The 143,569-nt window shown below is 36.1% G+C and overlaps 15 protein-coding genes, 2 long non-coding RNA genes and 1 pseudogene across 26 annotated transcripts in view; 8 read left to right on the plus strand and 10 right to left on the minus strand.

Annotated features, from left to right (window-relative positions):
* Positions 1-1,019: 1,019 nt before the first annotated feature.
* LOC147514143 (pentatricopeptide repeat-containing protein At2g02980, chloroplastic pseudogene) lies at positions 1,020-1,931 on the minus strand (annotated as a pseudogene).
* A 183-nt stretch (positions 1,932-2,114) lies between these two features.
* On the plus strand, positions 2,115-2,741 carry LOC147514144 (uncharacterized). Its single transcript, XM_086598997.1, has one exon. It carries the CDS (start codon positions 2,115-2,117, stop codon positions 2,739-2,741), a length of 627 nt encoding a protein of 208 aa, XP_086455123.1.
* A 16,179-nt stretch (positions 2,742-18,920) lies between these two features.
* LOC147514145 (4-hydroxy-tetrahydrodipicolinate synthase, chloroplastic-like) lies at positions 18,921-21,870 on the minus strand. The gene is given in 5 exon segments (XM_086597555.1): positions 18,921-19,550; positions 19,553-19,998; positions 20,629-20,712; positions 21,560-21,654; positions 21,728-21,870. Coding segments are annotated over 4 exon segments (1,089 nt in total). The 5' UTR covers positions 21,640-21,654; positions 21,728-21,870; the 3' UTR covers positions 18,921-19,071.
* Positions 21,871-22,175: 305 nt separating this feature from the next.
* Positions 22,176-22,811, plus strand: LOC147514146 (zinc finger A20 and AN1 domain-containing stress-associated protein 1-like). Its single transcript, XM_086597556.1, has one exon. The coding sequence runs from the start codon at positions 22,275-22,277 to the stop codon at positions 22,716-22,718; it is 444 nt and encodes a 147-aa protein (XP_086453682.1). The 5' UTR covers positions 22,176-22,274; the 3' UTR covers positions 22,719-22,811.
* Positions 22,812-28,846: 6,035 nt separating this feature from the next.
* Positions 28,847-32,818, minus strand: LOC147514147 (uncharacterized). Its single transcript, XR_015217461.1, has 3 exons — positions 31,996-32,818; positions 29,626-29,727; positions 28,847-29,325 (listed from the first exon to the last, which is right to left on the minus strand). It is a non-coding gene; the product is annotated as an uncharacterized LOC147514147 (long non-coding RNA).
* Positions 32,819-38,422: 5,604 nt separating this feature from the next.
* On the plus strand, positions 38,423-39,583 carry LOC147514148 (uncharacterized). Its single transcript, XM_086598998.1, has 3 exons — positions 38,423-38,779; positions 38,872-39,114; positions 39,212-39,583. Exons 1-3 carry the CDS (start codon positions 38,423-38,425, stop codon positions 39,581-39,583), a joined length of 972 nt encoding a protein of 323 aa, XP_086455124.1.
* A 26,169-nt stretch (positions 39,584-65,752) lies between these two features.
* On the plus strand, positions 65,753-66,196 carry LOC147514149 (zinc finger A20 and AN1 domain-containing stress-associated protein 1-like). The gene has a single exon (XM_086598999.1). It carries the CDS (start codon positions 65,753-65,755, stop codon positions 66,194-66,196), a length of 444 nt encoding a protein of 147 aa, XP_086455125.1.
* Positions 66,197-67,638: 1,442 nt separating this feature from the next.
* On the minus strand, positions 67,639-68,962 carry LOC147514150 (uncharacterized). Its single transcript, XM_086599602.1, has 5 exons — positions 68,868-68,962; positions 68,706-68,772; positions 68,374-68,556; positions 68,196-68,263; positions 67,639-67,939 (listed from the first exon to the last, which is right to left on the minus strand). Exons 1-5 carry the CDS (start codon positions 68,870-68,872, stop codon positions 67,807-67,809), a joined length of 456 nt encoding a protein of 151 aa, XP_086455728.1. The 5' UTR covers positions 68,873-68,962; the 3' UTR covers positions 67,639-67,806.
* Positions 68,963-75,091: 6,129 nt separating this feature from the next.
* LOC147514151 (putative sodium/metabolite cotransporter BASS5, chloroplastic) lies at positions 75,092-79,995 on the minus strand. 7 transcript variants are annotated; one of them, XM_086597566.1, is made up of 9 exons: positions 79,794-79,995; positions 79,672-79,742; positions 79,532-79,593; positions 79,325-79,431; positions 78,958-79,151; positions 77,476-77,728; positions 76,525-76,778; positions 76,374-76,456; positions 75,092-75,375 (listed from the first exon to the last, which is right to left on the minus strand). In XM_086597566.1, exons 1-9 carry the CDS (start codon positions 79,901-79,903, stop codon positions 75,304-75,306), a joined length of 1,206 nt encoding a protein of 401 aa, XP_086453692.1. In that variant the 5' UTR covers positions 79,904-79,995; the 3' UTR covers positions 75,092-75,303. The 7 variants fall into 7 exon arrangements, with proteins under 7 accessions (XP_086453692.1, XP_086453690.1, XP_086453693.1 ...); XM_086597564.1 differs by having other exon boundaries at positions 79,532-79,611; XM_086597567.1 differs by having other exon boundaries at positions 79,672-79,719; positions 79,786-79,995.
* Positions 79,996-80,113: 118 nt separating this feature from the next.
* LOC147514152 (SMAD/FHA domain-containing protein) lies at positions 80,114-91,186 on the minus strand. Of its 2 annotated transcripts, none has more exons than XM_086597561.1 (13): positions 90,798-91,186; positions 90,537-90,721; positions 90,353-90,456; positions 89,099-89,179; positions 88,590-88,693; positions 88,388-88,474; positions 86,882-87,084; positions 85,058-85,259; positions 84,920-84,970; positions 84,732-84,830; positions 83,901-83,960; positions 82,259-82,380; positions 80,114-81,624 (listed from the first exon to the last, which is right to left on the minus strand). In XM_086597561.1, the coding sequence occupies exons 1-13, from the start codon at positions 91,089-91,091 to the stop codon at positions 80,316-80,318; spliced, it is 2,901 nt and encodes a 966-aa protein (XP_086453687.1). In that variant the 5' UTR covers positions 91,092-91,186; the 3' UTR covers positions 80,114-80,315. The 2 variants fall into 2 exon arrangements, with proteins under 2 accessions (XP_086453687.1, XP_086453686.1); XM_086597560.1 differs by having other exon boundaries at positions 82,259-82,383.
* A 51-nt stretch (positions 91,187-91,237) lies between these two features.
* On the minus strand, positions 91,238-94,956 carry LEW3 (UDP-Glycosyltransferase superfamily protein). Its single transcript, XM_086597563.1, has 7 exons — positions 94,587-94,956; positions 94,217-94,503; positions 93,904-94,090; positions 93,550-93,618; positions 93,146-93,339; positions 91,960-92,069; positions 91,238-91,856 (listed from the first exon to the last, which is right to left on the minus strand). The coding sequence occupies exons 1-7, from the start codon at positions 94,884-94,886 to the stop codon at positions 91,615-91,617; spliced, it is 1,389 nt and encodes a 462-aa protein (XP_086453689.1). The 5' UTR covers positions 94,887-94,956; the 3' UTR covers positions 91,238-91,614.
* Positions 94,957-97,085: 2,129 nt separating this feature from the next.
* Positions 97,086-98,492, plus strand: LOC147514154 (uncharacterized protein At4g15970-like; the record flags this gene model as incomplete). Its single annotated transcript, XM_086599000.1, is given in 3 exon segments — positions 97,086-97,166; positions 97,168-97,467; positions 97,695-98,492. Coding segments are annotated over 3 exon segments (903 nt in total), but the record flags the coding sequence as incomplete, so codon positions are not given.
* Positions 98,493-111,979: 13,487 nt separating this feature from the next.
* Positions 111,980-115,763, minus strand: LOC147514155 (Cyclophilin-like peptidyl-prolyl cis-trans isomerase family protein). Its single transcript, XM_086597571.1, has 5 exons — positions 115,368-115,763; positions 115,207-115,281; positions 112,716-112,877; positions 112,482-112,640; positions 111,980-112,342 (listed from the first exon to the last, which is right to left on the minus strand). Exons 1-5 carry the CDS (start codon positions 115,368-115,370, stop codon positions 112,259-112,261), a joined length of 483 nt encoding a protein of 160 aa, XP_086453697.1. The 5' UTR covers positions 115,371-115,763; the 3' UTR covers positions 111,980-112,258.
* Positions 115,764-119,111: 3,348 nt separating this feature from the next.
* On the plus strand, positions 119,112-124,610 carry LOC147514156 (SNARE associated Golgi protein family). The gene is made up of 5 exons (XM_086597573.1): positions 119,112-119,573; positions 119,676-119,949; positions 121,226-121,462; positions 121,538-121,755; positions 124,166-124,610. Exons 2-5 carry the CDS (start codon positions 119,701-119,703, stop codon positions 124,344-124,346), a joined length of 885 nt encoding a protein of 294 aa, XP_086453699.1. The 5' UTR covers positions 119,112-119,573; positions 119,676-119,700; the 3' UTR covers positions 124,347-124,610.
* Positions 124,611-126,341: 1,731 nt separating this feature from the next.
* Positions 126,342-129,184, minus strand: LOC147514157 (uncharacterized). The gene is made up of 3 exons (XR_015217462.1): positions 128,150-129,184; positions 127,856-127,983; positions 126,342-127,140 (listed from the first exon to the last, which is right to left on the minus strand). It is a non-coding gene; the product is annotated as an uncharacterized LOC147514157 (long non-coding RNA).
* A 7,387-nt stretch (positions 129,185-136,571) lies between these two features.
* Positions 136,572-140,124, plus strand: LOC147514158 (Leucine-rich repeat protein kinase family protein). 2 transcript variants are annotated; one of them, XM_086597576.1, is made up of 3 exons: positions 136,991-137,661; positions 137,751-138,283; positions 138,373-140,124. In XM_086597576.1, exons 1-3 carry the CDS (start codon positions 137,575-137,577, stop codon positions 139,847-139,849), a joined length of 2,097 nt encoding a protein of 698 aa, XP_086453702.1. In that variant the 5' UTR covers positions 136,991-137,574; the 3' UTR covers positions 139,850-140,124. The 2 variants fall into 2 exon arrangements, with proteins under 2 accessions (XP_086453701.1, XP_086453702.1); XM_086597575.1 differs by having other exon boundaries at positions 136,572-138,283.
* A 12-nt stretch (positions 140,125-140,136) lies between these two features.
* LOC147514159 (hydroxyproline-rich glycoprotein family protein) lies at positions 140,137-141,837 on the plus strand. Of its 2 annotated transcripts, none has more exons than XM_086597579.1 (2): positions 140,137-141,304; positions 141,578-141,837. In XM_086597579.1, the coding sequence occupies exons 1-2, from the start codon at positions 140,267-140,269 to the stop codon at positions 141,668-141,670; spliced, it is 1,131 nt and encodes a 376-aa protein (XP_086453705.1). In that variant the 5' UTR covers positions 140,137-140,266; the 3' UTR covers positions 141,671-141,837. The 2 variants fall into 2 exon arrangements, with proteins under 2 accessions (XP_086453705.1, XP_086453704.1); XM_086597578.1 differs by having other exon boundaries at positions 140,138-141,364.
* Positions 141,478-143,569, minus strand: part of LOC147514160 (putative aminotransferase ACS12) — a 4,078-nt gene continuing 1,986 nt past the window's right edge. Inside the window, exons 3-4 of the mRNA XM_086597577.1 lie at positions 143,188-143,348; positions 141,478-143,063 (exon numbers count right to left, since the gene is read on the minus strand). Of these exons, the coding sequence (XP_086453703.1) occupies positions 142,208-143,063; positions 143,188-143,348 (1,017 nt within the window). The 3' untranslated portion in view covers positions 141,478-142,207. The remainder of the gene's footprint in view (positions 143,064-143,187; positions 143,349-143,569) is intronic.

Here is a 143,569-nt window from a genome sequence, read left to right on the forward strand (position 1 = left end):
GGAGAATTTTCTCTCTCCTAGGTGGCACTCTAATATAAGAGTTAGCCTTTTCTAATATCCCCTACAATGCCACCATGTAGACTTTTCTCTCAATTAAAACTCTTGACTTCTTCAGAAACCTAAAGACCTCCAAATTGGCAAAGCTTTCTATACTGCCTCTGCTTATCTCTCTCTCGAGTCTTGACTTATATATATTTTCTTGATGGGGTATAAAATATTTAATACGTTGATAGAATTAATCCGTTGGAAAATAACAGCCCACAATTAAGGACGGGAAATTGGTGTGGTTACATTTTTTTTTAAAAAGCAATGTTTATGGGTTGGGAACTTTTTGATATAAACTTTTATATGGGACAACATGCATAAACGTCTTCTATTGGGATCTTCATAAATTGTTGACATTTAACTCTTCTAATTTTTTTTTTAATCTTCACCACTGGTAATGCATAACCGACGACAAAAAAGAATTCATCAATATTAGTGATGATTATTGAAGATTTGCATTGTTTCAATTATTAGTTTGTTTGTTTACTTAAATATACACAACACAAGAGTCAATTAAAAAAATTATATTGTACGTTCAAAAATAGTCTAGACACTATGTTCTCTGCACTAATTTTTGCTTAACATGTTATTATTCCACTCAATCCGACATTACATGAATCACACATTATAAAAGTGATATTTGAGGAGAGAGATTGTGCAGATGAAGCAAATTGTTAGTAATGTTAGTAGTGGGTCACTGGGTTTAGCAGCTTATACTCCTAGGAAACTTCGGTGAAAGAGCCATATAATTTAAATTTTTTCCATCAAAAAGTGCTAGACCAAAACCACAACCGGAAATGGATGCCTTATCTAGACTGCATAGGACATATGTGATAGATTGATAGAGTACGCATTGGAGCATATAACATATTTGATCTTAATAGTGTTTCAGGGCATAAACAATGTTCGAATATTGCGATTTATATATACCCAAAATACCTAAAAGATATCGGGCGTATGCCCGAGCTCAAAATCTAGTATATATATAAAGACAAGGTCCACCATAGTAGGGTAGTTGGGTTAATTGGCAGACCCTCGATGAATTTATAAGCCTCAACTAAGCGCCCCACTCGACCCAACAAATCCACCATACATCCATAATGCTTGATGCTAGGAGCAATCCCATAGCCATCTCTCGTACAATAAAAATATTCATAACCTTCATCCACCTTCCCTGTATGACTACACGCATACAAAATACCTAGAAATGTAATATCATCCTGTCAAATTCTCGCTTGTTTCATCTCCTCAAACAGTAATATAGCCTTATCACTATGTCCATGAATTGCATACGCAACTATCATAGCAGACCAAGCGTGTGTATCTCCAAAACACATACAGCATCTTCCAAACTACCACATTTAATTTCCCATACACGTCTATCAAAGCAGTGTTCACCTTCACAAACTCATCAAAACCATTGTTCTTTACAAACTCATGTATCCACTTCCCTAAATCCAAAGCTCCTAAAGAAGCACAAGTCGACAAAACACTCAACATTGTAACATTCGTCGGCTAATATGATCACTCGACTGCAATTCTCGAAACAATGCCAACGCCTCATTAGGAAAACTATTCCTAACATAGCCAACAATCATCGCGTTATAAGTAACAACACACGGGTCCAATATCTTATCAAAAACTCTACGCCCCGAACTAACATTGAGACATGTTGAAGTATGTAGTGTCGGTCTCACACATTTTATAAGTGTGAGACCGTACCTTATTTAGCTTGTTGCTATTTAGGTTATTCCATCTCTAGTATAAATATATGTATTGTAGGTTAGGGTAAATATACTCTAAACCCTACCTTCTTCTTGTGACTCCATTTTTTTTCTTCTTCTTCTACATACTCAATCCCTTTAACCTAACAAGCTAACCACCATATGTATCTCCTAACATAAATAACATGGTATCGAAGCCGATTTTGTTTCAAGGTTCCAGTTTTAGTATTAGTTGGTGTCTTAGTATTGTTTCGTTTCCGCAATCTCTCGGTATTGATAAAGAGGAGACGTCTGTCTTGCAGTTTCGTATTCTTTTTCATCAAGTGAGTTTTTCTTCTCTTTATAATGACTGATATTGTTCCAAAATTCGATGAATTCGGTAATACGTCTGTTTTCTCTGTTGGTATGACCTCTGTCAAATTGGAGGGCAATTACCTTCAATGGGCAGAGGCAATTACTGTTTATCGAACTGGAAAAGGTAAGGAAAATCATCTAACAGATCCCCCAGATGATAAAGGAAAGACAACCTGGACAAAAGATGACGCCTTGGTTAAGAATTTCCTGTGGAATACTATGGAAAAAGATGTTTGTAATACTGTGCGGTTTTTTAAAACCTTGAAAGAGATTTGGGAGTATCTACAAGAATCATACTCTCAATCTCATAATACTTCTCGTATCTTTAAGTTGTATGAGAACATCTTTGATCTCACTCAAGGAGATATGTCTATCTCTGAATATTACAATTCTCTTCGTAGCAAGTGGGAAGAACTGAATATATATCACCCACTTACTACAGACATAAATCAATTGAAGAAACAAAGAGAGGAATTTCGAGTCTCCAAATTCCTATCTGGGCTACGTCCCGAGTTTGCTAATGTGAAAGCCCAAGTTCAAGCTGAATATAAGCTCCCTACTCAATGCGAGGCTTACTCGCTTTGTCTCAGATATCGCACCTCCTCCAAGGCACAATGACAAGATGCGGCTTTATTGATCCCTCCAAGCAGTAATAACAACCCCTCTTCTGGTCGTGGTAATGACAGTAAAGGAGGTAGAGGGGGTCGTGGCCGTGGGGGTGGTCGTACCCAAGGGAGTGGCCGTGGTCGTAGTATTGGCAGTTTTGAGCCTTGTGAGCATTGTGGGCGCACAAATCATAGTGCTGATTTTTGTTGGGATATAACAGGACGCCCACCTTTGCACAAAGCCAACAATGCCACAGTAGTTGATCAGAAAGTGACTGATTTTCAACGAAGTTCAAGAAGACTTTGCACCGATGAAGCGGATACAAGCTATTCCTAGTTCATCGAGTTTGTCCGACTACCCCATCATGACCCCTAGCCGATTTAGGTAAAACATGTCTTCATACAAGTGGTAACAACTCTTGAGTTATTGACTCAGGAGCTTCTGATCATATGACAGGTAATCCCCAGTTGTTTTCTAGTCTTGCGTATACTCACACACCATCATATGTCACATTAGCAAATAGGGCTAAGGCTAGTATTCTTGGTTGGGGTACTATTCAGTTAACTCATAATATATCACTTGTCTCAGTCTTGCTTATTCGAAATTTCCCCTTTAATCTATTGTCTGTTCATCGTCTCACCCAATCTCTTCACTGTAATGTCATGTTTTCTTCCACTCATGTTGTGTTTCAGGATCTACAGACAAAGACACTAGTTGGTGGGGGGTATGAGCACGGGGGCATCTATTACTTTCAAGATGATTATGGGCACTCTCACCAGAAGCAGGCTCTTACAGTCTCAGTCTCTCCTGTTCAGTGGCATAGGTGTCTTGGTCATCTTCCTCTTGCTAGTTTGCGAAGTTTAGTTCCCAGTATTTCTTCTAGTATTCAGTCTTTAGGTTGTGAGGTTTGTGAGTTAGCTAAACATTGTCGTGCTACTTACAAAAATAGGTTAAATAAGTGTTCTAGTGCTCCTTTTCAGTTAGTCCATTCAAATGTCTGGGGTCCTTGTAGAACCACTGGCCTTTTTGGAGCCAAGTATTTTATTACATTTATAGATGATTTTTCTCGTGTTTGTTGGGTCTATATTATGGAAAATCGTTCTCAAGTATTCTTTTGTTTTCAAAAATTCTATCTTTGAGATTACTAATCGGGTATTTCTCGCACACATGCATGTTTTTCGAACTAATAATGCCAAAGACTATACCTCTATAATATTCCAGAGTTTTTTAGATGACCATGACATTACACATCAAACCTCCTGTGTTGATACACCTCAACAAAATGGGGTTGCTGAGAGAAAGAACAGACCCATTCTTGAAGTCGCCCGATGCTTAATTTTTCAAACAAATCTCCCAAAGTTTTATTGGGCAGAGGCAGTCCTTACTGCCACATACTTGATTAATCGTATGCCCTCTTCAGTATTAGGAGACAAAACACCACACTCTGTTTTTTTTCCTGGTCAATCTTCTTTCTATCTTCCCCCTCGGATTTTTGGTTGTGTCTGCTTTGTTCATAATCTTAAGCCAGGTCATGATAAGTTAGACTCTCGTGCTATTAAGTGTGTTTTCCTTAGGTATTCACGTACACAGAAAGGGTACAAGTGTTATAGTCCTCATCTGCCCAAATCATTTGTCTGTGCTGATGTTACATTTTTTGAAGATGTCCTGTTTTACTCTTCGAAAGGAAGATGTCCTCTGAACCATTTGAGGATTGTGTTATGCCATCTGGTGGTACTGGATATGATCTTGGTGAAAATGAGGGAGCGAGTGAAGAAGGAGCGCTACATGCGCCCATTGATAGCCTTCTAGAGCGCGACCTGCGCTCCCTTGATGGTCGAGTTCTAGGCGATCGAAGCGACTGCAATGCTTGATAGCCTTCCGGGGAGCCGGGCGCCGCTTCAAAGACTCTTTGCCATTCCAGAGTTTGAGGCCGAAAGTTCAACTGCTCTGCTGCCCTCACCTCTTCCCACTATATCTGTGGATCCCATTGCCATTCCATCTAGGGGTGGGAATTTGGCCCTAACGACCCTAACCCGGCCCTGACCGACCCGACCCTAAGCCCTATAAAGCCCTCACAACTAAAGCCCTCACAGAGTTTAGGGCCGGCCCGGCCCGGCCCTAATGCCTTCTAGGGTAGGGCTAGGGCTAAGATTCTAAAACATAGGCCCGACCCTAACCAAGCCCTAACCGGCCCTGTTTCACACTTTCACTATAAATACACATACTATAATTGTCCAACTCTTTGTTAAATATTTTCAATTAAAATAACATTGTCCTTTGTAATTTATCACTTACACCCAAGGGTACTTTCAATAACTTGTCTTATATAACAAAAACTTGTCAACTTAACAGCCATAAAGAACAATGAGCACTAGCCTAATAAAAAATAAGACTTTATTCCTTTGATCATCAAGTCAAAGTCCATAACTTATTATTCTCAATTTCTTTTCTCACTTATTTCTTATAAATTATATTTTTATTCACATCCAAGCCAAGTCTAAAACTAAAGATTTCCTTCCACACCATTAAAAAGCAAAATACTGAGCGGACATTTGTAACATAGAAACCAAAAACAACCTTTGTCGGAAAAATGACATTTGTAATCTCAAACCTTTCTCCATCACTTGTTCAAAAGCCAATATTTTCATTTCCATATACAAAGCTTGAATCACTTTTAAATTAGAAGAAAGGTAATATTATATTTGTTTGAATCTATTATAGAAATAATTTATGATATTACAAATAGTTTAACAACTTCCATGACCCTTTTAACCAAAACTATTATGTTTCTTCTTTATATCTATTACTTCTTCCTTTAAAATGATAATATAATTATTTGTCTATGTATTTCAATTTAAAATGTAATTTTAGTGAGGTTTGAGTACAAGGAAGAACAAATTCGAACTCTCGATGTACTTGATTCATTAGATTGTGGATGTGCATTTTAAATTTTTGGACTTATACGAGGATTATTACTAGATTGGTTGGACTTTGAGTTTGTAGATTATTGTACATTTTGTAATATAAATGAGTTTTAAAACCGATGTAGTAAAAAAATATATATATATATAGGCCACCCTAAAAGCCCGACCCTAAAGCCTTTAAAGAGGGCTTAGGGTAGGGTAAGGGCTTGAGGTTTAGACTTGTGACCCGGCCCGACCCGACCCTATGCTGACTTTAGGGCCAGGCCGACCCGGCCCTAATATTTGAAGGGCTTTAAATGTTTAGGGTCAGGCTCGCCCGACCCGTCCCATTGCCCACCCCTAAATTTCCATCTGACCTTGATGTTCCGATTGCACTCCGAAAACTTGAACGTCCACCTGCCAGTATGCGTCTTCCTAGTAAGTATGCTCAGTATTATATTTCTAAGTATGTTTCCACTGATCATTTACCACCATCTGTCAAGTCTTTTGCTACGTCCTTGTTGTCTGTCTCTGTCCCGTCTAACTACAAGGATGCTCTATCTCATCCTGGCTGGAAGCAAGCAATGGACGAGGAGTTGAGTGCCTTGTATTCTAATGACACTTGGGTTCTTACAGATCTTCTTTCTGGGAAGAAAGCAGTTGCTTGTAAGTGGGTTTTCACTATTAAGCATAATCCGGATGGTACTATTTCTCGTTTAAAGGCTCATCTGGTTGCAAAAGGCTTTACCCAGACATATGGTATTGATTACTCTGAGACGATTTCTCCGGTTGCAAAGCTCGCCTCTGTGCATATTGTGATTTCTCTTGCCGTTCATCATCACTGGCCTCTATTTCAGTTGGATGTTAAGAATGCCTTTTTACATGGCGATCTTCTGGAGGAAATTTATATGCTTCAACCTCCTGGTTTTGTTGCTCAAGGGGGGAAAGTCTGTCGATTAAAGAAGTCTCTTTATGGGCTCAAGCAGTTTCCTAGAGCTTGGTTTGCGAAGTTTAGTCAGGTTTTAATGGCTAATAGAATGACTAGGTGTGAATATGATTATTCCGTGTTTTACCGAAAGACCAAGCAAGGGATTATTGTCTTAGTTGTGTATGTTGATGATATCATTGTCACAGGGTCCGACAAACAGGGTATTGATCGACTTAAAGTCAATCTCTCAAGGCGCCTCCTGACCAAAGATCTAAGAGAACTCAAGTATTTCTTAGGCATTGAAGTTACCGTTTCCCCTGGGTGAAATTCATCTCTCACGCGAGAAAAGTATGTATTAGACCCGCTTTCGGTGAGACGGTAATTTAGAGCTTTCGCCAAAGAGAGACTCCTATGGATTCGAACGACAAACTCCAATCGGATGTTGGAAAGATGTATGCCGATATTGGGGATACCGTAGATTGGTGGGAAAGTCGATCTATGCTACTATTACTTGCCCCGATATCTTTTGCGGTCGATTGTAGTATCTCAAGATATGCATGCACCACGGATTCCTCACTACCGTGCGCTTATTCAGATTCGAGATATTTGAAAGGTTCTCCGGTCGTGGATTGGTCTATCGCTCTAATGGAAATTTTGATGTTGTTGGATATTCGGATGTTAATTATGCGGGATCGGTTTAGGATAGACGTTCCACCAATCGGTATTGTACTTTCTTTTGTGGAAATTTGGTGACATGGAAGAGTAAAAAGCAAACAAACCGTGGTCAAAGTCTAGTGCGAGGTCGAGTATAGAGCTATGGCTCGAGGGGACAGTGAGTTAATGTGGATTAAGTAATCTGCTACATGAGTTAGGTTTCGAGGTACATTCTACCGATCCCTCTTCATTGTGACAATCAAAGTGCACCATTCATATCGCTTCTAATCCAAGATTTCATGAGAGAACTAAGCACATAGAGGTAGATTGTCATTATGTCAGACATAAGGTTGAAACAAAAGAGATAAGTACTCCTTATGTGGCTTCTCGAGATTAGTTAGCTGATATCTTCACCAAACCAGTGATTCGTCCAGTTCTGAGTTATATTGGTAACAAGCTGGGCATGAGCGATATCTATGCTCCAGCTTGAAGGGTGGTGTTGAAGTATGTAGTGTCGGTCTCACACATTCTATAAGTGTGAGACCGTACCTTATTTAGTTTGTTGCTATTTAGGTTATTTCATCTCTAGTATAAATATATGTATTGTAGGTTAGGGTAAATATACTCTAAACCCTACCTTCTTCTTGTGCATCCATCCTTTCTTCTTCTTCTTCTACACATTCAATCCCTTTAACCTAACAAGCTAACCACCATATGTATTTTCTAACATAAATAACAAGACACTCAGTATACAAGTTAACAAGTGTAGACTGTATATAAACACTGTCCATAAGTCCTAACTTAATAGCAAAAGAATGCAACTGTTTCCATTCTTCTAACGCTTTCGCGTTAGCACAAGCCTTTAGTAGAGATGGAAATGAGTAATCATCTGGAAAAAGTCCCAACTTAAGAATTCTAGCTAAGAGCGATAGCGCACGTGTTGGGGTGTTGGTTTTCGCGTTTAGAGGTTGTTTAGAGGAGGAGGAATTGAAGAGGTTGTTGTCAACATGTCATTGGAAGGAATGAAAACGAGGACACAACTCACTTCGTTCTTGTCCGAACTCTGAATAGTGAAAGAGCAAAAATTTAGAAGGCCATGGGTCATAAATTGAAGCCCGGCCCACACAGTTTTTACATTATACGGCCCAACACTTAAGCTAACAGCTAGTTATGGGCTGCTTGCTGGACTTCCAAGTGAATTTTTTGACATGGACCCAGCCCAAGCCAGCCTAATATCACAAACGGATTGCGATCCAAGTGTCCTTCGCAATTTGCAATGAAAGAAAGACATGCGCATTGATGCATAATTGCGAATGCCAATCAAGATAAAAACAGACATAGGTACATAGGTTACGAACAATGTTATTTTCCAATGATGATTCTGATGGCAACAGCCACGATCGCATCAGTAGTGAAGGTACGTGACTGAGAAGTTTACCAGTCTTATATGGCAATAATTAATAGACATTATTATTTTTAGAATTTCAGCAGCGAAATAGCGGATAGATGATGATGATGTACGTCGACCACAAAATGTATATATGGAGTATTATTATTAAGTCTAGCCATATATCATGATTACATCAATGGATTCACCTCATGAATTAAGTCTATATATATATATATAATATAGTGTACAACACGGCAATACCCAAACACATTAGAAGATGTAAAGAAAAAAACAAAACAAACACTTGAGCATAGAGAGAAGGGGTGAAGGGAGAGTTCATTTCATAGTTGACTACTACATAAAACCACAATAAGTAGTAGAAGAACAAGGAGTAATAGTAGTAATAGTAGTAGAAGTGAATGAGTACTACTGATTAAGTGGTCCTAGTCTTCTACATCCCTCAAATGGCTCGATCAACCATTCACGTTCAAAAGGGCATGATGAGCTGTGAAATGGAATTCATCCATTTTCCCATTTATCTTTGTATGTGGTCATTGAATAGGTATAGGTATATATCATCATCAAGTGGGGAGAAAATTAAAGGTGATGGACTCAATAGGCCTTCAAATATAAGATTGACTCTGAACTTTCTATGTTCAAACTTCAAAGGAAGCATGATGAGACATCAATTAAAATGTGAAGGCTAGGTGATCAGCTAAGAAAGAACAGAAGACCAAGTTTCAGTTATACTGGACCACTTGACCACATTGGTAGCTAAGTTTAAAACAAAGGTGAAACTAATCAAACTAACTAGCTAGTTTGGGACTTTGGGTAGGGGGTCAAATAAAGAAATTACTGTCAATAAATCAATGGGTAGAACTCACTTGGAAAACGGCCGGCTTATCAAGTGAGGGTGTTCCACAGGGCCCGCTCTGGGGGCAGGCTAATTAGGCAGCCGCCTAGAGCCCCAATATTTTGATTAAAATTTAGGCTCCCACCCAACTAGAACTTAATAGGCTAATGCCTACCCAATAGGCTACAACCAAAGGTAGTCTGGTCCAGTCGGGTAATTACAGTAGTTAACTTAAACATTGGGTGCACGAACTCTTGTGTAAAAGATCTATTTTTTATAATAATATAGGCCTCTTTAAGGAAGCTCGCCTAGAGCCCCTAAAATTCAGAGCCGGCATTCAAAAACTTATCTACTAGTTCATGCCCAAATATGTGAGCAATGTGTGACTATTATTCCACGGGCTGATGTGGAACTACTAAAATAAAGAAATTACGACATGCCCATCTTCTTAAAAATTAAAGCCATTGCATGGGCGCCTGGACCATGTTTCTGTACGGACACATGCGCCAATTGGGGTCCACCAGTTCAATCACGTTTCCTTTTCTCTCTCGACATCTATTACACTGAGCAGGTATAGTATGTGGTGGATTAGTATGTATGTATCAACGTTTTAGAGTATCGCTACGTGGTGGAAGCAATTTGACAAATTTTGTATGTGTTCAAGTTTACCAAATTGTAAATCGTTGTAGCAAAACAGTTCCATCTCTAAAGGTAGCAAATACTTGTCGCATATGAACAGGGGGCTCTACACGCGCCAGTTAGAGTGTAGCGACAATTGAAGTGGTATATAGTACTCAGTTGTGCGCAAACTGTTTGGAAAGTCAGCAAAAACTTAAAGCCGCAATTGAAGTGGCGGCGCGACGGATTGAGTGGCAGTTCGTGCTGTTTCCGCAAATTTGGCCGCAATTTTACGATCAAATTTTCGACCAACAATTGTTTGCTACCAGATTTTTAACACTTGGAGACGATTTTCTGGTTTTTGCTTCCAAAGCAACAATTTGGTCGCCACGATACAACTGTTTTCATCTCTCACATTACCGCCAAAGAGTCTTCATGTATAATTAGAGTTGCAATGTTAGACCTGTGACGTTTTTTTAAACAATGGTTAGATCTGTGACTTTGACAATATGTTACATAATAATCTTTTTTTGGGTCATCGATCTCAAGTAGATTGGGTCGGTAATATACCAAACCATGTTCTAAATTCTAATAACCTGGTACCGGAAAAAAGAACATATCTACAAGCCCAGTAACCTTAAACTGGGAGAAAACAACAATAAAATAGAAAACAAAATCCGCGTTTGTTCTTGACTTCTTATATCGCAAGATCCAAAATGTCCAACGTTTCAGGTCATGGCCTATTCATTTACATTCTCGTAGCACAAGATCAAGGCTTGGTTACTGACTTTTGGGTTTTTTTGGAGGATGCGGGATAGTGATACGTGTTTTGAAAATTTTGAAATAGCAGTAGATTGGTGAATGCACATTAATAACTCCATAGTTACGAGTGGCCAATAGAAAGAGAAGTTGTTGGGATTTGCTCATATGGGTTTATCGTTATTTATTTGCTTTAACTTTAACTCAGGTATTTTCTTTTGGTTAAATTGTTGTTACTGGAATCTTTGGAACAGTTCGTGAATACAAGAGTGGTTTATCCAATAAAAAAAAAGACTGGAGAAAGACAATTTTGGTCTTTGGACAATCATTAGTCGTCCTTCAACGCTAATAAGAGCAAGCTGACCCTGACTATTGACCATTGACCAACTGATCAAAGCAGATCACTTGATTTATTTTCTCACTTCATATTTAATACATATAAAGCACCTTTTTGTACTTCGGTATGTCACTCCAGAGTACAGACTACACAGATAGTTTGATGAAAAATTGAGAAGAGAGAAAATATTTGAAATTTGAGGAAACTGAGAATAATGGGAGACTGAGCGCGAGTTTAGAACAAGTTAGAAACTTAGAACCGAGAGAAGTAAACAAATTTTATAGTCATTCATCCGGTTTTATTCTTTAAACATTTTCTCATCTTAAATGTCAAAAATTACGTATGTACGGTCTAGATATGCGCACATGGGAATGTATTGAAAGCCCTGCACATTGTAGATTTGGTAATATTAATAATAGTTTTTATTCTCTACAACATAACAAATATATCCAAACAATTTAGCTACGAAAATATTGAAACTAATTGAACGATACGATCCACACAGATACTTTTATTTATTTGCTATTGGATTGAAATTACAGTTCAAACTTCAAAATATACACACTGTAGCATAACAATTTAAATATTACTCAAAAAACATAAAAATAATATTTTTGGATTAATTTATTACTAAGAATGTAAGAGTGAGGGACTTAAAGTAAGAGTGGAAACATAAAATACATAAAAAATAACAAAAACGCAACTAAATTTTCATTCAATTCTTTTTTAATGCCAACAACTAACAAAAATTTGAACCGAATTTTTTAAAAATTCGCAAAAACGATATTATAATTTTCAAGAAAAAAAATCGCAAATTATTCCGAATCTTTCAAACATTCGGAAGTATTAAATGGAACCCTTCAAATATTTGATTCGTGAATAATTTAAGGAATTGCTAACAAGGCTTGTGATACTTTCTATTTTTCAAGATGAGCATGCTAAGCAGTGAGATAGAATTGGACTCACGAAGGAAACAAGATATTTTCTAGTTTCAGTCTCTCAATTTAACGCTTATCTTTGTCCATTAAGACCATAAAATTATAAAATTCTTTGGTTTGAATATGTAATTGTACATTTTTCTCCTCACTAAAACCCAATAATGTTTTACCAGTTAATACACTATTTTTTTTTTCTCACTATAACTCGTCTCATTATACTTGTGCATTTAAGGAACACATCAAATTCTTAATCATCTTACCCACCCTAAAATAATTTTCTTGCTCCGCCACTAGGGCTGGCAATGGATTGGATCGGTCCGAATATATGAAAATCCATAATCGATCCGCTTTTCAACAATACAGACCCAAAACCGAACCTGATCCGAATGGATATTTGAGTTAGAGAACCAGAACCGAACCGAAAACTTTTTGTTTTATTCCAGATCCGATCCATTCCGAACCAATAAGCTTGATTTCAACCCAGTGAACCGAGTTTTTTACGAACCTGACCCGAATGGATATTTGAGTTAGAGAACCAGAAGCGAACCGAAAACTTTTTGTTTTATTCCAGATCCGATCCATTCCGAACCAATAATCTCGATTTCAACCCAGTGAACCGAGTAATTATTGTTATATAAATATTAAATAATTTTTTTTTTGCTAAACACAAAACCAAGGTATACAAATCCAAAAGGCATGATGAATTATTTGAAATCCAAATTTGTAAGGGAGGATTTTCTTTTCGATAGAAACAATTTTTTTATTATGTAAAAAACATATCATAATATTACATATGTATTTTGCGTATCTTATTTTGGAACTTTAAATATTGCAATGTTGCGGTAATATAAATATATGGTGGAGGGAAATTAGGAAGAATAAGACTAAAAAATTTAATCGGATCAGGCCTATAACAGTTCGGTACATACTTAATTCATAACCAATCCAATAAAAGTCTAGTTCTGATTTTCAAAACCCATAACCGATCCAATATGCTAACTACCTGTCCTAGACCCACTTTTATTGGTTCGGACTGGATCGGGTATCAGTTCTTACCTGACCCATTGCCAACCCTATCCGCCACGGCATATTGTTGAGAATATAAAAGAAAACAAGAAGTTCTATTAGTAAATTACTACATTTTTGAATAACAACTCTGGCTTTTAAATAGTCATACAATGCAACAAACCCTATCTACAATAATCGAAAATGCAGCCCACAATAATAGTCTTGTGGTAACAAACTTTTAATGAATCAACTACTAACGTTAATCCTAAATACTATGACATTATTAACTAAATAACAAAAAGTCTTAACAACTTGGAACCATTCAGCAACTACTCCTTCACGTATAACATGAAGACAACAAAATTGTAAATTGCACAGATATATCTCTTGAAAAGAAACGAAAAAAATGATAATGTATGCATAGACATACATATTCTTCGTAGCAAGGGCTCAAAGCACGTACATGATGATTATGTGACAATTTGTAAGAAATTATTTTGGCGAAATCTCTCATATAAGGCTTCATAGAACAATAGTACAAGTAAAAACTCCACTATGGCACTAGAACACTAGATACACCACGTAATAGGTACTTATTTAGGGCCTAAACAATTAAGGAGTATGTGGAATCTCACAAACAAAATAACGTTAGTTTTTAACCCAATATATTTTAGTGCCTGCCCTTACATTTTGGTGGCCCAATGTGGTGTAGTAGAATGTGGCCCAACACTTTTAAGCTTTGAAACTAACTTACAAATTAAGGGTCAGTTATTTATTTGTACATTTCTCTTATTTATTTATTTATTTTTTTTAACAAATTAACAATAAATCTTTAATCTTTACTATATAGAATAATGTGGGGGTTGAGGAATAGTGTTTTGGTGTATGTCCCAAGAGCAATTTTGTCATTTTGTATTTTTTTTTGTGTGTTTTTTACTTTTGTAGGGGTAGAATTGTACTTTCACTTTTTGTTAAATTATTTTTTTAAAAAATGGGCCCTACATGTTTGCAAAAAGTGGATGGTAATAAAGTAATTATGTGATTTTCAAAGTTTTAAAAGAATAAAACTGGTGGCATAACGGTAAATATTTAAATTTTAAATTCTTAAAAATAAAAATGGTGGGACGTGTTCGAAGAACGTGCTTTTAGTTAGTATATAAAAAAATGTGGGGGTTGAGTAACAATATTTTGGTGTACGTCTCAGAAACAATTTGATAATTTCCAGTTTTTTTTTTGTTTTTTTTGAGAGATAAAATAATAATTTAACGTTTATATTTTTTTTTAAAAAAAACTCAATAAAACCCATATGGGTACCACGTGTATAGTGGCTAGTGGCTTTAAAACAAGTTAACAAGACAACATTTTTTAATACATGCCCTAAATAATAAAGGCCCAAAAAGGTATCAAAGCAAACAGACAATAAAACCAAAGCCATTGTTCGGAATTGTAGTAATTGCTTTTGACTTTTGTCATAAAAAATTAGAAACTTCACTGTTTTGTGGCAAGAATGTGGCCTACAATTTTGATTTTGAGTTGGTGGCCCAAAACTGTGTTTGGGTCGATTTGCATAATGCCCGACATTGTATAGTTCTCCTGCATGTAAGAAGGGTATAACTTTTGATGTACTAGCTTTGGTTTACACATCTATGTCACTACAATAATATTATGGAAAGGGTTATCGGGATATATGTTAAAAAAACACGTAAACAAATTCAAAATCGATACGAAATTTATAAGTTTTATATTAGTTTAATTTTTTGTAGATATAATCTTCTAAAAATTTAGCAAAAAAAAAAAAAAAAAAATCTTATAACTATTTTAAACATTGTCACAAAAAAATTATTCAAATCTGAAACTTGTAATCCTATCGAATGTGCTCAATAAATTAAGAATTGTGAATTGTGTGTATTTGGCAAGTTTAAATTTTTTTGATATTTTTGTGATAATATTTAAAATAGTTAGAAAATCATATCTACAAAAAATTAGGTTAATATAAAACTTAGGACTCGAGATCTCTACAACCGGGTACAGAGATCATCTCTGTAACCGTGTTATCTCGTCGTTGATCCGAGTCCGAAATGTGTGTGTGCCTCGATACCTGTGTGTGTGATCTGAGATGTGTGTGTGTGGTACATAGATCAATGATCTCTGTACCCGGTTATAGAAGAATCGGTCTTTAAAACTTATAAATGCCGTAACAATTTTGATTTTGTTTGTATTTTTTAACATATATTCCTAGAACTCCTCACTAAATGCTATATCGTTAATTTGTAAAATTAAATAACATTTTCGCGTTGTTTTAGCGTGGAGTACTGGAGTTGCACTAAGCAACTCTTAATGGGTTATATATTCCACTTCAATGATTTGCAATCATAGTTCAAAGAAACAGACAATAGTAACCCCAATCTAGAGAATAGGTCAGATGGTCCCACTTCAAAGATAGTAACAATCCATGAAGAAAAATCAGGAACTCAATGGTGGAGCCAACCAGATAAAGGCAGAAGAAATGGGGCCATGGGATTGAGAACTAGCATAAATGAGAAATGGATGGACAGATACCATCATCATCATCAAGATGATGTTCAAAACCACATGGGTTGGAATAGAAGCACTTGATTATATGTAGAGAAATTGGACAAAAGAAGAAACCTAACCCAAATTGACTTGCATGACAGACGCACGGCATCACCATTTCAGATTCATTTTCCTCTTTGGCTTGGTTTTGGATCAAATTGACTATGCACAAGTGGGACAGTGGGTTACACGTGAGATGCATGTGGAGAGGAATAGACAGCCAGTTTCTTTAAGCGTGGAGTTTCTCACTTTCTCCACTGTGCTAATTAAACTTGAGAAGCTATCTCACTCGTGCGTTATGTTTATGATTTTTGATTCATGTAATGTTTAACAAGGGATCCACGCAAGTGACACACTCACACTAGATGGCAAAATTTGTATCACTGTGTATGTGGTCCTATGCATGTTGGGCTCATAAAGTTTCTGAATTTCACTCACTTTCTGTTCAATTGTACATCTCATCGTGGCACAGGATGCATCTAGGACTGCGCTATGAAGTATGAACAGAAATATTTGCATATGTTGGGTAGCTTGTACATGACTACATGGTCAGGTTAAAATTAACATGTCGCCTCTCCTTAAAGAAGTAAAGAGTAATAGTTATAATCCTTGAAAAGTAGTTTATAATTCCACAACAGTGTATCAACAATTAGGAATCTACGAAATTCCACCATATCACAAAAATCTTTGATGTGCAGGCTTGTTTGACAGAGGAACACGAGGTATTCATAGACCATATGATAAGAAGAACGTACTTTTTATTTGATATATCATGGAAAATGGTTAGTCACCTGTAAGGCGCGTAGTAATAACTAATTATTATATTCTGCGAGTTGATTGAATTTTTCTTGCTATCTGATACAGTTTTATCCCAAAGTAAGAAACAAACAAACAAGCAGGTTTTATAAGATAAGGTGTGTGGAAATTGGAATTAGCCAAATTAGTCAAATGTTTTTACCTAGATATACCTATATTCAGTAATTCGAGAAGAATGTTTATACTTAAACTGACAGTAAAAATAAAGTCCAATTCAAATTCCTAAGAGGCAGTCAACCCAAAGCAGGTAGTAAAAATGGTTTGGTATGAAACCAAATTACTAAAGAGAAGAAAAGAGAAAGGAAAAATGATTGCCATTTGTCTAATTCTTCTTTATTCTCTTCATGGATCGAGATGGGTTCTGTGTCTAGTAATCATGAGTCTTCATGCCATCATTTCCAACTTACCCTCTTCTTCTTCTAACTCCTTTTCTACCTTCCAACAATTACACTGTAAGCCACACGCTCACATAATCACATTACATTAGAATATATTAGATAATCATCCCCTCACGTCTATATATACATCTTCTCACCTCACTCTTTACTCTCACCACCTTCCCTTGTTTCTTACTCTGTTTCCCTTTAAATTATATATATAGTAAACATTTAATAGAAAGAATGTGTATTGGTGCCTTAGATGTGAGCCCAAGCTTTCCTTTATGCCGCAGAGTGTCAAAGAAATCAAGAATCCGAGTGCACCGTCTCACAAGGTACGTGGAAAGATCATTTTAAATCACTAGAGTTCTTTCAATCTCATTGAAATTTGTAAATAACTTGGGGCGCTTCAGTTTGATGTGAAACTTGATTAGTTTGATCAAATATTAACTCATGTATGAATTTTCAATGATGAAGCAGGTGGAGAAGAAGGTCGTGTAATGGAGAAATGATGGTGATGGGAACAGAGTTGGAACTAAAGAACTTGAAGCTTTATTTAGAGAACAGAAATATTATGGAAGAGAATGCAAAGTTGAGGGAGAAAGCTTCATTGCTTCATCAAGAGAATCAAGTTCTAATGTTGGAACTTCAGAACAAGAAATTCTCTCATGTTGTGTAGAGTTCGTAAATGTTTATATTAGTGATAAACAATCATAACTAAGCGTTAGATAGTATTTGTTTGAGGAGAATAGAAGAGTGGGAATAACACTCGTAGTGCGAGGGAATAAGAGTTTAGACTTTAGACTGATCAATCTATTTTAATAACTTAGAAAATCTCAAGTAATATCTTAATTTTCACCAAACTTTCTTTCACTCGGTTTGATTTCGTTTTCTCTTTGTTCATATTCAAAAACATCAGGGACAAGATTCTTATTCAGAATTTTCTTTTTGGACAAAGAAAATTACAATATATGGTTTATAGAAATAAATCAATTTGGAGTGAGAAGAAACTAAAGATGGTCAAGTGACAACCGACGGCAAACAAAGCAATAGGGATCAGAGAGGGCTGTGGAAAAAGGGGCGAAAAATCCTCTGCAGATGCAGAAACCCGTCTCCAGGCCTTGTGTCTAGGAACAGAATCACAGATTCAGTACCCATTGTATTTTTTCGTAATTGTCAAAAAAAAAAGAAGTACAAAATAGTTGAAGACACTGACCTTCAACTGCATTCACAAATTACCGCCAGTGAAGTATCAATATTATCGTGAACTAGTACAGAACAGCTTGCCCGTTGGAACTCCTTTTTCGTTTTTTTCAATTTTCCGAATGAAGGATACTTCGATAGTTGGATTCCATACGGCATATTTCAAGTAATGGTTAAATAAAAGCAAAATATGACATACTTCAATATTTGGATTCCATCAAGCCCCGCCGACCGATGTACTTGAAAATTGCTTTAACACTCATACAGGAAAAACAATGAAAATCAACTAGTTCGTAACAATATTTCTACAGAGACAGCCTAAACCATGCACCCGTGGTAAGTTTCTCCTAGATTTATTTTTCCCACAATGAAGTTTGAAGTATCTTCTGGTTTGATGCTCTTCTGGAAGCAAACAGTACTGGCAATTTAACTCATTACAGACAATAAGAGAATATTATCACATAGCACCTATGGCACTGCCAATGAAGCTCAAAAATGCAACTTCACTACCGATTAAGAAGTTGCACAAGGTTGAAATTAGGGATCCCTTGGAATTACCCTATTCACAGTGATAAGAAAAAAGGAACAAATTCCACTTGAGGCGAGAGCCAGTATCACAGCTTACTGCTCATCACACAATGCATAACCAGGCACTCACCCTCTCAAAATGGATCAACACTGGCAAATCTTGACGCACAAATAACTACTAGGATACCCTAACTAATAATAACTAGTGGGTGAAAAAAAAAAAAAGAAAATTAACTATTTTTTTCGATAATACCCCTCCCTCCCCACTCCAAAAAAAAAACTAATAGTTCTATAAAAATGACTACTAACCACTAATTAGTTCTAAAATAGCCAAAAACATTCCAACAAAATGTTGATCAGTTTGTTTAGCTACAATTAATTCAACATTAGGGGTAAACTATAAAATTAAAAACTACATGGGCTGGAAGTAGAACCGTCGAAACCTGATAGTAGAGATTAATAACGTCCAACTAATTTGAAGTCGTCATCATAGAGAACCTGCAAGTCTTTCTCTCCAACAAAGTTCTCTCGCCCGAGTTCCTTCACTATGTTCACAAACTCGATTCTCCTGGCCAAAGGGAGAGGAACATAAGGAAGACGAAAAACAGGCCTCACAACTCCCAGCTGTGCTAAAGCTGTGTTCAAACCAATTGGATTTGGCTCACGGAACAGCCAATCAATCAGGGGCATCAGCTTTGAATTCAGTGAAGTGTTACAGCCTCCAAACATGAGTTCATGCATCAATCCAGGTACTAAGTTACTAGCAACAGTTATTACTCCACAAGCACCAAAATTCCACCTTGCATCATGGCACTGATCATCATTGCCACTCCATACCGCAATCCCTTTGTCTGTGTACTCTTTAATGCGATCATTTCCCATACACTCCTTGACGCCAGCAAAGTTAGCATTCTTCGCAATCCGGTGGATCACAGAGGGGGAATATCCTGGCATGTCCTCGATGGCACATTGTATATAATGGTGGGGCCCATGGAAAGGACACCCTCAAAGTGAGATACCATCCCATCCAAAGATGTCTTTCCATAGTAAGGATTGATGTGAAGTGCTGCATGCATTCCTACAGTAAATCCCTGTTCGGAGGCATGCATTGCTTCTCGAGTTGAGTTGCTTCCAGTGTTACCAATTACCTTAATTGATCCACCAAAGCAGTTAACAGTGTGTCCAATGAGCATTATGTGTTCATCCCAGGTCATAAGGTGTCCTTCACCAGTTGTGCCACCAACTATCACCCCATCAGCACCATTAACTATCTGCATGTGCATCAGCGCATCATAAGCTTCAATGTCAAATCTACCATCAGGAAGATATGGGGTCTTGACTGCTGTGATCAATCTAAGTGATTTTATAACCTCGGGTGATGTCCTGAAACAATGAAGCATAAAAATACAATAAGGGTCAGTAGAATGTAGATTCATCTCCAGATTGTCATATACTCAAAAGGCATCCGATTATACATAATGGCTAACACACCTTCACAAATATATGTATATGATTTATCAGTTGGGGCACATTAATTGAAATAACTACATAAAAGCAATCATAAAACTGAGAGCATTATGGAGATGCTTCTAAACTTGCACATTAAAATGATTTGGAGAAACACAGAAAAAAAATAATACATTTGCTCTTAAAGATTTATTGGGAAACTTCTCTAATTACTTTTATAATGAAATTCTATGGACCCAAAGCCTCATATTTGTTTTAATAAAACTTGTTGATGAGGTTAAACCGACAACCCCAGGCTGAAATGTCATGCTTCTCTTTGAAAGGGATTCCCCAGAGCCTTAACAGATAGATGGTTCTAAACATGTCCGTAAATTATAATCACCAACATGTGAAAAAAATAAAATTAAGTAGAAGTTTAAATGGTCCAAGGTCACCATGCATAGTAACTGTAAACACCAGTGCACGAGAAAAAATCACCTATAAAGCTCCTTACAAAACACACTTGAACAGTCTTATCTTAAGTGATACATACTCACAGAAGTATACCTATTTTTAACCTCAAGACTGCGCATTGGGAGATGGGAACTAGCCATAATCGCTGCTTTAGTTGGAATCCATCTACCAATTTTCCTGCACTTAAAGAAGAGAAATGCATTAGCATAATACTAGCTTCTTGTATTAACAAGTCTTTTACCAAATAAAACAGAGGTGAAAAACGTCAAAATGAGCAACTTTATGTCTGCAGCTAGCATGCAGCTAGATCTGTGCCTTGTTTGTCACACACAAAAGTTCCAACAAATAGTAGACTGACACTTTGTGATGCATAAGTAAAAGTCTTGATAAAACCTGCACAGCTGTGGTTATTTGCAATGGGGATAAAAAAGACAACGGAAAAAAGGTCTTCCATTCAAAGATAGAAGAATAAGATGATTAGCTGGTGCCCTGACAATGTGTTGCAGCCACATGGCTGCGGTCCTTTGGAGCAGTGTTCTCAGGCTCTTTCAATTTTCTACAAAGATTACTCTCACAGACCAACGTGATTCTTCAAGATATCATTGGATAAACAGTGGACTGTTTTTTGTTAAGGTTACTAGCCCTCTTTGTATCAAGCAGAAACTAGAACTATGTTTGAACCATTCCCTATGAAATTATTGTGCAAGGTACCAATAGCACCAAAGGTGAGATTCTATTTCTGCAGTGCACTTCCAAAATGCATCAAAACCAACAAGATACACTAAAGATCTATCACTGAATGCCTCCAGCAAACCATTTATTAGGAAATAATCTCTACCAATCGCGAATTGCTTAAGCTATAATTACTAAAATAATCACTCCTAGTAATAGAAATATGGAACATGGACTATATACCTCTATAATATATAAAATGCAAGTCTACATACTACATAGTATAAAAAAAGTCAGAAAACAATAATACCACACCCAAAACAGGAATGCAAAATGAGGGGGGGAAACAAACCTCCTTCCCTGGCCGGAAGCAGCAGAGTGTGGAAACTGCAAGGCTGAACCGGTTAAGCCGCAGCTCCTTAGTGAAGGCATCTTTGTTCCAGAACACTATACAACCCCAATATTCAAACAAAGGCTTTTGAAAACAAGATAGAGAGAGAGAGAGAGAGAGAGAGATTACTTGATGGAAATCACGTTGTGAGTTGGAGAAATGAGGATGATGAAAAGCGAGAGATGGAGGCGGAAGATTTGCTTCAAGAGTCCGGATCACATAAGTGGGCCTGGCCTTCAAAAGCCCAAATCCAAACAAAAATAGCCCAATCCAATAAGAAACATACATGTCAGCACCTTTAGCTCAAATCCAATGACGTGTTTCTCCATCAGCACCTACGAATCATTGTCCAACCTCACTTTTCCTAATTGCCGACTACTTACCAGTTACAACTTAGCTGAATTGAGTCTATCTATCCCGAAGATTCTAGAAATACAACTACTTTTACACAAGTACCCTTCATGTTTCTAAACTAGTCTGTCAAGAAACATAGTTACGGAAGGGTATAATAGTGAAGTAAATTAAAATCAGAACTGGACTTTGACTCTAAACTAGTTATAAATACAAGGTCGGGGTTCCAAGCTTTTATTCCAATCACCAGACTTCAAGAACAGTGAAGAACTTTGAAGAGTTGAAGGCCTTTAGATTTTAGATTTGAACAAGTTTGAAAGAAAAGATGACATCTCAACAGCAACCAGAAGGCCACCATCATCTTTGTGCCAACGGGTGTGGGTTTTTCGGCACGCCCTCAAATAGAAACTTATGTTCAAAGTGCTACCGGGATGTTGTTCTCAACGAAGCACGAGAAGCGGAAGCCAAACAAGTCATAAATAAATCGTTCAACAATAACTCGGTTTCTGCTGTTTCTGTCTCTGATGTCGTAGCTGAATCGGTGAACGTAGAAGAATCTTGTAATGTGGAAGTTAAGAAAAATAGGTGTTTCTCGTGTAATAAACGAGTTGGATTGACTGGTTTCAAGTGTAAGTGTGGGGATTGTTTTTGTACAACCCATCGTTACCCGGAGAGTCATGACTGTTCATTTGATTTTAAGGCATCGGGCCGGGATGCGATTGCCAAGTCAAATCCAGTGATAAAGGCCGAGAAATTAGTCAAGTTTTGAAGGTTTGGGGGTGGGTTTAGAGAAGAAATTGAATTGTATTTTTTTTGTTCGGTTAGAAGATTAATAAGATTTTATGTATGATTTCAGTTTCTAGATATAGTTCAAGACTTACCCTTAATTGTTGTAATTTATTCATCTTAGTAGCTTTTAAATTGGTAATGCCAATTCCAATAGTGAGGCAAAACACGAGGTGCGTCAAAACGCTAATCCGCCAACGCGGTATAAGTTTACTTATTTATACAGCCAGTTTTAACGATATAATGTATGGTCTGCACGCCAGTAGGAACGACTAGAAAATTTGTTTGACCAAATTTATTTTCAAAATCTTTAGTTTTGATGAATTACTTTTGTATTCCTATTATTTTGTATTTGTACAATAAAAATAAAGGGTAAAATGGGAAGGAAAGAAAAAATTATTTCTCATACGCCTTTGAGAGTGGTGGCTAGGGAGTTGTGATTTTTTTTTTTGTTTGTAAGCCATTGTCAAAGGTGGCTAGGGAGTTGTGATTGTTGTTGTTGTTTTTGGGTTAACAAGTACTACCCCCCACTAGATAAGCCAACCCTATACTCTATTCTATTATGGTTTGGTGCGATGGCACACCAAATAATTGGACTTAACGACTTAACCTAAGTTATAACTTTTAAGTTCTAACACGATACCGTTATAGTTTCTAGTTTATTAATACTAGATTTTTGGACCCGTTCAACAAACATGGACCGTTTTAATATAATTTTTTTTTCAATTTATTATTATGTATCAAAAATCTTACTTTCAAACTATATTAAAACTCATACAGTAAATTAATTTATCAAAGTTCCTAATGCCAATAATTTGTTATGGCTATTATACAAAGTTACAAACATGGAGCACTGAGCAAAATCCATTAAAAAGTTAAAACTTGCACTGTTGGTCATCAGTGTGGGGAAGACTGGTATGAAGGAGCTCTATTGGCATTTCCTTATAGCACTTGCTGCTTCTAACCCCAATAACTATAACATTTGGACCCATATATTGTGACAAAGTACTCATATAAGGAGAATGTATTACTATATAAAAACAATTCATGAAATTATCTTTTAAATTCAATATAATGTCTTAAATCAATGTAAAAGATCCATATAATTCAAATAAAAACACATGTAAACTACTACTAAACTACTGGAGATCATTTCTAGAAGCAAATAAGCCATTTGAACAGTACTATACAACCATACGTAAGGATAAGTGGTATATCGAAATGGCATCACTTACTGGTGTCCATTCAAGCCCATACAAAAAAAAAAAAAATTAGGAAAATTAAAATTATGAAGGGAAAGAAAAAAAAATCAATCTATTATACTACATAATACCTTGTAGAATCTACTCTTAGATAAATAAGAATTTATCTATTCACCTTAACGTAGAGACAAATTAATATTTTTCAAGAGAGCGCTCATATGGTGGATAAGTAGATGGCTATGCCTGATGGGTTTGATATCTATGATATATAAGATGTAGGCATGGGTTACTGGCAAGCAAGTAACTGACTAAGCAGTGAGCTAGTCCGATCTATGGTTCCTAGAGGTTATTCCGTTAGCCATCCAAGATGAGGAGCATAAATTATTCTCATGATAAAAGATTGATATAGACACTAAGTATAATTCTTGTAACTATATGTTTCAAGTGAGCATACCCTACACTTATAAGGAGGTGATAATCTGACAATGAAAGTGCTAAAGTACTTGAGAACCATTCAAAGTTTTATCTAACTTCTAGTAGACAATATGGCAAGACTACCCATTTAGAAGTTTGAAAGTACAAAGAAGAATATGTGTGGAACAAATAAATTAAAACAATATATACACGTGAAACTAAAAAAAATCCATGATATACTACACGTGAAACTAAGAAAAACAATGGTATGCAATTGTGATGAAGTACCCATATATTTGAAACTATTATACCTTTGAATGGCACAATCAAGTGGCCTTGTAAGCTAGATTGCATGCAAGATGCTATTGAGGATATATCCATAAACCAAACACATATACATCCCGACCTACTTCTAGGAAAAATAGATAGAATAATCCAATGAATTTGACAAAAGGTAATTTTTGGATAGAATAATCCAATGAATTTGAAAAGGGTAATTTGAAAATGAATTTGGAAAGGAACTCGTTAAAACTAAGTACCAAGACCAAAAACCAATTTAAGAATTTTTTTTGATTATTGCATACCATAATATATAGCACGAATATAACTAATCTACAAAAAGGAAAAACGAAAGAAAATCTTATCTCAAATACCACCAGGAAAACACATTGTTTGATGTTTAAACCATAGTACAAAATATCAGGATATGGGTATTTATCGATATTCAATTTCTGGATATATATTGTGGATATATCCCCCTCTTTGGAGATATTTGACATTGTTTCACATGCAAATATCGTGGATATATCTAAAATATCGACAAATATTATGGATATTGTGGATATTTCTTGATATATCATGATACATTATTTATATTTATTTAAAATATAATGGTAAATATTAAATAAAATTGTTATATACACAAAATATCGCTAAATATATCCAAATATCACAAATATCGTTGAAATATCACCAATATTTGCAGTCGTATATATCTCTAAACATATCGTGATATTTATATATCTTTATCTGAAATTTGGATAGATATCCCCAAATATCGCGATATATCGGGATATTTTGTACTATGGTTTAAACTACTGAAAGTCAAGTCCCATTAAGGATGTGCAAACGAATTCTCTATTAAAAGTCTTTGCTAGCTTACTGAGCAAACCTACAGGACCTATATCAAAGTTTTTGAACAATATAATGATATGTTAAGCTTAAATGTCCAGTTACTTGACACACGATTGTAAAATAAAAACCTTTTAAATGTTAGCTTAGGTAAATAACATTCATCCAAATACATGGATAACCCAGCCCTTGTACGTATTAGTTGAGAATTGAGATTAGGGTAGTAGCCAAACATGGTTATGCCAGCCCATGCTCACATTTCCCAGGAGTAAGAAATTACTTGTCATCATAATAGAATAAAGTAGTGTTCAGGGATGACTTTATGAGAAGGTCGCTCAACTCACTCCACAACTAAAATAGAAAACAAACTTGGATTTCAATGCACTTCTGATGTCATCAACCTACAGAAGATGTCAAAGGCTAGGTAAGCAAACTACATGATAAAAAGAAATTATACACATAATTCAATACCTACTGCATATGTTATTGGACTTGAACAAAATTCCAGTAAAACAGAGTGTACTTAGCACAATACACCTTTATAAATATTAAGTTTAATGGGTCTAATAAATAGTTAAAACTTATGCCCAATAACAATTCCACAAAAAGAAAACATGTTTCAAAATGATATTGAAGCACCCAACTTCAACATGAGAAGGAGTTTATAAAGGATTGCTAAAGTTTTGACAATACAATTCTCCAAGATATTGTAATGATTTTCGGTTAGTCTTGCTTTCTTTCATAAGAATTGTCAGGAAGATAACATAATTAATATTTTAATAGAAAAAAAAAAAGATAAATGCTCTAGGCACAACACGTGTTTTCACAAATTAGTAGCAAGAATGTAGCCTGATTTGTAAGCAGTTACTGGGGTAGTTGGTCAGGTGAAGCTGACTAAGACAATTATGTTTAGCCGGATTTTTTGGATGATCTACCACGTAGTGATGATACATTACGTTATTATTGACACTGTTTCTTGATGGTTAAGCCTCAAAGATATAGGCATATATATAAGGTCCTTGCATCACCTTGCATCAAAAATAATGTCACACACACACACATGAAAAATCAAAATCCCTTAATAACATAAATACTTGTATAGATGAAAAAACCTCAATTAAAGAATAAAATATCTCATCCTCACTTAGCATGCAAAGAAACAACAACAAAGAGAATAGTGGATTACATGCATGAGTAAATAAACTTATATTATTGCTATGTTGTTGACATATATTCAGGGTTTAACTAAGTTAGGGCTCTTGCTTGGACACACTAAGACAAAAACATTCAGAACTTCAGACTTGGGAGCCTTAAGCCCAAGACACACTAAGCTACCATTTCATTTAAACATAATAAAATCACTATTTCAAACAACCCAAAGACAATAAACAAAGTGAAAAAAGAGCCACTTAAATATCAATATATAAGTTGTTCATTCTATATGTCGAGTACACTCCCAAAAAAGATATTTGAGATTTGATCAGTTTCTCTCACATCGAAAATGCCTATTTAGTTACACCACACACTTACGATACAATCATTAAATCTTTTATAAAAAACCAAATTTGGTCTCAACGAAGTTCAAACCATAAAGAAACAATCAATCTAAATGCACCATTATACACCACAACTCCTCATTTTATATTATATATTTTTTCTACTTTTCATAAACCAATTTAAAAGATACTAACATTGTCTATGAGTGTAAAAGAAATTAAACAATCTACTAAAATTTTAATCCAAATACCAAAGATTAACCATAAAGAACACAATCAAACACAACAATTGAGAAGCCAAAAAATCTAAGAAGCCATTAAGCAATCAAGAACAATATGCTAGAACAATATCTTGAAAAAAGAAAATGCTCTATGGAGTCGTGAAGAAGATGCACAACTAAAAGAAGACGTAGATCGAATAAAATGTGGTCGTGTAGAAGACAACACATCTTAGAGAACATGTTGGCAGTACTTGAATTTGAGGAGTCGACATACTGTTGACCTGACATTATGGTATAAGAAACCTAAGGGATGATCAATGCCTATAGTTAAATTCATGCTACCTTCTTGAGTAAATCGAAGCACAGACAAATCTTTGTTAGCTCTATCTCATCAATCTCTTCACCAATTGGTTCAGCAATTATATTTACCACGCCATGCAAAACAACTTGAAAATAGAATAAAAACCATTTAAGTACACATACTGAAGCAAATGCAACTACCACTCAACACATAAACAGTTTTTTAGTGCTGCTTTAGTGGTGGTGAAAGTTTATCATATTTAAAGTTTAAACATATAGGTCATCAACACAACATGCGCACATTAATTTCTATATTCTGTTTAAAAAAAAAGGTAACAAAAAACTTCACAAATAATCTAAAATCCCCACATTCTCTTTCATATATGAATTTTATTACACGAAAAAGATTTGTAATCCCATAAACCATCAGAGCTAATCCCCCAATTGATTCACTTTCCAGGAATTGTTTAAATATTGTTAATAATCTAAGCAAATAATCGCCAACCATAATATTGAGTTGGTATGTATTTTATAATTTAGAACTATTTATTTCTATTTGAAAAGTGGGGCAAAGAGAGAAGGAGGCCATACCATTGTTAATCACTGATTATTTCTCAACAATTATGGCAGCTCTTGTACAGATGCATAACTACTTTGATTTAATCCTTAGATGATTTTACTTGTATAGCATATATAAAATCACTAACTTTTAATCGTTATTTACATATGAGTTCATTAGTGTTTGGCTCATATAGGTTGTGCACATCTCCCGCCTACTGGGAGATTTTACAGGCTCAAAACACACTAACGGGCATTGCACCTTAGTGAATTTTCACTCGTGTAAACGTTTCTCGAGTCCGTGAAAAGTTATTTACTATGAAAATTACCAATATTATATATAGGGTTTTGTTAAGGCATGAAACCACCTTTTGGTCGAAAGAGTTAATTGGTTACCACATTTGATAATTTATTCCTCATTATGGATTAAATAAACATTTGGAACAAAGCCAAAAAAACATCTAGCTGAATACGTCACACACCATACCTACAAATGGTGTGAACGCCCAACTTGATGGAGTATACTCTAACACTAAACTTTCACTACCATTCTCTTTTACTTTCAATGATAAGCAATGACATTTCATATTTAAACCCCACACACACACACACACACACACACACACACACCCACACCCAGTGAGACTCGAACCCACAATCACCTACTTGCTCCCTTTGCTTATGCATATGTTCCTTCCATGACTTCGTTTCTTCTATATGTTCTTATCACCTATTTAAGTGGACTTATTTCATATTCATTTTCGTGATTAATGGTTCAATATCAGCCAATCATAAAAAAAACCACAAGTTAATTACATAGATTGCTCGATATCAGCCAATCGTAAAAGAAAAGCCAAGTTAATTACATGGACTGCTCATTATCAGTTATTAGAATGTCTCAAGTGTATGTGGAGATATAATATGAACAAAAAAATGAGCAATAATTAATAAGAGATCAAAGTTGGTATTCCAAAAGTGCAGCTTATTGTGTAAGTGGCACTAACAAACTCTTAGACCAAATGACACTTCGTAGCCCAATCTACCCAAGCATTCTACTCAATTGATGATCATGAGGAAATGGTAATTCGATCAGTACTTCTGTAAATAATAGATTTCACATAAACTTTGAAGTTCCCCTTCCCTAGTCTCCTGTTGCCAAATATTGTGATAGGGTCGACATCTTGCACAATACCCTTCGCAACAATATTGAGAGGCCAACCACTATGTAAATCACATTTTTTACCTATGTACTCACTGTCCACCTCCACCTGAATGTTGAAAGGAAATGTTTGTTAGTATCTATGCCCAAAGACGCTATTGCCTTAGTGCCTTGGTCTTTCTGCTATAAAATGTGTGTGGAACCAAAAGACTGGTGTTCTTTAAAGCATAAAATTCACTATTTTCTTTAAGGGGAGCAACAGTCAAATCTTTAATTTGATTGGCTGTTTTAGTGGTAAAAAGACAATTATCGCATTGAATAATTCATATGAGCAAGGTGGTACCAAAAGAAGAAGAAAAAAAATATCTAAGAATACTGAATAGCAGCTTTTATTTGGAAAATTACTAACCTGTAGAGCAACTTCTCCAATTGACTTTGGTGCAAGAAGAGGACCAATAAGGAGGGTAGCGTTGATACATCCACCAGAAGACAGAGCTCCCTGTTGCGTTCCCTGAACAACAAACCATTGTCCTTTAACACAATCGGTCACATACCAAAAACTTTGTATTCTCCCCAATTCCCTTCATGTTTTAGGACACATTAAATTTCTACATTATAAAATGAGTCACGAAGAGGGAATTCAAAGTCTAACACCATATGTAAAATCAACAAAGAAAAATCAATAAGGTTATACAACATATACTTGGCGTAAAATTTAGAATCGTTTTACTAATGTAGTTTTTATATGCAGAGGGAAAACACTGAAAAAACCAGCACCACTTTCTGGCACATACGACTTGGGTTCTCCAATTGGATAACATATTATAACAACCACATTCAGATCGGAGATGCAAAGTATCCTGACAAATTTAACACGCACACACACAAATAGAGCCATTATACAGAAATATCATGTCAATCGTTTTGTAAAATACTCTAATCCAAATGGATACTTAATAATTTGATTTGTAATGAAAATGTATTGTAAAAAATGCTTCAGATGTTTAATTTACTTCGAGTATACAACAACAATTAAGTTCAAGAATAATCTGAATTCTGATACAATTTATGGTAAAAAAGTTCAAACATACCACAGAATGATTTTATTTTTGTCACATTTTGTCTAAAAAAACTATATCTTCCATTGAAAGAAGTTCAAAAGTTATTGAGCCTACTTGCTCAAAAATCCCAACCTATTTATTTTTCTCTAACTACATTACCATAAATATAAACGAGAAACATTATTTACCACGCTAGTTGTGCTAGTAAAATAATGCAATTCTTTTTCCTTAGTAGTCGTGTGCTAGAGTACTCTTGGTCATATAAGCCTCAACATTGAGCTTCCTTGTATGACGTTTCCATAAGATGAAAACGTGAACAACTCAATCCAAACTCTTTAGAAGACCTCTTTAACATCACACCCACACCAAATCTTTTTCTTGTCTAAAAGTCCATAAGTGTTTCACTAAATTGAAGTTGGAGAGATCAGAGGTGCAGGAAGTTTAGAACAAATATATACTAATTATATTGTGAAACTCAAAGCATTAAGTCCAATTTCTCAATCAAGTGTGAAACACTCGAATCAATTATTCCGATCCTATGGGAAGGTTTTCCTAGACTTGCACTATATATAGTTATGTGGAAACCTTATAGAGGCATTAGAGCAAGATGGAATAGAATTGGAGATTTGTTTAATCAACGGTATTTTGGAATATTTTATCGGTCATTATTACAGTTATCATGACTACAATAAAGTTACCAATGCATTCTTATGCATCTATAATGTTGAGCATGAGTTAGTTTATGAAGGGTGAAAATGCATAATGTATACTTACCATTTTACCAATGCATACTTGTATAAGTGCTACTATGCTTGGTGTGTGTAAATCCACTCATAATACAATGAAACACCCAAATATAAATAATTAATGCCATGAAACTATAGTATTTTTTACCTCAAAATACAACTGTAAGGAGACGTTCAAACTTTAGGCAGTAGCCAAATAGTTGGTACTACTAATATCATTTGAACACATTTTGTCATCTAACATATTAAGACGTGTCTATTCAACATTCATCACGACTATAACATATTCAATCTCAAATTTACAAAACTGTCAAACCCATTTCACATGAAAACTATAAACCCATTTCATTACATCATGATCAATAGGTATATAAATCCAAATTGAACACGGCCCATATCCTAATTTTTGTTACGCAACATATTCCTGGATTACGTAAACTTTTTTCAGAGAAATATTCAGGAAATTGAAAAGATATCATAGAAATAATAAGTAAACCCTGTAAAGTTTAGCACAACAGAGACCCAAAATATTTGAGTCAACAAAAATTGTGGAAATTCTACTCGTATTGTACCACAATAAATCATATTATATCAAAAGTTCTGAAAAACATAAGTTTGTAAAATATATTATACCAAAAATAAATATTCAACGATATTAATGATAATATATTTGATAAGGATTATGTCAAGTTGACTGAAATTGTTTCATTACTCAAAAAGAATAAAGAAACAACCAATATAAAATATTGAATAAGCAAGAAAATAAAAATAAACGCAATGAAAAACACAATAAATAAACAACAAATTTTCAGTAGAAGTTGTAAATTTTTGGGTCAAACATTGGTACTTGCTCCATTGAGTTTGTGAAAGATATAACCAAGACGCTGTAATAATGACCTAATCAAGATACTACTCAAATCACAAACATAAAATTAATATAATTAATTTTTAGTGAAAGAAATGAGATTATACCTGCAAACAGTGAGGCCACCGAAAACACAATACCTGCACTCCATCTTCTCAAGACTGATTTATTCGTACTACCAGAGTTATCAGCTGGAAACCTCTTTTTCTGTAGATCGGGATGTTGATCGTTGTGCTTCTTCTCAAAAAGACTGATTGCATCTTTAACACTCATGCTGCTTGCATTGCTTACGTGTTTCTTGAATGGCCGAAAGCAGATCCTTCATCATCTGCCAGATTCAACAGATCTTCATTGGAAGATATACTTTCCCTGGCGGGAATAAAGCATAGGCTCTTAATGGTTAGTGCAAGAGTCTCCGTGAGATCCGTGATTTACCAATTTGAATCCTCCGCATTGAGAAGCCGATCGTCGAGGGATGCCGATCTTATCGAGGAGCGTCTTCTTTCTATATGTGGTTGATCTTCTAACTTGAGTTAGAAGAATCCTCACTTTCGGTGGAACTCGGGCGCTAAACTTGTGCAGCCTTGGTCGGGAGGCACCATAACTTATAGGTTTGACTACAGGCAAACACGCCTGAGCTGTCCCTTCATTCAGTTTCCGATTTTCATTCCCTAAATCTTGTGAAAACTTTTGTTTCTACGTTCTGGGGATAAGCATCCTAGTTCTTATGGTTTAGCTCTAAATACTTGGATAGAATTCCTGAGAAAATAGATGTCAAACGGAAGAAAATCGTCTTAGCATTTACAGGCCCCAATAGCTAAGATAATAAAATGATCTTAAAATGAATGTATGTGTGAGTGCATTGATTATTTTTTCTTCTGGAAAGATAATAACAGAAACGGACTGAAAATTCAATGTCTTAAAAAAGATACCTTAAATATATTGTTGGGGTTTATATCAATACCATAACTTGTATTTGAACACAATTCAACTCCAGACAAATTCTAAATATCAACTACAACCTATACTAACATGCCCAACTCGCTAAACAACTATTAACAATAAATAATATTGTAAAGTAGAATTAAAGCAAACCACAACACAAAGATTTACCGTGGTTCGGCCAATGGTGCCTACTTCTACAAGAGCTAGTTCTTTATAAAGTGGGAAGAAAGATTAAAATCTCTCCTTTCAGTTTCTCACCTTACTAGATCACTCTTATCTCTTTATAGGGTTGTCTCTCTGTAAAGGTTATCTCTCAATCTTGATAGCTTTCAAGATTGGGTTTCTCTCTTTGTTCTTGTGTATTTTCGTGTCTCTTCTGGGTGTTAGGTTTTGCCGAAAACCCTAACTCTTATTGCAAACTCGCGGTCCACAAAAAATAGAATCCTTCTGAAAATTAAATAGGCTTGAGCGCGGGGTGTGCCTCTAGCAAGAACAAGTCCGGCAATAGCACAACAAACATCAAACTTACCTTTCGGTAAGACTTTGGTCATCATATCCGACCCGTTCTTGTCGGTATGGATCTTCTAGATACACAAATGCTTGTCTTCGAGTACTTCTCTAATCCAATGATAACGCACGTGTATGTGCTTGGATCTAGAATGAAAACTCGAATTTTGCTCAAATGGATGGCGCTCTGACTGTCACATAGAACTATAAACTGTTTCTGTTTTAGCCCTAGTTCGTCAAAGAACTTCTTCATCCATAGTAACTCTTTTCAACACTCAGTGGCTGCAATATACTCGGCTTCTGTAGTGGAGAGGCAACACACTTTTGCAACTTTGATTGCCAAGAAACTGCTCCCCCTGCAAAAGTAACGGTGAACAGCCAAAACCGAAACAGCCATCAAACAGCCAAACTCCAACCGTTATATCATCCAAATCCATCCAAACATAAAATTTCGAAATCTAACCGAAATAGAAACAAAACACTCACGAAGGGTTTTCTCCCATATTTTCTCCGAAATCAAACAACCAAATTCATAAGATTAGTTCCCTCTCCACTCGCTCTTTCCATTCCATCTCCAAAATCAAAGCAAGCAACCAACTGTTTAGTTCGATTTCCAGCACCCAAATTGTTCGATTTAGGGAGAAAGGTAATATTAGTCCCATTTCCTAATTCTCAATCCCAGATGTTGGACAGGGTACTGGGTTTTTGCATCTGTGTTCAATCTCCTAAATATGACCTAGTTTACTTGCTTGGTAGAATCGACAACTTCATAAATGGTGTAGAGGGATTACTGATATGTATTAAACTTGTGGTTTCATAGAAATGTCAAAAATTCATAGCACATTGAAATCAACAAAATCAGTTTCATTGCAGTTTTTTCAATCTTTGGATGGGAAACAGTAAAAATTCTAAGTTTTGTTGAATTCATCATCTTTTATATGCAATAACGAAATCAACATATTTTTTTGAGATCTCTTGTGAGAATCTCCTTCACTTTGGGACCGCATAATAGAGAATGTGTTGTCCATGCTTGTACTCTTTCTTGCAGTATATTATTTAAGTTTTACTTCATTTGTTGATTCATCATCTAATTCAGTCCTAGATGTTGATGATAATGAAGTTAGTTTAGATTCATTTGTTGAAAATTTAAAACCAGATTTTTTTTTGTGTTAGTGGAGTTGAGAAGAAGAGTAACAACGAGCCCGAGGAAGTAGAAGAAGAGGGAGAAGAACAAGTTGTGAATTGTTTTTGTTTGTTTTCGTTGCAAGTATAAATTTTTTTTTTTTTTTTTTTTTTTTAATCAATTAACTGTTTTTTTGTTGCAGTATATATATATTTGTTTTTGGTGAGTTTAAGCATAGTATGTTTTAATTTGTCTTGATAGTTGTTAGTAAAGTTCATTGTTGTTTTAGAATGAGTAAGTTCACAAATCCGCAACTTTATTGTTGTTCTTCAAACACCAACAAGTCGTGAAGTCGTGAACCTTATGAAGAGCATTCGAGCAACAATATTATGTTGTGCGGTGAGGCTGAATCATGACAATTGTTTTTCATAGGAATTTTCCAACTAATTAACAATATGATTTTGTTAAATTGCTAGCTTGGGTTTATTTTTCGTGTGTGTGTTTTTTTTATCGGGTAAAAGAGTTGATATATAATTTTATATATATTAGGACCAGTGATTACAAAGTATATGACAACTTCTCCTTAAAAGAAGACATTTGAGGGAGATCATCAAATACAATCCTGCCCAACATAGCTAGTCAACGCGAAAAAACCGTACGAAGAGTTGCACCTTACATCCCATAAAACACACCCGCAGATTAGAGCAATGAGATAATCCCAGGTAGGGGTAGTCATGAGGCTCCATGCTCGTGAGCAACTCGGTGCTCGACTTGTTTTGGGCTCGGCTCGAACTCGCTCATTTAAAAATATGAGTCAAATATGAGCACGTTTTAAAGCTTGAGCTCGAAATCAAATAGCTCGCGAGCTACTCGAAACTACTCGTATTTTAGATAATTTTGTTAAAACACAGGATAATTGTTATAATAGTGTGTTGAATTATAATAGCTTATCACATATTGATTGCAATAATAATGTGTTCACCTTATAATACTTGTTAGATAGAGATTCATTGTTATTTCAGTGAATTGTAATCACACTCTCGTATATCGTGAAATTGTCTCTATATATTATTTTGATATTTAGTAAGTATTATATATCTATTTTTGCTCACTTTTATCTAGAATATGTTCGAATTCAAATTTATGCACAAAACAAATCAAATCAATATTGAAAACTTGTGATGAAGTTCGAACATATAGCTCTGAACCGTCAAGATCCAGACTCGAGAGCTACTCGGATACTTGATAAGCCAACTCGAGCTCGGCTCGAAAGAATTTGAACTCGACTTGAGAGACACACGTGCTCGACTCGAACTCGCTAAAGCTCGACTCGACTCACTCGATGACCAGCCTAATCCCAGGTCACCATCATATTAGTGAAGAATAAATTTCTCCTATCTTTATGCGCTTCCAACCAAAACCATAGGATGCGTTTGATATCCTTAATGATTCTATCAACCACTACACCACCGTGTGTGTTGGGGGGAAGTGAAACTGATGATGTACATATGGTGAGTGTCGAGGTATAAGAGCTTTGGAGTTTGCTGATTTTGTACCTATAAACTTCTAGTAATTGCTTTGATTTTGGATATTTCGTTTTGTGACTGGTTTGGATTTGTTGCTGATTTTGGTGTACATAAACTGTCAAAATCAAACTATATGAACCGATAAAAACTTGTTCATATCACACTGGAAGCTTAGTGGTAATTAATTTTGGTCGAAATCAGTCAATTATAACTTCCCCGTCTACTTCGTGTGATATATGTTGGTCATGAACATTGGGTTTATTTTATATCATGTTATATATAAATCTTTGTAGTCACATGTAACAAATATCAACTTTCATTTGGTAGCAATATGTAACAAATGAAAGTTGGATTCAAGCGAAATGTGAGAGACAAGAAAATGAAATATTGGAGGAAATTGACTCGTATCAAAACATTCAATGGGTTGGATTAAACCACTCAATCCCGTTTCAATTCCAGTATAAGTTAAACCATTCTTTTTTTATGATCATCAGAATAAGAAGACTAGATGTTTTGCATTTTCATGAACCATCTGTTATATTGAAAAATTGGTGCTCCAGTGTACCAACAAGAAATTGGATTAACCGGTTTCCAAGACATGAATGTTTGTTTGGCTATAAGGCGCATCAGGGGTGATCAATTGCAAAAACAAATCCAGTAGAGATATAATTAAGACTTACCCTTAATTGTTTCCGGAAAATTTTGTACTTTATTCATCTTAGTTTTTGGTGGCTGAATTGAGTTTTAAATTGGTACTAATGTTTATTGTTGGTTGAATACTTGAATGAGTCTCTTATTAATTCACAAATCCATTGCTGGACAGCATAAGTTACTGGGTTCTAATGCCAATTTCAATGGTGCCGCAAAACACCAAATATAATGGAAATTGTGAAGCAATGGTGCGTCAAAACACTAATCCGCCAACACTATCTGTATAAGTTTACTTATTTATACCACTGGTTTTAACGATATAGTGTATGGTTTGCACGCCAATAGGAACGACAACTAGAAAATTTGTTTGACCAAATTTATTTTCAAAATCTTTAGTTTTGATGAATTACCTTTGTATTCCTATTATTTTCTATTTGTACAATAAAGAGAGAGTAAAATGGGAAGGAAAGAAAAATTATTTCCCATACGCATTTGAGAGTGGTGGTTAGGGAGTTGTGATTTTATTTGTTTGTACGCCATTGTCAAATAATTGGACTTAACCTAAGTTATAACTTCTAACTTCTAACACGATACTGTTCCAGTTTCTAGTTTATTATTATTTGTTTTTGGTGAGTTTAAGCATAGTAGGTTTTAATTTGTCTTGATAGTTGTTAGTAAAGCCCATTGTTGTTTTTGAATGAGTAAGTTCACCAATCCACAACTTTATTGTTGTTCTTCAAACACCAACAAGCAGGGGCAGAACCAGGATTTTAGATCGAGGGGGGGGGGGGGGTGTCATGGAGTTAACATTTAAAGATTTTTTTAGGAACCAATAATCAATGTCTACGGAAAATTATCTGAATATCTATTTGAGTTCATAATTAGTTAGCATTGATAAACAAAAGAGTTATCGCTTTTATTACTTTACCCAAAATGGACAAAAGAGTGTTTTCACTATAGACCCCTACAAACATAACAAAGAAATGTGCAAGAATAACATAACACATTAACATCACACTAGTGAAGTTTTGACCTGCGTGGATTCTTATCAAATACATCTATTATTGCATCCAAATCAACTTCTTTAGCAAATTCCCGTTCAATGTAAATAGCCATGCAATCTGCAAGAAATTCATCCCCCTTCTTATTACGAAGTCGTGTTTTGAGCAATTTCATAGCTGAGAATGCTCGTTCTGTAGTTGCCGTGTGTAAACAGTAAGTGTCAAGACAAGACGAACCAATCTATCAATCAAATAATAGATCTTTATCTTTCTTGTTTCAACTAGTCTTTGACATAATTTGGAGATGGTAGACAATTTTTGAAAAAGATGATGCTTTAGCACATCAAGTTTGTAATGTTGCAGTTGACTTCTCAAATGATGTATCTCTTGTTTCTTCGTGAAGTCTCCACAATAAAACTTTTCTGCGAGTTTGCAAATGTCATCAATGCAGAAGGACTTAAAAGCATCTTTCGGATCCAAAGCAGAACTAAGATAAAGAAACTCTATTGTTTCTTCTGGAAATCTGTTATTTAATTCTATCAACTGGTAATCTATTATATTATTAAATAACTTGACGCAGTAATGATGCTCAACTGTAATATAATCTTTATGTTGGCAAGAACGACCTGTACCCGCCATGTGTCGAGCACCCATATCAGGCATATCAATGTCATGCTTTTTGCAAAACAAAATCACATCACTAAGGAAAGCGTCCCAAGAAGATCCTCTTAATTCTTGAAGAAGTGCTTTCGTACTGGAGACTAAGCTGATAGCATTTAAAATGTCTTGGGACTCTTCTTGCAGGACTTTACACAAGACATTAGTAATGCTAGGGGATTATGATTCTGCTCGGTTTAAATGTTTCTTTGCTGATAACAATATTACTTATCAAACCTCTTGTGTTGACACCCCACAACAAAATGGGGTTTCTGAGAGAAAGAATCGTCCTCTTCTTGAAGTTGCCCATAGTTTAATGTTTCAAAGCAATCTTCCAAAGTTTTATTGGGCGGAGGCAATTCTTACTGCCACATATTTGATTAATCGTATGCATTCTTCAGTGTTAGGTGGAAAACCTCCTATGTCTGTTCTCTTTCCTAGTCAACCATCATTTTCTCTTACTCTTAGGGTGTTTGGGTGTGTATGTTTTGTTCATAATCTTCAACCTGGTCATAACAAATTAGACCCTCGTGCACTAAGTGTGTCTTTCTTGGGTATTCTCGTACACTGAAGGGTTATAAGTGTCACAATCCTCACCTTCGGAAATTTTATGTTTGTGCTGATGTAACCTTCTTTGAGGATGTATCATATTATTCTCTCAAGGGACAGGTGTCTAAAGAACCTTTCAACGAAGTTCTGCATTCTCCTGCTCCAGTACTGGAAGAGCACACAACTTCAGAACATGTGCATGATGGGCGAGAGCCTATTCCTGAAGCACAAACTGAGGGCGCACGCCTACTGCCATCTCCTACTTCAGTACTGGATGAGTGCACTATTGACTTTCTAGGCCCAATACTAGAAAAGCCGACAAGTTCAGCATATATACCTGATGGGCGCGCGCCTATTACTATAGCACAAACTGAGGGCGCATGCCTACGTACTCTATGCAACCCAACCGGATCATGTGCCCTTGCCTCCTTGCTCACCTCTGCCCCCACCTCATGTGCCTTTGCCTATTGATCCTCCTGCTCCTCCTTCTGCACTTGACATTCCTATTGCTCTCCGGAAAGTTAGACGCCCTCCTAGTAGCACATGTCTTCCTCGTCAGTATGCTCAGTATTCTATTTCTCAGTTTACCTCTCATGATCATTTACCACCACATGTCAAGGCATTTGCTATCTTGTTGCTCTCTGTCTCTGTGCCTACTAATTATAGAAACGCTTTATCTCATCCTGGATGGAGGCAAGCTGTGGAGGAGGAGTTGAGTGCATTGTACTCTAATTAGACTTGGGTGCTTACTCCTCTTCCTCCTGGGAAGACAGTGGTTACTTGTAAGTGGGTTTTCACAGTCAAACACAATCCATATGGCACTGCCTCTCGTTTAAAAGCTCAGTTGGTTGCTAAAGGTTTCACTCAGACATATGGTATTGATTACTCTGAGACTTTTTCTCCTGTGGCGAATTGAAGTTAGACTCTATGCATATTGTTATCTCTCTTACAGTTAATCACAATTGGCCTCTATACCAATTAGATGTGAAGAATGCATTTTTGCACAGTGACCTACAGGAAGAAATTTATATGGTGTAGCCTCCTGGTTTTGTTGTTCAAGGGGAGGGGGGCAGTATGTCTGAAGTCTCTATATGGGCTCAAGCAATCTCCTAGAGCCTGGTTTGCAAAATTCAGTCAGGTGGTAATGGCTAATGGCATGACTCGATGTGAGTATGATCACTTTGTATTTTATAGGAAGACCGAGCAAGGCATTATTATCTTAGTGGTGTATGTTGATGATATTGTTGTTACTGGTTTTGACAAACAAGGCATTGTTCGTCTCAAAATTAATCTCTCAAAGAATTTTCAAACCAAAGACCTTGGAGAAATGAAGTACTTCGTAGGCATTGAATTGAAGTCACAAGGTATCCTGGTGAAATTCATCTTTCATAGCGAAAGTATGTACTGGATCTGCTCAGTGAGACTGGTAATCTAGGAACACGACCAATGGAGACTCGTATGGATCCGAACAACAAACTCCAGTCAGATATGGGAGAGTTGTATGCGGATGTTGAGGGATATCGTCGATTAGTGGGCAAACTAATCTATGCCACTATCACTCATCCAGATATTTCTTTTGTTGTCAGTGTAGTATCTCAGTTTATGCATATGCCCAGAGTTCCTCATTTTTAAGTTGTTATTCGCATTGTGCGATACTTGAAAGGTTCTCCAGGACGTGGACTTGTCTATCGTTCAAATGGTAATCTTGATGTTGTTGGATATGCTGATGTTGATTAATTTGGTCACATGGAAGAGCAAAAAGCAAACAGTTGTTGCTAAGTTCAGTGCAGAGGCCGAGTATAGGGCTATGGCTCAAGGCACTGGTGAATTAATGTGGATACGCAATCTGTTACATGAGTTGGGCTTCCCAGTTTAGTTGCCTATACCACTCTATTGTGATAATCATGCAACCATTCATATTGCCTCCAACCCAGTATTTCATGAGAGGACAAAGCACATCGAGGTGGATTGTCATTATGTCCGGCACAAAGTTGAAATTAAGGAGATACATACTCCTCATGTCGCTTCCAATAATCAGTTGGCAGATATCTTCACAAAGCCACTGTTTCGTCTAGTATCTACTCGTCTTTGCAGCAAGCTGGGCATGAGTGATATCTATGCTCCAGCTTGAAGGGGGGTGTTGAAGTATACGGGCGTGTGCCTATCATCTGTGTAGTAGTTATAGGTGTGCGCCTATCAGTTCGGTCTGTCAGAACGGACCATGTTTAGTGTTTCCTATTTTAGTGTATTAGACTTATTTATATGAAACTAAGTGTACTGTAACAGTAAGAATAAGAACCCTAATTCTCTAGCCTCTATTAATCTCCTTCTTTATCAAATACATGAAGACCTTTAGTACTATGATGTTGTTATGATTCTCCTAGCATCTCACAACAATATTTATACCAAAAGAAATGGCATTGTTAGTGCATTTCATAGTATTACTCATTGTATATATATTTATTCGTAGATGATTGATTATTATGCATATATTAGCTTAGGTTTCGACTTGATTATTCAGTATTCATTGCTAGTAAGATGGATAGATATTGAGAATAAATAAAGAAACAATAGTTTTATTTCTTAGTCGTTGTAGTATAAATGAAGTTTGTGAGTACTTTCACTGGAAAACTCTCACGAGGCTATAACTCGTCCACTAGGGAATTCCTAATGGTTTAAGGCCTTGTTGCATATGGTCAATGCAATCACACTCGGCGAAACGAGATTGGTTAAAACTCCATTTTTGGTCACTTATTCTAATTTCTCATATTTGCTTGAGGACGGGTAGTTTGATAAGAGCCCAATTATGTGATTAATAAGTAAAAGTTAGTACTGTTATCGTGTTCTTATGTATTTCAGGCATTGGAGTCAAATATGTGCAGAAATGCACCCCTTTTGCAAGATAAAGGAGCAAGGGTTGGTTGCTAAGAAGTTCTATGATAAAAGGCCAAGATTCAAGGAGAAAAAACCTTTTTAAAGCCCGGTCAAAGCTGAAAAGTCAAAGTCAAAGCGGGCATAAATAATGCACAAAAGTCAGCAGAACTTTCGAAGGCCGTATCTTTGGACTCAGACCTCATAATTGGGCCTACCTTATGTCAAAACGACCGGATTAGAAAGAGCTTTATAATGTTCTAAGTCTTAACCCAATCAGAAGACCAGAAGTGGACGAAAAGGCTGTTAAAGTCAAATCCAGCTGAAAATCCCTTTGTAGACTGAAATAATAAGGTTTTGGGCTCGATTTTTCGGCCCAAAACATGGCTCCTCAGCCCATGCACGAATTTGTGGATCTTATCTCCTCCATATGAGAGACAAAGACTTAGCTCTTAATATAGAATTTTTTTTACTTGGCAATTATCCAATAACTTAGTTTTAGATCTAGTTTTTTTACATTTAGTTAATTAGTTTTAGAACAAGGAATGAGTTTTATTTTAGAATCAGATTTAGTTTTATAATAAAGAATTAGTTTTTCATTTCAATTTAGTTTTATGATTCAATTCTTGTTTAGCTTTAGTTTGTCCTAAATTCATAATTAGTTTGTCTTACTTTCATTTCCTAAATTCAGTTTTAATTTCAGTTGAATTCTTAGACTATTGTTAAATTAGATTTATAAAGTTTAATCATTTATTCAATAATGAGTTGTTCTATTTGTTCTTGTGTTAGAAATGATAGTATAATGATTCAAGGCTAAAACCTCCATTAGAGGGGTTTGAGGAAGCCTTGATGAAACTTGATTGTTATTAGCGTAGAATTGTTGGTAATGATCTATTCCATTATAGAAAGTAGTTAGTTCACCATGAGAATGAGTTTGATTGCTACACATGCTAGTTGTTAGTTGGTAGAGATTACCATGAACAATTAGGGATTAGAAAGACCCAATTGTTATGCGAAAACATTGCACTTCGGATTACGACAATTCTTGCTAGTTTATTAAGTTGAATTAAGGTGGAATCAAATCCCCCTAATTCTTTATCTCGATTCGAACCTTAGTATTTTAATTGCCATCTTATTATTTAGAACATTTCGATTACGTTATTTCCCTCGTTGTTAGCATAATTACATTAATCCGTACTCTCATTAACTTTGATAGAACTGATAATCGTCATTAACGTTAATTCTAAAGAACTAGGAGTGGAACGAATTCTCTACTCCACTTATTGCAATAGCATTGAGAGTGTAGAACTTTGATATATATACACGTAATAGCTTTAGTTTTACTTACCTTGTCGTAATTGTATTCGTAGGTAAAACTATCGTTTTTACATTTTATCATCTTATAATACGTGAAAGTGGTGGATTAAAAAATATTTGAACCAACATTCTCTTGTAGTAAAATAGATCACATGCACCCACACTGCTCTTTCATTATATGCTTGTTCTGCGGTGTTGCGCTTTTTGGCCATTGCGCTGCCTGTGTTCCATGAATGCTCTAGAGTACTTTCCCGTATACTCATAAGAATGCTCCATCAAGTGTACATTGCAGTTAAAATACACTATCTCATTATAAAATAGAATATGGATTCCAATAAGAGTAAAATAACTCATACTTACTCATTGCAATTCTAGTTATACAAAGTATACTATAGTACCATCTCGCCATATGGTGGGACGTCTCATAAATATATAAGACGATAGTACTGCAGGACGACGAAGTGACTTGTTTTTCCCTTTGAACCTACTTCATGGGATCTCCAGTCAAATAGGTAGGGTTGCCGTCAGTGTCGCCCTATATATGGGCATAAGTCCCATCCCCCTCGACGTATAACTACTTGCCTCCAAAAAGTGGTCTGGTCAGACATGTAGCCAAACGAAGTCCAACCTAACATAATCTCTAGCAGCTACTTGATTAAGTTATATCTCAAACTTACATGTATTCATTTCTCATTGCACATATTTCTTTATGTCTTAACTATTGCAATGAGACAGTTGCAAAGCATATACACATCAGGAGATTGTTTAGAGCCAATAGGAAGATTTGCCAAGAGGTTGCTAACCCACTCAGCATCATCACATGCCTTTTCTAAGGCGATTAGCTTGGATGATATCCAAGACACTCAATTTCCACCAAGGGTAAACACATAAATATTACTGGATCCAGTTTATAGCACATTACCCTTCCAACAATGATGGAAATCTACTGAATATAAGTCCATAATCAATGGCTCCGCTATAGTACTTGAATAATTTGACAATATACATCCAATGTTCCTTATAAGAACAATGGGTTATTAACTCAGTATGTCATTAATATAGGCAATGTCATGTCTCATATATATAATCCATCAAGTACAATAGGCTACCAATGATATTGACATATTTAGTATGAGAAAACACAAGTAGATTATTTTTTTCATAAGATGGATATTTGCCACAATCGATGTTAACACATGCTTACTATCATAATACCCATACTTTTCAATGAAAAATATTTCTACTAAGTGCTATAACAACATAATGAGACTGATATTAGCTTTTTTTACTACGTTAGAGATTTGACTCTCTAATTTGATGCGAAAGTGAACTCAAAGTTCCTTATTCACGATCTTCGTTTCGTAAAGTTGGAATAAGGATTCGAACCAACCTAAAGTCCAGGACAACTACAAATTGGTTGTTACTCTTAGGGAACTAGTGAGTAAGTTTACTACTAATGCTAGGTTTCTTTCCTATACAAACATTAAAGAAAAAACATTAAGATTTGAAATCATGCAATTAATATAAAATACAATTTACTAAAGAAAAGGTGGAGAGCTAATCCTCCTCATGTGAAAATAACATTTAGTTGTTGATTTGAAAAGGTTCATTTGATTCTTCCTAGACTCATAGACAAGCCCTAATGGAAGAAAACTTGATCCCTAACATGTATGGCTCATTAAAGAGTTCATACATGCTAGCAAGTGGAACCAAGCAATGACTTATCTCTAAGCTCATTACTTTGATTCCTAACTAGACACTACACCAACTATCATTTTGGGATAGGATGTAGGTCTAGTTGTTCTTCCTAACAACCTACCAAGCCAACCACAAATATTCTCCCTCACATGAGATGGATTAACTCCCCAAAAGAGAAGTTAGCTCATGATCTTTGGGATGATGAATTACAAGCTAGAAGAACAAAAGAGAGAGAAAGAAAAAGAAGAAAAACTAACTAAACTCACTTACTTTTTATTTATTTCATAGAAGAAAACCAAGGTTTCCTCTATTAAAACTATTACAAGCTTTCTTACAAAACAAAAAACTAAATAATAAGAATGACTAAGGAACTAAAATAATACAAGGTAAGGAAAAGAAGTCAAGGGAGTAAATGGAGTGTCCCCCCCTTTGTTTTGTTTTCTTCTTCATTTGAGAGACATCTCATTTCCTCCCATGTGAAACATCAAACCACATTTACTTCATTTTTATCCACCACATTAAAACAAAGTGACACCTTGCCTTTTTTTCACTATTAACACCTAATCTAATTAATTACATGCAAGGTGTCAACTTTGTACCAATAATTTGTCATTTTTGTCTTGACATGCTCCATGATTGATAACTCATCCAATCTTTGTTACGAGTATGAGAGAATAGGGTCTTTATATTTTTACACTAGAGAAATCTTTGTTTTCTTTCCTTCTTCTAACTGAGTTTTCCAACCTTGTTCTTAAGCCTCTAATTTTTTTTTTTTTTTTTTTTTTTAGATGGCTTAAAAACATAATTCTATTTTTCTTTCCTGAAGCAAGTAACTGACTTTTATTTGGGACAAGTCTTTCTCTTTATTCTTTCCACATTTCATCCTATTTCTCATACTCATCACTTAGTTAGGTTCTTTTATTTGGTTTAATAGATGGGTAAGAATTTTTTTTGGTGAAAGTGAAAGGTTTGATGAAAGGTTCAGTGGAGTGACTAGCGGTAAAATTTGTAACAGGTAAGAACTTTTAGCTATGTCGATCCAAAGATGGCCTAAATTCTCGCCTAGGGTTCGGGTGGTGATCAAGTAAGTAGATGCGTGATTTTCTCTAATCGGGAAAACTACTCCTCTGTGTCATCACACACAAATCACTCATGTCAAGGTTTTTGGTTAGATTCTCACAGGATTTATAGTTTAAGTAACTAACCGTTGGTTCCAGAAACTTACTGCTATGTATAATCGATGATACTTAGTACATGAATGTTCATGAAAAGATGTTTAAACTATTACATACATATTATCTTAAGTTTCTTAGAAACAAATCCTAATTCGGATATTAATATGAGATTTCTAGACAATTTTCATCATTGAAAAGGAAACAAGACTTTGTCACTAAGTTCAATTATTAACATGAAAATAAAAACTATATACAGGTTACAATTTGCCTAATATTTGCTACAGGGTTAAAGCACCCCCAACAGAACGATGCTTAGTCCTCGAAGTATCAATAATTAAAGAGAGAAAGTACCTGAGAACCGTGAGTAAAATTAGGGCTAGATTGCTGGAACAGAAAGGTTGGAGAACATAAAATATTATTCAGAAAAAAAACAAGAAAATGTTCAATAGCACACTAAACATAGCACACAAAATAAAAACAATAGCATACGAAATATGAAAAACAATAGCACACCAAACATAAGGTTTAGCTAGATATATGTACAATGGCAAGCTCAAGTTTACCATCCAGCAGGATGTGAAGCTCTGGCGTCCTCTTGAAGGAAATGCATTTCCTTAGCATCGTGCCAAAAGATAATAGTCTGCCAAATTTCTACCCATTCTTCGTTTCCAGATTTCCTCAAATGTGTCTTCATATTTTCATCCTTCGGGTAACAACGAACATGCCTCAGGTACCGAGCGGGACACTTCCATTGCCGAAACCTCAATGAACGAATGATTTTGTTTGCTGGGCACATAGAATCTACCTTGACCTAGTCATGAAAAGTAGCTGCAAACTGTGGGAAATGTGTCTTCATGATTCGGCAAGCGGTGACCGGTAAAAGTATATATTGATCCTGAAAAGTGCGAGCTCGTTTCAGGTTGGAGATAACACAACCTATGATGTTAAATAATGTATGACCTTGAGCTAGTGCACCGAATACGACGCAAGCAGCCTCATTGGCAGTTGAAAAATGCCCATCTCCCATAATGTTCAGGAGTACAAATAACATTGCAGTCCCCATGTTCATGGTCATGCTTGCTAAGGGAATGGTGACGTCACGCCATGCCACATGGCCATTTCCTTCTCGTTTAATCTCAAGACCATCACCGCGAAACGCTTGCCACTGAAAGGAACGGTAAGAATTATGATAGATGTAATGTCATGATGCAACAGGGTCGTGATATGGAAGATCCAAAGTTAGTGCAAGTTGTTGTTCAGAAAAAATATGAGGTGTGTCACCAACTTGGATTGTGAACCCGTCTAAGTAGAAACCATGCGCATGGTTGAATGCTGGTGTGTCTTCCATATTAGCATAAAAGTATGCAGCCAAACTTGGAGAATAAGTTTGGTCGGGGTTGAAGAATTAGGGAAGACCATCCGATGTTTGTAATGTAGTCACGGAAGAGATGGCCATAGGTATTGGAATCCATCATAGACGAAAAAGGATTGCTTCGGGAATGAGTTTGGGAGGTACCATGTGTGATGAAGATGCAATTGATGAAGATGCCATTGTGGATGAAGGAAAGAAATAGGTAACGACAAAGGCAAACGGATGGATAAATGAGTATATAAGAGAGTAGGCCTCCCGTAGAAGCACATGTTAAATTATATTAGTCACAACGCAAATGATGACAATCCTATTAAGCATTTCATACAAAAGAAGACACAAAAGTAAGACAAAATTCATAATACTGACGAAAAAAATAATAACATATCACGAGTATTTATTTATTGACTTAGTAATATTAGAAAATTATGGATTGTTATGTTGATCTTGGAGACGATATCGCATCTCCATCGTTTAGTTCTTCCATTTGTTGGCCGAAGTTGCATCCGAATGTCCCATTGGGCGGGCAGAGTACAGTTTGATTTTCCATTAGGAGAGCTTGATTTTGCAAGGATCGAGAATGATTTTCCAAGATCTCCTCCCCGCTCAACATCATGCATTGCTTGGACGATCTTGGAAATCTCAAGAGTTGTGATGATGATATTCCGATGAACGTGTAGTTCCCTCAAACCATGATGAAGAAGTTTAAAGCCTTCCATGGGATTAATAATGTTCATCATGGCATTTTCATCAAATAAATGGTCAATTTGAGCTTGGGTCGCTCGCTCCTCTATCGAGTATCGAGTCTAAAACCAACGGAGTAATCTGTTTGGAGTACTTTTATTTGTGCTCTTTGAAGGGGTGTCTCTCGAGAAATTATCGATAACCCCAACGCATCATAATCTATCGTTACTAAAGTGGGTAGGGTGCTTGACCTTCTTGTTTTCTTGGTGATTACGTTCCAGAGGTGTTGGATTAGACAAAAGTCATCTCTTTGAGTCTGCAAAATCCAAAGTAGGTGAAGTTGAGGCTTTGTGACTTCTGATTGGTGTGATGTACCTACCACATTGTGTCCCAACCAGTGGAGCACAACACGTTGATTTTGTTTCAAAAAGCGTTGAAGAACAATGTGATGTGTATTTTCGACTTCGTCATGAGATACGGTAGCTTGTAGTAAAGTTTTGGCAGAATCAAATGATGACTCTTGAAAAAGGGACTCCTGGGTATTCATTGGGATTTGAAGTATGTCGGAGATCATTTCCTTAGTCAATTCCGATCATTGTCCATAGGCATTGAAGTAGAATTTTCCATTTTCAGATCCGCTAAATTGGTAGAACATCAAAACCAATTCTGAATAACCAACTCTTTGAATGATATAGAAGAGGCCCATCCGCGACGTATGATTTCGTGTCAAAATAAGGAGAAAACCGCCATCTTCGAAAGTTTTCAGGTAGTCTTTCTTTGCCGCTTATTTTTCTTGGTTGATCCATTGGTAGTATTATTCGGGGGAAGGATAGTGAAAATTGTTTGAATAAGAATGGCTGAAAAAGAAGAGATTTATAGCCAATCTATGAGTCTGTACCAATCTGGATTCCAAGTGTAGTTAATGACCCATGTGATTATGAACAACATCAATGGGGATCCATAGTAAGTCTTGTCATGTAAGATATCCAAATACCATTAATGAGATGGTTCAATGTTAGAAAATACGGAGGAAAGTTTCACAGGGTAGTTAGACTTACATGTAATTTCAGAAATGATGATCATAACTCAGTAATAGAATATGGATAGAATAATCGAGCTGCATGTGTGACAAGTGTTATGCGTACCTTGTAGCGTGCACGATCTTCTTTGAACACCATATGTATCAATTAATTATTTTGGTGAGTTTTGGATGGCCTTTCTTTGTTATGGTTTGTTTATTTATTTACTTATTTATTTTATTATTATTATTATTATTATTTTATTTTTTTTAGAGAGGAAAAGACAACTAATATACACAAATATTTAATACGGAACTTCTCCATTTAATACGTAACCCGTACAAATGTGTGAGAATTATTTAACACACCATACTAATATACAAAATGAAAATCAGAAAAAAAAAATGGTTACATAGATCTAGATGTTCTGGATCATGTTATGCATGAGTGACAGGAGAATAATGATAAACACTGTTATCACGAATACTGTGATAGCCCATTCGCGTTGCTCCTTTTCCTATCACTCTATTTGATTCATTATGTTCAAGAAATTGAGACTTTGTGAAAAAGAATTTGTGAAGAGGGAGAGAAGGGAATGAGTGAAAGTGGAAAAGGAGAGTTGTATTTATAACTTGATTTCTGACCGTTGGAATCAGTCCGTTTGGTTCTGACCGTTGGGCTTTGAGAGTAGGCCCAATGCATCAAGGGACAACTAATATAGTAGGAATTACAATAATTGCATGACATAAATAATTTCTCATTTAAAACGTCTGGAGATACAAAATTATGAGAAATCAACCGATATATAATATTTTTATCACAAGAAAACTAAAAATGCAATGCATAAGGGAAATAAACAACTCTATCGAATCCTCCTGTAAGATGAACCCATTTACGCCGAACCAGGCCACTAAAATTAACCCGCGGCGGGTCGAAATGACCGGTCCGAATGTGGCCTATAGATCGTAACAATTGATCTTGGAATTGCGGTGATTTTTGCCAACATCATTATCCGAAAACGGCCTTGGCGATTTCGCATTTCTTGCTTTGGAAGTCATTTTGGGAAGTAATCATCTCTTCCTGACGAAGAAACATCCTGCGCATACTAGTGTTCATGTGTCTCAAGGCTTCCATGGGAGTGTTGATTCGGTGCATGGTAGCCTCATTAAAATAGTCGGGTGGTGAAGGGGGAGGAGGAGGTACGTTATCACACTCAATGTCATCTCTAGCTACTGGGTCCCAGTGGTCCAGAACACAAGTCTCGAAAATTCTGAAATTCTCGAAAAGACCTTGTTGGAATGAAAGGAGTAGTGGACTGGAACCCTAAATTAAGCATAAGCCGAAAGTAACAAGTATAGCAAGAGGAGTCAATTGCGTTTGACGCTGTCAGAAGAATATGGCCCAGAAAATGGACCATACAGAAAGTGTGCTTCTTCTCCCGGAGGATCCACAAAGTGCAAGAATGTCTTGTTCACGCCGACGCGTCTTTGAAGTTCCAATGACGTTGCAAGCCAGCCATTGAGTGACGGCTAGTTGGTTTCGTCTGAGCGAGTGCTGGTACACGCAGTTTGAGCCATCATTGTACTCTCTCTCGAGAAGCGTGTCAAACATCAAATCCCTCGTAGTCGGATACTCTGACAATAACAAGGTCGGACTATCAGAGTTAATCGGAATCTGTGTTGTATTCGATATTAACTCTAGCGTGAGTTCACGTTCCAACCCACCCACCGTAATCCAAAATTTATCACCCCGAAAACCTCCATTGTTGTAAAATTTCAACATCAAATCTTCAGAATAATGAGCTGGAATTCTATGCAAGAGATATTCCCACTCTCTACTAGCAATTTTCTCATCGAAAAATGGGTGAAACATCCCGGAATTGTAGAGATTTCCGAAATTTCTCTCAACTGTGATTCGCCTTCGTGCTGCCATAGCGCGGTGTAGATGATATTTTTAGGGTGGAAATAGATAGTATTGTTGGAGGAGATGGTGCTGGAGGAAGGGGATTCAATTTGGTGGAGTTTGGCCCACGTGCGCGGGTTGAATTCACTGCTGGCGATTCGCGTGCGCGAGGGTTGTGTGGGGGAGACCAAGATCCGGATTTTTAGGGGGAAGAAATAAGAGGTGTGGACGCGTGGTTACCCCGCGTGTGGGTTTTGTAGCCGGGTCAGTGATTTTGGGTTAAGTCCAATATTTTTGCCCAAGCCCAAATGATTTCCAGAAATTCCCCTTATGTCCCGAATTGTTCCGAAATTTCAAACTTGGAATTTCGATTCGTTTTAACTCCAAATTGAACCAATGAGATATCAAAATGATCGGCATTAAAAATTTCATCCACTGGAATATGACATAATCACATTTAAACTAATTTTTTTTTTAAACTTTTTATACAAATGTACAAGACGAAAGGAACGTGTCAACAACACCGGAAATCCAAATAAAACAACACATCACAAATGCCTTTAACTCGTGCAACTTTCATGTATGTCGGCTCAAGGCTTAACCCAATTCGCCAAATCGGTGGGCTTAACCTTTATGTTATAGGGGCCTAGGGTTCAGGACGGTACCATCCCTGACCAATGTGCAATGGTCTAGTAATAATATTACCCTTAGTACATATGGTATAGCCTCAAACCGCCCGATGATACGATCCACATAGAAAACCGATCGGGGTTGGCCTGGTGGAATCCATTGCCCGCACGAACTAGAAAATGTCCGATGTTGCATATCACGACTCTCTTTGGGTACCATGCTTGGTGCTAAGGGAAAAATGAGTATATACATGTTGAGTCTTTTAACGTCAGATCCTCAAGACGAATGTGAGTCTTTTAACGTCAGATCCTCAAGACGAATGTGAGTCTTTTAACGTCAGATCCTCAAGATGAATCCCAACCTGTGGGAACAACGGGACGACGACGAAGTTTATCCTACTGAGTTGGTGTCAGACAATAATATACCTTATACCGGCTCATCTCGGATAGAAGATCAAGACCGACGAAAAAGAGTTTGATCGTTCATACACCACCCCATCCTTTTCCCGCCCGCTTTCGAAAGCAAAAGTACTACGACCATTACCTATTCGAGATGGGTGAGATTTGGACCAAATGATGAATGGAGTTCGCGAGGAAGAGAATAGAAAAGGGAGGAGAAAGAAGGAGTTGAAATTTTTGGTACCCATTGTTTTCCAGGAGGCACGTTTGCTCGATTATCAGAAGACATTTATACTCGGTTCTGAGTAGAGTTTTTGTGGACTATGGTTCCGGCTTGCAACCACACACTCTAGGGATTTTTAAAAAGAAATAGAAGAGGGCCCGGCTACCCAAATGGTGTACTTTCTCTGTTTAAACACATGGAAAGAAGTACACAATCGAATCTATTAGTCTATATAGACTGGGTCATTGAGAAGAGTCTCTTCGACATCTGGAGAGCACAACTCATGATAATGTTTAAGGCGTTGGCCATTTACTTGAAATTATTTGTCATCATTTACGTTTTCAAAGAAATAGCCCCATAAGGGGTGACAGCAGAGACGGTGAAAGGACCAGACCATCGAGTCTTTAATTTTCCTGGAAAAATGTGTAATCTTGATTTGTACAACAAAACTTTTTGACCCACTTTGAATTCTTTTCTTAATATGTGCTTGTTATGCACTCTTTTCATGTTGGCTTTATAGGATTTCGAGAGATCATAGGCATCACTCCGAATTTCCTCAAGCTCATTTAACTGCAATTTTCTCTTCACGCCTGCCGCGTTAGTATTATAATTGAGGCTTTTGATGGCCCATAGAGCACGGTGCTCAAGTTCAACCGGCAGATGACAAGGTTTTCCAAAAACGAGGCGATAAGGAGACATCCCTATAGGTGTCTTAAAAGCTGTTCTGTATGCCCACAAGGCATCAGATAATCGTAGAGACCAGTCTTTTCTAGATGGATTGACAGTTTTTTCCAAAATGGATTTGATCTCTCTATTAGAGACTTCTACTTGACCACTGGTTTGAGGATGATACGGAGTTGCCACTTTGTGCGTGACTCCATATTTCTTTACTAATGATTCAAAAATTTTATTGCAGAAATGTTTTCCCCCATCACTAATTATAGCTTTTGGAACACCAAATCGAGAGAAAATAGTTTCTTTTACGAACAAAACGACTGTTTTATGATCGTTAGCACGACATGCCAATGCCTCAATCCATTTTGATACATAGTCAACTGCTACTAGAATGTATAGGAAGCCATGTGAATTTGGAAATGGACCCATGAAGTCGATGCCCCATACATCAAAGATTTCCACAATTAAAATGGGATTTAAGGGCATTATATTTCGTTGAGTAATGCGTCTTAGCTGCTGGCAGCGATTGCATGCTTTGCAATGCTCATGTGCATCTCTAAACAAAGTTGGCCAATAGAATCCACATTGTAGGACCTTGGCCGCAGTTTTCTTACCACTAAAATGACCACCACAAGATTGTTCATGACAGAAGGATAACACATCATTGTGTTCCCAATCAGGGATGCAACAGCGGATTAGTTGGTCTGAACAATACTTGAAGAGGTAGGGATCATCCCAGAAATAAAATTTCACAGTGGAGAATAACTTTTTCCGGTCATTACGGAGACCAAGATGAAGGGACTTCTTCGGTAACTAAGTAATTTACTATGTCAAGCCGCAAGGGGACGAAAAAAATAGAGTACAAGTGTTCATCCGGAATGGAATCACGATAGGTTCGGTATTAGTATCAACATCAATCGACAAAATCGTAATAAATGGTCCGCAAACCACATTTTCGCAACCTTTTTTATCTCTAATTTCTAGAGTAAACTCTTGCAAAAGGAGAATCCATCGGATCAACCTTTGTTTTGCATCTTTTTTCGCTAATAGATAACGGTGCCGCATGGTCGGTCAATGTAGACAATAGTTGGAGAACCCACTAGGTAAGGACGAAAATTTATCCAAAGCATATACAACCGCTGCGAAAACTCTTTCTCGGTGGTGGTATAGTTACGTTGAGCTTCATTAAGGGTTTTACTCGCGATAGTAAATGACAACCGGCTTATCTTCTGGTGTTGCCCTAGATGCGACTCCAATAGCATAGTCGTTCAGCGTCACACATTAATTCAAAAGGTTTAGACCAATCGGTGGTTGAATTATGGGGCGGTAGTTAATCGCGGTTTTAAAATTTCAAAGGCTTGTTTGCAATTGAAACTGAAGTCAAAAACGGCATCTTTAAGCAGGAGATTGGTTAAAGGTCGAGCAACCTTTGAGAAATCTTGAATAAATCTCCTATAGAAACCTGCGTGTCCTAAGAATGCGCGAATGTCTCGAACTGATTTTGGTATAGGAAGTGAGGCAATTTTTTCTATCTTAGCTTTGTCGACCTCGATTCCGTCTTCTAAAACGATATGTCCTAAAACTATTCCTTTTGTAACCATGAAATGCCATTTTTCCCAATTAAGAACAAGGTTTTTCTCTTCACAACGTATAAAGACTTTTTCAAGATTTGATAGACAACTATCGAAAGAATCTCCATATATGGAGAAGTCGTCCATGAACACTTCCATAAAACGCGTTCAACCATATCATCAAAAATGTGAAGCATGCAAATATTTGGAAAGTACCAGGTGCATTGCAAAGGCCGAAAGGCATTCGTTTATATGCAAATGTACCAAATGGACAGGTGAACGTGGTCTTTTCTTGATCAGCAGGGTCTATGACTATCTGAAAATAACCTGAATAACCATCAAGAAAACAGTAATATGCATGACCGGCTAAACGTTCGAGCATCTGATCGATGAATGGAAGTGGAAAGTGATCCTTACGAGTAACGGCATTAAGTTTGCGATAATCAATGCATATTCGCCATTTCACTGGGATACGAGTGGAAATGCATTCATCTTTATCATTTCTCACAACTGTAATGCCAGATTTCTTGGGAACAACGTGTATTGGACTCACCCAAACACTATCAGAGATAGGGTAAATAATACCCGCATCGAGTAATTTTAAAACTTCCTCTCATACCATATCTTTCATGGTAGGGTTTAGTCGACGCTGCGGTTCACGCGGACGCCTTAGCATTTTCTTCAAGGTGTATCGCGATGGGTGCACCACGAGAGGTGCAATGCCTTTAATGTCATCGAGGGACTATCCAATAGCAGAACGATGTTGTTGAATGACATTAATTAAACGAGCTTCCTGATCGTCAGTTAATTTTGAAGAAATGATAACTGGGTGACGACCATTTAGATCAAGTTGTACGTATTTTAATTCCGAAGGAAGAGTTTTTAAATCAGGGGTGGGCGGAGTGGGTATTAAAGATTCTTGAGGAAAGTCATCATCCATGCAGTAAACAGATTGATGTTCATCCAAGTTACTGGACATCACAGTCGTAGAGTCAAATAATGGTATTGACTCTAATAACTCATTGACTTCTTGTGTATAATCATCGTCCTCAAACTCGGATTTGCTAAAGAAAATAAATTGGTACACTTCATCTTTTGGAAATGAGTTTGTTAAATACTCTTGTGGAATGTTGTCAACCATGTTCACCTCACCATCAATGTCAGGCTCTGGAATTTGTTTCATCAACTTGAACACATTTACTTCTACCGATAGATTTCCGAAGGACATGGTCATTGAACCATCCCTACAGTTAATAAGAGCATTAGCAGTTGCTAGGAACGGACGTCCTAAGATGATAGGAATGGAATCACATGCAACTTCTGTATCCAAAATAACAAAGTCTACAGGATAGAAGAAGTCTTGGACTTTTACGAGAATGTTTTCTACAATTCCTTTTGGATACTTTATGGAATGATCGGCTAACTGTAGAGTCATGGTAGTAGGTTTGAGCTCATGAAGACCTAGTTGTTTAAATAAGTAATATGGAAGTAAGTTCACACTAGCTCCTAGGTCCAAAAGAAGCGCAGCGTCGTGATATTTTGTCACCTAAGGTGCATGGAACCGTTGGTCTACCAGGGTCTTTGTATTTTACTATACCATTGTGTTCGGTGATGGATGGAAACTGTTCGGTGAGGAACGCTTGTTGAGGAACATTAGTTCTCCTTTTTGTGGTGCACATATCCTTCAGAAATTTTGCATGTTTTGGTAATAGTTTTAAGGCATTGAGAAAATGTAAGTTGATCGTCAAATTTTTAAAAGTCTAGTCTCTCGAATTTCAGCAAAATTCTCATCAGGTTTATTCTTTGCCAAGCGTGCAAGAAACGGTGCCTTAGGACGAAATTTGGAAAAGGGGTCTTCTTGCTTATTTCCTAAATTCTGAGATGTTGACTTTGTTTGATCTGGTGAATCGTCCGTAGGTTCATTATTAGAAATAGGTTCAATGGAACCTTCGGATTTCTTTGGTTGATCATCTGGCATACGTATTTGATTGTCTACCGTTTTTCCAAATCGTAGAGTAGTGATTGCATGCACCTCACCTTGATTGGAGGTGCTTGTACCAGGTGCATTAGTAAGTTCAAAGGTCAGGTTTGCTGGTTTAGGGTTTGGAACCGCTTGTCCAGAAACACGCCTTTCTCGACTCTTTTCTTGCGCAATTGTTGAAGTGATTGTTGGATAGACGCGTTAAAATTTGAGATTGTTGGTTCATGTAAGCTAAGAAAGTCTCGTTTGTCCTATCCGAAACGGGTTCGCAGGTTGTTGTCAGTGGTAGTAGTTCACGATTATTCTTTGAGAAGTTGTTGATTATAGTTGGGATCCGGATTAAATTTGGAACAAGGTCGCGGTTGGTTTGATAGTTAGCATTGGCATTATTTTGAAATTGACCTTGTTGGTATTGTTGATTATTTCCTTGGCGGTATGGAATAAAATTGTTGGTAGGTCGAACAAGTGGATTAGCGAAACCCGGAGGAGCCCCCATTTGTTGGTTATTTTGGCCAAAGCGAAGTTTGGATGTTGTCTCCACGGTGCATTAGAATGTTGAAAGCACATGCCTCCTCCATTTTGAGAAGGGGAGGCATATAACAAGGGACAATAAACATCGATGGTCGATCGAGACAAAGAACACATGGGGATGTGTCAACGTTCGGACTGTTTTGGTATTTGATCGTTTACTTGAACCGCAAGGGCATCTACTTTTTAGTTAGGGATTCTATCAAATTTTTTAATTCGGGATCGGGTTTTACTTCAAAAATAGATGTGGCTTTTGTAACATTATCCTTTGATGACCTAGACGACTCAGTGTTACCCCAGTGTGTACATTTTTTCGCTTGTTTTTCAAGAAAAATATAAGCTTCAGTAGCTCCTTTGTCCATGAAGCAACCGCCGTTCATTATATCAAGAGTTTCTTTTTGATGATCAGAAAGACCATTAAAGAATGAACAAATAAGGACAGCTTTGTCCAGTTGGTGACGAGGACATTCTAACAGAAGATCAGTAAAACGACTCCATGCTTCTGTAAAGGATTCATGAGGATTTTGATGAAAGAATTGAATTTTCTGAAGCATTTCAGTTGTTTTTTTATGAGTGTAAAACTGAAGCATGAAAGCTTGAACTAGTTTATTCCATGTGTCTATGGACTGTGGCTGTTGTCCTGCTAGCCAAATTGACGTTTTTTCCGCTAAAGTGAATGGAAACAATCGAAGCAAGAGTTGTTCCTTAGAGACTGCTGGATGGTGAAATGTTGTTGCCACTTGTTGAAGCCTACGAAGATGATTGTAAGGTTTTTCGTGCTCCAAACCATGATATAAAGGTAACAAACTGAAAACGTTTGGTGGGATACGAAAATCACCGACAATGTCCTCAAGTTTGATGCAGGAAGAAGGTTCTTCCTGTAATGCAGTTTAGAAGTTCGAGAGGGGCTTCTCAGCTGGTGGAGGATTGTCGGCCATAATGACAGAAGTTGATGGCGACGAAGGATCGTGATGAAGGTAATTAGCAGAAGAAGAACAATTTTTAGGTGAGAACTTACGCAATGTCTTATCGTATCTTTTTCGACGATAAGTATGTTCAATTTCTTTAGTGGAACCAAACCTTAATCTCATGCAAGCATAAAATTAGATCTAACTTACAGAAGGAATTTAGTAGGACTCGAATTTTATTATTATCTTAAACATTAGAGTTGAACAACATAGGCCTAAACTGCTGCTAACGTAGCAGTGAAGCTAGGAATACGTGTGCATAAACCAACAGCCAGGTCACAAGAGAGATATGAGGGAGGCTTTCCGTGCAAGCACGGTTCTAATTAAGTAACCTCAATCTTTCAAGTTTCCTAGACACCATTGGAATATGATTAAGATTTATGGAATTAAAATTTATGCAAAGGCGGTATTAATTTTAATTTAATTTGTTTTAATTAATTAATTAATTAATTAATTTTTTTTAAGATTTATGCAAGGGTGAAAATACAAACATGCAAATACGATCTACTCATACAATACTAGGTGCAGTAGCATGTGAAGGTACTCTACTCATAATGATAGCTATACCTAATAGGCAAGCTTGTGTCATCGATAAATACTTCCATACGCATGTGCAAATATACATCAGTAATATGTATATGTATACTAATTTGTAAATCGATATTACGTAAACGTATATCAACAGTAACAGGCAAATTTGAATCACTCATACGTATCTAAATACATTAACATGCCAATATAATATACATATGCAGATAAATACGACAAAACTAAACATGCAAGGTATTATACATAAACTAAAATACGACTCTTGTATTGCATAATAATTCGATTTCGACAATACTCAATGAGATTGCGAATGTCATATAGAGAGCAGCTTTACCCCGTAGGGTTTAGAAACAACTTACCCAACTCAGATTTTAACCCTCGTTGGAATGTTCTCCTATTTCTTGACAAAATCGACGTATTAGACAATACCATGTACGTATACGTAGAGAAATACTAAACATGCAATCATAGACACTTATACATATAAATATAGATACCCATGCAAAACAGTACCATTGGTATGTACATATACATTAATATGCAATTCATACCTACTTAATCGCATATAAATATTTACGGGCGTATTAATAAGATTCATACATATTTCTAGCCTAAGACGTAAATAATAATCCATAAACTAATTTATAATAACTACGTACATGACATTCATGCAATTAAAAAAAAAACAGTAAAACGTTGGAACCTGTAGCTTCCCGCTAAACCGCCAAAGAGTGAAACAGATGTTTCAATCGTCGACGTGATTAATCCCAATAGATATTCGAAATTTCAGGTATAGGTCCAGAGATTTAGGCCTGGATATGGATCAAGGTAGATCAGGGGATGATGGAGGTAAATTAGTAGCACCAACAGAACAAATTCACCCGCGGACGCGGGTAAGACTAGCGGACGGCGTGTCCATACACAAGACGCGCGTGTCTTTGATGGCACAATGAGTTCAACTTTTCACGAACTCTTATAATGCGCTGGCGTTAATGCGTTCTCAGTCCTAACTTTTGGTACCTGGAAGCACAGCAAAAAATCCGTGAGCGAACAGGTTGTTTTCGAGTGAAAATCCGAAAAAAACGTAAAAAAAAACGAAAGGGAAGAAAGGAAGAGAGTGGGGGTTCCCCCTTGATGCAACTTCCAATCTGTAGAACAAGTCCTATGCCTTTAGAATAGCAGCGGCGCCATTTTGATATTAGCTTTTTTTACTACGTTAGAGATTTGACTCTCTAATTTGATGCGAAAGCGAACTCAAAGTTCCTTACTCACGATCTTCGTTTCGTAAAGTTAGAATAAGGATTCGAACCAACCTAAAGTCTAGGACAACTACAAATTGGTTGTTACTCTTAGGGAACTAGTGAGTAAGTTTACTACTAATGCTAGGTTTCTTTCCTATACAAACATTAAAGAAAAAACATTAAGATTTGAAATCATGCAATTAATACAAAATACAATTTACTAAAGAAAAGGTGGAGAGCTAATCCTCCTCATGTGAAAATAACATTTAGTTGTTGATTTGAAAAGGTTCATTTGATTCTTCCTAGACTCATAGACAAGCCCTAATGGAAGAAAACTTGATCCCTAACATGTATGGCTCATTAAAGAGTTCATACATGCTAGCAAGTGGAACCAAGCAATGACTTATCTCTAAGCTCATTACTTTGATTCCTAACTAGACACTACACCAACTATCATTTTAGGATAGGATGTAGGTCTAGTTGTTCTTCCTAACAACCCACCAAGCCAACCACAAATATTGTCCCTCACATGAGATGGATTAACTTCCCAAAAGAGAAGTTAGCTCATGATCCTTGGGATGATGAATTACAAGCTAGAAGAACAAAAGAGAGAGAAAGAAAAAGAAGAAAAACTAACTAAACTCACTTGCTTTTTATTTATTTCCTAGAAGAAAACCAAAGTTTCCTCCATTAAAACTATTACAAGTTTTCTTACAAAACAAAAAACTAAATAATAAGAATGACTAAGGAACTAAAATAATACAAGGTAAGGAAAAGAAGTCAAGGGAGTAAATGGAGTGTCCCCCCTTGTTTTGTTTTCTTCTTCATTTGAGAGACATCTCATTTCCTCCCATGTGAAACATCAAACCACATTTACTTCATTTTTATCCACCACATTAAAACAAAGTGACACCTTGCCTTTTTTTTCACTATTAACACCTAATCTAATTAATTACATGCAAGGTGTCAACTTTGCACCAATAATTTGTCATTTTTGTTTTGACATGCTCCATGATTGATGACTCATCCAATCTTGCGGGCCCGTATAGTGGGTCCTATGTGCAGTCCAGTGGCGGTCCGGTGTTTGGGCAATTTTACAACTTCCCGCCTATGCATAGAGTTCATCGCCCTAATTGTCTGAGCAGCTCACTTGTCGCATTCGGAGTCCTGGTTCAAGAGGTAAGAGCTTCGGAAGTTTGATGCTTCTGTGCGGATTTGGAAGAATTCATATACATGTCGTTCCTCGTGCTTTATTGCAGGTTTAAACCATATTTCCATGTTTACTGCGAATACCTGCAAAAGTATGAAAACATATTTATTTCATGATTATTAAACACATAGTTAACCAAATTTATATGTCTCAACGGGGTTTCATAATACCCTTTTGGGTGCTTATCAGAGACCAACATGAGCTTTAATTCATATATTCACCAGTCATTCAATTATGTAGTGCCCGAAATTCCCCTATACCATCCGGCCGGTCTGGTTTAAGGTACATTGTGGGCTTCAACCATATTCAAACGTCAACATCTTGACAACTTAATATAACAGTTACAGAAATGAGTTTAACAACATAATGAACTATCATCTCCATTGACAGTCTATTATGTGTTTCAAATAGGAATTTCTCTGTCTCATACACATTCTCAATGCTAGCACTCATGATATGAAATCATTTAAACAAAGAGAGATTAACACATATGTCTTGCTTTACTCTAAAGAAAGGACACATCTTTATCAACAACGATACTTTGACATCCATACGACACCAATATGTTGTTGAATTGCTCATGCCATTTATAGGCGCTTGAATCAATTCATACAAAGATTTAACTGAATTGTATACCTTAAGCTCATCACCTGGTACTACTTAGTATTGTAGTTTCGCACAACTACTCAACTAGAGTCTTTAGAATTTTGAAGAAGAAATTCTAGTTACATGAGCAAGGTTCCAAAGTAGTATAAATCTTGTTTCTGAGTGAAACCCCTTGGCTATTATTATTAGCCTTGTATTTTGCAATACAACTATCACGTTTTAGTTTTTTCTTGAAGATCCAATTCAACCTATAGATCCCCTAATAAATCAAGAATCCAGTTTAGAGGAGTTGTATCCTTCAAAAAGGACACTTCTCATAGACAGACAACTTCATTATAGGTTAATGAATCTTCCTCAAAAAACATATAACATCATCACCGTGAATGGTGGATATACTCATTGATATTCTTCCAAATTTCTTATTCATAAATTATGGGATCCACTTATGTAGTTCATTATGAACATCCAACCACTTTATACTAATTTCACATAAAGCACATCCTCAAATAAAATTAGCATATAAGACATTCAATAATAGTGCGGTATCTACAAGATTATTGTTATCACGCATGACAACTAAAATTAAATATCACTATTATGAGTTTTACCAATGAACATATACTAGATAGTTCTAGGTCTAAAAAAAACTTCTTTTAGATTCATTCACAATAGCCTTGGTAAGACACCCCCCACATTTTGAAGCATTTTTGGATAGGCCCAAGATTTTCCATACTTTCTAGTTCAGTGTCTTTCCAATTATCTTGTGAGGTAAACTATGGTAAAACAGTGTCATGTATATGGGTCACCACCCCCCACCGTTCAATGGTTACTCAACCTAATCAAACTTACATGCAAAACACATTATACCGCTGCAAATACTAAAATAATCAACAATAATAATATGCACTCTTATGACAAGAATATACTTTACTCAAGTCTATGATTATGGATCATATTAAACATAGTTATATTATGTTCATGCTATCTATATAAAAGGAAATCCACAAGTGATTCAAATGAATTTTAAAGAATAGAAGAATTAGATGAAAAGGGTTTTACCTAAAATAATATCATTATCATTCTTCTCTTCATCATTCAACATTCCAACTTACATAGTGAGATAATCCACGTACTTGTACATCACATTGGATATTTATTCATAGTCATAGGAGGATAATGCATAATAAGACAATCTACAAGCGTTACATATCCTTGTCTAAAATAGTCACTGGAGGATATTGTCTAAGAAGACAATCCATAACCTTACATCTCCTTGACTAAATTAGGTTTATGAGGATATTGATTGTTTCCCATATTGTTTCCTCTCGTAGACAACGATGCTCATTACTTAATAATATATGACATGGTTAAGCTTCATGCCAATGTTAAATAATGCATTCATGCTAAACATGGTTAATATTATATCATAGGTTTAGGAAAAGTAAACTTTAACTGTACCCCTCGCAACAAAAAGTATACAATATTTAAGCAAATCTAGCCACTGGATATGCAAAATAACTGAGGACTCCACCTCCTCTTTTTACATGAGCTCAAGTAAGATAGAATACCTTATCAACAAGACCTCAAGTACTACCACAACATCTAATGGCTCAACCCATTAATGTTTTCAACTAGAAAAATTTATCAATAAATTATCATCAAGTTCAAAGTAAATCCATGATGACTAATATCCAAAACTAGCATGCTACACAACTTTAACATGTGCTATATTGGATATAAGCTACAAGTTACTTCATCTAACATGTATTTTCACAACAGTACAATTATAACCATCGTCTAATAACACGTACACTCAATAGAGGTAAGCAATTATACATTGAATACATTATAATTACTATCCAAGATTTGAGTGTGGTTGATATTAAATATCTTAAGGTCTCTCTTAGACCATCTACATACATCTACATATGTACAAAGAAAATTAATATCAAACTACTTCTAGTCAAACCAATTAACATCTTAGTGATAAACACGTATAATTTGTTGACTAGATTATTAAAGAAGTTTAAGCTTAGGGATTTCCCTCCTAAGGAAAACTAGCATGCAACTCAAGGCAAGAATATCACCATATAATCAAACCAAAAGAATTACAAAGAGTGAAAGAATACGGTTCTAACCGATTGAAAAACCGGATTACCATATTTTCCTCCTTCCAGAAAAATAGTTCAAAAGAACTGTAATTCGGAACCAGCTCATAATGAATTGGGTATCAAGTCTTATACCACTGGAAATCTCTTTGAATCAGTTATCCAACACAAGAAGCGGATTGCAAAACCGAGCTCTGAGATGAAAGTTATAGCAGTTTCCGTAACGAGTGACGCAGTTGTCAAGAAGACAAACTTTGACATTTTTTTTTTATAGAAATCTCATATTTGACTCCCACAAACGTAGGAGAAAGGTCTACAACCATATAGGGTTTGATAAACCACAAAAGATCAATAAATATTCAATCTTTAATTGGTTTCCCTAACAAAAACGAAATTATTAGAAAATTTCTAAAGTCTTAACCCAATAACACAAACAATAACTCAAAGTAAAAGACTTATCTTTTGATTGCCGTATTAAAGCATTCTCCTTTGTTCTACTACGAAATTCTTTCTTTAAGATTGTTAGAATAGTTATAGTAACACAACTAGAGTAGAACAGAAAGAACAGTAGACAAGGACAGCAGTAACAGGGAACAACCAAGGCGCGTATTAGGCTGTCCTTAAGGAAAGATTTTGTCCCTTCCAGTGGTGCAGAAAGGCAGCAGTGACGTTTTCCTCACATGATTCAATGGTGTACAGTAGCTTGACTTTGCACTAGAACAAACTACTCTCTAGAACAGCAATATAACTCTCTCTGGCGGCTACAGGAAGAAGAGAAGAAGAATAGGGCAGGTCACGAAGTTTTGTTTCTCTGGATGGGTTTTGTTCTGTTGAAGTGAATTCCCTCTATGGACTCACAGTCCTATTTATAGAGGTTAGGTCAGTCTTCTAAACAGATAAGGAAGAGAGACCAACTCCTAATAGAACACCGAAACTTGTTGCTCAAGAAAAAAGCAAAACAAGTTTAGGCAATTGGTCAAACCACTACCTACAATAGTAAGCCCAAGCCCAAGCCCAAACCCTACCCGATGTGGTGGATAGGGACTATCTACTATGCACTAAAGTGGAGAGAACACCATTTGTTCATCTCCTCCACTTTGCACGCACACACTAGTATTTAGAAATACACACGAGATTCCAACACCTCTTACATCAATTGGCAACCTCTTACCAATAAGAAATAGAGACAATGTTGGCGTGACAACCACTGCGCTAGCAGTAGACAATGACGTCATAAGTCATAACAATGCTTAGAGGAGCCATATATGGATCTGTTAGGAATGTTGCATAGTTTGAAAGTTGGGCCCCGCTAACGCATGATGTCAACATGATACCTGCACCTGATTCAGAAATTCAAACCATTGAGCCACTCGCTTGCTCTTGCTACTTTCGGTTAAACAAAAACATGATACCTCTGCTTGGTATCCCAGCAAATATAGCATGATTTGGCTGATTAGGAATCTAAGGTGATTCAAGTGCTTTGGTCGTGTTGGTAGCTATTCCCCTCACCTAAATATCTTTCGAAGAAGCTGCAAATACCCTCAAACTTCTCTCGATGGTAACAGAGAAATGAGTGTATTCGCATGGTCTTAGTTTTAGCTCTATTTTAACCGAAAAAACTTTTGCTAAATTGGAAAGGGATACCAAGCGGAGCCGATATGAACTTGATTCCTCACCTAAAGAGTTTGGGAGATTGAAAACTGTCACCACGAATCCGCAATTGTACCAAAAATAAAACCAAGGTGAGGTTTATTTACAAGAAACTGCCCAACATATCCAGCAAGAATAACTCCTGGTCGGTTAAATGCTTCAGTTAAATCTTTTTCACTTGAATTAACACCAACTGCAAACTTCTTTTTTAAGAAAAGGAGTAAATCTATCCCGAAGATTCTAGAAAAATAATGGTTATCGAAAGTAGATTATGAAAGGAAATACAACTACTTTTACACAAGTACCCTTCATGTTTCTAAACTAGTGACTAGTCTGTCGAGAAACATAGTTAAGGAAGGGTATAACAGTGAAGTAAATTAAAATCAGAACTGGACTTTGACTCTAAACTAGTTATAAATACAAGGTCGGGGTTCCAAGCTTTTATTCCAATCACCAGACTTTAAGAACAGTGAAGAACTTTGAAGAGTTGAAGGCCTTTAGATTTTAGATTTGAACAAGTTTGAAAGAAAAGATGACATCTCAACAGCAACCAGAAGGCCACCATCATCTTTGTGCCAACGGATGTGGGTTTTTCGGCACGCCCTCAAATAGAAACTTATGTTCAAAGTGTTACCGGGATGTTGTTCTCAACGAAGCACGAGAAGCGGAAGCCAAACAAGTCATAAATAAATCGTTCAACAATAACTCGGTTTCTGCTGTTTCTGTCTCTGATGTCGTAGCTGAATCGGTGAACGTAGAAGAATCTTGTAATGTGGAAGTTAAGAAAAATAGGTGTTTCTCGTGTAATAAACGAGTTGGATTGACTGGTTTCAAGTGTAAGTGTGGGGATTGTTTTTGTACAACCCATCGTTACCCGGAGAGTCATGACTGTTCATTTGATTTTAAGGCATCGGGCCGGGATGCGATTGCCAAGTCAAATCCAGTGATAAAGGCGGAGAAATTAGTCAAGTTTTGAAGGTTTGGGAGTGGGTTTAGAGAAGAAATTGAATTGTATTTTTTTAATTTTTCGGTTAGAAGATTAATAAGATTTTATGTGTGATTTCAGTTTGATATAATTCAAGACTTACCCTTAATTGTTTCCGGAAAATTTTGGACTTTATTCATCTTTTTGTAGCTTTTAAATTGGTACTAATGTTTATTGTTGGTTCACTTGGTTGAATACGTGAATTGGTACAAATCCAAGGCTGGACAGCACAAGTTACTGGGTTCTAATGCCAATTCCAATAGTGAGGCAAAACACCAGGTGCGTCAAAACGCTAACCCGCCAACGCTATCGGTATAAGTTTACCTATTTATACCGCCAGTTTTAACGATATAAAGTTTTAACGATATAATGTATGATCTGCACGCCAGTAGGAACGACGACTAGAAAATTTGTTTGACCAAATTTATTTTCAAAATCTTTAGTTTTGATGAATTACTTTTGTATTCATATTATTTTGTATTTGTACAATAAAAAACAATTAACTGGAAGCAGACCTCATCTCCCGTCACTCATTGTTTCACACCCCCCTATTAGTTGAAAAACAAATATATCTATGGCAAATGCCAATATGAAACAACGATGAATCTTTGTATTTTTTTTTTTAAAAGATGCTCTTGGGTTGTTGCACTAAGTTGAGATCATTATAGCGCGAACTTGCAGGTTAACTAGTGGAAATTACCGCAAGCTCAAAGTTTCCAACATCTTACAGATTTAACTTAAGCAATGGGAGGAGTCTGACCATTGGACACTTTCAATTAGCTCACCATGCAACAGGTTTAGACTTTAGACACACCATACGAAATGAGCAATCAAGTTCAATCCAAATGAACGTACAAGGCAACTTCTGTTTCAAGAAACATTATGTTATACTCCAAGAGACGATGTTTGAGAACAGCGTCTAGCAAGCTAAGCGTAAGCATCTGGATATACATGCCTTGTTATACAATAAAATCTTCCCTTTGCTCTCATTGTTACAGAGTGATGACACCAAGCATGTAATTTGTAGTTATAATATGCGTTCTAGGGTTCCTCCTGTAATAATCTATACATGCTATACTTAGCACCCAATTGTAGCTCCCAGTGCCATGTAAGGTGGTTTGATTCGGATGAGCAACTTTTAACTTTTGAATGTGTGGTGGATAATTAGAGAAATCAATTATGTTCGATGCAAGGAGTTCCAACATATACGCTAGTCTATATATGCTACTCCAAGAAGCACGTACCTTCGGACGTCGGTGTTAGCTGAGTTTCAAGAAAATCCAAGAAAACGTCCTGAATCCTGGAATTCCCAAGGGTTGCCGCCAAAAAAACACTTTCAGATTGAGATGTAACTACTGCGATATGTATGTCTCAATCACACAAATTGCTCAAAAAATTGAGATAAACTAAAGAAGAAGAAAACTCCATCCACAAATAAGCTTAAATATCATCTTAGAAGGAAATCGATGATCAAATACCCTTGAACCAATAAACAAAAACCTAGTCTATAAATATCCTACTATTGAACCAACACTTGAGCTCATAATCGATATAGTAGCCCTAACATATCTTGTTGACATAGGTGAACCCTCACTACTTGTCTACTTGCGAATCAGCTTGTTGCATATTTCACGAGACAGAGTCATAGGAGTTCGTCCAAATGGGTGCTGCCCAACATAATTTGGAACATTTTCAGCCATAGCAACGCCTTCCAAATAAAGTCTGATAGCAGACCTGTCATGCTCAACAAGATACGAGAATTAGGTTGCATCCATGGCATGCCAAGATGTGTGAATGCCTAATTTATGCTTGGTCAGTACGGTAGATTAAAGATAATTTAGCTCAAAAGAATACTTTTTGCTTGACCTCGAATGCATATATGAACCTTATAAATATGGCAATAGCTTAACGGCTTTACTGCTAGAAAACAACAAAGAAAAAACTACTGGAATTCCTTCTTTTCACGAGAACATAAGTGATGAAAGTTTACCTAGGGGCTAGGGCACAATCATTCTGAAGTTGATAAATGTATGGCTCAGGGAATATCGCAGTGTGAGGCTAAAATGAAAATAAAAAGAACACAAAAGAAACAGAATTAGGATTATAAAGTATGACTGCTAGTCCAACAATATTAAAATGAAAAAAAAAAAATCAATTCACACACTCACAGGATTTAGTAGGGACTTGTAAGGGGTGTCATCCAACAACAGTGTATTCGATTCATTATACTCTTCATACTTGTTCCAAATTTTCTTCAGTTCCATTAGAAATAAGGGCTTCGTTGTGTTATTAGGAGTCATCAATCCAATCTGACTAGGAGTCAGTCCTGTATCAGTGCAATAAGATTGATCCTACGCAAAATCCATACAGCACGATATACAGTTATTTGAATAAAAATCAATAAATACAAAGTAAAATCACAAGGAGAGTGACTAGAAGTGTTTAATTAGTTTTTAAAACAAAAGTATTTATTATATTATTAGAGGATCTAATCACTTACCCAAGAAAACAGGAGCTGTTTTTTTAAATCTCCAAGAATAGTATCCACCACACCAACCATATTATGGCTACAAATGAAGGAAAACAATAATTTCCCCAGTTAGTATCACTACTGGGGAGACATAAGAGGATATATAACTGTTCAAAGTTAATAGAAACTCACCTCATTCTTGAAGACCAAATACCAACATCAAACTTCTCAAAACAGAATTTCAGAAAATCTTTACAAAAGGGTCTCGTAAAAACTGGAAAAAATAAAATAAACAACAAACAAATAATAGATGTTAAAATATAACCATGCAATTAAACTTTCATAAAAGTTAAGCATTAAAGAAAACAAATGGGTTTTTTTACTTAACCCCCCATGAAACTTATGCATTCAAAAACTTGTGCATAGCCTGACTATATATATATATATGTATATGTGTGATTTAAACCTGATCTATTATTAATCACGGCGTCAGCACAAGGAATAAAACCGAAAACAACATCAACCAGAACTCCATTCAAGTTAAGAACCAAAAGCTTTCTCTTCCTGACCACCCTATGACTTATAATGTCATGAACACTAGCCGCAGAATCTTTTCCATCAGTAACTGACTTCTTAAGTTTCCTTTCTTCAGCAGAATCCCTCGGGAAAAGATCGTTCTTTGAACCATCAGCACTAGTATTAGAGATACCAAGAGACTTAAGGGAGAGTGAGAGACTATCAAGAGATATCTGGTCTTTCGTTTCTTTCTTGATAGATTCCTCTGTCTTGATAGCAGAGTCTCTTAGTAACTTGGCCGACTCCTCAACAGAGAATAAATAAGTATCAAAAGTTTTGTCATCTCTTTTCTCCTTTTTGAGAATTAATTCTTTTTTCTTGATATCACACTTCGTTACCAAACCAGTTGACTCAACTGAGAGTGAAACAGTATCAAGAGTTGTGCAGTCTATTTTCTCCTTCTTGATAGATTTTTCTGTCTTGATCATAGCAGACTTTACTCCTAATTCAGCAGACTTAACCGACAATGAAGAACCAGCTGTATCAAGAGTTTTCTGGTCTATAAGTTTCTCCTTCTTGATATATTTTTCTGTCTTGATCGTAGACTTGGTTTCATCATTGTTCTTTGTTCCCATTGAAGCCTAAGATTGCCAAGGGAAAAGAGGGAGAGATACAATTGCAATATGTTGAAAAACACATTTCATCACGTATATATAGCAGTAATGATACACAGACCTACTAATGGTACTCATTGATTTACATAGAGATACTCCCGTCCGTATGTATTGCAATGAAACATTTGTGATAGTCACAACTCACAAGATCATGGGGAATGTAAAGCAAAATTGCATGGGGAAACAAACAGCCAGACGGTTCGAATTTCTTTTACTCAAGTAGTCAAGCTGGTACGTTGGCCCTTGGCATGCCCAATGTTTTGAAGCTTTGACCGAAGTCAATTGAAATAAAACCTACAGAGAGATTAAGAGATGTAAATGACAACGACCAGTCGCCCAATGTGTTGCAAATGCGGAAATGCCTATGTGAATCCATTTAAAGCCCTGGAGCAAAAATTGCATCTAGCAAAAGGAATACGAATATTACTATTTACTACAATCTCTTGGTGCAATTAGTGTGACTTGCAACGAAGTTGTACCTTTTTTTTACCCTTTCTAATTGCTTTTTTGGACTGAAGGGTTTTATATCAAAATCAATGGAATTAGACCGAGTGTTTTGCAAAGATGATCTCAACCATTGTCACCAAATTTGGTGTTTTTTTTTTTAAAAACGCATTTAAAACCCGAGATATTGGCAAGATATCTTGTTCCAGTTTAAAACCCGGATTCTTCAAAAAAACGCGTTTTAAACTTAAAAACCGTTTAAAATCCGAGATTTTGAAAATCTCCCGTTTAAATTTTTTTTTTTTTTTTTTTTTTTTTTTTTTTTTTTTTTTCAAGAAAACGCGAGAAGAAAAAGGGGTTGTGGAGTTTACTTTTTTGAAAAGTGGCTAACGATTGACTTATTGAGACAATTCTATTTTGCTTTGGACTATTAATAATTGAAAATTTTAAAGTTATTAATTTATTTGTAGTACTTGATTATGCTATTATGGTTGGTAATTAGTATTATCTTATTTAGAGTCGTGTTTTGGTATTGAATCTAAAACTTATAGTATTTGGATGAGTAATTATAATTTGATACTTTCATGTATTATTATTATTTTTTATTTTATGTGCCTATTTTTTTTTCACTCTTATAAAAAATCAAACTCCTTATTTATTATATTCTTTATCATCGGTTTTTACCGTTTTTTTTTACGTATTTAAACCTGTTTTACCGTTTTAAACCCGTTTTTTATGCCCTACGTTTTTTTATTTTTTTTTTCCCGTTTTTTTTCCAATATGTTCCGTTTAAAACAAGAACTAAGTTTTTTTTCAAGTACACCGTTTTAAACCCGTACCGTACTTGGTGATAATGATCTCAACACACAAGGATATCATAATGTCAAGAAATCAGCTAGTTTTGAAATTCCTAATGTCTCAACTCCCAAATGTATCCACGATTTTTCAGCAACTTCGAATTTTTTTTGGCCGTCAGCTCTGCCCTTGAAATATTCATCGTAAAGTGTAGGGGATGGAAGTATATAATAGGGTTTATGTTTTGCAATATTAATATCATGCTAGTGTTCTTTACTTTTCTTCTAGTAGTGTAATTCTTTAGAGTTAGGGAAGTATTCTTTGTGTTGCCTTAGAAGGAGTACCTCGGGGAGTGGTCTTTTGGGGGAAGTATTATTTGTGTGTTTTTAAGCTTTAAGTGGTGATTCATTGAATAGGCGCGCCTTATTAGAAATCTTTCGATGTTGCTCTTGGTAATACATTGAATGGTTGCCGAGCTTACATAAAAGGAAAGAAGATATTAATAAAGATAAACATAGAACAACCTTAAGTAGAGTTAATTGTTAACAATGTTTTATCCAAGAGGGCATCGACACTCGCTTCGATTGCCTAATTGTAGTCTACTTGTAAGAACAACCACGTGAAGCGTAGGTCATAAATTAAAAGTATTGGTGGATTCTAATCTCTTGAATTCCCTCTTATAAATTCTCAACAGGTTTAGTTAGTTTAGCTTAGTTTAGCATTAGAATCTACAATCTCTACAATATTAGTTTTAATCCCTCAAACCCCTTTCCAAATCGTTTCTTCACATAACATACACTTAAAAGTGGAACGATACCCTACTCATCATTTACTTATTGAGGGATAATTAGGTTTTGATACGCTTCTATTTGTTCAACGATCATCATCTATCTACATCATCCATACACCATCTAAACACACAAAAAGAGGCAGTGTCAATGAGCAAGTCGATCTGTTCTGGAGCGATCTCGTAGATCGAGTGTGTGAGTTAATGATGTGGATCGCTCTGAATGTAGTTCAGGGAACTAGGTCAGAAGTTGGCGTGGTATTTCCGCTATATTGGACACGTGCTTGATATTCCTGGATGGAAATATCACTCCCTCACACTGCCCAACATAGCTAGTCAACGCGAAAAAACCATACGAAGGCTTGCACCTTACATCCCATAAAACACACCCGCAGATTGGAGCAGTGAGAGAATCCCAGGTCACCATCATATTAGTGAAGAAGAAATTTCTCCTATCCTTATGCGCTCCCAACCAAAACCATAAAATGCCTTTGATATCCTTAATGATTCCATCAACCACTACACCAATATGTGTGTGTTGGGGGGAAGGGAAACTGATGATGTACATATAGTGAGTGTCGAGGTATATGAACTTTCGAGTTTGCTGATTTTGTACCTATAAACTTCAGTAATTGCTTTGATTTTGGATATTTCGTTTTGTGACTGGTTTGGATTTGTTGCTGATTTTGGTGTACATTAACTGTCAAAATCAAACTATATGAACCGATAAAAACTTGTCCATATCACACTGGAAGGTTAGTGGTCATTAATTTTGGTCGAAATCAGTCAATTATAACTTCCCCGTCCAGGCGTCCACTTCGTGTGATATATGTTGGTCATGAACATTGGGTTTATTATTTTATATCATGTTATATATAAATCTATCTTTGTAGTCACATGTAACAAATATCAACTTTAATTTGGTAGCAATAGGTAACAAATGATAGTTGGATTCAAACCAAATGTGAGAGACAAGAAAATGAAATATTGGAGGAAATTGACTCGCATCAAAACATTCAATGGGTTGGATTAAACCACTCATTCCCGTTTCAATTCCAATTTCAATATAAGTTAAACCCTTCTTTTTTCAGATCATCAGAATAAGAAGACTAGATGTTTTGCACTTTTATGAACCATCTTTTACATTGAAAAATCGGTGCTCCAGTAACAACAAGAAATTGGATTAACTGGTTTCCAACTGATGTCTCTTCTGCATGTCCATGGAGTTTTGAAACATCCAAACATATCAGAGATAGATATAGAGGCAGGAATTTATCGAACGAATCACACTCCTTCGTATACGATACCGGAGAAACATGAATGTTTGTTTGGCTATAATGCGCCGGATACAGAGAAACATGAATGTTTGTTTTGCGCATTAGGGGGTGATCAATTGCAAAAACAAATCCATTAGAAAAATTGCAAAAACAAATCCATTAGAAAAATTAGAGAAGTTGACTAGATTACATGTCACTTAGCTTTGTCTACTGAATTTGTTTTTGCAATTGATCACCTTATTCATCTTCGCCATCTCTCTTTTTATTCTATTAGCGTATTACATTTATTTTTTTCACCAAGACAAACCTAAGTGACATGTAATCTAGTCCTTATTCATCTTCCCATCTTTCTCTTTTTATTCTGTTTGCGTATTACATTTATTTTGTAATGCGGTTGTAACTTGTATCACTAAGATAAAGCTAAGTGACAATCTAGCTGTGTAATGGCAAACACAGCCCCTTTAGGTGTTCCAGATTAGCACCGATACAAATGACCGGCTTGTAATTGACCCTTCACGGAACTTTCATACGATTAAAACAATAGTTTTCTTAACTACGTATTTCTATAATCATTTGACTTCTTAATACCAATTCCAGGAATTCAGGCTTGGCTTATAAAAAGAGCTTAGTAACAATCAGTTAGCATGATGATAAGATATTGTAAGATATTGTAGTCGCTCGCAATTAACCCCTTCTTAGTATTTTTATAATTGTAAGATATAGTGCAATAGCATTGATGTTGTTACCCTAGTTTTTCGCTTAAGCCACTGCTCTTTGTAAGGGCATCTCCAATGGGGGGTGTAAACCGTATATAGTGAAAATTTTACACCCCAAATATCAAAAAACTCTCTCCAATGGGGGTGCTATACCGTAGGTAATAGTGTATTAGCTAAAGGCATCTCCAATAGGGGGTGTAAAATTACACCTCCACCTAGGCTCCACGTAGGTGCCATTAGGATTTTACATCTCTAATTGTATAGTATTGTATAACTCATAAATATCCACTCTCTATACTCTCCAATGGACGAGTGTAAAAAATAGATTTTAAACTCGGGACGTCACTTGGAGTGACGTCCCTCTTTAATTTAAACTAGGACGTCACTTGGAGTGACGTCCGAGTTAAAAAATAAAGCTTCAAACGTGTGTTGAAGTGACGTCCGAGTTTTTAAGTTAAACAGACGTTAGTTTAAGTGACGTCCGGGCTTTTTATTAACTAATAGCGAGAGGGAAAATTCCCCACCCTCTCTATTAGCTAATACACTATTACCTACGGTTTAGCACCCCCATTGGAGAGAGTTTTTTTATATTTGAGGTGTAAAATTTCCACTCTATACGGTTTACACCCCCCATTGGAGATGCCCTAATAGAGAGGGTGGGGATTTCCCTTCTCGCTATTAGTTAATAAAAAGCCCCGACGTCACTTAAAATAACGTCTGTTTAACTTAAAAACTCGGACACCACTTCAACACACGTTTGAAGCTTTATTTTTTAACTCGGACGTCACTCCAGTTTAAATTAAAGAGGGACGTCACTTGGAGTAACGTCCGAGTTTAAAATCTATTTTTTTTACACTCTTCCATTGGAGAGTATAGAGTGGATATTTATGAGCTATACAATACTATACAATTAGAGGTGTAAAATCCTAATGGCACCTACGTGGAGCCTAGGTGGAGGTGTAATTTTACACCCCCTATTGGAGATGCCCTAAGAGCTATGAGATGAATATTTTTTTTCAAATGAAAAAACATGACCGTTGGATCTTACAAATGGGGGGGTGGGGGTAGAGTAACCCTAACTAACCCTTCATTTTAAAATCAATTCTCTAGGAGTAACTAAGTAATGCTAGCAGGGTTCGACCAGCAGACCTCTGGCATCATCAACTAAAGGTTTTACCAACTAAGCGCTGAGTCACTGCCAACACAGTTGTTCACTATGATGACCAACCACTGTTGTTATTTCTATTTTGTAAAACACAGATATTATACAACAAAAGATGGATGTGCATTGGCCTCTATTCTCTTTCGGCATTTCTATATAAATCAAAATAAAATAGTACACCTAACAATTTTGTGAAGCATCTCTTACAGAATGAACTGTGAACGATTCTCAGTGAGGCGGGTACATCACTTTCAAAGTCATACTGCAATATCCTTCTTCTTAGCCCAGAGCATTACAAGAGAGAATCCCATTAAAGACATGATAACAACCTACAAACAGTAAGAATAAGTAGTTACGACATTTTCAAATTTGCCAATTACTTGCCCATTACTGCTCCATATATGTATTTTAATATCAATAACCAGGTACTCTAAAAACCGTTCAGTACTCTAAAGAGAAAAAGTACATAAAGGGTCTCACATATTGTATATTCTTATACTTCATGCAGTTAATTGTTAATAATTCAGTATTTCACGTCAGCCACATGATGCATAATCTGTGATTTGCAACCCGAGCACAATAGTTTATTCCTTTGAAGTGATGAAAACCTTATGCATAACAAAATGGAATTTCGTTTTGGTACATTGGTACAACTATGATGCCTCAAAAACCCTACAAAAGATGATGAACGTCCAACTTCAAGTTCTTTAGAGTTAAGGGCTATCTATGCAATGCCGAATCCAATTCAGAAAACTTTTCAATGAACGCATTTCTTGTCTTATCCATTGGGCCTTCGGTATGACTTATTATGTCCACATTTTTCTTCAGACAACAAACTATAAGTCATCGACGTATTCACGTAACATTCCAGTTACTTTTAGACATTTTCCCTTCCCAAGATTTTGCTGAAAGTGAACTTGTTCTCTAGGACACGGAATCCAGTTTACATGAAGAAACCAAAAGGCTTCAAAGGCAACACCTTCTAGTTGAACCTATTACCTAACCCCTACTTTACGTTTGTTGTACACTTGTATTAGTATCACAAACAAATGCTTTGAAATTCATATCCAAACTAGTCTTTTAGCCATGTGCTCGCACATACCCAATATTTACAAAAATAATCCAACTGGTGATCAAAGGCAACAAACTTATCCTACAGAGGTGTTCCATAGTGATTTCTCCATCTAGAATCGGGCAACATGGATGGTAATAATCCACAAAAACAGAGTTCATGGATCTACTAGTTCAATTTCCCCTGTTCACATGGACCATACCCATACTTCCTCCAATTGCTGTTGGGAGTAAAAGCGATAAGAAATTTACTCACAGAGATTGCTGGCGGAACACCCACAAGTGGATCTTGGAAGAACCTGTTTGCAAGCGCAAGTGCTAAAAGACTGCTTTGCATTCCTGCAAAAGAACCAATTAAATTATCCGATGTGAATTCAAATAATAAGGTGGGATGGAGATTGTTAAACCTGTCTCATAGGACAATGTTCTTTGCAACGGTTTCACGTCAGATGCATTGCGGAAGGCAAGGCCAGTGAGGAAATATCCAGAAATAAAAGATGTCATATGAAACCCAATAATCAGCAACAAGATGGTTAACCCGAAAGGGGACATAACAGCCTCTATATTTATCGCCAGTGGTGAACCAACACAAAGAGCTGTCACAACCACAGACAGTGCAGGCAACAAGGGCCGAATAGCATCACAAATCCAGGGAAAGAACCTGCTTACCACAGAAAAGAAACTGCTAAGAAGCCCACATGAACTGACAGTTACGGGTAATAGTCCCAATGCAGAAGGGAATATAAGTCACCAGTGGCTATTTGGACACCAAAGACCGTCCAGCAATCAAAGAACAAAGAACATCTGCCCCACCCCCACCCAAAAAATTTAGTAATCCATCTACTCCACTCATTTGATAATCCTATTTGTATCCATTTGACATAACACTCCAAATACACTCACAACTAACTGCCATAGACTAAGTTTTTATTTTCATATACAACTTGGTCACTCGTGCAACTGGATATTTGGAACAAACCAGCACACAACACAAACGACTGCAATGGCATACACCAGTCCAATAAAGGCAATAAACTAAGGAAGTGTTGACCGTCAATAGTCAAAGAAAACCAATGATGGTCTGGATGACTCTAGATGGTCTATTTAAACAACATAAGCCCCTCATTATACATGACTACCATAAACATGGGAAAGATGTAAGGAAGGTGCATTTCAACCTTGTATCAATACATTCTCTTGATCAAAGACACAGATCAAACCATGCTTGTGCAGTTTCCTCAGGCAAATTGGATTCCAGCCAAAACCCACAACATATTTACACCAAAAGAAATGGCACTGTCATGCAAAAATTCACAGAATCATCTGCGGCCCAAAAATAAAGGGGAGGAGGGGACTACCTATTTAGTAGCAGGCCAGTAGCAATGGGTGTGATAACAATCTGCATAATACTAGACACCATTCCTCTTACATCAACTGGCAACCTTTTTCCAATAAGAAATAGCGACAATGTTGGCGTGACAATCACTGCACTAGCAGTAGACAATGAGGTCATAACAATGCTTAGAGGGGCCATATATGGATCTGTTAGGAATGTTGCATAGTTTGAAAGTTGGGCCCCGCTAACGCATGATGTCAACATGATACCTGCACCTGATTCAGAAATTAAAACCATTGAGCTACTTTCTTGCTCTTGCTACTTTCGGTTAAACAAAAACATGATACCTCTGCTTGGTATCCCAGCAAATATAGCATGATTTGGCCGATTAGGAATCTAAGGTGATTCAAGTGCTTTGGTTGTCTTGGTAGTAGGGGTGTCTCTTTTGCGAAATTTTCATGAGTTTTTCATGGGCGATTTTCCGATTTTCCGCCAAAATTCGAAAAAAAAAATTGGATCGGATTTGGATATAATTCTAAAATCCGATCCGATCCGAAAATTCAAATTTCGATATTCTAATGTTCATTCATTTTCTAATTTTTTCCGATATTCTCGATCGTTCATTCATTTTCTAGTTTTTACTTCCAAAAACAAAACAAAAAATAAACCTAGCCGCTATTTCCCCACTTGAATTGGACCACTCTACTATCATTACACCGCCTGCTTTGATATGAAAAAAAAAATGTCATTGAAATATACAATGACTTCGACCAAATCCCCCAAATTCCAATAGATAGAATATTATATAAAGCTACTTTGAGTCCAAGACCATAATCCATTATTTATCAAATACTTCAAACTTCAATTTCCACACACGAAAAAAGATTGATTACAAATACCCGGACCTCAATGAATGCAATGCTTGCTATTGGTGGTGGTCAAGATCAAATAAAAATAGGTTTTCTCGGTAAACAAGTGCGTATTGTTGGTACATTGGTGTTGTGGACATGGTTTTCTCTTCCTACAATGAACATTGGCGTTATTCCAAAAATAATTGAAAGTAAAGAGATCTTTGAAAATTTACCAAGTATTCCGAAATTTCCGAGTTATTCGAAATTTCGAAAGTTCAAATTGGAAATATATTTTGAATCGAAAAAAAATTGGATCGGTTGGCTAGCATATTAGGTTCCGAAATTTTTTTGGAAAAATTCCGAAGGAGGTTAATCCGATCCAATCCGATCCGAAGTCACCCCTACTTGGTAGCTAGTCCCCTCACCTAAATATATTTCGAAGAAGCTGCAAATACCCTCAAACTTCTCTCGATGGTAACAGAGAATTGAGTGTATTCGCATGGTCCACTGGTAGAGCTTTAGGTGCTCTTACCATCAACCTGGATAACTAAAGCCCGTAAGTTGTCTTAGTTTTAGCTCTATTTTAACCGAAAAAACTTTTGCTAAATTGGAAAGGGATACCAAGTGGAGCCGATATGAACTCGATTCCTCACCTAAAGAGTTTGGGAGATTGAAAACTGTCACCGCAATTGTACCAAAAATAAAACCAAGGAGAGGCTTTACAAGAAACTGCCCAACATATCCAGCAAGAATAACTCCTGGTCGGTTGAATGCTTCAATGAAATCTTTTTCACTTGAATTAACACCAACTGCAAACATCAAAAATCCCAGCGCTGGTGCATAATACCTGAAAATTGTATTCCATCAATAAGACAGAACAAAACAGGAGTTGATGACCGCATGAGAATGCTGTGCACAAAGGTCAAGTGCATAATTTTCAGCTTATCTCTAAAATTGAAAACTAAATAAACAAATTGAATCATAAACGCAAGCACTTCCAATAAAGTAAAATTTATTAACCTTGTTGTAAACCAAGTGAAAGAAGGTGGGAAAATAAGAGCCAACACTGTGCTTGCAAGAACTACATGAGGAATAAAAGAATTCACTCCCTTCAATATCTTCAACACCTGAAAGAAACTACATTATCATAAATTAATGAAACCGAAAAAAAAAAACAATCAAACGGTCAACATGCATTTGAAAACTAAATAAAAAAAATAATCTCACCTGGGTCTGATTCGAAGGGTTTGGTGGAACCGGATCGGGTTCGTAAGAATCTAAACTCTTTTCTGATACACATCTAATTACTGTGAATTAAAAAACAAAAGTTTACGTTACGGTGAAAAAGTTAGAGAGTGAAAACTTACTTGGTGAAATTGAATACCGAGATTTTGAAAACCATAGAGAAAGTGAACCTGTGGAAAGAAAGTAAAATGGGGATCAATGAATTAATTAGAAGAGATGAAGTGAGGCTCACTTACCAGGTAATGATGATTTGCGCGGGAAAAGGTGGGTTTGATGCTTTGTAAGGGAATGTGAGGAGAAAATTGTTGGTTGTTGGACTTGGATCGGTGATTGAAGTTTGAGAGCTTGACTCATTTTTTCTCTTCGGAATCTCTTTTAAACAGACAAGAAACTTTCTTTTCAAAGAAGAAGACGAAACGTCTTTTTAAACTGCGTGGACTTTTTTTTATCGGGTCTGCCGAGACATAAAGTGGACAATGGATCTTATAGACCCACTGGGCTTGGTTCAGTCTGCAAGTATAGGTGGGACTTGGGCATTGATATAAGACCGAGCATTGATAGCCATTAGCCACATCAAAACATAACAATAATTAAAAGAAGCCTGTGGCAAAAACATGCATTTACAAACTCCAACACCCACCCCCAAACACCATGCATGACTAAAGCATAAAGCAAGAAAAAACAAGGGATACAAAAGAACAAGATGATACAGAGTGCTCGACTATTCCTCACAATGGTGTTGTTTTCCAGTCAATCACTGCAACTGTTATCCAAGGGAATCTTCTCGCCTTTCATCATTACTATAATCCATTTCATCATCCTTTTCCTCATCACCTTGCTCACTTTCCTCCTGGGTCTCTGATACGGACTTATCTACAGCATCAACTCCACTAACATCATCATCATTATCACTACCTCCCTGTGTATCTGAATCTGAAACAGAAGCCTCGTCTTCATCTCTACCTCTACTAGAAGCACCTCGACTGTACTGTTCATTGAAACCAGGAGCCACAATCTCAATCATCTCATTCAAAGCCTGGCGCTCTTGACTCAATTTTGTGGTGCCAGATGCAACCTGACTCCCGGCAGCTTGACCTTCGGACAACGGAGACCCAGCAGCTTCATCATGATTTCCAGCCCCATCTTTATCTTCACTCCTTGGAGAATCATTTTCTCCATAAACAGAAGGAGCAGTGCTGATTGCCCAGCTACCAGCTACCTCGGAAGTCAAAAGATCCGACGTTCTGATAGTGCCAGTACCTTCCGTATCTTCCATGGCTTTCAGAGAATCATGTGGACTATTTGATGGGGAACAATGAGCATTAAGCCCTTCATTTTCTTGTACCTGTACATCATCATCAAGTAGCATCGTGTCCTCAGTGAAGGTGTTGGACTTGTTTAAATCAATAAGCCTACCACCCAAGTTGGTATCCTTTTCAGGGTTATTTGACTCCAAACAATGAGCACTTTTTTCATAAACCCTTGAGATCCCTCCATCTTCTTGTATCTGCACATCATCATCAAGTAGCATTTTGTCCCCAGTTACAGTGTTGGACCTGCTCAAACCAATATGCATACCACCTAAGTTGGTATCATTACCAGGGCTTTCAGTTTCAAGAACTTGCTCAGTCTCAATGGGGTCTCCCTCCAATTCTGGTGCTGTTCCAACACCCTCAATATCAGAACCAAAAGCACCCTTAACAGAACGATCAACACTCGTGCATTCCAGATCTTGTGTGTGGTGGTCTTCTTCGTTTCTGAGATCACATTCATGCTTCTCAGTAGCACTGCCTTCGTCACTTGTGCTTTCCACTTGTATTCTGTCAACCCTTGGAGATGAAGCAGCAGAAGATTCCCTCACATTGTTGTTGCCAGGAGTTGCTGCTTGTTTTGCTCTGAACATGGATTCATTCCTATTTTCTCGTGCTGCATTGGCATCAACATCAAAAGATATGTTATCATAATTCTCCTCGTCCTCCAAAGTCCTCTGCATTGCTTTCAGTTGTTCTTGTTGCTTTGTAAAGAGGGAAGTTATCTCCTCCGTAGTGGAATAAAATGAGCGCAGCTGTGATTCCCTGCAAGAATGTACATGTGAAAACACCACAGTTCATTATGTTGAATTTCGCAAAGATGCAAGTAAACTTCAGAAATGCCACAGGAAATTGTCACTAGTACCAACAGATTTATTTCATGGAATATCATCAATGAGATTTCTGCTCATAAAAAGTTGCAGCATCAGTGATTAGAAGAATTTTCATTTTTCATGATTTTGCATTTTCAATTTTCATATTTAGTCTAGGAAGTTGGCTACCTGGAGTCCTGGAGAAATAAGTCGTCATTTTTGTATTTATTATTTTATCAATAGCATCAACGAAATGAGTCGTCGCCTAAAACTATTTAAACAACTAAATGAATTAGAGTGTCTCTCTGACATAGTTTTAATCAAGATGATTGAAATCAAACAGGTATGAACACCGTTTCAACAAAGATGATTTCAAGTAGTTTTAAACTCATATGCATCATTGGCAGAAAGTCAGGGAAAAAGATACAATCAGAGCCTGCTGGAAGCAATTGCACTTTGGTCAAAGGAAACTGATGAGATAAAAGTACTTATATATCACAATGACGACAATGACAACGTGAATCTTATTTGTGTATAAACTTATCTCCAAAGTTAAACAAACCCAAGATAGAATGCGCTTTTCTTACCTCAAAATAATTCTTTCTTTTGCACCTTGAAACCTCTGTTTTTCTACGGCAAGATCACGTAGTGAAGCAACTATTTCAAGTTCAAGGGCAGAAACCTTCACCCATGCTTCCTCCCGAGCTACCTGCTAACATCATAATGAAAGATTTTTGAGCTTGGTGAAGGAAGCCATACTGGAGTGACTCCAGGAAATTTTTGAGCGCTGAGGAGCCCAGGGTCATTTCGAACTTCAACATAATCCCTAAATCTATCAGGTTTAATATACATGTTCCCACTCACATTCATTTCAGAAAGCCATGGAATTTGCATTAACAGCTGAACTGACTAAGATTGCAAGTTGAGCATTGAACAAGTAATAACTGAAAATGGGAATGCCTCTAATTAGGAAGTGAACTTCCAGTATAGTGTAGCACAAATTCTTACACGCACAACGTGCAAATATGTGTCATTTCAGTTTTGGTCATTCCATTGACATAAGGACAATGCAGTATCAAGTACAAATAAGTGTAGAAATTTAAGGTTTGCCAGTACTAAATAAGCAAACACAATTTCTTATAGGTTATGATGATGATATCTATGTACGGGGAAACTTTTGCTAAGAAAATATTAATCATAGTGAAGACGGTTCTCAAAGCCCATTCATCTATAGCATGTCAACTCTTTTTCTCCAGCCATATGCTACCCTTTTTGAGTTGTTGTTGGATCCTAACATGGTGATGAGCTGAATAAGACATCAACATTCTATTCGTCTTGCTTGTGAAATCATCAACTCATCTGTTTCCACTTTAGAGCGCAAATCATCAGCAAATGTACGCTTTCTTCTTTGTAAGTGCAAAAATGTGTTTGCCATAGTTGCATGGGTATATGTGTGGGTGTCAAACACGTGTATTGTGTAAAATGTTAGATTCAGGGACTCGGCATAGAATTGGGATAGTTTATACATATATTTCAAAATTTATAGCATCTACATATGCTTATATATGGAGCTGACAATGGTGAGCCTGTGTCGAATCGAATAGGAACCTGAGACGACAACCAGACTCGATTCGGCTGCTTAAACCACATTCCACGAGACAGGTAAATGGCATTTAAAGTCAACATAATAAGTTACATTGACACAGATACATGTGTCTGTATCCGACACGGATACGAGGTGTCTGACATGGCGAAGTATCAAAAACTGAGGTATATTACACACAATATGTTTGTGTGTGTCCGACATGGACACGTGGATACGTATCCGACACGGATTATTTTATATATATATGGCATGTCCATGTAACGTAGGGAAATAATTATAACCTGAAATTCATGAATAGATATAGGAATATAGCATTATATTAGAAAAGTCTTGTGCTTTGAGGGAGGCTTATGAAATAGTACACTCAAAGTCTCTTTGAAGCATTTAACACCACTTTGCAAACTTCTATCAGTGAACATGTATTCTGATCGATAGTATTCGTACTCAGAAGCACTCGAAGAGCATTAACAAAAGAAAGTTGACATGTCAAGTACATCATCCACATAGTGCCCAAAAAAAAAATGCTAACACGCACCAAACTAGTGTAACAGTTTAAGTGCAAAGTGTAGGCACAATGTTGCATTATATATGTTGCAAGGAAAGTAGAGAAGCATCATTGCTACCTTTTCGCTTTCAAGTTCTTTCCCCAATCTTTTCATTTCAATCTCCAGAGCTTCGACTTTCTGTTCCAATGAAATAATGAACATTAAGTTCACGAAATTACTGTCATCAACATAATTCTTGCATAGGCTATGTATCTATACAATGAAAACAGAACCTTAGCCGCCTCATCTCTAGGCTCACCCCTAGAGCCTTGTGCCTAGGGCACTGAGTATCAAATAGGCTTACTCCCAGCGCCTTTAACTTCATAGGCAGGCAAGCAACTACACTTTTTAATGCTACATTTGATAAATTTTAATATTCATGCTGATATCATATTCGTATAGGATTAGATATTAAGATAAAAAACAAACAATAAAACAGTGTTATCAGACCCAGCCCGAGGTTTGACAACCGCAACTACACTTTTTAATTTGCCCAGTCCTGAACCATTTGATTAAACCAGACGGTTTATTTTGAATTATTCATTGAAAAATTAATACGCTGATCCTTATCATAATAGAAATACTTGCCAGTTGGCCTACCCATAGTTGTGATTCCACCTTTAATATAAAGATATTTGATAACAATTCTTAAAACAAAAGTTGCTAGTGGGGTTTGAATTTCTGGGAAAACACAGTACAAACCTTATTGAAAATAGATGATATATTTCTGCTATAATACTTCCTGCGGTTCAACCCAGTCCAACCCACTGGTTAGACCGCCAACCCAGTGACCCGGTCCCCTTGCCGGGTCTGATAACATTGCAATAAAATATTGCGGGGGGTGTGGGGGGGTGGGGGGGACATTATCAAAATCAAGAAGAAAATGTTGTCCAAGAATGGAATGCATACTTTTCTGCCATTTATGGACACTTGCTGCTCTTCTTGAACTTGGGCTTCAAGTTGCCGAACTTTCTTCTCAGATATAACCAAGCTTTCCCTAGTGTCCTCCTATTTCATGAATGCAATCGAGTAAAGTAAAATCTTTAGTAAAGCAAATTTAGTAAAAGTACACAAAGTAAAAGGTGTGGGGAAAGTACCAGTTTAGATCTGACGGTCTCTAAGAGTAGACGACTTTCTTTATCTGAACCCTGGCATATACAGAAAGAGGTTGCTTTTAAGTTCTTTTCCTTTTTAATCAAGAAATAAGCCAAAGTTAACATCGAAATGCTTAAGACCTGAAGTTTATTAATAACTTCTTTTAACTCTCTTTCCTGCCTGGAGGCATTATCGGATTGTCTCTTCAATTCCTCCTGAGCTTCTAAGTGGGCTCTATGCAATGCAGCTCTTTGATCCGCTAAAGCTTTTTCCCGTTCTTCCCTTCTCTGATTTCGTTCTTCATTCAATTGTCTCTCAAGTTCAGACATAGTTGCTTTCTGTCTACAGAAGAAGAAAAAGTCTAGTTACTGATATTGAGCATACCTCCAGATATAGAAATAACTTCAATGGTAATTCTTTATAAGCTGGAAGAGAAAAGGACAAATAACCATTCATGCCCCTCCACCCCAAACAAACCCAGGAAAAATAATGAAAGAATCCAGGCAACTTGATTCAAGTTACTACCGGGTTGGGTTGATGAACAGATCGTTTATGCAATTGGCCCAGTGCTAACTAGGAAACCTGTCCAGTTTATAGTACAAACCGTCAACCCGAACAGTTCTTGTAACACCCAGGTGGGCTCACTAAAATAGTAAAACACCTGGAAGACATATTTGACCAAAAAAATAGACTTCTCTTAAGTCATTAATGAAGTTCTTGTCTGTTTTTTGGCTTTTTGATACTTTTTGAAGAGATGTGTAATGATCACAGCAGTTAATAAAAAAAGGAATTACAAAGAAGTGAACACAATAACCAGCACTCATGGAGATTTCGTCCTCTACCCTCCCACTTCACTGGTGATGAATGTTGAATTAAAGTGTTGAACTACCCATTTTTCTTACCACTTTCAAAGCTTCAATATGCTTAAATATCTATATGTAAAATGTTAGCTTTAAGTTTTTAGTTTGAAGATCTTTTTAGTTGATTGTTTAGTTTGTTACTACATTTACAGTTCTTAAACTATAAGATTGTATTGTTTGGAAAATAGAAGTAGCAAACTAAGGCTTATTGTATAGCATCATGATATGAACTGTTTGACAAAATTCCTCAAAGAAATGTTCATTCTCTTTTTAACTAGTATTGTCTCCCACTGGTTCAACACCAGATGTATCAACGCCATACCCAATCACTACTCAAGCTTTGGCTTATTAACATTTTAATTACATATTAGTTTGGATACTTATTATTTGTTCTTTAAAAATGATTATAGCAAGTTTGCAACAGGAAAATACGTTTGTTTTCATCATATTTCAAATGGTTTTATAATTACTATTAATTATTAAAAATTTAAATAACAACCCACTGGTTCGACCATCAACCCAGTGACCCAGTCCCTTGACCGGTTGGTGGCCGGGCTGGGTCTGATAACTATGGTTAAGACATCCATTGGTATAGTTAACAAAAACTTGAAAATTGCATTGTCAAGCTTTAAGAATGAGAAACACAGAAGAGCAAAGAAGTCCATTGAAGGAACAGGTTAGTCAGCCTGAACTCGAGAACCATAAAACAGGAACTCTAAAGCCCTAGGAAGTTTGAGAAGACCCCTTGGACTCACTTTTAGATAAAAGAGGATTATGCCAAACACATTTTTATCATCAACAGCTAACAAAATGAGAAAAGCTCAAAGAGATACCCAAACTGAAGATAAATGGATAGGCAATAAAGAGTTAATTCCAAGTGGACTTTTGATGCAGGAACAGCCTAATAGTACAATTTTTAACTTTATGTAAATTTCATTTTTACTGCTTAATAAAAACGTCGTTACCATAAATAGTACGATTAGGACGTTTAGTTACTTTAGAAGTATGGAGTATCTATGATTGTGTCAGAGTTAATAATATTAGTTTCATTGTTTTATTTCCAGAAAATGATTAAATGATGCTATCATTAGCAGAAGCACTTACCTATTGATAATTTCATCTGCATCAGTACGCGATTGCATAGAAGCACTTAGTCGTTCATTGAGGTCCACCATGGACTGTTGTCGTTCAGCAGATACAGCAGCGATCTGAACAAGTTCTTTCTGTTTTGCCTCCAATGTTGATTGCAAGTCTTTAATTTCATTAAGATATGTTTGTGATACTGATTCTTTCAGCTCTTTTAGCTCCTACAAGGTATTCAATTCTTATTAATAACCAAACAGAAAGAAAAGAAAGGTAAAGATAAAGACAAACCTCAAAAGACTTATAAAAAAAGGCAGTTGGGAGTTAATATTCAAATTCTAAAGTTAGCTAATTGACTTAGATTTGGGGTGCCGTGATACCTTAGCATCATGCAGAGCCAACTCCACCTCTATGTTTGGTAATTTTTTGTACTTCTCTCCAACTTACCAATAAAACAACTTATTCATCCAAAAAAAATATGTTATTTCTAAAATATACTTCATGCCAACAGCAAAGATGACTGGTGATTTCAAGCTCAAACATGGTGAGAGATTGGAATAAGATATGATGCAAACGCTGGAGGCTCTCTCAATTACACTCAGTGCAAGGAAACTATAAGAGGGAAATGTAGCGCTCCCTCAAATACCAATTGATTGACTGGTGGCATTAAGTTTTTTTATTTGATCGGTGCAACATATATTAACTTTAACCTTCAAACAGTAAACCACCTCGTGCTTGACAGCAAGTTATCCTTGTTCAAATTCCTTCCTTGCTCCGGTGGGTTTCAATCCCAGGTCGCATCACTATAAATCAATTCCTTACTCCTCAATTTTGCTATGCTAAATTTGCGAACATGGTGTTACCATAATTGCACAACATTCAGCTCCAAAGAGCAGTCAGATTCAGATTCAAATGTCACATTTCATCAGAAACAAAGTAACTAAAAATGTGCATAACATGAAAGCAGAATATAATATTCCTTAAATGCAGTAAGCCTACGTGAAAGTGAGAAGCAACCTAAAAGACAACTAAAATAAGCTTTTATCATACGCCAACCGTATTACTTGCAAAATCATATATTGCTTTGTTGTTATCTTCAATCACGTAGGAAAATTGCATGTCACATGTCACCTTTTAAATTCACATTACTAAATTGACATGCAAGATAAGATCATCTTCTTAAAGCAGTAGCAATAGTGTCTCAAGATTTAACTATTTAAGAGCTCATTAGTTTTATGATCACTAATCATTCCCAAAAGATGGAACAATACCTACAGCTTACCGTTGGTTTCACAGAAACTCTCAAGATTGCATGAAAGGCTGTGACACGAATATACCTCATGTTGTTAAGAACAACTTGGTAACCTTTCTAAGTAGGAGGAATCCATTTTCATGTCATAGGAAGTTTTCAAGAAATCAAATATTCAAACAGAAAAATATAGCTAAGAACTCAAATGTGCAGATTCGCCATCACACTAGCACAGAGTATAGATAAAGGGAAAAGAGAAACTTCAACAACAGACGTACATTTTCATGGCAAGCCACAGCTTCCCGCTGTTCCTTGCGCACTGTCTCAATGGTTAGGACATGAGATTCCAATTGCTTCCTTAACTCCTGCATTGTTGGAGATAATTCATAATAAAAAGACAAATCATTACGCTTTCTCGGAAAGAGGAAGATCCATTTTCCAGAAGGTAAAACCAAAGAAGAAACTTGAATTTGAAGCAACCTTGTTGGACCGTTGAAGGCTTCTGACATCATCCAAAGATATAGGACCATCAGGTGCCCCAATGCCAATGCCCTTCAGCCTCTTGCTTTCACTAACAAATTCCCCTTCACAAAAAATGAGAGAGGAAGAAAATCAGTATATAAAGCAAAAAAGGCTAAGAAAATGTCATTTTGACTATAGCAAATAAAAGATTCATAAGCTCGAATAACATGATTTTAGCACGTTTCGTTTGTGATATGGCATTCAATTTGTTCATGACAGCTTTGTACATTAAATAAGCTAGAAAAGGTGGAATCATATAATAAAACATAGATGAGAAAACATAAAAGCGATAATAAAACGTAGAAATGTAGTAAGCAACTAATCAGCAAACAGATACAAAAGACCTAAGTGAGATATATAACAAAGCATTGTTTGTTTGGACAATCTAAAAGCAACATGGAAGACACAAACAAAGAACAATTAGATGAGCTATATTCTATGAGTAATGTAATATGTAACTAAATTACCTGCTTTTCTTTTCAAGGCTGCACCATCCATCGATACTGTGGAATTAAGCACTTCTCTATATACAAATGCAAATGCAAGTTCTGCACATATGCACAAGAAAAAGATGTAATTAATTGCGGTACCAAATAACCAGAAAATTGGCCATTATAAGCATAGCAACATAAAATCATACTGGTTTATCCTTCAAGCCCATATCTTGGTAGCCAATAGCCATGTTTAGAAAGAAAACATAAACAACACTTCATAATTCACAAGCATAGCCACTTGAAAATAGTTTTGGCTTAGAACGTTATCTTGCATATTCCCTTGTTGTAACCAATCCATATGTTAATCCACGAGTTCCACATCTTCATGTTCTGAATAGGATTTCAAGATGTTTTAAATTCTCTCCATGACAGGGACTTCTCTTTGAGGCAAAACGGACAGCAAGATTTGCAGTGAACACTTGACTCTTCACAAAAACAGCTTTCAGAAAGGCAAGACAAAAGTTACTGGGTAAGTCTCATTATACATTTTACGTAAAATATCCAAAAAGTTTAAAATATTTATGATTAGAATTGTAGATATCTATAGGGAATGGTAACATGAAAGACAAACTTGAAAACTATCACATTCCTATAGTTTATCACATATGTCTCTATGAGCAACATTTTTAGCTAAAAACGTGTTAAATATGTCATCATGAATGTAATAAAAAACTCCTAAATAAGCACAACTCATTAATAAGAAGTAAAATAACAGCAAAAAACGTAAGAAAAATAAGTTAATAGATAACAAGGAAAATACACAACGAAATGAGTCACCTGGTCAAAGAGAAGAAATCTTTCTATCCCCAGCCCACCCCCAAAAAAAACCCCTCCTAGTCTGATTCCTTATTAGGGGGCTTGGACCTAATAAGCCATGGTATAATGAAGTTTGTCAACTATTGGAGCCAAAACTGAAACCCATAAAATGAACCACTGAAAGCAAACACATAAGGTGTAATTACATGCTACCTTACACCTACTTAAATCGATAAGTCATACTGGGTTTAAGTCAACAAGGTTAGGATTTAAGAAGCTAGTTCTCATTTTGTGATGCTCTCACAATGCCAACACCTCTCTTCCCATAGATGGAGTAAAACCTAATCTTGTGAATCTATTCAAGGACGATAATCCTTTAAACTAATCCATCTTAGCCAAATCATATAAGTCGACTGAAAGACAAGGCAATATAACCACATTAACGACGGAAAAATAAAGTTTGCTGATTACCATGATCAGGCATAGCTGCAAAAGATACTATATCTCCATGCTTTAATATGGCTCCAGACACATTTTTCTTTAGCTTTTCCCAATTAAGATACGTCCCATTCGTACTGCAAAACACATAATCTAATCAAACAACTCACATAACGACATCTGTCTAATAAAGAAAAGTCTACTTAAAATGCAAAACCTGGTGTCTTTCAAAAAGACAGCATTACACGAAGTAGAACCCTCCTCAACATCCTCCGAACCAATTCTGGCTTTATAGATTCTACAATGCCTACCACTAACCGCATTCGATTCAATACGGAACTTCATATCCTCTTCTAGTCGTCCAATGCAGTGCTCATCCCCAGTCAAAAGAATATTCATACCCTGCCCCACTCATTTCATCAGCTTATATATATATATATATAAATAAATAGACATTTTTATTTTTATTTGAAGTTACCTGAGAACGTTTACGGGCTTTGGGAGAAATAGCAGTGAGAACACCCCAAACACCAGGTTCAGAATTCTGAAGAGGCTGAATAGATAATTTATGAGCAACGGATATGATGAAATCTTTTTGAGTTGGTGGTGGGGTCGGCTTTTTAGCTGGTGTTGCTTCTTTTGGAGTTATTTTAGGTTGGGAACTTCCGTTTTGTGAACATGAGCCTGCTGATGGAGACATTACGACGCCACTTTCTTTAGGGCTTACGCTTGGTTTTGGAGCACTCGGTGTCTCTATTTCGTCTATCGCCATTCTTCAAAAGAGAGGTTCGATTCAAACCCTAAATAAATAAATTCTGAGGTTTACAGTTGCTGAGCTGGACTTAGTGACTTCAATGTTAATGAAGTTAGTAACGTAGTATGGGAAAAATAATTTGTGAACACTATGAGGCATGTCTCTGCACAGAAAATTACAACACACCAGTCGGTCTATTTCTATTTTGCATTTGAACATAATAACAAACAATACAATTCATGAAGTTAAAGTTGATGAGCGTCACAACTCACAACAAACATTTTAGGACAAGTTAGGGGAATGAATAAGAAAACCCTGTAAGCAGAAAAAAATCTTAGTAACTAATCTCCCTCCCTTAAAGGAGTGCTCCACTCATACTTTCTGGTGTCTCCTACTCTCAATTCTCACATGTGTACAGCTTCTTTCAAACTAAATTTCACTTTGTCATTCTATGTATGGTTAACAAGACTTCATATTATTAGGAAGATAGGCATTCCCCTTCTCTCTTCAGGGGCTGGCTGTGGGAAAATTTTCCCACTGTTCACTTGGAAGAGGACACGATTGGGTAGATTGCATCCTTGAAATCTTCATAAAATCTTTGCTCAGAAAACCGGCTGGCACGTTTCCTTGCAGCTGCTGCCATCTTAAGTCTCTCTGCTACTGGCAACCTCAGAAGTTGTAGGATGGCATCAGCATATTGATCGGCATCTGAAGCAAGGAAACCCGTCTGCTGCCCATCTTCTTCCAAAACAATGTCCATTTTAGGTCCCGCAGACTTATGAGCTGGAGAGAACACCAAATAGAAACTGTAAGTGGAAAAGTATGTTTGCATTTTTTAAGTCACTAAGAGGTACATAAGATTAAAGATTAAAACGGAAACCCCCACCAATTGGGATTGCGCCTGCAGCCATGTACTCCACGACGCTGATACCAAAGTGCTCATCTATCATGGAATGGAGCCCAGCAATGGCACCTCCCAAAAGTCTTACTAAGTCCCTGTTCACGGTGATAATGCATCGAATATGAAATATCTGATTGGAATTTCCAATAAACAGCCTTAAACTCAACATACGAAAGAACACTACATTGGGAACCCAAGATATCTGATGTTATGCAACTGATATAGGAGACGGGTCTCTATGATATAAAATAATTTGGGACACAGGACACTCTACCGCCAGAGGATAATTTCTGCTAATGTCCATTGGTTGTGGGTTTGAAATACCCCCTCACACCAATTTGAACCAAATCTCACCTCAATGTGAAATCGGCTATTTCTGTTCCAAACAACCAACAGATTTTGTGAAAGAAGCAGGGAACAGAGTATTGGCCAAATAACATAGGGAACAAAGTTTCATACACCTTTAACAAAGTTTCACCTATGACAATATAACATACAGATACAACATTTGTAGATGTAAAAGTACAAAATAAATATTCATTTATGTCATCCTGCACATACATTTCTACACCGTAAAATAAGACTTGACACATTTTCTGAGTGAAATGTAATGATAAGTGGAAACCATCTAATTACTAATTAGAGATTCAGAACTACAAGTGCTCTCTAATTCAAGCCTCAATAAAAAATCATGTACTCCTGTATTCCCTTTTTTTTTGGTCTTTATCTTGTATGTGGGTATACTATCGGAATATACTTCTTCACCAGCTCATTCTATTTTCTTCTTCTTCCCTATTAGTTTCCTATTGCAAACTCCACTGGACCATAAGGCACCCAGTTGCAAAATCTTTGCCACCTCAAAATCTGTGTTGCCCCGCTTATTCTCCCTTAAATGGGTTATTGAAGTCTCCTTTCACATGGCTCGTAATATGACCCATACAATCTGTGACCTCAGTTCGACAAGCCCAATTGTGGTCAGCAAAACAACTACCAGACACACAAGAATAGGTATCTTTACTTTAATCTAGAGTTAGCACCCATATTACTCAAGTATGCTTGTTGCTTAACTCCAGCATCTTGAAAACATTATGCTTTCCCAATATGAATACATGCATGCAAAGGAATACATAAGTACAAACTAAAGTAAAAGACATGGTGATTGAAAACCCACCTATACATCAAATTTTTGTAGAATTCAACATCCTTCTCCAGCTTCAATTCAATAGCTCTGTCTTTCAATTTTTGCAATCTATCCTCATCCTCCTTATTCCTGCAACTACCCACGAACTGGATCTTTGGTCTAGGCGAATCTCCATCCATTTTTGCCAGAGCGACCGAAAACGCCTCTAGTTGAAGAGTATGGGCCTGAGATATACAAGATGAGCGGACACAACTACACTTACAGAATTTCTGTAAGACCGTAATATGAAACTTGTAGATGTGTGATTTATGTTCCAGACTTCCAGCTACCATCGTGTTGTTAATGTGAGTACCCGTGTTTAACCAACGGACCATTTAATATTCATTTTTTGTACCTTTCTTCAACAGCTTGAGAATTTAGACAAAAAAGCTTACCTTCTCTGGACGAAATTGAGCTACGGATATGAAAGTTGGATTTCTGTCTGGCCTTTCCAATGGGAGCTCCTGTTTCAAAGACATCTTGTTTCTAAATCAATGTGAAAAGATACATAGGTCACACAAAATGTATTGTTAAGATTTAAGAATAATATATTATTCTTTCTCTGAAAGTAAATATTAGCATTAAGCAAATGTATAATACTTAACTATAATTTTAGCAGAGGAAAGATGAATATGAATGCTATTGTTTACAAAACAACAAGGAGAAAAACACAGCACGAAATAAAAGTACCATACTAGTTTCATTTATTAATACAAAGCTACCATAATAACTTTAATAAGTTCACAAACCTGAAGGCCTGAAGTGTCACAAGGAGGATAAACTTTCTTAATGCGTTTAGGAATTTTCCAGAGATTCTCTATATGTGATTGTGTCCATGAAGAGTTCACCATTGCAAGATGTGTGCAGGAACCAACAAACCCATACATCCAGCTAAATAAAGTGTAGTAGATGACCTTGCACCGCGATAGCCAAATGCTGCGACAAGTGAAGGAATTGTACATAGCTGCATCAGATAACCAAAAAAAAACATAATGCATAAAAGAAGACGAACCATTGATTTCAACAGTCAAAACTGCTAACAACAATGGAAGGAAAGTGTACCTCTTTGCAATCAAGGTATCATTATTATACATCAAACTCCGTTGCCAAACACGAGAAACCATATCTGAACTGATTGTTGGGTAGTGTGTGTAGCAAATAACTTTACACCCAAACATCCTTGCTAGTGGATAAGTGAATGCATAACCACTAGTATCAAAATAGAACATAGGTGTAAATCTACACAAAGCTTCCCACGATAAATAAATCGACCCCAAACTTTGACCAATCATTGTGAAACGTGGGTACGTCGTTTCTTCAATCCACTTTCTTTTATACAAATGAACCACCTTTACAACATGATATACAGTAGTAATACATAAGATATGACGAGTAAATTAATTAATTGAAAAAAAAAAAAAATGAAGCGAACCTGAGGTGGGTGAATGAGTTTGACACCGAACTGGTCAATTGCTCGAAGCAATAAGGTTTGAGGTGAAGCATCAAGATCACCAGTATATATAATGCAATCAAGATTTGGGTTTATCTCTTGAATTGATTTAACAGCACACCATAATACTCTTTCCCCACCTCCACCATCGTTGGTATATGGGTGAAAGAATCCAATTGCTTTTTTTCTGTTATTTCTTCCTTTGATTATTGATAGGAAGATTGAGAGGATTGGAAATGATAGAAGTAGTAATGCTAAAAACAAAACTTTAATCATCTCCATTGCCAGAGTTCAAATTGTTTTTCCTTGCTGATGTTTCAGTGTAGGCAATCTCTTTTGCCACAGTTGTTTTCTTCTTGTTGACGACTTACGAAACGGCCCATAGGCTCATGGTAATCTGGGCCCACTTAGAATTTGATGGTCCATCCGTTTTTCTCCAAGAGGTATTTGTTTTTGCCTACTATAAAGAGTTACTAGGATTAAATCTTACTAGTATACTGCTAACCAGTGGGGGTGAGTAGAGTAGGAGAGGAAGATGGAGGAGTGGAGATGGAGAAAGAGGAGTGGAGATTTAGAGTGTCTGGAGAGAGAGAGGAAAAGGGAGAGTGAGAGAGACGAAGAGAAAAACCCCCTTCTCCCAAAATGTTCGCTCCGCTCACACGGAATATTCAAGTTTTTCTAGACCAAACCCTAATAAACCAACTATTGTTAGGACCAAGGTCTAAAAAACACGTTCTTTTTTTTATAAAGAGTGAGGTTTTCACGTTGTAAGAAATGAATGTGCGACCAATATAATATTCATATCTCATAGCTCTGCCATAACTACTATAGTTGTGCGACCAATATAATATTCATATCTCATAGCTCTGCCATAGCTACTATAGCTGTGTAAATTTAATATATCAACACCCGTTCATAGGACGGGTTCGAACTAGTTTCTTTTATTTTATTTTTTGGTAATTAAGATAGTTACAAACGTACAACACTTAACTACGCTCGGTCTATATTTGTCCATGCAAAATGATAGTTCATAAGACTATTCTTTCAGTCAATGTAGAAACTAGAAAAGACAATTGGTCTGGTTATTCTAGCTAGGTTCTGTCTCTCTTTTTTTTCTTCTTTGTTCTTCTTCTTAGAATTGGTAGGAGTCTAGGAGAGAAGAGAGACTGGTATGGAAGTTATGAAGAATTTCAAGATCTCAAAAACTGTTAGTGTCTTTACAGTACTTGTGTGGCTTGCTTGTTTGCTCTTCTACTTTTCCTCAAATCCAGTTGACAACATTGTGAAAACACAAGATGTAAGAAAGACCTTTTCCTTTCAGTTGATTATGTTTTTTGATTTATTTTGTGATGCCATACCATATGCATATACCATATGCTTGGATAATATTCCTATGTAATTCATGATAGCTTGGATAATTTTCCATATTTCATCTCTATGTTATTTCTTAGCTATTGAAAATTTTCTACTTTAACACTACTTTTAAAGGGAAGGTCCACCAGCAAAATTTTCTAGCTTCCCATGGGCCACAGATTATTAGGTTTCACCAGGGAGATATATTTTCGTCAAATTCCACTTAGATGCCTAAAACAATTCTGTCATTCAACATGGGAATTTTGCAACCAATAGGGGAATAGTGTCTACTGGAGTGGAGTTCAAATCCAAGTGTTTGTAGTCATCTATATATTGTCTCTTTTCTGTAAGTCCTAAGTCGTAACCAAAAGCATTATGCTGTTACTGTCTTTCAATTGTAATTCTTCTGGGGTTTTAGGCTTGATCAACAGATTGTCCGAACCAATTTGGATATTTTGAACCATCATTTGTTTTGCTGGCTGCAACAGACCGTTAATCGGATTGGGTCTAGTTTCTTTTTTCTTTTTCTTTTTTTATGAATAATTATGATTGGGAGTGTGGGACTACCTGGATTCACTTGCTTGGTACAATGTGACTTCATTTGTTATAGCAATGGCGTAATACTGCAAAATGCCATAAAGGTATATACATGAAAAGGTGCTCAAGTTTGAGGCGTATCCGCAACCCCATTGTGATATTGGTGTATTCATCCATCCATACTACAATACTAAGTCATGTCTTAAGCATATTCTGGAAGCCCAAAAGTTGTTGTCTATGAGCTTATCCCCTTCTTAAAATCTATTAGAACTATAAGCTAGACGAGATTTTTCAGTTCTCAGTATAATCTCAGAAAACCATTTGCAGCTTGTGGGACCGGGGCCAAAAATATTCTACCTGTGGATAGGTCATAGGCTTGCATAAGACTACCATCATGGAGGTATAAGCGTATAACCCGCCTTTACTCTGCTTCAGGTATAAGTTCACAAAGCAGGAAAACAGAGGAGAATTAATTAATTAACGTGATCAAGCCAATGATGTTCATTTAGTTTGTAAATCTGTGACGCCTCAATCATTTTCTTTCCTTTGCGAATCAAATATGTTTGTGTACAGAACAAAAATAATGTGTTGCATTTGCAGCGACTTGAACGAGAGGAGCTAGGGAGGGTGTTAAAGAAAGCATCCATGGATGATAGAACAATCATTCTAAGTTCTAACCACCCTGAATAAAGCATGGGCAGAACCAGGGTCCATGCTTGACCTCTTTCTTGAGAGTTTTCGCATAGGTGAAGGGACATCCAGACTCCTGAACCACCTAGTTATTGTAGCCATGGACCCAACCACGTTTTTTAGATGCAAGTCCGTACATCCACACTGTTTCTATCTCACAACTCCTGGTGTTGATTTTTCCAAAGATAAGCGGTTCATGTCTGAGGACTATCTGAAGCTCATGTGGAGGAGGATCGACTTTTTGCGAGTAGTTCTTGAACTGGGCTACAACTTTGTTTTCACGGTATGGATTTGTTTTTTTCAATTCAGTCTTACGTTTCAGTCGAACGTACAAACTCGCATTTCTTCATAATCGAGCCATCGATAGACTAGACCAGCACGAATCAAATTCGGTTTTTTTGTCACTCATAATACTGACCCAAATAAGAGGATACACGTCACTACGTCAGTGGTACACCTTAATTCAGATCTATCTTCATTTGAAGTATAACAGTTGCCTGGCCATTGCAGGATGCAGATATAATGTGGCTTAGGGACCCATTTCCCCACTTTGACAGTATGGATGAAATTTATATTGCATGTGATATCTACCAAGGCAATTCAAGTGACAAGAGGAACATGGCGAACGGAGGGTTTAACTATGTAAAATCAGTAAGGGCAACCATAGAATTCTACAAATACTGGTACATGGCAAGACTCCTCCACGACAAACAACATGATCAACAGGTCTTCGAGATTATTAAACGTGAACCAATTGTTGCTGCGACGGGGCTGCGGATTAGGTATCTAGACACAAAATACTTTGGTGGGTTTTGTCAGCCAAGTAGGGATATGAACAAGGTTTGCACCATGCATGCTAACTGCTGTGTAGGTATTGAAAAGAAAGTTCCTGATCTCAAAAGTATTCTAAATGACTGGAAAAACTTCACAGCACTTTCACCACAGGAGAAGGAAGCAAAAGGGTCTTCTACGGCTTATCCATGGAGTGCTCCCAATAAATGCAGGGCCACAATGATAACTTTTAACTTCTAAAAGCAGAAACAATTAGATCGACACACCTCCAGTCATAGCAATTAGATTTGATTATGAGAAACGTTATCTGTATGCTTGATATCAAAGTTGATGTAGCACCACGCACAACAAATTAGGATCAAGATTAGATGTCTATTACTAAGAATCTTCTAGTCTATCCAATTACTGCACGTTCTCTGTGTAATGGATTTCACATGCAGAGAACTCCTTTTGTTTAATCTGTATGAATTGCAATGATAGATCTGTGTGCTATATAATGGCGCTTTTAATCGACCATTATACTTGTACGTCACAGTGATTTTGCTCTCTCGAATATATATATATATATATATCATCACATTTGTTCTCCTTCTAGACAATGCCGTTCGCCCCCTATTAGCTTTTCTAGTATAACGAGTATTCGAACCGTGCTTTGTTTTTTCAAATCTTTAAACCTGTCAGTTATAATTTAAAAAATAATATAAAAACATAAAGAGGGGTTGAATATAATTTGAGTGAGGTAAGGTTTTCTAAATTATTTTAAATAATATGAAACAAATTCTAATTTCAATAAAGTGAGAGAGTTTTTGGTAAATTGTTTAAAAATGAGGGAGCTGATTAGAATAATTAAGGAGGTGGTTATAAAATCATAAAATAGAGAGATTACAAATACACAGTTCGGTTGAAAAAAATTCCTCCTAAAGATCCGGCTATCATATAGTGTAGAGATGGGTTATTTGTTTTTTTTTGTTAAGTTATAAGAGGGTCTTATAAGACCTTGTGTTATAAGAGGGTATTATAAAGTGGTTTATTTTTCATTTTAAGTTCTTCTTATAAGCACTTGTAAAAATAAAAAAAACAAATACATGACATCCTATAGATGGTTATTTGACAAATGTAACCCTGTTTTACATCATATTTAACTTTAATAGATTAATTTGAAACAAGCGTATAGTTTGATTTTCGGTTTCAAATCAATTTTGATAATTAGAATATTGATTTTAAAAAATTACCTTAATTGGCGGTGGTGGTGGTAGTGATCTTAATAGCACGTGGTAGTGGTAGTGGAGATGATGATAATGGTCTTAATAACACGGTAGTGGTGGTGGTAGTGGAAGTGGTGGATGTCTTAATAATAGCATGGTGGTGGTGGTGGTGATAGTCTTAATAATACGGTGGTAGTGGTGGTGGTGGTAGTGAAGGTGATGATATTTGTCTTAATAGCACGGTGATAGTGGTGGTGGTGATAGTCGTAATAGTACGGTGGTAGTAGTGGTAGAGATAATGATGGTGGTGGTAGTGGTGGTGGTGATGATGGTGGTAGTAGTGGCAGCAGTGGTGGTGGTGGCCGGTGGTGGCTAGGGCAATGAAGTTATTTAGAGAAGAAGATAATGAAACGGGAATAAGAGAGAAATGAGGCTAAGGATATATGGGTAAGGTGTTTGAGTCATTTTTCAAGTTATAAGACTTATAGAATTGAAGTAGATTCAATTTTGGTACTTATAGAATTGGAGCTTCTTATAAGACATTTCTAGTAGAATGTCTCTTATAAGAGGCAAAAAACAAATAAAAAAAATGACCAAAATCACTGGGCCACATCTTATAAGAAGTTATAAGACCTCAAGGTTTTATAAGAGGTAAAAACAAATGGCCCCTTAGGTCTTATAACCTCTTATAAGATGTGGCCCAGTGATTTTGGACATTTTTTTTGTTTGTCTTTTGCCTCTTATAAGAGGCATTCTACTATAAATGTCTTATAAGAGGCTCCAATTCTATAAGTACCAAAATTGGATCTACTTCAATTCTATAAGTCTTATAACTTGAAAAATGACTCAAACACCCTCCATCCATATACCCCTAGTCTCATTTATCTCTTTTTCCATTTTCATTATCTTCTTCTCCAAATAACTCAATTGCCCTAGCCACCACTGGCTACCACCACCACCACCACCACTGTTGTCACTACTACTACCACCACCACTACCACCGTACTATTAAGATTATCACCGCCACCACTACCATGCTATTAAAATCACCACCACTTCTACTTTCACTACCACTACCACCACCATCACTACCACCATATTATTAAGACCAATATCATCACCTCCACTATCACCACCACCACTACTACCGTACTATTAAGACTATCACCACCACCACCATTGTGCTATTAAGACATCCACCACTTCTACTACTACCACCACCACTACAGTGCTATTAAAACCAATATCATCACTTCTACTACCACCACCGCCGCCAATTAAGGTAGTTTTCTAAAATCGATATTCTAATTATCAAAATTGATTTGAAACCGAAAATCAAACTATACATTTGTTTCAAATTAATCTATTCAAGTTAAATGTGATATAAAACAGGGTTATATTTGTCAAATAACCATCTATAAGATGTCATGTATTTGTTTTTTCTATTTTTACAAGTGCTTATAAAAGGAACTTAAAATGAAAAACAAACCACTTTATAAGACCATCTTATAAGACCATCATATAACACATGGTCTTATAACCCTCTTATAACTTAACCCAAAAAAACAAATAACCCCTAACTCACGTGGATTGAACTTAGAAACCTAAAGCCGAACTTTCGCAAACCCTACAGCTACTATCCGCATGTCTTTCATGGACACATGTTATTCATCCCGACATCTGTACTCCTCAGTACACGTGTCACATCCGATGCACGCTCTTAATGCATATAAAAGTCACCCTTAAGAACTACGTGTGGTTTGATTCCAGTCCGATTAATAGATCCTAACCTGAGTTACTGACTCTCAATTCACCACTATCCCCCAAGATACAGACTGGATACGTAGGCATCTTCATTCACATGAAGATCATTCATTAACCCCAAACAAAACCATACCCTCTTTATTATCCTAACTTAAGAGTTAAGTCTTAACCTTTGTATAAATTTAGACATTTACACTAATATCGGCTAAGATGTATAATATTTTTATTGTAGTGATTTCAAAGTATTCGTTTGGACAAATACTTTACGTTTTTCTGTTTCGAAGTATGGCTTGTTCCTCTGAATAATTTGAAACATTACGGCATCACCAATGCAGAGCTTCAAAACCCAGGGCCATGTCACCTTTTTGGAGTGTCACGTCAGTTTTTTGGAGGGCAACTTAAGAAAAAGAAAGAATAGCGAAACTCTATATTGGTGGTTATTCCAGCGGAGAAGATAAGTGCTCCTCTAAAAACCATGTGAAGATAAGTGCCCCTCTAAACCATGTGAAGATAAGACCAAAAGGAAATAAATTGAATTGAGTTAAGTAAGGTCATGTGCTTTGGGTTTTGGCCTTCAAGTCCCTTAAAACCATCCATAGAAATGAAGTAAGTTATCCAGAATTATAAATTTGGGGGCCATTTAAGGGATCATGCTAATAAATTTGGGGGCCATTTAAGGGTTGCGTTGGAGGTTGGTTTATTGGATTGGTCCTCCAAATTTAAAAATAAAGGCCTGGATACAGGCCCGTTGGTGATGTCCTTAGCCATCACTATAAAATGTGTAGATTTATCATGTTTGAGTAATGGCACCCCTACAGCAGCCTTTAAAATGGTAAGCCTAGCCAAACCATGCTTTGAAAAACACCACCATACCTGTATACCTAAAAAAATGCAATGGAAACAAACATTACCGAATGTATGAAGTAAGAACTATGCAACACGACATATATAGGTGTACTGAACCAATGGAGATAGTGATGCGTCGACACCAAAGTAATTATCTTAAATTTTGTGTACCTTAGGCGTCGTTTGGCAACCATTATTAGTAGAAATAAAAATTATGTTTTTAAAATCAATTATAACGTAAATAATATTTTTGAGATAATCATTTATGGAATAAATTATATCAAACAATCAAATACAAATCAATTTTTTATTTTATGACTAAACCAAAAATGGTAACATAAACTGCCAAAAATAAAAAAAACTTCAAATATGGTAACTCGTGTTAGAATAGTTGTATGAACACAGTAACTAAAGTAGAACAGAAGGAACAGTAGCAATGAAGAAACAAGGACAGCAATAACTGGGAATAACCAAGGCGCGGATTAGGGTCAGTCCTTAAGGAAAGATTTCGCCCTTCTAATGGTGCGTAAAGGCAACAAAGCGCGTCTTCCTCACAGATTCAATGGTTAACAAATGCGGCTGACTTTGCACTAGAACGCACTACCCTCTAGAAAAGCAATATAACTCTCTCTCAAGCGGCCGACAGAAGAAGAGAAGAAGAAAAGGACCGGTTTGAGTTTTACGTTTCTCCGAGTTGAGTTTCTAATCAAGTCTATTTTCTCTATGGACTCACAAATCCTATTTATAGAGGTTAGGAGAAAGAGAGACCAACTCCTAATAGAACACCAAACTTGATGCTCAAGAAAAAGGCAAAACAAGTTTAGGCTATTGGTCAAACCACTACCCACAACAAGAAGCCCAAGCCCAGGGCTAACCCTACCCGATGTGGTGGATAACCAATGTGGGACTATCTACTATGCACTAAAGTGGCGAGAATACCATTTGTTCATCTCCTCCACTTTGCACACACACACTAGTATTTAGAAATACACAAGAGATTCCAAATAATCCCCCACTATTTCAAAATACTAATAGTCCCCACTATTTTGGAATAGGATATTACAAAAGAAATGGGTTAACGAAATGCCAGAGAGAATCGAAAAAACAATGCATAAGATACTGGTGCTTTACGGGCTTGAACCAGTCATAGGGTAACATGTCTTATAATACGTGAAAGTGGTGGATTAAAAAATCTTTGAACCAACATTCCCTTTGTAGTAAAATAGAGGACATGCACCCACATTGCTCTTTCATTATATGCCCGTTTCAGCGGTTTGGCTTTTTGGCCCCTCATACGCCTGTGTGTTATGTGAATGCTCTAGAGTACTTGCCTAAATACTCATAAGAACCGACCCAGTTCTACATTCACGTAGGTGGATATCCATCAAGTGTACATAGCAGTTAGAATACACTATCTCATAAAAAATAATGGACTATGGATTCCATTAAGAGTAAAATAACTCAGCCTTTTCTCATTGCTATTCAAGTTATACAAAGTATACAATAATGCTATCTAGTCATAGGGTGGGGCGCCTCAAAGAAAGACAATAGCATACCGTGAGCGGGTGACTTGTTTTTCCCTTTGAACCTAATTCATGGGATCTCCAATCACATAGGTGGGGTTGCCGTGTATCCAAGCCATCTATCTAAGGCAAAAGTCTCATCCCCTCGACGATAACCACTTGCCTCCAAAGAAGTGGTGCGCTTAGACATGTGGCCAAACTAAGTCCAACCTAACATAATCTCTAGCAACCGCTTGATTAATTTATATCTCAACTTACATGTATTCTTTTCCCATTGCACATAAGATAACATGTCTTAGCTATTGCAATGAGACGGTTTGAAAGCATATACACATCGAGGTCATTTTTAGAGCCAATGGGAAGATTTGCCAAGAGGTTGCTAACCCACTCAAGATCATCACATGCCTTTTCTAAGGCGATTAGCTTGGATGATATCCAAGACACTCAATTTCCACCAAAGGTAAACACATAAACATTACCGATCCAAATTTATAACATATTACCCTTCTAACAATGATGGAAATCTACTAAATATCACCCATAATCAATGGCTCGCTATAAGTACTTGGATAATCGACAATATACATCAAAGTTCCTTATAAGGACACAATGGGTTATCATTTCGAGATGCCATTAATGTAGGCAATGTCATGTCTCACATACATTATCCATCAAGTACAATTGGCTACCAATGATATTGACATATTTAGTATGAGAAAACACACAAAGAGATTATTTTTCATAAGATGGATATTTGCCACAAAATGTGTTAACACATGTTTACTATCATAATACCCATACTTTTCAATGAAAAATATTTCTACTAAGTGCTATAACAATATAATGAGACCAACATGAGTTTTAATTCCTATATTCACCACCATTCAATTACGAGTGCCCGAAATTCCCTATACCATCCGGCCCGGCCTGTTTAAGGTAATGTGGGTTTTCAACCATATTCAAACGTCAACATCTTGACAACCTAATATAGCGATTCTGAGAAATGAGTTTAACAACATAATAAACTATCATTTTCAATGACGGTTTATGACGTGTTTCAAATAGGAATTTCTCTCGTCTCATACACATTCTCAATGCTAGCACTCATGATATTAAATCATCTAAACAAAGAGAGATTAACACATATGTCTTGCTTTGCTCTAAAGAAAGTACACATTTTTTTTTTTTTCAACAACGGTACTTTGACATCCATATGACACTAATATGTTGTTGAATTGCTCATGCCATTTATAGGCTTGAATCAACTCATACAAAGATTTAACTAAATTGTATACCTTCACTCATCACCCAGTACTTACTTGGTATTGTAGTTCCGCACAACTACTCAACTAGAGTCTTTAGAATTACGTAGTAGAAATTCTAGTTATATGAGCAAGGTTTCAAAATAGTATAAATTTTGTCTCGATTGAAACCCCTTGGCTATTATTATTAACATTGTATTTTGCAATACAACTATCACGCTTTTAGTTTTCTCTTGAAGATCCAATTCAACCTATAGATCCCCCAAATAAATCAAGAGTCCAGGTTTAAAGGAGTTGTATCCGTCAAAAAAGACACTTCTCATAGATTGACAACTTCCTTATAGGTTAATGAATCTTCCTTAAGAAACATATAAACATCATCACCAAGTTAATGATGGAAATACTCATTGATAGTCTTCCAAATTTCTTGTGCAGAAATAATGGGATTATCTTATGTAGTTCATTATGAACATTCAACCACTCTATGCCAATTTCTCGAAAAGCACAACCTCAAATAAAATTAGCATATAAGACATTCAATAATAGTGTGGTATCTACAAAATTGTTATCACTCATGACAACCTGAAAACAAACATCACTATTATGAGTTTCACCAATGAACATCTACTTGATAATTCTAGGTCTCAAAAAATATATATATATTTTCTTTTAGATTCATTCACAATAGCCTTGGCAAGACACCCCCACATTTTGAAACATTTTTGGATAGGCCCAAGACCTTTCCATACTTTGTAGTTCAAATGTCTTTCCAATTATCTTGTGAGATGAACTATGGTAAAACAAATGTCATGCATATGGGTCACTACCCCCACAGTTCAATGGTTACTCAACCTAATCAAACTTACATGCAAAACACATTATACCGCTACAAACACTAAAAGAAACAACAACAATAAAATGCACTCTTATGACAAGAATATATTTTACTCAAGTCTATGATTCTAGATCATATTAAACATAGTCATATTATGTTCATGCTATCTATATGAAAGGAAATCCACAAGTGATTCAAATGAATTTTAAAGAATAGAAGAATTAGATGAAAAAGGTTTTACCCGAGATAATATCATTATCATCCTTCTTTTCATCATTCAACATTCCAACTGTCATAGGGAGACAATCCACGCACTTGTATATCACCTTGGCTATTTATCCATAGTCATAGGAGGATAATGCCTAATAAGACAATCTACAAGCGTTACATCTCCTCGTCTAAAATAGTCACTGGAGGATATTGTCTAAGAAGACAAATCATTACCTTACATCTCCTTGACTAAATTAGGTTTAAGAGGATATTGATTGTTTCCCATATTGTTTCCTCTCAAGTGAGACAACGATGCTCATTACTTAATAATATATGACATGGTTAAACTTCATGTCAATGTTAAATAATGCATTCATGCCAAACATGGTAAATATCATATCATAGGTTCAGAAAAGTAAACTTTAACCTGCCCCTCACAACAAAAAGTATACAATATTTAAGCAAATCTAGCCACCTAATATGCAAAACAACTGAGGACTCCACCTCCTCTTTTTATATGAGCTCAAGTAAGATAGAATACCCTATCAACAAGACCTCAAGTACTACCACAACATCTAATGGCTCAATCCATTAATGTCTTCAACTAGAAAAATTTACCAATAAACTATTATCAAGTTTAAAGTAAATCCATCGATGATTAATATCCAAAACTAGCATGCTACACAACTTTAACATATGCTATATTGGATATAAGCTACAAGTTACTTCATCTAACATGTATTTTCACAACAAGATAATTATAACCATCGCCTAACAACACGCTCACTCAATAAAGATAAGCAATTATGCATTGAATACATTATAATTACTATCCAAGATTTGAGTGTGGTTGATATTAACTATCTTAAGGTCTCTCTTAGACCATCTACATACATCTATATATGTACAAAGAAAATTAATATCAAACTACTTCTAGTCAAACCAATTAATTCCTCAGTGATAAACACGTATAATTTGTTGACTAGGTTATTAAAGAAGTTTAAGCTTAGAGATTTTCCTCCTAAGAAAAACTAGTATGCAACTCAAGGCAAGAATATCACCATATAATCAAACCAAAAGAATTGTAAAGAGTGAAAGAATACGATACCTAACCGATTGAAAAATCGGATTACCATATTTTCCTCCTAGAAAAAACAGTTCAAAAGAACTGTAATTCTGAACCAGCTCATGAAGAATTGGGTATCAAGCCTTATACCACTGGAAAGCTCTTTGAATCAGCTTTTCAACCCAAAAAGCAGATTGCAAAACCGAGTTCTGAGCTGAAAGTTATAGCAGTTTCCGTAACGAGTGACGCAGCAGTCAAAAAGACGAACTTTGACGTTTTTCTTGATAGAAATCTCATATTTGACTCCCACAAACGTAGGAGAAAGGTCTACAACCATATAGGGTTTGATAAACCACAAAAGATCAATAAATATTGAATCTTTAATTGGTTTCCCTAACAAAAACGAAATTATTAGAAAATTTCTAAAGTCATAACACAATAACACAAAAATAATTCAAAGTAAAAGACTTATCTTTTGATTGTCGTATTAAAACACTCTCCTTTGTTCTACTACAAAACTCTTTCCTTAAGATTGTTAGAATAGTTGTATGAACACAAAGAACTAAAGTAGAAATGAAGGAACAAGAGCAATGAAGAAAAACAAGGACAAAGAATAACCTGGGAATAACCAAGGCGGATTAGTCGTCCTTAAGGAAAGATTTCGCCCCTTCCAATGGTGCGAAAGGCAACAATGGCGTCTTCCTCACAGGATTCAATGGTTAACAGCAGCCTGACTTTGCACTAGAAACGGACTACCCTCTAAAAAGCAATATAACTCTCTCTCACGGCCGACGGAAGAAGAGAAGAAGAAAAGGACTGGTTTGAGTTTTACGTTTCTCCTGAAAGTTGAGTTTCTAATCAAGTCTATTTTCTACGGACTCACAAATCCTATTTATAGAGGTTAGGAGAAAGAGAGACCAACTCCTAATAGAACACCTAAAACTTGATGCTCAAGAAAAAAGGCAAAACAAGTTTAGGCTATTGGTCAAACCACTACCCACAACAGTAAGCCCAAGCCCAGGCCTGAACCCTACCCGATGTGGTGGATAACCAATGTGGGACTATCTACTATGCACTAAAGTGGCGAGAATACCATTTGTTCATCTCCTCCACTTTGCACACACACACTAGTATTTAGAAATACACAAGAGATTCCAACAACTCGTTTATAGAGGAAAGCTCCATAAATTTTGTTTCTCATTATTCAAGCTACTTTTTTTTTTGTGTGTTTATGTTTTAATGAATTATCTCATTTTGAGAATGAGATAATTGAGATAATGGTTTCTAAAAAATTTATCAATTTTTTTTTTTAAGTCTAAAAACAATTATGAGACTTATAATAGATTATATGTCATAAAATAAATTATTATAGTCGTTGTCAAACGAATAGATGGAGTATCAGGCAAAGTTCATTTCAATCTCTATTTTGTGGACAATTAGACTAGGGTCGTCATATTGACACCACCAATTTTACTAAGAACATCCCAAATAACAAATAACCACATCTCAACTAAACCCTAGTTAATCCTTACTAAGCGCGGCCAAAATCCAAAATTCAAAACAAAAAGAAAACGATGTCTTTCAATTTAACCCTAAAAATGTCCGAGTTGTTTTGTTTCTCAGAACAAAATCTAATCTCTAGTTAGGGCCAAATACCATACCAATTCAGGTAAAATATAGTGTAGCAAAACTGCCGAAGACCAAAAAGTGATGTAGTTAAGAGATTAGATTTGGGGAGCACGTGCAATTCACTCCCAAGTTAAAAGATTGCAAACAACCATATTAGTATATATATGCATGATTAGAAAAAACGAGACCACTACAAGAATAAATTTTAGATCGACTAGCTATCAGAGCCTTGTGCATTGTTAAGAAATCATAACGAGACATTTTGTACTCACAATCAGAATCTAGAAAGATTAAAGCAGGAATTTTTTTCCTTTTTACCATTATAGGGTAACGTTCGTGAAAACGCTTATCATATAGAGCTCGATACAAACTTTTACACGCCAACTTATACTCACAAAGTGTGTCACTTGGAAGCTTCGAGACGATGTCCATGACAATGACAAGGTCCTTGAGCAACCACGTTAAGAACTGCCTCATATCATAATCTGGAAAAGCAATGATATGTTTCTTATAATACCCATCATCCGCTTTACCATGTTTCATGATCTCATTTCCGCTTTCTTTAGCGTAGATTTATTCAGTATGGAAACACTCCCATTTGGTTTCTTCATCACTTGCTTTGATTTTTCTAGTCATAATGCTGATAATTGGATATAAAGCTGATAATAAGTATGGTTTCAGTGAATATCAAAAGTATTGTTGAATTTGATGCAACATGGGGTTGGTGGGTTTTCTTATTTCTTGAATTTGGTTATTTGTTTTTTTTTTCCTCTCTCCTTTTATTAGAATATGTCTTATATGTAAAGTATTACGTTTTTATAAGTGTGGACATCCATATCTAGTAGTTTCTATTATCATGTTTTTGGTTACTCCACATCCAAGGTAAGTTAGTATAAATATGTAACTTTTGGTAGATAACTCAACACTCTGAACTCTAACTTTAATCTCTACAACCCAACTCTCTCAATCAATCAATCTCTATTCTTCTCTATTGTTCTTCAGCTTGGTTTTTCTCAATATATCAATGTCACAACTCTTCTAGCATCACCACTAACATGAAATTTAATATGGTATTAGAGCGTCCATAAGTTTATAACAATTCAATAAATTGTTAACTTCCTATAATGCTCTAATATATGTTTATATAACCCTACTATCATGTGGAGAAAACTATAAAAGATTAACATTGGAAGTAAATTATTATTATTATTATTATTATTATTATTATTACTATATATTTTTTTAAGTATAAATTTTATTGATAATAATAATGAGATTTACATATAATTAGGACAAACGTGCAACAAGTTGTGTCGCAAGTCCTTTTTGAATTTGTTTTTTTGTTTTTTGTTTTTTGTTTTGGGTTGAGGTATGACGCTTGTTTAAGAATTGAGAGTGAAAGAAATGAGGTCAAGTTTACGGGTTTGTTATGGGTGATTAGAATTATACAAACTGACCGGTTGGATTTTGGATCTTTGATTATTTGTTTTAGTCTCATTAACCCATCAAACATTCAAAGACACATTTGTCTCTCTTTAATGTTTTGGACTCAAAATAAATAATAAATGATAATTTTATAAGGGCAAAAAGAGAATTAAAAAAAAATGTTGGTTTATTAATATATATATATACTATTTTTTTGTTGATTATATTCTCACGTTGTGAAAATTTTGAAGGTGCGGTAGTTAAAATTTACTAAAAAAAATTGGGAGAGGGGTGCGAATCTTTATAGTTTGAAGATTTTTCTAGGCAATTAGTTATGTAGTAGTGGAGATTTTCTAATCTCAGAGAGTGCGACCACCTCCACACGCACCCCGGCCCCTATATCCACCTATGCCTCCAGGTTTCAGAAAGGCAAACAATTTACTTAAGCTAAATATTACCATTACGTAGTAGTTTGCACGCTCTGATGGATCTGCTGATAAAGCTACCTTAGCAATGTAATACTCATCCTCGGCATATCTATCAAATTTATGGCGTTGAGTGACCTTCAAAAGTGATGGCAAGCGCAACACAATGTTCCTGAAGGGATTGTACATCTTCACAACTTCACACGGTCTGTCAACAAGAAAGAGCAATCCATGGCTTGATCCGTATTCTTCCTCATTGATCTGTCTTCTTCCTCATTGATCCGTTTTCTTCCTCATATATTTCTATGGGGTAGATCACTTTTAATTATATACCAAATCAAGTCATCAAAACGCTAATTGTAATAAACATCAATAACTTTTGATTGACATTGATTTTCAATATTGAGTTGAAAATTAATTAAATTTCTTCCTACAAGATCAATTTGATATTTACAAATTCGTAATTTGATGATTGGGTTTTGAGCTTTAATCATATTTTTGAATCATTTAATCTTTTTTACTTCAAGTTGAGTTTTAATAAGTTTTTTAGATTATTTCTTGAGTATTAATCAAATGCGATGTGAAGTTATGTGATAATTTATGATTATATTTTCGACTTTCATTCGAATCCAAATGTGGTTTTCTATTTCAATGGAAAATTTGGCAGTTTTTTTTTTTTTTTTTTTTTTTGCTTGTTTTAAATGAGATCAGTAACTCTTTGATGGTGGTAGGGTTTGAAATTTACCATAGAATCTTTCTTTTTTTGTAGTGATTTTTTATTGATTTTGTTTTTTTGGTTTTAAGTAACACTGTTACCGTTACTTTGGGTGTTAAATAAGGGACACATGTCAAAAATATTTTATAAGGTGTAATCATTTAAGTAGGTGTTTGGTTATCATTTTTTCAAAAAATTATTTTTTCTTAAAAAGTATTTTTATGAAAAAATATGTATTCTAAAAACAGTTTTTTATTAAATATGTTTGATTGTGATTTTTCTTAAAAATTATTTTATCAAACCATATTTCGCACTATATTTCTCGACATATTTCGACATATCAAGCACAAAATACTAAAGTCTAAAACATCCGGACAATTCATTTGCCTTTAGTGCTCAAAGTGTTTCTCTAAAAAAACCGCATTTATTTGTTCAAAAAATGTTTTTTCACTACTAAGCACTTTTTCGCAATAAATAAATAAAATCCAAACACCCCCAAGTTTTCCACCCGGGTGGGGACGATCCGACCTCTTATTACAATCACTCCAAGGTACTTGAAGGAAAAACGATCACCATTTGGAGCCATACTTCGAAATCAAACGACAAAATTACGAAAGACAGAATATTTGTCCGAAAAAACAAAGCCATCACTGAAATCAAACGACAATACAAGCACATACTGTTGTTCCCTAAGCAGCCCAGACATCTAAATCTAACCAAGCCTTTTCCTACTTCCAAGGTGAAGACTATGTCATAAAGCTCAAATGGTTTACTTACTTCAAATGCATAACCTCATAATAATCATCTGTGAAGTATATGAAGTTTGGCTTGCATCATATCCAGGGAAGTCTGATGAGGGTAGCATATTGAAGAATTTTTACCCAAAAACAATGATTATCCGCAAAGGCTGTTCACTTGGAGCCATTTTTTGAGTCAGCTGGATTTAGTTTGAAGATTTGGATTATCCGCAAAGGCTCTCTTCATCTAACGTCCTTGTGATTAGCAACATTCCCCGCTATGATTCCAAGAGATACTTTTTGTGCATATAGAATTTGGTGCTGCGCTACTTTGGACAGTTTGGGTTGAGGGCGATTCATATCACAGGTGAAAAGTTGCTTATAGAAAGTGACAGCATATAGTCGGTCAGTATCGTATATAACATTTTGAAAATCATCCTCTCCAGTATCGGAAGTCCATGTTTTGTCTCCAACCTTGGGTGAAGACCATTTCCTCATTCAGGACGTGGATTATCATAACTAAACAATCGAGGTTTGACAGTGGGTTAGCAGACAAAACTGCTTTGGTACTTTCTAGTGTTCTCAAATAGTCAAACAGGTTAAAACTTGAAAAGCTATCCCACTACTCAAACAGGTTAACCTAAGTGCCAAGCGGGTTTGCATGGATTGTTACTCGGTTCAGCCTGATTTCTGCAAGAGGTCGATCCCCAGCTCCTGTCGGGGTCTGAATAAGGAGAAACAAATAAATTACTTAATCACTTTTAAGGAATTGAAAACTAATATGGAACAACCGTTAATCAAATAAAAAATCCATTATAACATGACCAGATAAAGATGTATGCTTTGAGATGCAAACTACATACCTTTTCCATGAGATCAAGGACTTCAAACCCATGAATCACTCTACCAAACACGGTATACAGTCCATTGAGATGCGGCTGCTTCGCGTAAGTAAGGAAAAATTGACTTCCATTCGTGTTGGGTCCACTATTAGCCATTGCAAGTATTCCTCTTGCATTGTGCTGAAACACAGGTAAATGCACAATGAAGCAAAAGAACAAAATTGTTCCAGTTCAAAAAGGTTTAGAACTATGTACCTTAAGAGACTCTCGTATCTCATCATTGAACTTTTTACCCCATATACTTGTTCCACCTTTTCCTGTGCCTGTAGGATCCCCCCCTTGGATCATGAAACCTTTGATATTTCTATGGAATATGGTGCCATCATAGTAACCGCTAGCACATAGTGCCAAGAAATTCTGTGTCAAGATCCAGTATGTCAAGGGATGAGTCAATACATTATTTGACAAATCCTAAGCTTCACATATACCAACATGGCCTTATCGTGGTAATATGACAGAATGGGTCAGGAGAAAACCATTCTTTATCAAAGTAAAATATGAAAACAACTAAATTACGGAAATATCCAAAGAAGCGATAAAACGAATGCTAAATGTGAACACAATTACACAAGTAAAATCCACCTTAATAAGTTAATAGACATGAACACAAGAGATCATGGAGTGTGCTCTGGGGGAAGATAACAGATAATAGAAAAGGCATATATTGCAAAGTCAAAGCACTGATTATTGGACATCTCTTGAGCTGAATGTGCTACTCAGCTCTTGACCCTTTGGAATGTGATTGATCTGTTTTTCCAACTAGACTTTTCAACCCAACCCAAGTTAACGAAATTTTACTGAATATAATCTCTTCGTTAAGATAAGCGTAAGAAACTAAAGAGGAGCTACTAAGCATGGATATTCTTTGTTAAGTTACTGGGCTCTCTACGCTAATTGATCCAACTTACGGACTCACAACCATAAACATTCAAGAAAGAGATTAAGATTTGACAAAATATGTAGTAAATGGTTAATGTAAGGACAATGTGAAATCAGCCTATACTTCAAGTTGTGTTAGTATGAAATGTATATTCTCATTATTCTATTTTGACATTCTAATTTATATTCATGCAAACGACTCGAGAAAAGAGAACAATCACATTGGAGAAAGTAAGAATATTGCCAAAAGTAACCCTTGTTAATCAAGTCATTCAACTTGTGTAAACAAAAGGTCATCCAACTTGACTCCCAAAGTATTCTTCTTAACCTTATCAAAACATTTTCAGAAAAAGAAAAGAGAAAACCTTACAATTTCTTCTACATTCCCCCGGCTAATCTCTCTCCTTTCCTACCAAATTCATTATTTTTATCCTTCAAAATGGACCATTTAATGATGCAAAAGACCACACTACCACTTCATTGGAACTCCCTTCTGAGAACGCCTTAAGTCTTCCGATGTAACAAAAGATCTTTATTAGATCCTAAGATACACCCAAATTTTGAATAGATACAAATCTTAACTGCAAATCTAAAACGTGCAAGGATAGGCAGAATCGGTTAAATCTGCTTCTTGCGCGTTAAAATGCAAAATCGGTTAAATCCAAAACACACAAGAATTAAAATGCAGAGTCTAAATCTCTAAGGTGATTGGCATACTGATGTCCTACATAATAGTTTTCAGACAGACCATATAGATGAACTAGTATATCTGAAGGGACATTGTTGGTCTAAGCTCGACCTAAGATGCCCTCTTTAGCTGCATGTTTCCACTTTCCAACAATGCATGGAGCCTTCCCTCAGTCAATAAGAAAAATCAGGTACACGAAACATCCTGTGTATTCAATTTCCCTGACAAGACTTCTTTGTGTATCAATAAGCACACATACAAAGAGGTTTGTCAACATACAGACACCAACCCATTCAGGGGCAGACCCAGTGTATAGTCAGGGTATTCAAGTGAATACCCTCATGCAGTCATGCTTAAATGTTTAATATTTAACTTAGCCCATTAGTATTTAGCCAAAATAAAAAAAAAAACTTCTCATTAGTTAGTTATTTTTAACATTTTGGATTATGGACTCTGTAAGGTAGGCTAAGTCCACACTTTTACTTTTACTCCAATGAGTAATTCATTTCATTTTTTTTCCAGTAAACTTCTCAAACGTTCTCGATTTCTCAATCACATTCTCTATTATTCTCAATTTAATTTCTCACGGGTATCATTTTGTTTTTGAAATCATATGTTTATACTGAACCTTCTATTTTAGTGTACTCGAGATTTTACAGAATTACTTGTTGATTTTTATTATTATTACTTTTTTTACATAAACACTAAAGAAATTTTTCAGTTGTTGAATTTCTGACTTAGCTTGAATACCCTCTACGAAACTCTTGGGTCCGCCCCTGACCCCATTCCTATCCCCAAATATTATTACTTCTTCCACATCAAAGCACACCACTAGTCAGAATTCACAATGTCCCTATTTGTAACTTTATTAAGAACAAAGATGGTTACAAAGACGACTCTGGCCAAATTGTAATACTTGTATCCTGTTTCTGTACTTTAAATAACCATGTTTTACTTGAAAAAAAGGTTGCCCATAAATAACAGAAACAAAATTATAGCCCATAAAAGACAAACGAAGTTGCTAGTTCTAAAATTAAGGTTTAGTCCTTCAAAGTTCCGTTCATTCAATAATTGTTATTACTTAACTAAGTAAAGGGATTTAGGAATTAAAGTTCAAACCTCAGCCGTTTTTGGAACCTCGTCACAAGCAACTTCGCACTTGATGTCGCCGAGATTAGTGTGCAGCGTTACTGACTGCAAACGAAACACAACGAATGATTAAAAAGAGAAGAGATAGTAGCAAAGAAAGTGTTTGGGAAAATTACACAATGAATACTAACCATGCTGTACTTCCTGTCGTAAAACCTTCAGTCCAGTGAAGTTTTCTTTTAATCTTCTGATTATATTATATCGGAAAATATCAGACAGGTATATTGACTATATTAAAAGTCTGGCGGATATGGGCCAAACCCAACTTGTTGATTTCAATCAACCTGGGACCAACACTTCAATCTATGTTTTTGCTCTTCCACAGCCTGGTGGATGTTTCGAACTTAGTACGAGGGTACTTGAAATACCAGTGTTACGCACTACATACACATACACGCACTACAGTCTACACCGACCCACTGTCCATGGCACTATAATACTTCACACCTACTGCCAAAGGAACAGCCACCACCTTAGTCACCAGAACGCTGAGCGAGAGCGGAAGAGCGCCTAATTTGAGAAGCTCTATGTTTCAGAGCGGCGTATATAACATATAAATAATACACATATTTGTCAAACAAAATAGTAAAAAAAATTATTTAAACAAAATAAAGCTTAGATATTCAAAATGAAAGGAAATATAGTTACAAAAAAAGAAAAAAAAAATAAACATATGAAATTTCTTAGACCATATTACTACCAACTCATTATCCTTAGTTTTTTATTATTTTTTTTAGTATAAAATATCCAACTCCTTCTCTCTTTCCTCTCTTTGTTTGCCTCAATGCCAAAAGCCATGTAAACCAGTGAACACACACACGTTAAGTTTGATTTTTTTATCATCTCGATCCAAATACTACTCCTTTCAAATAAACTTCTTGTAGATAGACCTAAGGGTGGGAATTTGGCCCTAACGATTCTAACCCTACCAAAAGCCCTATAAAGCCCTCACAACTAAAAAGCCCTCACAGATTTAGGACCGGCCCGCCCCCCCTTGCCTTAGGGCGAAAGGGCTGGCTAAGATTCTAAAACATAGGCCGACCCCTAACCAAGCCCTAACCGCCCTGAAAATAAATACACATACCATAATTGTTCTTTTGTTAAATATTTTCAATTAAAATAACATTGTCCTTCAGAATTTATCACTTACACCCAATAGTGCTTCCAATAACTCATTTTATATAACAAAAACTTTTGTCAACTTTTAAAATTTAATAAAAATAAACTTTATTCCTTTCGATCCAACTCAAAGTCCATAACTTATTATTCTCAATTTTTTTTCACTTATTTTATTATAAATTATATTTTTATTCACATCCAAACCAAGTCTAAAAACTAAAGATTTCCTTCCACACCATTAAAGAAAATACGAGCGGACATTTGTAACATAAAACCAAAAACAACCTTTGTTGAAAAATGACATTTGTAATCTCAAACATTTCTCCATCAAATTCAAAAGCCAATATTTTCATTTCCATATACAAAACTTGAATCACTTTTAAATTAGAAGAAAGGTAATATTATATTTGTTTGAATCTATTATATAAATAATTTATGATATTATAAATAGTTTAACAACTTCCATGACCCTTAACCAAAACTATTATGTTTATTCTTTATATCTATTTTCTTCCTTTAAAATAATAATATAATTATTTGTCTATGTATTTCAATTTAAAATGTAATTTTAGTGAGGTTTGAGTCTGAGGAATAACAAATTCGAACTCTCGATGTCATTCTCAGTTCATTAGATTGTGGATATCGATTTTAAATTTTGGACTTATACGCGATTATTACTAGATTGGTTGAACTTTGAGTTTGTAGATTATTAGACATTTTGTAATATAAATGAGTTTTTAAAACCGATGTAGTAAAAAAAAAATATATATATATATAGGCCCTTTCTAAAGCCCTTAAAGCCTTTTTAAAAGAGGGCTTAGGGTAGGGTAAAACTTGAGGTTTAGACTTGTGAAAACCACCATTCTTGAGGGCAGACCAATAATATTTGAAGGGTTTTAAATGTTTAAGGGCTAGTTTAGCCGAACCATTCCCCATTAGATAGACCTGAAATAAGTTATAAGGTAGTTCTCAATCTTTTTTGTTGAAGGAAAGATGCGATTTTCGTTGAGATTTCGGAGAGTGCAGTTGCAAAAATTGAGAGCGCGGTTTTATTGAGGATTGGCACTTAAACCGCGAGAGCGAGGTTTTAGAGCGGGAGCGAAAGGCACTTCACACGATTTGTGTGACTAAGGCCACCACCACTACACAGGTTGATTATTCTATGTGATGTGATATTCTATTCAATTGGAATATAAAATAAAAGGATTAAAGGAATCTATCTTTTGATAAATAAAATGATAGTACAGTTATGGGTGGAATTTGGGTCGGGTTGAGACATAACCGAGTCCAATCCGAGTTTTAAATGTTTTAACCCGAGTCTGGGACCAAGTCTTAGTCGGTTTTTAAATTTTCAGCCCAAATTTTAGCCCGATCAATTGGGGTTGGGTCGGGTTGGTCAAAGTTTTTGGAGATTTTTTTTTTAATTAGGAGGTAAAAAACACCAAAATAAAAATCTTCTAATGAAATCAAAGAGATTCGATTGATTGAAAGGGAAAATAATCTTGTTGATTACATTATTCTCTCTAAAAAAAATTATAAACCTTACTTTTTACAATAATAGAATTATTGAAAGATATATGTACATATATGCATACGGACTTGGGTTTTTCAGTTTTTTGATATTTTAATCCGAGCCTAACCCAAAACCGAGTCGGATTTTGATTTTACAAAACAAGCTCGGACCACGGATCTAACATATTAGCCCAAGACTAACAAAAATCGGGTTTTAATCCATCGGACTTAGACTAACCCAACCCAAATTCCACCCCTAAGACCAGTACATTTTGAATTCTACTTAGAGATGTTGCTTTTAAAATATTTCTACCAGCAAGAACAGCAGTGTATAAGAGGATTAATGACAACCAGCAACAACAATGCAACTTATTTCTTAGGAGGAATATTGCGTCAGCTTACACTGATTTTGATTCCGAAGGGTTGTGCCAAAAATATTTGGACCGGAGCTATTAGTGGATTTCTGGAAATTCAATACTGATATTTTCAAAGTAAATCGGGCTATCAGCCGATCACATTTCCTATTGTCTTCCAAAATTTTCTTTGATTGTGCAATGCGGCATTTCTGGCTTTCTGTTCACGATTTTACAACTCATCAGTTTCCTATTATTGTAACTTAGTGCGAATACAGAATCCATCCGTGACCAAAACTATCGCCCCATGTGCAGTAGCCTAAGTTTGATTAAAACTTTCGAGTCCTACAGTCCTACTACTCTGCAACTATGGTTTAGCCTCCAATCTAATTTTGTTTGAATAGGTAACTATTGACACCTCAATCTCAACTTAAATAGCAACTCTTTTGTTGGTTGTATTTGTTGTATGCAATCGAACCTTCTTTTCAACGACCTACAGGGTATTTTTTATTTATTTTTTGCTAAATGAGCAACCATGCGTCCATGCCCACCTTCCACTCCTTTTTTCAGTAGCTTAAAAAGAATCTGTTAAGGAGTGGCGTAGCTGAACGCACTTCCGCATAGATAATAACTTGCGAGGATAATTCTCCTGCTCTGAATAACACCTTCTAAATATAGTCCTTCTGTCTCAGAATAACACCTTCTTCACATCTCAGACAAGTCGACAACCTCGTCCATAAACAACTGCAGACAGCCTGTGAAATCGATCATACGTGGCCTCCTGTCTGACTGATAAACAGAATTAAATATCGACTTCCTAGCTTGCGTGATCATCCTTGCACCAGCGGTTGAGTTACGTTACAATTCACAAACCCAATAACGCAACAATCCAATCACAATGCTAAGTGCCTAAGTGTACCGTTATCCTACATGGCAAAAACAACCAGATCCCACCACGTGTCTCAAACCAGAACACGTGTCGATTCAGCAAAATTAAATTAACGTATCAGTACCGATATTTCGGCGTATGAGGCCGACGTCCACCAGCTATTCTATTCCCAACTGATATAAAAAAAAAAGAAGAAAAAAAAAAGCTCCACCTCAACGGTGGGAATACATCATAAAAAATATCGGTTCACATTAACCGATATTTTTATTCCGTTATATATATATATAACATTTCTTCTCTCCCTTTTAACGTCTCTGCTAACTTTATTTCCTTCGAAACTCAATTTATTAAAGGGTTTCGAAGGTGAAATTTAATCACATTTAAAGGGTTCGGTTAAATTAGAATAAATATAGGGCCTTGGTTGAAATTTATGCATGACAGGATCATGCTTTTAAGGAATAAAGGTAATTTTATTTGCTTTTGCTTTAAAGGGTTTCTTGAGTTGTAAGTAAATAACGGACACCTATATTTGTTTTATAATTATATATTTTTTTTGGGTTTTGAAGGTTTGATGGATTGATTTTTGGAGAGATGACATATAAGGATGATGATTCGGTAGTGCCGGAGTTGAAATTGAAAATGGATGATGGGAATGGTGATTATGCGAGATTGAGAAATGGGAATATATATGAAGTTGAGGAATTTGGTGGTGTGGTGACTTCGTCTCCTCGAAAGGTTATACCTTTTTGGTGGTGGTTGAAGATTGTTGTGTTGTGTATATTTGGAATTGCGCTTGTTGTGGTTATTATCATCTGGGTTGGGCCTTTTATATTGAATAAGGTTTGTGATTTGGAAGAGTTTTGTTTTCGTTAAATTATGTGCTATGTTATCAAGGATGTTGTTCATTTAATGTAGATGTCTTACATATTTTTTTGTTACTGTCAAATTGATGTACATCCCTAGATTATAATATTGATGAAAACATTTTTTTGGAAAGGAATAGGAGGTGTTTTCAGTTATGAGGTTTGAGATGTTGGACAAAATTATTCTGGAAGAGTCGTTAAACAGGTAACTCCTGAATGAACTTGGAGCTTTATAGGTAGTGAGGGGTCACACACATTCGGAAACGATGGGCAGGGAGAGGGGTAAGAAGGGGGGAGCCGAAAACTAGCTAGAAGGAAACTCGCTGGGTAGGGAGAGGGAGGAGGAATGGAAAATTAGCTATACGTACTCACTTGCATAACATAGTGTATTTTTTCCATATGCACCTGCTTCTGTTGTTATTTGATGAACTAATGATTAGACTATTAGACTTTATCAAGCCCAAGGTTAGCTAGAAATGAAGAAAAGTTAAGATTGTATTCTATTCTGCTCATAATTTTTAGCTAGAATTGATCGAGCTCAAGACTAGAAATAAAAGAAATTAGGAATCACCCAACATGATAGACGTGTTGGTTGGTGTGTTTCTTACCTTGAAAGACGTATTTGCTTTGAGTCCTCACCTTGCCTCTTTATGAGGGACATGCAGGGGGTGGGTTGCTCTTTGGATGAGTATGGTTGTCTAGCCTTATGACTTTTGACTTGTTCCAGCACCCGTAGAAATCATAGGTCACCTAGAACTCTACACTGGGGAGTGGCGACGCCGTGATCACGACCACCGAAACAGAAGAATTTATTCTTTCTTCTGCTGATGCTCCCTAATCAAACTCCCTTTCCTAAAGGTGGACCATCATCGGCGAAAGAAATTTATAGAATTCCCTCAGGTTTAAATGACTTAAACCCTTTGAATTTTGTTTATCGATATCTATGTTGGCTAACTTTATACGAAAAGAGTTGTAGGTCAGTGTATAAGGCGCTGGTGCAACGCACCAAAGTCCCCGCTTCACAGAACCTTAATGCCTCATACAGCCCCCTGACAACATAGACTGCTTTATGGTTATGTTTAAAACTTAGTTGTTTATATTCCAGGTTTTCTACCTACTCATATAGCCACTGCTGTAATTTTTGCTAATTACTAGTTGAGTCTATCTGAATGAACTCGCAGCAGTGGGTGTTCTTTTTACTTACAAGGGCCTGTTCTTTCAACTATTCTGATTGGTGATATGTTGTTCAACAGGAGGTCGTCCCGATCTTGGATTGGGAGATTGCAACATTCAGCCCTCAAGTCCTTGCGGTTTTACTCTTTTTCTCCCTGGTGCTATTTCCTTCCATACTGTTGCCATCCACGCCTTCTATATGGGTAGGTGGGATAAGTTTTGGCTATGGATACGGATTCCTTCTAATCCTTCCAGGGATGACTGTGGGGATGTCGTTGCCATATTTCATTGGTTCTCTCTTTCGCCATAAACTTCAAGTGAGTATCTCATATGTTCTGCTCTTGCTCATCATTTACAATTTTTTCTAAGTGTTTCCTCAATCTTTCTTACAGACGTGGTGTGAGAAATGGCCGGAGAAAGCTGCATTCATGAGATTAGCTGGTGAAGGGGATTGGTTTCATCAGTTTCGAGCTGTCTTGTTACTCAGGATTTCCCCATTTCCTTTCATTATATACAATTATGCTGCTGTAGCGACAAATGTGAAATTCGGTCCTTATATACTTGGATCAATTATAGGAGTAGTGCCGGAAATATTTGTTGCTATCTACAGGTATAGTTCCCCATCCTTCTCTCTTGTTCTCTCTCTCTCTCCCCAGTCATATATCCTTTGGTGTGGTTCACAGGTGTTTTTTGCAATCAAAAGCATTATTTTTGGATTGTAGATGTAGACATACAGTCACTTTGAGACAGTAGATACATGTGCCATTTGCATACCAGAGCCCATAGTGCCATGGTTTTCATTATGTATTGCCCACAAGTACCAACTTTTTGTCTTGAGTTTTTGGTCATGTTGTTTGTATACTCATCCTGCAAGTTGATATACATTTTAGTGGCATCTTAGTCTTTGTTGATTTTATAATAAGGCAAATCTAAACTGATCGATTGGTTTCGGGTCAAATAGGAAGAACTAGAAGCACCACGATGGATTGTATCCCCATCGTATTGCCATGGTCTACCCAAAAGAATGTATAAAGGGTGATACTTATTCCGTTCTTAAAAGGAAATAAAAAAAGATTTGAACTGGTAAAGAACCAGCAGAAACTAAAATAGAACAGTTTAAGAAAATCTGTATTGTTCTGAACTCTTGATGGACTTAATCACCCTAAAGAACCACCTGTTTTAGTAATCTATCCTGCAATGGTTAATACCATCAACTGAAGGTTGGATCCTGTGTACATGGTCTTTCCAATTTATATCTAGGAGAACTGTCTCACTTTCACTAGTATTGAGAAATATGTTTACCATCTTGGAGAAACTCTGGGCAAGCTAAGTTGCACTATGGTACTATCTGTATCCTTAACTTCTCTTACAGCTAAATTATGTCATTGTGCAATATAACATTAAATCGTTTAAGGATGTTTTGTGAAATCATTCTTTGTCTCTATGCATAAAAGAAATATTTATACGTTCTTGTTCAAAAAGTTGACTTGATCAGACACACCATTCATGAAGAAAATTCATGAAGAAAGAATTTTGGTAGCCCTTCCCTCAAATCACACTTTTGTATTTCAAGTTCTACCCTTTTGCCACACATGGACAGGCTTGAAACATTTAAAACTTTTGAACTTTCCATGTCAACACATATATGAACAATATGTTAAGACTTATAATAACTAAGCAAAACCAGAGCTGTTAGAGATACTTTAATATTTTTCTCTTGAATGAAATATGAGAGGTGTCCAGTGGCCTACTGGTTGAGACTTGGGAGGTTGGGCCAAAGATCTTCACTGTGAAAAAGGGGATTTGGTTTTAGGGAATAAAAGTTCTAACTAAAAGAGAAATAGAAGAAAAAGAAAAAAGAAATGAACCTTTATTAATTTAAACTTTTTAAATTGCTTTATCTTCTCTGTTGAATTGCATTATGAGCAGGGATGAGATTTGCATAAAGGTGGAAAGGGTTTCGGAAAATTATTTGTGGGTGAAACTTTCAAATTTCTATGACCGAAAACCAGGTGGTCTAACTTTTAGGACCAGTCAAATGGTAATCTATAATTTTTGTTACTGAAAACCAGAGTAACTAGGGGGAGCCTGGTAAGAGTAACTCGAGGAGGCATAAATTCACTGTTTTCCATAAATAAGCTTCTTCAAGTTTTTTTCCAAATCTTCTTTTATTTTATTTTGGTAACAACTAACAACCTTACCCTTTACATGTATTTAGAAACTAGAAACAATGTTAGCCTGTACATGTAGATTTTGAAGAACTACATTAAAATATATGGAAAGTTAGTTGGAGAGAGATCACTTTTATTTTTTTGAGAAGGAGACCACTTTGAATGGGGTATTCTAACCTCTTATTTCAAATGAAGAGGCTTAATGGTGGCAAAGACAGAGAAGAGAAAGTAGAGAGTCATGCACCGTTTTAAAATTTGAAAAAATGGTAATAAAACACTTTATTGGCGTTAATATAACTGGGCTCCTTGGTTAGTTTAGTTACTGATAACGAAAATTGTAGATTACCATTTGATTGGTCATAAAAGTTAGACCACCTGGTTTTGGTCATAGAAATTCGAAAATTCAGCTCATAGATAATTTTCCGAAAGGGTTTCTACTAACTCTTGAATTTCTTAATATTGATCTGGTATATATATGCCAACACACAAACAGATACACATGTATACAAAAAATATTCATGGGTAGGATGTGGGTTATGATTGGTTTGACCTGCTGAAGTGTACTGTACATGGCACCAGCCTAGAGGGTCTTGAATCAGATGAGCTGTCTTTATTTGCAATTCCATTTGACCCCTGACAAGGAAACTCGTCTTTCAGTGAAGTTGTGCTGCAACCCTTTAAAATTCAGTGTATGCAGGTGTTTAATCAATATATACCCCTGCTGGACTACCTAAATACTTGTTCGTTTTCTTACTTACCGACTGATTTAATCTTCTCAACAGGCAATTATATATTTTTACCCCTAAGATGAAGACTATATCTGCTGACTTGTGCTATTTTCTTTTTCAGTGGGATTTTAATACGGAAACTAGCAGATGCATCACAAGGTCACTATTCTCTTTCAACGCAACAGATCCTCTACAATGGTCTTGGTTTTTGTGTAACCGTTGCTGCGACTGCAACTATTACAGTATATGCAAAAAGAGCCCTTAAAAAACTTCAAACTGAAGAAGAACTGGTACTGGAGTAAAGTTTTTTGTACCAGACGGAGCTGACTACTTGCAAACAAACCTGTTTGTTGCCCGATTGGTATACAGTGTCTGCCTTATATTTGATTCCTAGGCAGATAGCAACTTGCAGGTCTGAAGACATGAGGGAGGGGTATTGGGGAAGTGTATATGTGTATGGTGGTGTTGCTGGGCTAGGCTAATTTGTACATGATTATGTGTGTTATAACAGTGTAAAAGTGACCTCTTCTCACTGAATGATCAGAAAATCACTGAAGATTTTGAAACTGGTTGGAATTGCTAAAGGTTTGCAAATATGAAATCTACCGTTGGACAATTTATAACACCAAAATACCAAATACTTTCTAATGAAAGTTTAGCTCGGCGAACTTGGGCCAGCAGAAAACCACCTTAAAGTAATGAGGCCTCTAAAGTAACAACAACTACGGTAGTTTGGGCTTCTAGTCGGGAGCAAAAACAAAAAACAAAAGAGACTTTATTGGTAAACTTTATTATTTATTTTGGTAAACATGAGAGCTCATGGTACGTCGGTAGCTGACATTTGACAAAATAGAGAAACAATTAAGAAGATATATATACAGTACAACAATTCCAGCAAATAACCACCAATCACTATATACTTGGCACTATACTTATTTCCAAAAATTAGTCATGCATACAAGGCACCATAGTTTACTACAAAAAATTAGCCATTAGCACTAGAAATTTTCAACACAATTTAATTAGAGGTACCTGTTTTTCTTGACTTTTTCTCTTTAGTGTAATATTTGTCAATCTATATGCTTTCTTTTAAATGCAAACAGACAATTATTATTTTATTTTATCAATTTTTCTAAATCAAAATCATTTATAGTTTAGATAACGAATTTTTTTAATATGAAAGAATAGTCATAACTCAAACCTATTGTAATTCATGGGAGTAAACAAGATCATGACTTGCAAAGAATAGTTCATTAAGTTGTTTGTTTTGTTAATTATTAATTTCTATAATTAAGGTGTACTATCTAATTGTCTATAACTATTTTTTTTTTCTCTCATTTATGTTTTTCTTTTTTGTCAATTAAATGTTGAACAAACTTACCTAAGCCATATTTTTTATTCAGTTGAAGTGTATGTGTGATAACCCATGTGCCGTGTTTTCAAATGCTAACTAATAAAGGATGCCACATTTAGACCCTTAACATATCTAATTAGAATACTCATTCTATTTTACATTTGATAGGCAAAATTGACAATATAAAGACTAATGGCATGCTTAAGCCCGCAAGGAAAGGGAAATTCTCAGTTTTACCAAAACTAATAACTTTTTATACCAAAACTCAGGGTACGGCCTGGCCCCCCCTGGCTCCGCCACTGCATGCATACGGTGTCTAGACATACTGTTCTAGTATTTCGTATGGCCTGCTATAGACTCACAATTTTGCCTCAAGTTCTTATGGATAAATCTTTGGTATATCTATTTCTATATACCTGGTTATTGAATGATCAATCTCATCTTAGACAAATTGAAGAGACAAATGTTAGTGAAGAAAACAGAAACTCTAGAAACCTCATGGGAGGAAGAAAGAATGCCAGGAAGGATGCGACAGCAACAAGCCAACAACGATATGTCGTTTTCTTAACGATGAAAGAAAATGTGTGTTTTAAGGAGTTAAATGGGAGAGGAGAGATGAGCGCCATATTTTTTTCGCTTCCCTCTCTCCCAAATTTCTAATTTCAGGGTGTTTCAAGCTCAAATGACTTAAAGATAAGCCTCACAAAAATAGTATGTAAGGATGCAACATTGACCACTAGATTTGCATTGAATACTTGTCAGATCAAATTGAAACCTCATTTTAACTTTTTGGTGAGGGCGATTTATTTGAATTCTGTTCGCACCATTCCCAAACCAAGTTTGTGCTGACAGCATGTTGACAAACTCATCTCAAAGTTCAAATCAAAACAAAACAAATGACTAGTAATGAAATCGTCATATATTGTTCAGTAATGAAGATATTATTGGAAACAATTCAAAATTTCAAAGCAAGAAAGGATTAGTGAGTTGCTGGAACCAGTTTTTAATCATATTCTATTTTCCTAGACAAGTGATTGAATTAAGCCTTGTCAAAAAGATGTCTTTTCCGTTTCTCAGCTTCGACTACAGCTCCTATTGTCCCGAAGGACTTGCATGACATCCAATATCACCAGAATCATATCAAGGAACAACGAGGTATTCATCCTTCGTGAATCCTCTAAAATTTTGATTTTTCATCTCAATTGTGGTAATTAGTTAGAAGATACCTATGGGGCTATGAATCAAAACCCACTTAAAGTCTGTAAATACGTTAGTCTATACTAATTACACCAGGACGACTCCAACCCATAGTCTTTCATTACCCATAAGCGGATATAATCTTGATTATGCATATGAACAACAGAGAGAGCTTCTCTAAGACTAGCAAACGCAGTTGCTTGAATTCATGTGAGCAGGAAGGCAGAGCCTCCTATCCAGAGCCAAGCTCCATTCAGGGAAAACATTCGATTCCGTATTGTAATCATATTGCGGATAATGATCTTCAACTTCACATGTGTGTCTCCAGTTGCCAGGAACACGGAATGGAACTCCATATGTCTTGTTCCACCTGCCCAAATTATATACCTCTGCCACTGTTTGATTTCTTATGTATATTATCCTTGTGACCTTGAACACTTTAGAAACTGGATCGAAGCCAAACCCAAAGAGATCATTAAAGCCACTCTGTCAGTCTGTTGCATTACATAATTATCAAATGGACATTCAGGGACATTCATGTAGTCCTGTAATGGGATTACAGATTAAGTAAGGTTGTCGATCGTAAAGTTGGTTACTTCGGCGTATTGAAAAGACCAACCCATTACTGGAATATATTGTAGCTGGATCAACCGTACAATGATTTAATTGATGTCCAAGTGTTTCTTAGGACATGGTCTATTCCTTCCCTCCAACTTGGGACCGTCCAAAGGACTTTAAACTCGTTTGCAACGTAGAATTTAAACTTCTGGCTTCATATTTGGGTTTTCTGCCACGTGATTAGTTCTCACTTTTCAGTGTGTCAAGCAAGGCCCAAAATATCGATATCGATAAATATATTGGTGTACCCAAAAACCGATATATATCAGATATAACTAGTCTAAACTATTTAAAATATCGGAAATATCATAAATATATTGGAAATATCGGATTTACATTAAAAAATGGTCAAAAGTCAACCGATATATATCGCAAATATCGGATATATCGGCGATATAAAGTTTTATATTGTAAATTCCGATATATATCGGGAAAAAAAGGGTTCTATATTCATTGGATATATATATCGGAAATATCGATGTTGGTGTACCAAAATCTATATAAAATGGTGTCAAACACCGGACTCATCTTAGGAGCCCGAAATACTCATCACAGACTAATGAAAATAAGTAATGAAACATTCTCTATTAAAATGAGCAGACTATAAAGTAAATAGAGCAGTGATGATTTGTAAGAGCTCACCTGTCTATAATAGATGGTATTTTGAGCATTGAAAAGCAGTGCATTTTCAAATATCAAGAAAACGTCATGCTATAAGTATCCAAGTAATGTATCAGTCAGTCCAGCTATCAGATCTTGAAAACATCATGCTGTAAGTATCCAAGTAATAGATATCAGAAGATTGGACTAATAATCGAGACATAGGGTAAAAATCTTGGTCATTTGTGTTGATCATCACACCAAGTGGGCTACTAAGACACTGACTGTAAAAAATCATATATTTGAAACTAAGAACAGAATTGATAATGAATAAACCTCAAACTGTTCCAGAAATTTGTAAACTCCCCGCTCTATTTTTTCTTTCTTAGCCATGAAATCCATTGGCTCTTTACTAATCTTGTAGTATCCCTCAACCTTCCAAAACAAGAAATCCACAATAACTATTAATGAACTTAGACATTGAGGAAAAACAAAGTACAAACCTCTCCAGGGTCAAACTGGGACAACGAAGATCTCACGTTTGTCTTTCCTGAAATTGAATCCATCAAGCAGGATACTCTCATGAGTGAGCTAATGGAAATTACCACTCACTGAATCAATGGACAATTTTTTTTTCCGATAATAATCAATGGACAGGTTCAAGTTTTATTAGCTAGTTTGCATATAACATAAAAAATGCTGAATAAAAAAACATACAATGATCAGACTGGATTATTAGCACGAAGCCACAATACGTCTAGTACATATTCACACATTTTGAAGGAGAAAATCTGAAAAAATAGGCAAAAGCAATGTGAACTATCTTTAAAAACTTATCCCACGTAAATCAGTTTTCAAACGACACCTTAGTGTAAATCCACGACATGATAAGGAACCAATAAGATGAATAAAGAGAAAATACATTCCAAAAGGTCATAATTGATAACTTATCCCTTATTAGGTAGTTGGGAATCAAACAATATAGTATCAGTAAAAGAAAGGAATGCCCTAGGCATAAAGATGACTCACAGAAAAAAGAAAAGAAAAGTTTGTGGGTAAGTTACATGCGATGCAGATCACACTCCAATCAATGAGATGCTACATTGATAGTCCCGACCAATGTAGTAGTACTTCACAAAGTTTAACTATGATATCATATTGTAAATCCCTTCATACAATATTTAATTGATAGAAATGTCACCAAGAGCTTGACATCTTCCTAACCTATATTAAATATGTGGCATGTTATATTGAGCACACACACAATCACTATGAAAAAACCAATGCCTAAAGCCAACATAATCTCAATAAACACACTTATAATAGAATTTAAAACCCATTGAAAATTTCTAAAAACTTGTGAGCCCAAAGAGTTGCAATTTCAATATTCTTAAATACCTTTAAGTGGTATTTCCAAGTGCATATAAAAATTGCTTTCATTAGCAGCCAAAGCCCCCTTAGCACAATCATGTTGTCAGCCATCTAAGAAGAATAAAATAGATAGAGAATATAAACAAATAAAAAAACACAAAAAGAAGTAATAACAATATACACTAAATGATCATTTTTTTTTAAAGCAATAAACTGGATTGAACATTAACAATAACAACATATAAACATAGTTATTGGCGAATAACTAGAGAATATATAATTGGAATGTTCCTTGCAATAAAAAGTGTGGATAGAAAGAAAGAAAAAGCTAGTAGTTATAGACATGACAGAGACCATTCTCCAAAAGAGTGAACACAATTAGGACCAATAAATAAAAATCATTATGTTTCAATGCCATGTGCAGGAGGAACATACTTGAAATTTGATTCACTCGGGGTACAAGAACATACTCGACACTTCATAGAATCACAACCCCTTGCAATAGACAATTTAATGGAAAATTGAAGGCAACACTCAGTAATTAAACATTCAAAAAAAAATGATGGACCAAATGTGGTGCTCTCTCTATTCAACCTCTTCCTACGACTATTTAATAGAGATTAGTCCTCTCACCTATTCAGAATTGCTCTGGTAATAAAATTCAGGAACTATGTCAATCTAATAGAAAATGAGGACTAACAACGATGAAACAATATTAAAACCAAATAAACCAAGCAGTAAAGTACAAAAGCATTCATAGTAAACGAAGCATTGTCATTAGAATAATAGGTATGAAAAAATAAACACGAAAAGGAAGATATAAGTCATTGTCTCTTAAATCTATTACTCCAAAGGGTCATGCTTTTTTATACTTCACATGCTTCTCCTAATAAATATATTTCTTGAATCAGATAAAAATCATGGTGTTAAGCAATGCACTTACAACAGTTATAATTAATATCTAAAAGGAGTATATTAAAAAAATAAAAATAATGGTAACCTTCTTTGTTGTAACAGTTAATTGCAAGGCATGGATGGGAAGCACTTAGTTTAATTGAACGTCTACCAATTAAATTGGAAAGGTACAAACCTATGCAATTTTCACTTTTTTTTTTCGAGGATCGACCTCATATTTGTGTTTTTCTACTATGATTCAAAGAAAAGTAATACTAATTGAACTGATTGAATAGTAAAATGATTGAATTGAACCTAATTGAAGACCTAAGTCAAAAACATAACTAAAGAGGAGTAAAATACTCACTTTTCTTTGATGATGATGAACTGAAATAGAGAAAAGCTTCACTGGATTGTTGTTAATGGTACTGACATTCTAGTTTTTTTTATCATTTTTATGCTCTTCCCTGTACCCGTATATGAGATGCTTCTTCATATTCTAAAAAGAAAATCAGACAGATGATTTAATGGAATATTTGGCCCATGGATTTGAATTAGATTGTATAAAATACACCACTAATAGTCTGGTGACTTGTGGAAGAGTTCAAAGATGTCCTTCACCCATTTATGGTACAAAATCTACACCAGTTACTTTATTTAAGATTGAAAACATATATCATAACCTATATAACCTATATGATAATCACAAAACATATAAGCCAAGACAGTGAAAGGGGTTGGTTTAATAGTAACCAAAGAAGTAGCATGCATCAGCTAACACTGGATAATGATGGTATTCAACCACGATGGATGGATATGGAAACCTATAATGTGACATTAGTTTCTCACTTTTAGTGCTCTTTTAACAACTAATTATATTTAATTATAAGGCTATTAACATTATATTACATATATATTGAAACTAAGCTATGTTGTAATCACTTGTTCACAAGTCTAAAGAACGCTAAACACGTACATATTGACTCTTTTAGAATACAATGACTATATAAAATATTGATGTATCTATATCAAAGTTTTGAGTATTCCTTTGAACATGCAATGTTCAAGCTAAGCCAACTTTTCAAGCTCAACTTGCCATACTTAAATAAAACAACCTATCTAATTATCAACAATTATCAAATTACCAAATAGAACAATTTTCTACTATTCCCTTAGGTTTATGGATTTACATCATGGAATACCATAGGTACAAATACACGACACTATTTTCGGAAAATCGGAAAATTACCTTTCAATTTTTTCACATTGATCATGAGTGAAGAGGTTTCAAGTCATAGCTTCCCTCACCATCAACATGCATAGAAATGTAATTGACCATTTGCTTCATTTAATCAAGTAGTGAACAGACGGAATATTATTAATCTTTGACTGGTTTGGACCCATTTTTAACAAAAATAAATAAATAAAATATTTTAAAATAAACAATAGGTCCTATTATTAACTAGATTTGTTTTTGTCGACTAGAATTGGTCATTGCTTGAGAATGTTTGCCCCCAATCTAATCTTAAACATGACACTTGATGCCTTCATCATATAAAGATGCTCTTCAAGACTTAGGGGGTGTTTGGACCCTATTTATTTATTGTCAATAAATATTTATTAGTGAAAAAACGTTTCTTGAACAAATAAACATGTTTGGTCTCTATACTTTTGTAGAAAGTAGTTTTTCACCCAAAATACATTTATTGATCTAAAAAACATCTTTTATGATAAATAGCAAAAACTTGTTTTTCAAGTTAAAAAATAGTATTTTCTTCTGACTTTCTCATCTAGCTCCAAAGGCATATGGATTGTCTATTAGTAAAAAATGTCCAAATAAGAACAATCGTAGTCACACCCAAATAAACTATCATGTAGTCCAAATGTTTTACAAACGGCCAATTATATCCTTTTCTGTTTTGGGGTGTAATTATAAGAAAAAATAAGCCAACAACTACTATATATACTCTGTTATCAAAAATAATTCATCTCTTGCTCCTCTTCCCCACCAATCCCCTTTTTATTTTCCTCCCTCCCCCTCCCTTTCCAATTGAATCAATTATATTATTTACAAATTGATTTATTTCAATTCCATTATAATGCAACTACATTTAACCCCATTCAATCAAAATTTTCACTCAATCTCATTTGTAGGAATTTTGAAGAAAAACACTTAAAAGTTAATTTGTTGGGCTGTAGATGAGAATTGAAAAGAATAATATTCTTTTGTGGATTTGAAAATTCTATTTTGAGATCTATTAAAAAGATAAGAAAATTGAGAATGAGGAAATAAAAAAAAAATGAATATTAGTGTCTTCGTCAAAATTGGTTAGGTAGGATAAGAAGGAGGTGCAATTGAAAATTGTTGAGGTGATGGTGTTTTGAGAAATACTTTGGTAGAGAAATAAAAATTAAATTAATAAATAAAAGAAAAAAAAAACAGTTTATTTTTATTTTTGGCCACACATCCCAAAAAATAGAGAGTAGAACTGACAATTTGTAAAACATTTGAGTTATTTATAATAAATATTTCTTTTAGAAAAATACTCTTTGACAAAAACTAATTTTTGAAAAATGAAATCCAAATGCCCCACTTAAACTAATATCAACTCCTGAAGGTTACTGAACTATGGATTTTAGTTGGGTCTTTTAGGTTTTGGTCCTCATAAATAATGGTATTTGAGGTTTGGTTATACTAATCGGTTTATTAAACTTTGGTCCTCCTAAATCGTCTCGACTAACAATCAACCAAGTTAATTGTCACAAGCTGTTAGTCAAAATGATTTAGGAGGGCCAAAGCCTAATAAATCGACTAGTGCGGACCAAACCCCAAATACCAATTATTTAGGAGGACTAAAACCTAAAAAATGATGAATTATACTTGAAAGTTGTTTCTTTCTTCACTTATTTTTAGCTAGATTACAAGACGAGGGGTGCATATAAGAAAACATTCCTACTCAGTGCAACAGTGAGTTCTTACATTGCTTACCTTAGTGAGCATAGTTAATGCTGAACACCTGTTACTTTTAAGAGGGTATGCAACTGAAAGTCTCGTCCTGATTCCACTTTGTGAGTAACTTCATATTTGTTCCATAATTTATCTATCATATTTATGTCCTTCAATTGAAAGCGTATCATGCAATAGGAAAGACTTGTTTTGATAGTTGGTGCCATGAATAAGTTAATAACCATGATTCACGGTGAAGTTGTTAATCATTTATAAGAACTAAATGTGTGTTATCTTTTCTACCTAGTACAAATTTTGATCTTATTAGTAAAGTTGTTTCAATTATGGAAAAATCCTTTTAGCATTAATATTTTTAATTAGATTGAATCATTAACTCCAGACAATCATACCAATGCTACTAGACATGTAATGTCTTCAATAAATATTTAAATAGGTAGACTAGTCAATCAATGAACTCGATCTCCCTAATACAACTTTAGACATATATTATTGCTACAACTGAAGAGATCAATTGAGGGACATAAATATGACATATAAGTTATGGAATAGATATGAAGTTACTCACAATGTGGAATCAGGACGAGGTTTTCAATTGCATGCCCTTTTAAAAGTAATAGGTGTTCAACATTAACCATGATCACTAAGGTAAGCAATGTAAGAACTCACTGCTGCACTGAGTAAGGGCATCTCCAATAGGGGGTGTAAAATTATACCTCCACCTAGGTGCCATTAGGATTTTACAATTCTAATTGCAAATTATTGTATAGCCCATAAATATCCACTCTCTATTGTTCTCAACGGAGAAATGTAAAAAAAAATTGATTTTAAACTTGGACGACACTTAAAGTGATGTCCCTTTTTAATTAAATAGAGACGTTAATTCAAGTGTCGTCTGAGTTTAAAATTTTCAAATTGTGACTTTAAAATAGATAGGGATGTCACTTCAAGTGACGTCCAAACGTTTTTTTGTTCAGACGTGTGTTCAAGTGTTGCCTAGGCTATTTATCAACTGATAGCGAGATGTGAAATTCTCCACCCCCTTTATCAACTAATAGTTTATTATCTACGGTTTAACACCCCCATCGGATAGAGGTTTTTTACACTTAGAGTATAAACTTTTCACTTTATACAGTTTACACCCCCCATTGGAGATGCTCTAAAGGACACTCCATTCCCTTGTAATCTAGTAAAAAATAAGTGAAGAAAGAAACAATTTTCAAGTATAATTTAACATTTTTTAGGTTTTGGTCCTCCTAAATAATTGGTATTTAGGGTTTGGTCCACACTAATCAATTTATTAGGCTTTGGTCTTCCTAAATCATTTTGACTAACGGCCTGTGATAGTCAACTTGACTGACTGGTAGTAAAGACGATTTAAAAGGACCAAAACCTATTAAGTCGATTAGTGAGTACCAAACTTAAATACCCATTATTTAAAAGGACTAAAATCTAAAATATCCATTTTAGTTCGGAAACTATAATACTACGAGATATTAGTGGGAACTGACAGCGTCAGGAGAAATATGTGTATCCTTTTTGGTGATAAATTATTTTAGCTTGGTCAACGTCGGAACTCAGAACACCTGTATAGAATCATTGCATGTTCTGATACAGTAAAGAGACCGGCAAACCTCAAATCCTCAATAGCTCGTGAATGAGTGGCCCAGACAATTATTCCCGCCATAGTAAGGGGCAATTCGGAAGGAACGCATTTTATAAGCCTTTCTGATGATTTAAAATATGGAGTTGCATAATTGTTGGTGAAATAATGCAGGATTGGTATCCATAATTTTTTGCTTTGTCCCCTTTCTGTTAAGTAATCAAGTAACTGAGCAGCGTCGAACACATTAAAAACTATATAATGCCTTTTCATTCTCACTTTCCATTGACATGATGTTATCTTAGAAATTGATCAATGTGGGGGACCAGCTTTCCTACTTCCTGAACCTCATTCCTTGGTTAGGTCCATTTAACAGTTTTAGATAGGGTTGTTTCTTTTTGTTGAATTTCCAATTTTGCTTGTTGAATTTTGACCTAAAATTGGTTCGGGCTTTGTAGTCCGATTTCTAAAAATTCTAAAAAATAATTGGATGATGTAATTCTAAAATCTGATCCAATCCGAAATTGTCTTATTTCCAATTTTTACTTAAAATAAAAATATAGGGTTAACAAATATTATCCCCACTAAATGAGCAATTTATATATGGGAAATTAGAGTCCCCCCTATAGTTACATATGTCCATCTTGTCCGAAACCCACCCAAAATCCGAACAAAATACCCACACCGAACTCTGTCCGAACCTGACAAAATCCAAATCCGAACCCAAACCGAAATACATATGATAGGGTTTGGTCACTCTTTAAACCCGGCTCGATCCGAGCCCGACCTGATAATTTAGCTCTAAACCCGTTAAAAAGGCTAAAAAACCCAAAATCGAATTCAGACCGAAATCGAACCCCAAATCCGATTTCAATTGCATACAACTAATCTCATATAAAAGAATGAGTTAGATAAATATTTGGATTATGATCTCATTCATGTTTATAATGATAAGTTATTTAATATATTAGATTATAAAAAAATTATGTCAAGATTTCCAATTTTTTTAGTAATTGCACGTGATTATGTGTCTATAGTTCATTCCGAGTCCATTTATTTTTAAATCATATCAAATAATTATGTCCGAGTATAGGTGATAATTACTTCCAAGTTCATTAGAAGTTATATTTTGTTTGAAAGATTGGTGGATAGCCGAAGAAAAAATAAAATATATATATATATATTTCAAATAAAATTTCTTATCGTCTTCTTTCTTAATTTATATTGGGCTTTATTCTACTTGAAACCCGAACCCAATGGGTATCCGAAATATAGAATTAGAGTAGGGTTTGGTCACACTTCTCAACAAAATATCCAACTCCAAATCCGACCCGCTGAAAATCGGTCCGAATTCGAATAACCCAATACCCATTCAAAACCCAAAAAATGGGGCTTGAACCGGGTCGGATACCTGTTTGGACATCCCTTAGGCCCTACACACCAAAAATCATTTTCTTCACCTGCAAAAACTAAATATACCCCAGCAGCTATTTCTCTCCCTCTCTCTCCGACTGAAAGAGGTGAATCCGATCGGATCCGAAGCAGTTTATGGGAATAGCTCTTATTTACGTGGGTAAAACTGTAAAAGTGTTAAACACAGGATTAATAAGCATTCAGTCATGCAGACCCAAAATTTGAGAGCTCGGTACCCAACAACAAAATGGGTAACTACGAGTAAAGATTCTGTAACCAACACTCACTCTAAAGAAAAGAAAAAGGACAGGTGATGCACAACTATGCAAGCAGCCAAAGCAAGTGAGCAGTGAGCCAGTGAGCACCAACAGCAGCAGCTCCACATTCTAGTGTCTTGCGCATTACAAGCTGCAAACATCACACAAAACCCAAAACTATTCATTAAAAACAAAAGCACGCACACTCTCTTTAGAATATTCTCTTTATTAACTGACTGAGTCAAAATAACAAAAGAGAAGAAGAAAAGTAGAAAACGACTTTCAGAAGAATTGGCAAACCCTTTTAATTGCTCTGCTCACAATATCTCCCATAAATAGATAGTGATAACATGTAATACAAGCACATTTCACTTTCACACTTCTTTTCTTCTTCTTCTTCTTCTTCTCAACTTCTCAACTTGGTTTGGTTGTTGGCCGAAATAAATAGTGGTCTTTGAGCTGTACACTACTACTACACTCTGACAGAGAGAAAGAAAAAGAGCAGACACAGAGAGAGAAAGAGGTACCACGTGGTTCTTCAGTTTCAGCAACCGTCTAACTATTAAATTATTCATTTTTCAATTTAATTCCTTCACCTGCCCCCAACCCTTTCTTTCTTTCTCAACCATATCCTCCTTGCCTCTCTTCTTGAAACCTTCGCCCCCTCTTATCTCTCTCCAAAACCTTAATACAATTTAGCATGTTGTTGTATAGGCATGGTTGTAATCTTGATCATGATCTCATTCTTGATACATACTTGATAAGAACATTACTTCAACTACTTACATTCTTCTAGTATAGTAGTGCTATACTTCCAACATGAGAATTGCACTTTTTTTTGTTATTGTTTTCTTGGTTAGATCTACAGTTGGTCAAGTTATTAGTACAGAGAAAGAAATACTACTTCAATTTAAAAGTAATATTTCTAACGACCCATTCAACATTTTGAGCTCATGGAATCCTAATTCTAGTCCATGTCAAGATTACACGGGAGTTTACTGTAATTTAGCTGGAAATGTAGAAAGAATTGTGTTGTGGAACACTAGTTTATCCGGTATGCTTTCGCCGAGTTTATCGTCTTTAAATTCATTAAGAATCTTAACATTGTATGGGAACCGGTTTACGGGCAATGTACCGGTGGAATACGCTGGAATGGTGAATATATGGAAGCTTAATTTGAGTAGTAATGCAATGTCTGGTTTGATACCGGAGTTTCTCGGTGAGTTTCAGAATCTTCGGTTGCTTGATTTGTCTAGAAATGAGTTTTATGGAAGTATACCTGATGCATTGTTCAAGAATTGTTTTAAGACAAGGTTCATTTCTCTTGGGCATAACAATTTATCTGGTACGATTCCGTTATCTATTGGAAATTGTTTGAATTTAATGGGGTTTGATTTTTCTTTTAATAATCTTAGTGGTAGTTTTCCTTCACAGATTTGTGGTATACCAAGTATGGCATTTGTTTCGTTGAGAAGTAATTCTTTAGTTGGGGATGTTAGGGAACAAGTTTTAGTGTGTCAAAGTTTGGAATTTTTGGATCTTGGTAGTAATTTCTTTACTGGGTTGGCTCCTTTTGATGTGATTGGACTTACTAATATGAGTTACTTCAATGTATCGTTTAACCGGTTTCAAGGTGGAATACCTGAGATTAGAAGTTGTAGTGATCGAATGGAAACTTTTGATGTTTCGGGGAATGGTTTAAGTGGACAAATTCCTTCTAGTATCACGATTTGCGGAAGCTTGAAGGTGTTGAATTTGGGTTTTAACCAGTTGAGTGGAAGCATTCCTGTTCATATTGGGAACTTGAAGGAGCTTTCTGTTCTGAGATTGGGTAACAATACAATTGAAGGGAGCATTCCACCAGAGCTGGGAAATGTTGAATGGCTTCAGGTTCTGGATTTGCACAATCTCCGTCTTGTTGGTGAAATTCCTACGGATTTAAGCAAATGCAGGTTTCTTCTTGAGCTGTGAGTGTGATATCTCTTTACCAAATGTAGTATATGTATGTAGCAACTTTGTTTTGAATTGAACTTGAAACTTCAAGCTCTTGATGCAGGGATTTGTCTGGTAATAATTTACAGGGAGAAATACCTCAGACTCTTTACAACATGACATATCTGAATATACTTGACCTACACCGAAACCGCCTTGGTGGAAGCATCCCAACTAGTCTTGGGGAACTGTCTCGAATTCAATTTCTTGATTTGTCAGAAAATGAGCTCTCGGGAATTATCCCTTCCTCTCTTGGAAATTTGACCCGATTAGCTCATTTTAACCTCTCCTCCAATAACCTCAGTGGTGTGATTCCTCTCAGCCCTACGATCCAGAACTTTGGCTCTACTGCTTTTTCAAACAATCCCAAGCTTTGTGGATCACCTCTTGGGGTGTCCTGCTCTGCCAATGGCAGTGGTAGTTCAGCATCTAGGAGAACCAGGAAGCTGAGTGTTTCTGCAATAATTGCCATTGTAGCTGCTGCACTTATCCTTATTGGAGTCTGCATCATCTGTGTCATGAACGTAAGAGCCCGAAGACGAAGGGACGGTCTGACCTTGGTTGCAGAAAGTACACCACCTGCTTCTACAGAGTCGAATATCATTATAGGAAAGCTAGTTCTGTTCAGCAAGAGCTTACCGTCAAAGTACGAGGACTGGGAAGCAGGGACCAAAGCGTTGCTTGACAAGGAGTGTATGGTTGGTGGTGGGTCAATTGGAACAGTTTATAGAGCTAGCTTTGAAGGTGGAGTTTTCATTGCAGTGAAGAAGCTTGAGACTCTAGGCAGGATTAGGAGCCAGGATGAGTTTGAGCAAGAGATTGGACGACTAGGAAACCTTGTACACCCTAATTTGGTTGCATTTCAAGGCTACTATTGGTCAGCTACAATGCAGCTAATTCTTTCCGAGTTCATTCCAAATGGGAATCTGTATCAACATCTTCATGGACACATACATCCTGGTCCCAGTACCAGCAGCGGAGGGAGTGACCTATACTGGTCTAGGAGATTCCAAATTGCGCTTGGAGTAGCAAGGGCACTTGCATACCTTCACCATGATTGTAAACCCCAGGTTCTTCATCTTAACATTAAATCTACCAACATACTCGTGGATGAAGATTTTGAAGCCAAGTTATCTGATTATGGGTTGGTCAAGTTATTGCCCCTATTAGATAATTATGGTTTGACCAAATTCCACAGTGCTGTTGGGTATGTCGCGCCAGAGTTGGCCTGTGAGAGCTTGAGATTCAGTGATAAGTGTGATGTTTATAGTTTTGGAGTGATTTTGTTAGAGTTGGTTACTGGGAGAAAACCAGTGGAGAGCCCAGCTGTATCAGAGGTGGTGATTCTATGCGACTTAGTGAGAGGGTTGTTGGAGAATGGCACAGCTTCAGATTGCTTTGATCGTAGGTTGCGGGGGTTTGCAGAAAATGAGTTGATTCAGGTCATGAAGTTGGGCTTGATCTGTACTTCTGAGGTTCCTTCAAGGAGGCCAAGCATGGCAGAGGTTGTTCAGGTTCTTGAGTCAATAAGACCTGGTTAAGAAATCATAATCAAAGTTCGTATCAAAGAAAAATCCAATGAAAGAACTATAGAAGAGTTGGGAATCTGCGGTTGGTTGTGGTAAGTAGCTGTGAAAAAAGGTGGAGACCCCCAAATACAATTCAAGAACAAGAAATATTCTTTTTGATTCTTTTTGTGAGTAGCATCTTCAATTGTTGTTACCATTTTTAATTGCTGGATAAAATCATTCAATTCATGTATTTATTTCAATCCAAATCTGATGGAACTATAGTAATAGTAAATCTTTTTAACAAATAGCATCATCCATTGTTTTGACCATTTGTAATCTCTGGAATAGAATGTTTCCAATTCATGTGGTTTAACTTGTATAGTGAGTTAGTAACACCAACTGAAGGAGAAAGAGAAGCAGGTGAGCCTAACCTCTCCAAGTGTACAAATGTTTCAGTTAGACCAGAAACATGTTAAATTAGTTTCAGGTTCCCACTCCACTACTCTCCAATTATATATATCCATGTTATCACTGAAAATGGTTAGGCAGAATCAATTGGTGTTAGCGATGGTAGAGAACTCCGCACCCAATTACAAGAAACCAGTGACATCAGTGAGGCAGGAGGGTACAGTTCCGTTTCTCTGGGAAGAAAAACCAGGAACACCAAAGAAAGATTGGAAGATGGAGACAGTTTCAGTTAATACAGTTCCAACTGTGGTAAAGCTTGTTAGTACAATTCCCTTCAAATGGGAGGAGAAACCTGGGAAACCGCTTCCCATCTTCACGAAATCTTATGCACAGAGGTATTCTCCAAGTCTTATGCTTCCGGATTCTCCAGATCTTCCACTTCCACCAGCAAAGTTCATTGGCTTTTCTTCCGCCTCCATGTACTCTCTATGCTCATCCCCAAAGAAATGTGGAAAGCTGAGGAACATGTTTTGGAGGGTGTTCGACTATGACAATGATGACATTAGTGAGGTTGAAGATGAAGAAGAGAACGATGATATACAAGAAGAACAAGAAGATGGAGTGCCAACAGAAGTAGATGATGATGATAATGAAGAGGAAGGGGGAGGAGAAGAAGAAGAAGAAACGTTTGAGTTGGATATAGAAGAAAGTGACTTCAACAAAAATGAACCATTCAAATCAGCTCCATCTCTCCTAGCTAATTGCTGCAAATCAGAAGATAAAATTTCCAAAGCAGTTCCAGTTGATCAATATTTGGAGGAAGAGAAATGCCATACTCAACATGGAACACCAACTTCACCAACTTCTGAAACTGAGAGTTACTTTAGTAGCTACGCAACAGGCAGTAGCAGCCGTGCTGATTCTTCTTTCTTTGAGTGCTTCTTCCCACAGTTTTCACCAGAGTCTGACTATCATGACAAAGCTCATGGCCATAAGGACAATTGTTCCCCAACACCACCTGATCCACGTGAAAGTACTCATACAATGCGAACACCAACACTGGGAGAGTTGATACGGGTGAGCTACAGGGGTTATATGAGGAGCTCCCTTCACTCAAGGAGGCGGAACACCTCCTTAGTAAATTCTCCAACTTGTCTACTAACTTTTTAGTCTACTTACATTCAGGCTGACAAATTTTTGTGATGTAAAATTTTCGAATTCACACATTCTTGCAGGACAACAAGCAGGAGTGAGATCTTGTTATAAGCATAAGTAATCTAGAAATGGATTTCTCAAAATTGTATTGAATTATTACTTGTTCTAAGGCTTGTCTGGCTGCCACAATTGTAGGATTTTATGAAGGGGTTCGGTTGCTGCATCTCTGGAGCTGTTGATGAAACAGTGCACAGCAGACAGCATAGTCAGAGACAGCAAATGGTGTAGGGGAGTACATATCTTCTACGATTCTAACGGCCTGATATCAGTTTTCTTTGGTCTTGCCACAGCTTTCACATCTTCTCCTTTTATTCTTCGGACATCAAGAATGTATGCCAATGTCACCCATATTACTCCAACTTTGAACGCTTAATATCAGTTTTCTGTTGCGTTCTTATTATTTCCACCGCCTTTCACCTCTCCAATTATTGGGACATCAGGGATGTTTGCCAATACTCTTGTTTACATTGTGAAAAAATTGTAAGAGCTTCTCCTTTTCTTCTCAAGACACGGGCTCCTGCAATGCATGCACATAAATCTTGGTGTATAAATCAAGGGTTAACTAGTATTAACACTAGTAATACTAGTTAACCCTAAATCTTTATACATAAATGCTGTGTTCCATAATGCTAGTGCATCTCGCAATGACAAACGGCTTCGAGCGCTGATAGCCTGATACTCTTGCACTCGCACCAATGAAATCAGTTTTAAACAAGTACCATCTGAGATGTGCAATATAGCTTGATTTTTTAAACCAATATCATATCAACTGCGAGATTTACATATTTCAGAAACTTTTCGTATGCGTTCCATAACTACAGGAATATCCTTCTCACTTAATGTACTAAAACAACATCTGAACCATCCAGGTTCGATACAATGACAGGAGGAACCAGGGGTTACATTGATCTTGCCTATATTCAAAAGTCTATCCCATAATTCAAGTTCCCCTTTCTCACTGTAAGAGCCCATTAACCCACTCATGTTAGCCCAGCAGTAGAAACCCCCACTGCTCTTTGTGCACTCAATGCCCGAATTCTTCAAAGCAGCTACAAACTCAGCATATACTCTCCGAAGTCTCTCTCTATTGGCATCAATAAATTCACGGATGAATCTTGTATCTGAAAGCATTGATATCAGGAAACGCTGAGTTGGAACCGAAATGGAAGAGAACCTTGTCAACTTTTTGGCAGCTGCTAGAATGCTTTCATTGTGAGAATAGAGAACGCCCACCCTAAAGCCAGGAAGACAGAGGTCTTTGGACAACCCATACACTATATGAACTCTATTCCTGTCAAAGTCCTCTGATTCAAGAATTTCTGCCATGCTCACAAACTCTTCATTCCCATGGGTAGACCCCGCAAATATTTCGTCGCAAATGATGTGAATGTTTTTCTCCCGAGCAAAATCAAGAAGACTGTATAGCATATCCCGACTAAGCAAATTGCCAACAGGATTTGCGGGGTTTGAGATGAGAACTCCCCTGACTTTCATCCCTCTTTTCTTTGCCTGATTGAATGCCCGGTCGAGCGCATTGATACTAATGCTGAAGTTGTCAGCACTGCGGCATGGAACAGGTATCAGTTCCACTCCAGTTCGCCATTTTACGTCCCTGTCAAAACTGCATATTGTGCATTTGAGTTTAACTCCAGTGTGAATACCTTACAATTGAATATGACAAAGGCGCTATAGATGAACGGAGTATGAAAAGAAAATTAATAAATAAAGCTAAAGGCGTAACTTACCCTGGATAATATGGCGAGGGAACAAGAAATGCATTTCCAGTGTCCGCCAGGCAGAAGCTAAGAATCTCAATTGCAGGAGTTGCACCAGCTGTCAACACCATCTGTGACGGATTGAATGATACTTGCCGTTCCATGACTTCAGACATGAATCCTGCCACAGCCTGTCGAATCAATACAATTGACACAAAACTATAAGAATTGCTCTCTACAATTGCTCCCATCATTGGCAAGGTATTAATTCTGCCTAAACACTAGATAAATTAGGCACTGTGTTCATAATAAATTAAAGAGGTGGAATAATAATTTTTCAAAAGACATCTCTCATCTGTATAAACAATGGGAAGGCACCTAAAGCAAATGCTGCCCTCCCTTTCCTAAGTAC

Source organism: Coptis chinensis, chromosome 3 (genome assembly GCF_015680905.1).
Source record: "Coptis chinensis isolate HL-2020 chromosome 3, ASM1568090v1, whole genome shotgun sequence".
In the NCBI taxonomy this organism is placed as follows: Eukaryota; Viridiplantae; Streptophyta; class Magnoliopsida; order Ranunculales; family Ranunculaceae; genus Coptis; species Coptis chinensis.

Coding starts and splice junctions, on each gene's coding strand:
- LOC147514155 (XM_086597571.1), bottom strand. Junction 112,641..112,715: donor AGATACGAGAGTCTCTTAAG/GTACATAGTTCT, acceptor CCTGTGTTTCAG/CACAATGCAAGAGGAATACT. Junction 112,343..112,481: donor TCCTTGATCTCATGGAAAAG/GTATGTAGTTTG, acceptor CTCCTTATTCAG/ACCCCGACAGGAGCTGGGGA.
- LOC147514150 (XM_086599602.1), bottom strand. Junction 68,264..68,373: donor ACAAGTCCCTACTAAATCCT/GTGAGTGTGTGA, acceptor TTTTCATTTTAG/CCTCACACTGCGATATTCCC. Junction 67,940..68,195: donor GATTGTGCCCTAGCCCCTAG/GTAAACTTTCAT, acceptor TGAGCATGACAG/GTCTGCTATCAGACTTTATT.
- LOC147514151 (XM_086597564.1), bottom strand. CDS start 79,903: ATGAGTCAAGCTCTCAAACTTCAATCACCGATCCAAGTCCAACAACCA. Junction 79,612..79,671: donor TCGGTATTCAATTTCACCAA/GTAAGTTTTCAC, acceptor TTTAATTCACAG/TAATTAGATGTGTATCAGAA. Junction 76,779..77,475: donor ACTGGCCTGCTACTAAATAG/GTAGTCCCCTCC, acceptor TGTGGTAAGCAG/GTTCTTTCCCTGGATTTGTG.
- LOC147514158 (XM_086597575.1), top strand. CDS start 137,136: ATGAGAATTGCACTTTTTTTTGTTATTGTTTTCTTGGTTAGATCTACA. Junction 138,284..138,372: donor TGCAGGTTTCTTCTTGAGCT/GTGAGTGTGATA, acceptor CTCTTGATGCAG/GGATTTGTCTGGTAATAATT.
- LOC147514156 (XM_086597573.1), top strand. CDS start 119,701: ATGACATATAAGGATGATGATTCGGTAGTGCCGGAGTTGAAATTGAAA. Junction 119,950..121,225: donor GGCCTTTTATATTGAATAAG/GTTTGTGATTTG, acceptor GTTGTTCAACAG/GAGGTCGTCCCGATCTTGGA. Junction 121,756..124,165: donor ATATTTGTTGCTATCTACAG/GTATAGTTCCCC, acceptor TTTCTTTTTCAG/TGGGATTTTAATACGGAAAC.
- LOC147514144 (XM_086598997.1), top strand. CDS start 2,115: ATGACTGATATTGTTCCAAAATTCGATGAATTCGGTAATACGTCTGTT.
- LOC147514146 (XM_086597556.1), top strand. CDS start 22,275: ATGACATCTCAACAGCAACCAGAAGGCCACCATCATCTTTGTGCCAAC.
- LOC147514159 (XM_086597578.1), top strand. CDS start 140,267: ATGTTTCAGTTAGACCAGAAACATGTTAAATTAGTTTCAGGTTCCCAC. Junction 141,365..141,577: donor GGAGGCGGAACACCTCCTTA/GTAAATTCTCCA, acceptor CCACAATTGTAG/GATTTTATGAAGGGGTTCGG.
- LOC147514152 (XM_086597560.1), bottom strand. CDS start 91,091: ATGGCGATAGACGAAATAGAGACACCGAGTGCTCCAAAACCAAGCGTA. Junction 90,457..90,536: donor GTCTTTTTGAAAGACACCAG/GTTTTGCATTTT, acceptor TGTGTTTTGCAG/TACGAATGGGACGTATCTTA. Junction 87,085..88,387: donor CTGTGGCTTGCCATGAAAAT/GTACGTCTGTTG, acceptor AATACCTTGTAG/GAGCTAAAAGAGCTGAAAGA.
- LOC147514148 (XM_086598998.1), top strand. CDS start 38,423: ATGTCTTGGGACTCTTCTTGCAGGACTTTACACAAGACATTAGTAATG. Junction 38,780..38,871: donor CTCTTAGGGTGTTTGGGTGT/GTATGTTTTGTT, acceptor CGTACACTGAAG/GGTTATAAGTGTCACAATCC. Junction 39,115..39,211: donor TACTGCCATCTCCTACTTCA/GTACTGGATGAG, acceptor CTATTACTATAG/CACAAACTGAGGGCGCATGC.
- LOC147514149 (XM_086598999.1), top strand. CDS start 65,753: ATGACATCTCAACAGCAACCAGAAGGCCACCATCATCTTTGTGCCAAC.
- LEW3 (XM_086597563.1), bottom strand. CDS start 94,886: ATGGAGATGATTAAAGTTTTGTTTTTAGCATTACTACTTCTATCATTT. Junction 94,091..94,216: donor GATACCTTGATTGCAAAGAG/GTACACTTTCCT, acceptor CACTTGTCGCAG/CATTTGGCTATCGCGGTGCA. Junction 92,070..93,145: donor TACAAAAATTTGATGTATAG/GTGGGTTTTCAA, acceptor CACCGTGAACAG/GGACTTAGTAAGACTTTTGG.